The 121,896-nt window shown below is 38.2% G+C and overlaps 7 protein-coding genes and 1 pseudogene across 9 annotated transcripts; 3 read left to right on the forward strand and 5 right to left on the reverse strand.

Annotated features, from left to right (window-relative positions):
• Window positions 1–36,517: 36,517 nt before the first annotated feature.
• LOC132156992 (small ribosomal subunit protein eS24) lies at window positions 36,518–40,249 on the reverse strand. Of its 2 annotated transcripts, XM_059566097.1 has the most exons (6): window positions 40,164–40,249; window positions 39,456–39,521; window positions 39,157–39,366; window positions 37,621–37,734; window positions 37,055–37,083; window positions 36,518–36,592 (listed from the first exon to the last, which is right to left on the reverse strand). In XM_059566097.1, exons 1-5 carry the CDS (start codon window positions 40,164–40,166, stop codon window positions 37,078–37,080), a joined length of 399 nt encoding a protein of 132 aa, XP_059422080.1. In that variant the 5' UTR covers window positions 40,167–40,249; the 3' UTR covers window positions 36,518–36,592; window positions 37,055–37,077. The 2 variants fall into 2 exon arrangements, with proteins under 2 accessions (XP_059422080.1, XP_059422081.1); XM_059566098.1 differs by lacking the exon at window positions 37,055–37,083.
• A 1,326-nt stretch (window positions 40,250–41,575) lies between these two features.
• Window positions 41,576–53,489, reverse strand: LOC132156993 (pyroglutamylated RF-amide peptide receptor-like). Its single transcript, XM_059566099.1, has 6 exons — window positions 53,086–53,489; window positions 51,925–52,083; window positions 47,459–47,520; window positions 46,906–47,141; window positions 46,259–46,356; window positions 41,576–42,061 (listed from the first exon to the last, which is right to left on the reverse strand). Exons 1-6 carry the CDS (start codon window positions 53,423–53,425, stop codon window positions 41,790–41,792), a joined length of 1,167 nt encoding a protein of 388 aa, XP_059422082.1. The 5' UTR covers window positions 53,426–53,489; the 3' UTR covers window positions 41,576–41,789.
• A 6,622-nt stretch (window positions 53,490–60,111) lies between these two features.
• LOC132156994 (paladin-like) lies at window positions 60,112–73,034 on the reverse strand. 2 transcript variants are annotated; one of them, XM_059566100.1, is made up of 20 exons: window positions 72,448–73,034; window positions 71,986–72,171; window positions 71,433–71,535; window positions 71,084–71,263; window positions 70,655–70,819; window positions 70,370–70,530; window positions 69,805–69,880; window positions 69,377–69,528; window positions 69,132–69,225; window positions 68,827–68,931; window positions 68,603–68,698; window positions 68,361–68,495; window positions 65,163–65,279; window positions 64,880–65,059; window positions 64,288–64,485; window positions 64,080–64,220; window positions 63,881–63,952; window positions 63,516–63,656; window positions 62,152–62,307; window positions 60,112–60,704 (listed from the first exon to the last, which is right to left on the reverse strand). In XM_059566100.1, exons 1-20 carry the CDS (start codon window positions 72,492–72,494, stop codon window positions 60,555–60,557), a joined length of 2,655 nt encoding a protein of 884 aa, XP_059422083.1. In that variant the 5' UTR covers window positions 72,495–73,034; the 3' UTR covers window positions 60,112–60,554. The 2 variants fall into 2 exon arrangements, with proteins under 2 accessions (XP_059422083.1, XP_059422084.1); XM_059566101.1 differs by having other exon boundaries at window positions 72,456–73,033.
• A 1,990-nt stretch (window positions 73,035–75,024) lies between these two features.
• LOC132156997 (eukaryotic translation initiation factor 4E-binding protein 2-like) lies at window positions 75,025–78,860 on the reverse strand. Its single transcript, XM_059566103.1, has 3 exons — window positions 78,553–78,860; window positions 77,638–77,814; window positions 75,025–77,453 (listed from the first exon to the last, which is right to left on the reverse strand). The coding sequence occupies exons 1-3, from the start codon at window positions 78,683–78,685 to the stop codon at window positions 77,422–77,424; spliced, it is 342 nt and encodes a 113-aa protein (XP_059422086.1). The 5' UTR covers window positions 78,686–78,860; the 3' UTR covers window positions 75,025–77,421.
• Window positions 78,861–79,622: 762 nt separating this feature from the next.
• LOC132156996 (inorganic pyrophosphatase-like) lies at window positions 79,623–84,103 on the forward strand. The gene is made up of 11 exons (XM_059566102.1): window positions 79,623–79,776; window positions 80,792–80,856; window positions 81,241–81,294; window positions 81,544–81,663; window positions 82,398–82,484; window positions 82,605–82,731; window positions 82,815–82,942; window positions 83,028–83,113; window positions 83,342–83,417; window positions 83,565–83,604; window positions 83,787–84,103. The coding sequence occupies exons 1-11, from the start codon at window positions 79,716–79,718 to the stop codon at window positions 83,816–83,818; spliced, it is 876 nt and encodes a 291-aa protein (XP_059422085.1). The 5' UTR covers window positions 79,623–79,715; the 3' UTR covers window positions 83,819–84,103.
• An 823-nt stretch (window positions 84,104–84,926) lies between these two features.
• On the forward strand, window positions 84,927–87,926 carry LOC132156998 (GTP-binding protein SAR1b-like). Its single transcript, XM_059566104.1, has 7 exons — window positions 84,927–85,073; window positions 85,782–85,855; window positions 85,965–86,084; window positions 86,202–86,267; window positions 86,440–86,543; window positions 86,822–86,953; window positions 87,060–87,926. Exons 2-7 carry the CDS (start codon window positions 85,798–85,800, stop codon window positions 87,174–87,176), a joined length of 597 nt encoding a protein of 198 aa, XP_059422087.1. The 5' UTR covers window positions 84,927–85,073; window positions 85,782–85,797; the 3' UTR covers window positions 87,177–87,926.
• Window positions 87,927–89,311: 1,385 nt separating this feature from the next.
• LOC132157000 (peroxisomal leader peptide-processing protease-like) lies at window positions 89,312–92,500 on the forward strand (annotated as a pseudogene).
• Window positions 92,501–92,678: 178 nt separating this feature from the next.
• On the reverse strand, window positions 92,679–121,060 carry LOC132156999 (testican-2-like). Its single transcript, XM_059566105.1, has 10 exons — window positions 120,764–121,060; window positions 108,321–108,366; window positions 103,982–104,096; window positions 103,114–103,222; window positions 101,643–101,757; window positions 100,920–101,039; window positions 100,087–100,305; window positions 96,833–96,895; window positions 95,183–95,320; window positions 92,679–94,789 (listed from the first exon to the last, which is right to left on the reverse strand). Exons 1-10 carry the CDS (start codon window positions 120,950–120,952, stop codon window positions 94,644–94,646), a joined length of 1,260 nt encoding a protein of 419 aa, XP_059422088.1. The 5' UTR covers window positions 120,953–121,060; the 3' UTR covers window positions 92,679–94,643.
• Window positions 121,061–121,896: the final 836 nt, after the last annotated feature.

Here is a 121,896-nt window from a genome sequence, read left to right on the forward strand (position 1 = left end):
TTAAATGTATTTTAAAGGATCTAATTGTAGAGTTACCTGACTGTAAATGTTTTGAGTGATTTGTGTATGTTTCTGTGAATGTAAACAAATGTATTTTGTTTTATGTGTAACTAAATGTGCTGCCTATCTTGGCCAGGACTATCTTGTAAATGAGATCTTAAATCTCAAGAGTTTTTAATTTCAAGTTAAACATAAACATAAACTAAAGACTGCTGGAAGATCAGCTTTTCCATCACAGAAACACGCATCATTTAAAAACAGGGTTCTTTTTATTTCAAAATATTATTGTTTTTAATATACTTTAGATCAAACAAATGCAGCATTGGTGATAATTAGAGAAATTTTTTTAAATGCCAACTTCAGAAACATTTGTGTAAATTATTATTATTATTATTATTATTATTATTATTATTATTATTAAGCATGCATTAACAATGAACAAATGTATAAATTAACAAAACCTAAAAAATATTGTAATATAATCAATGAAATGGAAACGTGTGTTTTTAAAGTATATTTTCCACAAAATAACACCGTGGTGTTGAATTATTAGACAATAAATTGTGAAATAATTTAAATGCATGCAGTAAAATATACTCTTTTATTCATGGTTAGCCAGCGGCCATATAAGTTCAAGTTCAAGTCTGCTTTATTGTCAATTTCCACATGTACAGTACATACATACAGAGAATCAAAATTGCGTTACTCTCAGACCCCGGTGCATGCAGATAACATTAACATTAAAGCCTAAAAAATCTAGATCAAATATAAAATGTAGATACAACTATACAATAAGGGAATGTAAAAAAAAGGCATATAATAAAATTAAAAATAAAGTTAAATAAAGCAGCGCAAGGCAAATGACAGATAGAGTGCAAATCAATGAAGTGAACAACAGTGCAGATTTTTAGTGCAAAAAAAATCCCTTATTAAGAATATCTTATTAAGTCTGATTAAAGTGACAAGTGACAAAGGGCTCAAGAGCAGTTTTATTTAACTGACTGATGAGGTAGTGGAATGACGTCAGTTCCATGCTGAATGAGGTAGTGAGCAGACCAATGATGCACAAAGTGACTAGTGCATGCCATCATATAATTAGTGTGTGTGTGTGGGGGAGGGGGGGGTTCATAGTTCAGTTCGGGAGTGAGGTCAGCTTCCTGACAGCCTGGTGGATGAAGCTGTCCTTCAGTCTGCTGGTCCTGGCCTGGAGACTCCGCAGTCTCCTCCCTGATGGCAGCAGGCTGAAGAAGCTGTGTGACGGGTGGGTAGGATCACCTGTGATGCAGAGGGCTTTGCGGGTGAGATGTGTTCCATAAATGTCCTGGAGGGAGGGGAGGGGAGAGAGACACCAATGATCTTCTCAGCTCCTCTCACTATGCGTTGCAGAGTCTTTCGGCAGGACGCGTTGCAGGCGCCATACCACACAGTGATGCAGTTTGTCAGGATGCTCTCGATGGTGCCTCTGTAGAACGTGTACATGATGGGGGCCGGGGCTCTGGCTCTCCTCAGTTTGCGGAGGAAATAGAGACGCTGTTGTGATTTCTTGGCCAGTGCTGCTGTGTTTTCAGTCCAGGAGAGGTCCTCTGTGATGTGCACACCCAGGAACTTGATGCTGTTCACTCTCTCCACAGTCGCACCGTTGATGGTCAGAGGAACGTGCCAAGTGTGCTCTCCTGAAGTCTACAACAATCTCCTTTGTCTTCTCCATGTTCAGAGAGAGATTGTTGTCACTGCAACACTTGGCCAGGCCGCTTACCTCACTCCTGTAGTTTGTCTCATCTTTGTTGCTAATGAGACCCACCACAGTCGTGTCATCTGCAAACTTAATAAAGAGGTTGGAGTTGTGTGATGGTGTGGAGTCATGGGTCAGCAGAGTGAAGAGGAGCGGGCTCAGCACACATCCTTGGGGGGCCCCAGTGTTCAGTGTGATGGTGCTGGATATGTTGCTGCCGACCTGTACTGCCTGAGGTCTTCCAGTAAGGAAGTCCAACAGCCAGTTGCACAGTGAAGTGTTGAGCCTCAGTTTGTAAATGAGCTGTTGAGGGATGATTGTGTTGAATGCTGAACTGAAGTCTATGAACAGCTTTCTGACATATGAGTCCTTTTTGTCCAGATGTGTGAGTGCTGAGTGGAGGGTAGTGGCGATGGCATCATCGGTCGACCGGTTGGACCGATATGCAAACTGGAAGGGTTCCAGGGAGGGGGGGGAGGGCCGACTTGATGTGGTGCATGACTAGCCGTTCAAAGCACTTCATGAGGATGTGGGTAAGTGCTACAGGACGGTAGTCATTGAAGCAGGATGGAGATGGCTTCTTCGGAACTGGAATGATGGTGGTAGTTTTAAAACATGTGGGAACAACAGCCTGACTCAGTGAGATGTTGAAAATGTCTGTGAAGACATCATTGAGTTCTGCTGCACAGTCTTTCAGTACACGCCCAGGGATGTTGTCAGGACCCGGAGCTTTGCGTGCATTGATCCTGCTGAAGGATCTCCTCACGCTGTCTGAGGTCAGCGTCATCACCTGGTCGCCGGGAGGAGTTTGAGTCTTCTGTGCAGTGGTGCTGTTTTGTTGCTCAAAGCAAGCGAAGAAGGTGTTCAGCTCGTTCAGCAGAGAGATGTTGTTGTCACAGGTCCGTGGTGGGGGCTTGTAGTCCGTAATGGTCTGTATCCCCTGCCACAGGCTCCTAGTGTCTCTGCTGTCGCTAAATTGATGAGCTATCCTCCTGGAGTGCTGTCTCTTAGCCTCTCTGATGCCACGGGACAGGTTGGCCCTAGCTGTTCACAGGCCCACCTCATCTCCAGCTCTGAAGGCAGCGTTCCGTGTCTTCAGAAGTCTGTAGACCTCCCATGTCATCCATGGCTTCAGGTTGGCCAGGACAGTGATGGTTTTTGTGACCGTTACATCATCAATACACTTGTTGATGTAGGCAGTGACAGTCTCTGAGTACTCCTTGAGGTCAGTTGTGTTATTGCATGTGGCAGCCTGCTTAAACATGTCCCAGTCAGTTGTGTTGAAGCAGTCTTGAAGAAACTCTGATGATCCTTCTGGCCACACTTTAATCTGTTTGTAAACTGGTTTGGCGGCTTTAATGAGTGGTCTGTATGCAGGCATTAGCATGACAGTGATGTGGTCTGAGGCTCCGAGGTGGGGGAGGGGGAGGGCTTTGTAAGCTCCTCTCTGTGTGGTGTAAACAAAGTCCAAAATGTTATTACCTCGTGTTGGAAAGTTAATGTGTTGGTGTACACTCTTTAGGTCAGCATGGTTGAAATCCCCAGCTATGATAAGAAAAGCATCGGGGTGTGCTGTCTGCTGCTCACTGATGTGCTGGTACAGTTCATTTAGTGCGTCGTTCCTGTTGCTGATGATGTTGAACGGGGGAATGTACACCGAAATGAGCAGTATAGCAGTATATTCCCTCGGCAGATAGAACGGCTGGCACTTAATTCTTAAACTCCACCAGGGGTGAGCAGTGTTTGCTGATCACAGTATCGCGGCACCACGCGTCATTGATGTAAACACAAAGCCAGCTCTGTCTGCTCGATAGCACGTCAGCTGGTCGATCTGAATAGCGTAGTCTGGAATGCTGTTGCTGAGCCATGTTTCCGTAAACACAAAAACACAACAGTCTCTTACAGTCCTCTGAGTTGAGCGTAGTAATCAAATGTAGTCCAGTTTATTGTCCAATGAGCGTACGTTAGCCAGTACGATGGTGGGGATAGATGGCTTGTGTGGGTTAGCCATTAGCCTAGCCCGGATACCTCCGCACTTACCCCTCTTCTGCTTCCTCTCACACTTGTGGCGCCTCCGCTGTGGGCGAGATGCAGTAGTGGGGGTCGGTGATGGTGAAGGCCTCCGTAGCAGACCAAGATCCCGCAGCTGTTCCGCGTGCGCGGAGTTTAACTGTAAAAATGCGGTTCTGCCGACATCGAGCAGAAACTCACGACTGTATTTGCGCTTACAGACAGGTAGATGCGACGACGACGTACAAAAACACTGCGACTCACAAGACAAAAAACACGAAAACACCGTTCTGTCGGGACAGAGAGAAGCCGCTGCGTGTGGACGCGCCGCCATCTTGGTTTCAAAACCAACTAATACTGTTGTCTGGTATCATCCTCATTGTTCATTTATAAAAAATACCTTGGCTCTGAATGAACTTTGAGATTAGTTAGACATAATGATCATACAACATGCCTTTTCTCTAAATTATAACTACTGAGTCAAATTTGCATTAGCTGTTGCCTGCTATTGGTTTAAGGTGTATTTATACTGAACAAAATTATAAACGCAGCACTTTTTTCTATATCTAAGACTTTTTCTATGTACACAAAAGGCCTATTTCTCTCAAATATTGTTCACAAATCTGTCTAAATCTGTTAGTGAGTACTTCTCCTTTGCCGAGATAATCCATCCACCTCACAGGTGGCATATCAAGACGCTGATTAGACAGCATGATTATTGCTCAGGTGTGCTTTAGGTTGGCCACAATAAAAGGCCACTCTAAAATGTGCAGTTTTACTGTATTGGAGTGTAAGGGGATGTCCGAAAACCAGTCAGTATCTGGTGTGACCACCATTTGCCTCACGCAGTGCAACACATCTCCTTCGCATCTCCTTGATCAGGTTGTTGATTGTGGCCTGTGGAATGTTGATCCACTCCTCTTCAATGGCTGTGCAAAGTTGCTGAATATTGGCAGGAACTGGATCACACACTGTCATATTACGACAATCTAGAGTATCGCAAAAATGCTTAATGGGTGACATATCCGGTGAGTATGCTGGCCATGCAAGAACTGGGATGTTTTCAGCTTCCAAGAATTGTGTACAGATTCTTGCAACATGGGGCCATGCATTATCATGCTGCAACATGAGGTGATGGTCGTGGATGAATAGTATAACAATGGACCTCAGGATCTGGTCACGGTATCTCAATAAAATGCATACGCTGCCCATACCATAACCCCACTGCCACCATGGGCCACTCGATCCACAACATTGACATCAGCAAACTGCTCGCCCACGCAACGCCATACACGCTGTCTGCCATCTACCCTGTACAGTGAAAACCGAAATTCATCCATGATCCACCTCTACAAAATGCCAGACGCCATCGAATGTGAGAATTTGCCCACTCAAGGATGAACTGCAGTCAGGACAAGACCCCAATGAGGACGACGAGTATGCAGATGAGCTTTCCTGAGATGGTTTCTGACAGTATGTGCAGAAATTCTTTGGTTATGCAAACCAATTGTTGCAGCAGCTGTCTGGGTGGCTGGTCTCAGACGATCTTGGAGGTGAAGATGCTGAATGTGGAGGTCCTGGGCTGGTGTGGTTACACGTGGTCTGCAGTAGTGAGGCTGGTTAGATGTACTGCCAAATTCTCTGAAACGCCTTTGGAAATGACTTATTGTAGAGAAATTAACATTCAATTCAAGGGCAACAGCTCTAGTGGACATTCCTGCAGTCAGCATGCCAATTGCACGCTCCCTCAAAACTTGCAACATCTGTGGCATTGTGCAGTGTGATAAAACTACTGCACATTTTAGAGTGGCCTTTTATTGTGGCCAGCCTAAGACACACCTAGACAAGGCAAAGCAAGTTTATTTATATAGAACATTTTGTACACAATGGTAATTCAAAGTGCTTTACATAAAGGAAAGTAAAATAATCATAAAAATAAAACAAGGAATTTAAAAACGGCATAATAACATAATAACTGCAGGCGGCATAATACTAGTCAGAATTCTGGAAGCAGCGTTCTGGATGAGCTGCAGCTGTCTAATGGTCTTCTTGGGAAGGCCGGTGAGGAGTCCATTACAATAGTCCACCCTGCTGGTGATAAAGGCATGAACAAGTTTCTCCAAATCTTGACAAAACAAAACATCTAATTCTTGCAATGTTTTTTAGTTGATAGTATGCTGATTAAGTTACTGCTTTGACATGATTACTGAAACTAAGGTCTGTCTCCAGAATCACACCAAGATTCCTGACTTGATTTTTAGTTGTTAGACCTCTAGTATCAAGGTATGCACTTCAACTTTGTTTCCACTTTAACTTTGTTTCCAAATGCAATGACTTCAGTTTTTTCCTTGTTTAACTGAAGAAAGTTCTGGTACATCCAACTGTTAATTTCATTAATGCATTGGTAGAGGGAGTCAATGGGGCTGCAGTCATTTGGAGATAAGGCTAGGTAAATCTGGGTATCATCAGCATAGCTGTGATAGGCAATTTGGTTCTTTCTCATTATTTGACTTAGTGGGAGCATATACAGTAGGGCTGGATGATTATGGCCTAAAATCAAAACCTCGGTTAATTTAACATTTTACCACGATTACGATTAATGAACGATTATTTTGTTTCTGTTTTGTTTTTTGCCCTCATAGTTCACTGACAAGGTTTGTACTGTAAATATGATTGACTATCAGCAGTTATTGTATCTATGTTCGTAACATTTCTTACTAGGTTTGGGTATCATTTGAATTTTATCGATTCTGATTCTGCTTATCGATTCCGATTCTTATCGATTCCTAGTTTTGATTCCAATAAGATAAAAAAATCCAATATAAAAAAAATTAAGTCAAACATTTAGATGTCAAACATTTTTACAAAGCATTCTGTTGCAGCTGAATAACATGAGCAAAAATCGGCAGCCTACAAAACACTGCAAGAGGAATTTTGCCTGGGCTTTAAAAAAATAAATAAATACAACTAAACAAAATTTCAGGTACAGAAACTGTAATTAAAAGTTTAAAAACACTGCATAGTTTTCTTTTTACAAATTAGGGTTATTAAATATTAAATATATAATATCAAATATATTCAGTCAAGATCAGTGAATGATTTTCTTTTGTTCTTTGATTAACATTAATGACAGGCAACGCGATTATTAGGCTGTTGTCTCTTTAAGCAAAAATACTGCACATGTATTTTCTTTCTCATCTGTTTCTTTCTCATATGTTCACGTAAGACAAAAACGGCTGCGTTTATGATGATATACTGATGTAGTTTTCGGTTTCGTAGTTTCGACTCGGAACAACCTTTTTCTACAGTTAAAATACACAGAACAGTCCGAAAACGGACACAAACCGGGAACCCGCAGCGCGACCGCTGCTCTCTATATGCACGCGCTTGTGCTTCATGTGCGCTGCACACAAACATGCTATAATAAGTTTTGAGATTCTAAGCTACTTTAGTGATAAATCACAGGACAGCGCTGACAACTAGTTTCTGTGTTCCTCTGTGCGCGCGATCGTCACATATACTGTTTATAAGAGTGTAGTGCCACAATGCAGCTGCGCGAACATGGTAGCTCGATATAACAATACACATCCAATCATCGAATCGCTTATGTCCAAACCATAAAACAAATAAAATTAACAAAATTTAGTGAAGACGCAAGGCTCACCGCTCACGTGCCATCAGTATGTGTTGAACCGGCGTTCACCTCCGTGTTTTGCTTTTATAACACCACCTAGACGGGGCAGAGTCATGTGGCTACACACGCGCTAGTATGTTTTTAAGGGGGAAGTATTAACAGGATTAAAAAAAAACGAAAATTACTTCGGTTAGAGGTTATGAATTTCGGTTTTGATTACTTTTCGATTAATCGTCCAGCCCTAATATACAGGCTAAACAAGAGCAGTCCAAGAATTGAGCCCTGTGGGACTCCGCATGTCATGGAGGTCCACTTAGACTTATGCTCTCCTATTCTCACATAAAAACCTCTCAATTCTAAGTATGACCTGAACCATTTGAATAACATTCCAGAAAGCCAGACCCAGTTTTCCAGTCTCTGTAGAAGTATGTTATGATTGACAGTGTCAAACGCAGCACTGATATGTAGTAATACCAGCACTGAAATTTTGCCAGAATCATAATTTAACCAAATATAATTTATTATCTTAATGAGCGCTGTCTCTGTGCTGTGATGCGATCGGAAACCAGACTGAAAATTGTCCAGGTATCCATTTGAGTTTAAGGATTTGTTCAGCTGATTAAAAACTACCTTTTCTATAATTTTGCCTATAAAAGGAAGATTAGATATTGGTCTATAATTTTTCAAAAAGGTGTTATTAAGATTGCTCTTTTTCAGAAGGGGTTGGAAAAGTCCCAGAAAGAAGTGAGGCATTCACTTCTAAGAGATTGCTTCTAAACAGAAAAAAAGATGTGGGAAGTGTTTCAAGATAGCAGGTAGACGATTTTAGGTGCTGCACTATTTCTTCCAAAGTTTTGTTATCAACTGCTTCAAAAATAGACAAAAATAAACACCTGTGCATTAATCATGTGGTCTAATCAGAATCTTGATATGCCACACCTGTGAGGTGGATGGATTATCTCAGCAAAGGAGAAGTGCTCACTAACATAGATTTAGACAGATTTCTGAACAATATTTGAGAGAAATAGGTCTTTTGTGTACATAGAAAAAGTCTTTGATCTTTGATTTCAGCTCATAAAAAATGGGGGCAAAAACAAAAGTGTTACATTTATAATTTTGTTCAGTGTATATTATGGATTTCAATGTTAATGTTCAAACATTTTAAGAAAAAAAAAAGAACTGTGTGAACAAGCATGATGAATTACTTCTCAAATGCAACTGGAACGAAAAGCATCATTAAAGAGAGCACATGGGTCTCCTAAGCATCCAAAAAACTCACAGGGCGCCCTTCCCAGTACCCCACACACGTTTCCACAGCAACTGTGTGTCATGTGGTGTATTAAAATGGGATGGAGTAGTCAGAACTCCTCCTTGCAGTGTGTTCAGGTTTGGAGGCTCTGAACAGCTCTAGGCCTGTGGGGAACCAGTGGGAAGAGATTCAAGGATGGTCTTCACAGCCCAGCCTGTTACATCACATATCTTTGGCAGGGTCTCAGGTGAACATCTGCTTTTACTAGTAAGCTCAGAACGGCTCTGGTTGTTACAGAACACACACGCTCAGTCTCTCACACACTCACTTCTCTCCTTGGCAACGGGTTAATAATAATATTCCTGCCACATTTTTCACGTCTGTTTTCCATTACTGCACGCTGATTGATGTCTGTCCATAAATGAAGGTATTTCTCATGGTTTTATGTATGTTTTATTTCAAATTCTAGCTAGAGATCTCAATTTATCATGTCTACTCATCATCGGGTAGCCAATATGTTGAAGCAGACGGGAAGCAATATAAAATTCTTTCTGCATGACGCACAACCTGTAGAACTAACAGTAGAATCATTTGTGTTTAAGAGTGAATTAGCTGTGATTAACTAAAAGGGATATGTTGCAGACCCCGCCCTGGAAGTCCACTCAACAGAGGGAGACAAGAGTTTTTACTCAAGCGGTCCTCTTTGTTAACTGAAGACTCACCGTAGTCGCCATGGCAACTATTCCCTCAACTGCCACCCAGTATTTAGAAAATGCAGCTTTGTTCTCTTTAATATACAATATATATACAATCAATTCAATATTCCTGGGACCTGAACTCCATCAGTGGAATAAAATAGAATATAATAAACTTTCTCTGATCATTTACTCAAACTTATGTCTTTTTTTAAAGGGGTCATATGACGTTGCTAAAAAGAACATTATTTGGTGTAATACAATTGTGTTTATGCAGTTTAAGGTTCAAAAAACACATTATTTTCCACATAATGTACATTATTGTATCTCCTCTATGGCCTTTCTGAAGCACAACGATTTTTACAAAGCTCATCGTTTTGAAAAGTGAGGTGTGCTCTGATTGGCCAGCTATCCATGAGTTGTGATTGGCTGAATGCCTCAAGCGTGTGATGGAAATGTTACGCCCCCCTACCACAGTGGTTCCCAACCCCAATGCTCGCGCCCCCTGCTCTGCATATTTTGCTGCATATTTTGCATATCTCTCTTAGTTAACGCACCTGATTTATATAATCAGCTCGTTAGAAGAGAGCTACCTGCATGAACTGCATTCGGATTGATGTGATCCCTGCACACTGCACCATGTTCATTGCTCTCTACTCCCTGAGCAGGGGAAATCTGTTGAAGTTTACTTCACTTCCGAACATTCATTCAAGCATCTTCACACACAGACGAGTGTGACATCATATACTTCTGTAAATAATTTAAATTCATATCCTTTGAATGGAACATATACAGTACACTCGTTTCAAATGGAATCATGGCGGAATATCTGGTGATGTCCACTTCGCAGGGCACTTACGGTCGAATAGAACGATAAGTGATAGTGATAAAAGGACTATGATTGGGAAACACTGTCTTACAATACTGTGATGCTGTGTACCACCGTGACAAAACAAACATAATATTACCCATAAACTAGACATTTGTTGCATCCAGTGGGGACATAATTACTGATTATAATGACTTATACTAATACTATACTATACATACTGTGTTTTTACACGTATTTTATCGGTGACCATGATTTTACCATGTTCAACATGTTCCTGGATCAATATCCTTGTTGATCCTGGAACAACATTCCAATTAACCAATCAGAACTGATTGGAACTTTTCAGGAAATATCCGTTTTAGGCTTATGATCAGGGTTAGGTGCTTATAAACCTTTGTTAATCAGCTATCATTTCACATTGATTAGTCTATATTTTTGGACATTGATATAGGATCAAAAAAAGATGTTGATCCAGGAATATGTCTAACTTGGCAAAATCATGGCAACCTATTTTATCGCGCCGCATAAACATTTCACAACTAAACACAGTGTCTCCACTACATGGCGCCTGTGGCAACAGCGAGAATAAAAGTTATGCCTTCTTCTGCATGAACATTTGTCTGTCCATCCATCCATCTATAAACCAACTAAATTTCGACCAATTTATTATTATTATAAAAAAAATGAATTTAATATAATTCCAATTAAACAATATTGCATATTAATGTTACATATTGCCATAATAAATATAAAAATTACAATATTAAATTACATTTTTGAAATTCAGATGTTGGTTGCTGAACATTTGAATTCTTATGTGAATGGCTGTCAATAGGAAAGATAATTATTGTTGGCAGATGGTGTGGTAAAAACAACATCTGCCAGCAGGGGCTAATGAGGTCATGATAACCAACATATCTATAATTTCTAGTGGTGCCATCAGATAATCAGTGTTGTCATGATGTAATATCTTCTGTTAATTTTGTCGATCACTGGCTAAGTTTGCTTCCAAGTTGGTTAACCTCACTTATAGCACCTTTAATAATAAACACTACTTTTTCTACAGTTCTACTTCTTCTCAGAAAGTCAATAAAGCCTGGACCCTGCAATCACAGTAAACACTTTCTTCAGCATAGAAACCCTTCCTTGAAAGTAGCCTGCGGTTCCATTACAGACACACAGGAAATCATGATATTGAAGCAGCAGGGAAAAACATGGCGTTTCTGCCTCTGCAGTCCTGAAGTCTGTGCCAGTGTGAGCCTGTGGGCTCATGATGCAGGACTTTTTAAATTAAGAAATTCTCGCTCTCTCTTTCATAACACAAATTAGACCTAAGTCAGCTTGTTTTTGCTGACTGATACAGCCATAGTCGGGGTCCAGAGGAGATGTAAGTGCACTTTTCACTGGCGGAGATAAGAAACCTGGGGATTTTGAGCAGCAGTGCTGCGGTTCTCCATCAGCTATTCTGCTTATATCGAATTGTACCAAGTTAAGATTGTGAAAGAGGAAAAAGCTGTTTGAGGGAACATCTGGGTTAGGTAACCACGATGATCAACAGCATATGCGTGTACGCTGTGCTGAAAGAAATACATCAGCAGCCTTAAATGAAACTGAATCTCTTTCATTACTGTAAGTACAAAATCACAGAACAATTGCTAAAGATTAATTTAGTATATCATCACAGAAGGATAATAAGAAACAAAAGAGAAAAAGCTAGAAAAATGTGCCATGCGGTTTCATGGATACAGCCCTAACGGATTTAACCTTTCCACACTTTTCCTGAAAACTGCTCAGTGTGTGATTTCCTGCTTTCAGATCTTTCACACCCTTAAAACTGCTGTAATCCATCAGGCGATAGGTTTCCATTTTTACCTGCTGCTGATAAAGAGAAGCAGAAGTAGCCGTGCACTGAATCGCAGGGTGTGTAACTGCTTCAATCTATGGGGCCAACGGGTGTGAATGCAAATGGCCCCTGTGTAGTCCCACTCCGGTGATCAATCCTGGCAGGTAGAGCTCCAACAGGAGCCTAATGTATTCAAACTAATTAAAACGCGCCAGCGGGAAACTCCAGAACCCTGCTATTAAAACAGATACTTTTAAATGCAGCGCAATTAAATTTTCCATTGGCACACATGGCCCCGAGACCATCTGCACTGGTACCGAAGCTCTCACCCTCACAAGAGTCGTTTCAGATCGAGCTTTCCGAAAACAGTTGCATCGGTCGTCACAAGGGACCGGCAAGCTCCGCTCTAATTATTTCATGACACTTTGCCTCTGTTGAAAGAAACGTATGCGTGAGTTTTCTTGATAACGCGGCCGAGCTCTGGATCATTAATCTAATAAGGTAATGCACAGAATATTAGCAAATGCCATTCTTCTTTTGAACCTCTCGGAGTTATTCACTGTGTCAAATGTTAGCATTTTTTAACACAAGGGGATAAAAAGAAAACTGAATAATTCCTGCTTCTGTTTTGCCCAGTTTTGTTTTGCTGGTGATCCAAATGAAGGCACTGTAAGCCATGCTGCAAAAAGGAGATAAGAATGGCTTGAAGCTTATGACAGCACTCTGATCAACACTACAATGCACTCCTCTAATTCAGACCCAACTGCAAACACATTTGCACTCAAAGGCAAATCCCACATGCATTCAGCTAGTGTGTGACTTCTTTGAAGTCACTGACATAACCACAGTGCTGCATCCCTGGTGTACATTGTATTGATGGGGCAGTACATCTTTGAATGGTCTAATTCTTCAATGGTGGCAAAACAATCGTACTGAATTAATACATATAATAACTCTTAGAGGGAATAAAAATGATTGTCTTGGTTGGTTTACAACAAAATACCTGGGCAAAGTCACCTAATAAATAATATATGTGTAAAATGATTTCACATTTGACTAATGTTGTCTTTACACAGAGCTGTTTAATGCTGCTCACAGGTGGCATAAATGCATTTACACAGCAATTACAATTGTATATTTTGGGCTGAGATGGGTCCAAGCATGCATAATTCAGTCTGGCTGTATTACAGCTGTATAAAGATGCCTTATAGGGATTGACAATTTGAGGATGAGCAAATGATGACATAATTTTCATTTATAAGTGAACTATCCCTTTAAGATGATTGTGATTCAGATTTAATCATTAACATAGTCATTATCATCTTGACTAAGCAATCAGGTCAAAACTGATAGTTTGATAGTCAAAATTTGTAATTCTGGTCCTCAATGCTGATTGGTCATATAGCCATGTCTGATTTTTGAATGAATCATTCAGTAGAGTCTTAACTTCTGAATGAACTTGTTGAATCATGATTAAATCGATTTGACAGCACTAATATATATACATTTAATCTAATAAGGTAATGCATATTATATATATATATATATATATACTGTTAAAAAAATCATCTCAAAATGATGAAAAAAATAAATGTGTAGAATAACAGAAAAAACATTTATATTAATTCTAAAACACAATGCAATGAAGTGTGAAAAATACTGGTAAAACACACATACAGTGTTGTGCCCTATTTTTAGAAAATATTTCTAGAGTGTAATTTAGAATTTACTTAATTTTGTACTTAAGGATCTGAAGACAATAAAAAAAAATTGTAAATTCATCAAACATCAATTCAAAATGAATGCAAATGATTTATAATTAGAAGGTGCTGGATATTTTATCCTGATGTTGTATTACAGAAGACTCTGATAGCAGAGTCTTATCCTGCTGTTTATGCCGTGCAGTTGCCCAGCAGTGACCCGTGAGCCCCTGCCAGCCGATTTACATAAATCACACTCCAGATCTGACCGTTACTAGGCAGCGCAGGCAAACAGAGATTCATCCTGAAATGGAAATCAGGCCACCAACCCAGAGAGCATCATGCTACTGTGACAAATGTGGCAAGGAATGAATTTAACTACTTCCTGCCCGCCCTTGTCCAGGTTAATACTCACGACAATGACCGCAAATCGATATTTCACAAACTGTAGAATTAAAATAAAACCAGCCTTGCTAGAAAAGTTTGCATTCAATCATCACATCCTTGGCACATCCATTAAAATAAAGTGATTTTAGTGTAGCTTGAAGCGGAGTACCGGATGTATCAAATGAACTCGCCGCCGCATTACCATACGTACTTATGATGAAGAGCCTAAATAGAGACGTGCTGAGACATAATAATCCTTTAAGCGAGAGAATGTTAATCGGGGAAGCAGCGATGTTGATATAAAAGCTCTGAACTGTGGCTGAAAGGTACAACTGAGAATCTCAATATACTCAGTCTCTTCAGTGTTGTGACCCAGGGAAGCGGAGGTCATATTATTCCTCAGCTTCTTTAATTGCTATTTTAAGGATATCTCACTCCTACACCAGCCTTCCTGTCAGAGGCTTTGAAGTGGAACATTGCAATTACACAGGAGAAGATTTTACCAGGCTAATAGTGATCGGAGGTGTTTTCTTGCTACCTGCACTTTACAGCTCTAATATGGTGAATAAAGGGTGGAATGTTCTTGTTTACAGTCCCGCGGGACAAATATACAAGACTGATAGGAGAAAAACACCTAAAACTACCCATTTTAGCCATTTCTTCTTAAAGGAAACTGATAGATTCATGGCACCAAGGAGAAATGATGTGATTTATTCTACCAGCTACACACAAATACAAATTTTTCACATAATATAATTTGCTCTGCAAGTTAACGTCCATTTAATCAGATTCCCGTTGCTAGCTAAGAAACGGGTCACATTCAGTGACTATTCTGTACTCTTGGCTGATTAAAATAAACTGTACAGCTCACTATAGTGGCCAGTCGCCCCCAAGCAGACATTAAACAATGGCTGCTTTTCAGTAATATCCAATTTCCAATGGTGTCACACATCACAAAACCATCAGCCATCTAAATGCCCTTGAAAACCAAACAACACACTCTTATAAATAAAGCTTCTTTTTCAGCATTGATGGTTCCATGAAGAATCTTTTACATCCAATGAAACTTTTCATTGCACAAAAGGTGGAACCTTTAGTGGAAATATGTTCTTTAGATAATTCCAATATTCTGCACACTAAGAATTTAATTTATTTGTTTTTCGCTGCAAAAAATAAATAAATAAAAAAAACATTTTTGGAACCTTTAAGAGTGTATAACAATAATGCAGTTCCAATGCTATTCAGAATGCATTTGAGTGTGCTTGTATTTTTGTCTTTTGTTTTATTCTGCTACGTCACAGACTAAAAATAAACCAAGTATAGACTGGCATAATAGTCACCATGATTGGAATGAACTTGGACTGACATTGTGGCATGTGTGACTCTATGTGTAAGGTCAGTTTGTTGTTGATCACACAGGAAAGCCACATGCACTGTGGCACTGCGCCCCATACTGACACCACATCTGTTTACATACCTCCACCTCGTTCTACCGCTTATGTAACTGTGTGTAAAAATAACAAAAAAAAACAACTAAGCCATTATTTAGGATTGGCAGTTTTGTCTGTATTGACCTGCAGAATAATAAACAGTTGTGAACTATTTCTGATGCATCTAAATGATTCACAATTCAATGCAGGAGAAATGCACATCTGTTTTATAATGTAAAATATTTTATTGAAATCCCCCCCCCCCCTCCAAAAAAAAAATCAGTGGTCTTTATTTATTATTAAACTTTCTATATTTTTGTTGATTTCAAGTTTTTAGTTCACAGACTAAAATAAGTGCATAAGTATTTCATCATGCCACTAAATGTTATGCAACAATTTTAAACCATTTAGCTGCAACATCATGGTCCAAAAATACATGTTTTCTGTTTTAGGCTCTCATGCATAAGTTTCCTGGAGAAAAAAGAAAAGAGAAGAAAAGAAAAAAAAAAAAACCTTAGACACTGCGACAATATTAGAAACAATTTCCTCAGGCAGTTCTAAAATGCTCGAGCACTGACAGCATGCAGCTTCGTGCATGGTTTAATGATTTATTCAATCTCGGTGCTAGATCTTTCATCTCAACAATTCCTGCAACACTTTGCATGTCTTTTGATTCCACGTCTTACTTACACATTTGTTTGATGAAATAATTCAGATAGCAAAAGATTACAGTTGGTCACGTGACTTGCAGTGACTTGCATGCTTAAACCAAAGCATTTATTATTTTAGCGCATTTATTCGGTCAAAACAAATGTTATCAATTGAATGCAGCACAACAAATAGGAAAGCAATTTGACGCAGGATACTTTGAACCGGCACGGCCCTCAGGGAACAGTAATGTGGAGGGAGAAAAGGACAGCCCCAGTTAATTCTGCGAGATTTCACAGTCAGCAGCCTCTATGCTCTCTGCTGCCTGCGAGGCCACACTGCTCTGATAAATATGTCATTTCCTGGCTGATAGGGCCACAGATGGAATAAGGTTTGTATTGGGAACACATGCACTGCATTTTGTCACCCACTGCACTAGCTGATAGAGGAGACCCCGGGGGAAGCAACCTGCCAATTCATTTTCTCTCTGCAGATTTTTCATCTCAAAGAGGACGGGTATTTTCTCTGGAAAGACAGGGCAATATAGCTTAAAATGAAAAGGCTTTTAATAACTTCTTCCTGTGGAATGTATGAATCGCCATATCAGCATAAAGGCAGTTCAATCATCCCTGTGTAGACAACAAGAGAGACTATCACCAATACTGAGTGGAACACATGCTATTTTTGCACGCTTCAATCCACGTTAGACGTGTATTTTACAAAACCACGGCTTCTCAAGAAAATATCAAGTCAGAAACAGAGACATTTCATCAGTCCATTCCCATCGCTCTGTCATTGTTTTACGCTGGAGGCTGTCTAGAAACAGCGCAGATTTGCTCTGCCTGTCTGGCACAGCGTGGCATTGTGTGAACTTCTGCTGTGAGTCTCTGTGTGGCGAAGAAACAACGAGAGCTGTTAGGAAGTGGAATGGGAGCTGTCCACTCCTCTGTCACATGTACTTGCATTCGCAGGCCCACTCATGGGTAAGACAAGGGTAAAAGAGCCCACTTGCAGCTGTGCAAAAAGGCCAGAGGGAGGTTAAGCACAGCTGCCTGGGTGACATGGCGTGATGGGAATATGTGGTAGTGTAGGGATCGGGCTGAAGAAGCTCCCTGGAAGTGTATCTTTAATATGTGCTGAAACAATATCTCCAGGCGGCATTAAACCTAAAAATTGAGCCGTATCCCAGAACGACCGCAGCAAAGTAGAGCTAAGAGACACAAAAATCAAGAAAGCTCAAAAGAACTGCACTGAAATAAAATAATTAAAAATGAAGATATAATATTTTATGCATTTAAATGTCTGTATAAATAAAATAAAATAAAATGTTAAAATATACAATTAATATATATATATATATATATATATATATATATATATATATATATATATATATATATATATATATATATATATACACACACACACACACACACACACACAAAATAAAATTAAAATAAAGCCAATAAATAAAAACCCAGGCAGCTCAAGAGAACTGAAAATAAACAAACAAATAAATAAATAAATAAAAATAAATATACATTATAGTGAGTGAAAGAATAAATGAATGAATGACTAAATTAATAAATTGTTATATTACTTAATACAAATAAATACATATAAAAAACTAATATTTAATAATTATATCTTGAAACTTGAAAAAAATATAAACTCTAAAAGCAAGAAATTACCTACAAAAATTGTGCCTCTCAAGCACTTGAATCTAGTTTTAAGTTTTTTTTTTATATATTTAAAAGAAATTAGACAAAAACAAAGAGTTACTGATTAACAATGCTTTTTAAGAAAATAACCTTTTCACATTCAAATTTTTTGTTATGGCAGATTTGTCAAAGCAAAGCAATTTTCATCAAATACTGATTTTAAGAAGTCTATTTATTATTACTGTTTTGGCTATAAATAACTTGTCATCCAAAATATATGAAACCGTTTTAGATCTACCAGTGTTCAACATGCTAATTGTTTGTTTCCTCTCATTCTTCACCAGCCACCAACAGATCAGCTGCAAAAAAGCACTACAAAAGCCTGCATTTATTACACACGCGTTCCACTGCCTGTCCATCTCAGGCTCCCCCCGCTCCCCAGCCCCCTCTTCCTATCTGCCTGTGCAGAGCATCTGCCGCCCAGAGAAGAGGAGGAACATGGGAGCACATTAGTCACCAGATGTCACCTTTTGCTGCCAGCCCTATCGAACAGGCAAGCAGACAATGCAGCATGCATAGTGAACAGCTGACTGGGGCCCTCTTCAGCAAGACAAAGCTCACTGACTCGGAATGACAGCTCCGACTGAACGGCTCCAGCCCCAGTCTATGTCAGGAGTGACACCTACAGTTCTCTCTGGATATCCGCGCTGACTGTCACACCACTAGTGTGATAATACCGCTAATTACTGAACATTGTCTTTAGTTGATCTGATTTATGCAAAAGCTCAAGATTTTTTTTTTCCAGAAGAATCTCATGCAGGATGAACAGGCTCTCCACAGGGACTCCAAGCGTCAGTTGTTGTGCCTGAAATAGTAATGCCTGCAGGCACTAAATCATGCATACATTTCAGATCCATTAAGAATGTACAAGGTGCACTTTCTTCATAACTCAGGTCTGTTGTACTTCTGTTGGAACTCAGACAAGTGGAAGTTTCTTATTAGATGTTTTGTGTTCCTATTAACTACTTTACATTAGCCAATTAAAGGGACAGTTCTCATAACAATTACAGTTCTTTCATGATTTACCATCTCTTATTATATTATTATTCACACATACAGTATATATTTTGACAATATTTACATGTATTTATACGTCTACATTTATATTCATATAATTTATATTATAAATAAAAATATTTAATATATAAAAATAATATCGTTTTCTGAAATATACATGAATGTGTGTGTATTTATATGTAAATAATAAATACACAGAACATACACATATATTAGGCAAACAAAAACTTTTATTTTGGATGCAATTAATAGCAATTAATCGTTTGACAGCACTAATTATATTATTATATTATATTTTAACTTTTGAAATACATATTTTATTTCAACAATGACTCATGAAATTGATCAAAAGTAACAGCAAAGACATTTGTAATGTTACAAAAAATATATATACAAAAATGTTGTTCGAGTAAAATTGGAGTAATAGCCACTAAAAAACTTATAAATATTATATATTCTAATATAATACATATAATAATACTTTTTAATATTTTAAAATATATTCAAAAGGAAGACAATTATTTAAAACTATCACATTTCACAATCTTACTGTTTTTACTGTATTTTTTTATCAAATGGTCTGCTCGTGGTCTCAGCCAACCCAGCTCATCTCTATACAGCTGGGTTTGTCAAATATAACTCCTTCCAAGATGGCCAGGAACCTTAGAGTTGTGCTCGATGATCGGTTAAGCTTCACAGACCATATTGCTACAATGACCCAGTCCAGTCCTGCAGATTTGCCTTATTAGACCCTTCCTATCAAAGCAAACTGCACTCCTTGTCCAATGCTCTCTTGGTGGGCCTTCCTGCAAGTACTATCAAGCCTCTGCAACTGATCCAGAATGCAACAGTGAAAGTGGTCTTTAATGAGCTGAAAACCGCTCAAGTTACACCTCTCTTCATCAGTTTACAATGGCTACCAGTAGCTGCTCGCATCGAATTCAAGGTACTGATGTTTGCCTACAAGACAACAACTGGCACCACACCAATATACCTAAACTCGCTAGTTCAAACTTAAGCGCCCAAAGAGGCACAAATTCACAATCACAGACCTTTTCCTGGACTGTGCCCAGTTGGTCGAATGGCCTTCCTTTCTCGATTCGAACAGTCTTTGGCCATTTTCAAAAAACACCTAAAGACACATCTTTTTCTCCAGTACCTGACAAACTAATACTAGCAATAACCTATTCTATTCCATTCTATTAAAAACAACCTAGCTATGTGTACTGTGCTAGAATAACTGAGACTCGTCACAGCACTTGAATACTGTTGCTCTCTCGTTCATCTGAATGCTTCTATTATTCTCCTCATTTGTAAGTCACTTTGGCTAAAAGCTTCTCCTAAATGATTAAATGTAAATAAATGCAGCCTTGGTGAACTTAAAAATCATCTTGACCTCTAACTTTTGAATAATTCCGATTTTTTCACTAGTTCATTTAAAGGTCCAGCTAAGAGATATTATTAATGATAACATTTTCAGTGAATAGTGACAGGACAAGAGTGGCCAGGATATTCCGCAAAAACTTACCTGTAATGTTCCTTATACAAGACATATGTGTTTGGACCATGGTGATTCATTTCTGGGTGAACTATCCTAATAAATTTGGGTCCAAAATGATATAGAGAATAATCTGGGGTTTTGCTTCCTGTGAGGCGTCTAGACTCACATCGTGAAAACGCCGCACTCCTCCGATGCTTTTGAAGAAACATGAGTGACCTGTGTGGTTGCCAGCTCATGAATCATAACCTCATAAATGTTGAATATTGCAGTGCGTATGGCAGAGAGTTATGAGACCAGGGTCTCCAGTTCAAATCCCCAAAGCGTTTCAGCCACAGCTCTGTCCGCAGCTGATGCTCTAGTCCCAGTCTGGGCGGACAGTGTTCACAGACGCTGTCGAAGCCAAATACGGCCAGCGATGTATTTTAACATTTTGTCATGAATAATTGAATGGTCAGTAAGTAGTCATAAGTTTGACCACCCATCTATCTCCACATCGCATGCATATATAAACAGTGCTTTTTTATGACTGCGCTCTGGTGTGAACCTCACTGTGGCAACAGTGCACGTTATTTGATTCAAACAAAGCTTTTAATTCCTTGTTTTGATTCATTAATGATGATTTCCTTTTAACGAATGACGCGTGGCTGTGTATTTAATACAAGGGTAGTGCAAAATATCTTGTGTTGTTCTGTGGTCAGTCACTCCAGCAGAAAAGGAACCGTAAGGTCAATGGCTATTGATTTGCTTCCCGCACCCAGCTTGTAAGCCGCAGCTGTGTCTGCTAAACAGCATCACTGGCCTTTAATCCTGAACTATAGTAGCATCACTCAAACACACACATGAGACCGGGGCTAGTTGTCACAAGGATTGTATCACCAATTCATAATTCAATTATGCAAATGTATGTTTTTTTTTAACAGCAGTTATTTTGTATGTTAATGTCAAACAGTCTCAAATCACAATAATTTAATAATAATTTAGTAAAATTTCAACAATATAAAATACAATAATTAAAAAGGGGGCTATTTTATAATAAATGTCTGGTTAATGGTTAAAGCTATTGTTTTAATTTACACAATTATAGGAATATTTGCTATAATAATAAATATACACTATACTGTTCAATAATCAGGAAGATTTTGTATGTTTTTGAAACAATTATAGTGGATAATAACAGCAGTGCTCAATAGCTTTAGTCAAACATTTTATTTTATTTTTTAAATAACCCTATCCTAAGAAATATTCACTGGAGTAAGTGTGACAACCAGCCCCAGTCTATCCTATAAAATGAGACAACGGAATCACTGATGATGTGTATTATGAGATTCCTCTGGTTAATTTTACATTCATGGACAAACAGAAGCTCTAGAAACCACATCTTTCTACTCTGTGCCACACAATCCTCTGTTCCTAATAACATGACGAGAAAAAAAAAAACAGCAATAAGATGAAATCTATTATTTTCCATATACATCAACTAATCCAGCGGATGTGAGGTTTTTCAGCACTAAAATCAACACGTTAGTGCAAGAATCTGCCTCTCCCTCTTGGCAATCGATAGTAAAATTCTGTGCTCGGGTAAGTAAATGGAATTGAAAGTGGGGCAGAGGGTATTAATGCAGAGGGAGGAATATCCATTTTATCACGTCCTCCCTGCAGGCCCTGTTGATAAAAATGACAGCGGGAGCGCATTACTAATTCCACCACTGTCACAGCCCATAGTCACTTACCTTGCAAATGAAGTGCAGTAATGACACCTGCCTGACAGTCAGAACACAGACTATACTTTCAGTGATACAGCCTAATGTTGAAATGGATCCTGGGAACGCATGGGCCTAGACCTGCAATGACATCCATGTACAGTAACACATCAGTGCCATTTGCAAGCGTCTTTAATGTACATTCATATAACATACATAAACAAAAATACCAACCTGAAAGTCATGTAAATGCGTATTCATGCTCAACAAATTTAAAAACAGTTGTTGCTTGTGCTTATCATTTTGAATACATCTTGATGCATCTTTTTTAACCTCGTAATGAGAATCATATTAATCGTGGATATGTTTCAAGTTTATTTAGTTACTCTAAACAAATTAGAATAAAAAGTTTGAATAAAATGTTTTTGACTTTCAAATGAAAAGTACACTTTTAACTAGTTTGTTTTACTGGCGCCCCCTCTTGTTAGTTTGCTGTAATTTGTTGAAGAGGCAAAATGCATCACAAACTTGACAAATAAATCATTTTGGAGTCAGTGATTTATTGCCCAGCAAAAATAATGGCATCCATTACTGATGAATCGTATTTGCTAACACATATTAGTGTGCTGAAATAACTGAATGGAAGGTCCATTACTGAATTTGCTTGAACGTGCACCTTACATCATGCATGCAAAATTTATGACGGAAGGGGCTACTGTCATATGACTTGAATTTTGCAAATTGTAGTTTACCATGCAACAAAGAAGCAACCCCCACACCTATGAATTAAACATGGCACAAAAAGCGGAACATTTAATTGGATCTGAAAGCCAATTCTGAAGGCCTCTTATCTCCACATTTAATGAATTAGATTTTGTTCACACAGTAATGAAATTATTTCATCTATATTTGATTAAAAACCAGTTGGCATACAAATACAGAAATGCTGTATTTTTTTGAGGTTCTTGTTTGGGGTGAAGAATTTTCACATTCTGAATTCACTAAAATGCATTTAAGGAAACCTCAAGGAAAAATTAAAAGGAAGAATTCACTCATAGAGGGAAAATCTGCCATTATTTGAAGCATTTGAATTGAATAATTACAGAATTGATACAGTCATTCTTGTTTCAACCATATATTATGTGATTTTTGTAAAACTCAAATGAGAAAATGCATGCATACTCCTCTTTATCATAAAGACTGCTATTCACAGATAATTACGTCTTCTTGTGAGCTGCTAAGAAGACAACAAAATCAAATAATGGATCAATGAGCGAATCATTATTTCGAAACCGTTCTTTTCAGTGAATCTGCTGATTCAGTTCATAATTCATAATGCGCAAGTTCAACTCCCTGACTTGATCAACAACTCATTGAATCGATTTTCACACAATGCAATATAATAAAACTTGATTAAAGACTAGAAATAAAGCACATCGTATGAACTAATAATATGGTATTTTGTCAGTTTTGGAGATTAATAAAAGAGATGAACTGAACACTGATGATTCAATAGCTGATAAAGCCCTGACTGGGTTGAATAAAGATGGCTTAATCCCTGACAGCTGATTGAATCATTTTCAGTCAGTCCTCGGCCTCTGATTAGCCTGGAGATAATCGGGCACAGGTAAGTGACAGATGACCGGAGGTGCCAGCTTGTGTGATAACAACAGCCTCAGCTCAGATAAGAGAACAGACTGATGCATGCGTTAAAGCTCTGGTTTGAGATCGTTCTCCTAGAAGCCCACCACTAGGATTCCCAATCATTATATAGAGTAAAAAACTTGTTCTTGGATCAGTCTGTTACATAATCAGTCCACACAGCGTCCAATCACGCCACCGCTCAGCAATCTGTTCAACAAAATGTGGGCCCTCATCCAGGGAATCAAATTTGTCATTCTGGTTGGACCACCAGAGCCTGTTTCTCAGTCCATCCCAGCCTCTCTTAGTGACCTGAACATCTGCTGGCCCTGCTGAAGCCACGATTCCTCAGTCACTCCCTCTCTCTGCATGAAAACAACAGGGACGTATCATCAGAGGGAGCCAGGAGAGTCCTTTACAGTGCAGATGCTGCCGGTCCACTGCATGCTGCGATCTCATTCACACTGTTTTCCTGCACAATCAAGCGGATGAGATGCACACACTAACACATCTCTTTTCAATAGTGCACCAGGAGAGGCTTGAAATGGGAAAATGTCGGTCTGGAGGAAAGAAAGAAATAAGATGCATGATTGAAAAACATGCACTCAGACATTCATTTCAAAGCTGAGAGAGAGGAAGGGGGAAATGATCTGCTGACCAAAAGCATCAAAGCTGCTACGTAGCAACACCAGCATATGTATCTACTTTGGCGCGAGAGATGTGAAGGGGTCTGTGGGGGATATTGGGGTTGTTTTCTTCATGCCTCATGCTTTTTTTTCTTTGTGTTTGGGAAGAATCGCAGCCTGAGTCGAGCTTGGGATTCAGCACACATGATTAGAATTCTAGCAACCCTACATGGCCTCTGAAGCAAATCATTTGCCAGGTCCTGAGGGGGGTTAAAGGCAACACATTTTACATATTAGTACCTAGCAACTGACACAATGTAGAGATAGTGATGCTGATACAACAGACTGCTGCTTAGAACAGCAGCAACACACATAAAACAAGTAGCTAAATGTTCAAATAAAATAACACATCTTTAGCTCTTAAAGTTACAGTTCATGCACAAATGAAAATGATGTAGTTCTAACTCTTCTCACAGATTGTTTTATTTATTTATTTTTAGTGTTGTCAAATAATCATGATTAATGGCATGAAAAATGATACAACATAAAAGATTTGTTTACATAATATATGTGTTTTGCGTATATTTATTATGTTTATATAAATACACACATGTACAGTATATATTTTGAAATATATATAATTGATATTATAAACAATTATATATTTAATATCTAAACATACTATATTTTTCCGAAATATATGTGTGTATTTATATAGACATTTTAAATATACACAGAACACACACATATATTATGCAAACAAAAACATTTATTTTGGATGCAATTAATCATTTGACAGCACTAGTTATTTTTTAAAAGTATAATAAAATAAAACACCATCACACATTTTCCAAGATTCATTATGTAGTTCTAACCACAGAACAGAATCATAGAGACCACTAAAAAAAAGAACAGAAATAGCCTAGTGTGATGGACAGGCTGACATTTAGGTGATTATTTACAGATAATCTTGCCCTCCCACACAACTCATGTCTAGCCTACGTTCATATGTTCATGTCCAGAATTGAAAAATGACCAGTCCAACATGGTCTCATAACTAATTCATGAGGTGGAAAAATTATATATAATTCGACTCAGTTTGTACAATATATATATATATATATATATATATATATATATATATATATATATATATATATATATATATATATATATATATATATATATATATATATATTGTACAAACTGAGTCGAATTATATATAATTTATATAATAATATATATATATATATATATATATATATATTATAATGTGTGCATTTTGCCCATATAAAATCATGGTTAGGTTACGAGTTGAGTTTGGTCAGGTTTAATTTTAGTGGTATGTTTTTGTTTGACCCAACACATCAGTTCTTACAACTTAAGACTAGGCTGGATGTGTCACATTTTGCCAAAACAAAGAGTGTTAAGAGTGTTAACATACCAATTTTGAAAATGTGCATATAATGGACACTTTACTATTCTATGAGGAAATGTGTCGGATGGACTTGTTTTGCAATGCTTTTATGAAGCCCTTTTGGTGGCTCTTTTTTTTCTTTTTCTATTTTGTGAGCTTTGTATTTAATGATTGTTCAAAACTTTCCACTTTGGCATTCAACTGGAAAAAAGGAAAAAAAATATTTATTTAAATTTGTTCATAGAGAAACATTGCTTTATGAAAGACAGAGATATCTGGTTCACAGCATAAAGTGTTGCTGATAAATTACATAAATCATTCATTGAATTTAACAGGACCTCAATTGAACAGATTCAAGTAGACCAGTGATTAATTAAGTGCTGATATTTCCATCAAATCTACCGCATCCTGTTTCAAGTGCTTTATTTGTGAATATAAATCTTGTTTCTCAAGTTCAAGTTGATTTAGGAAGATCTTTGTCAAAGCATTGTTTGGATTGACATGAGGTAGTGTGGTAATCACCTCTGCCAATCCTCAATGGTGAAAGACCATTACAAGCTGAGCCATGTGTTCAAGAATCAAAACCTGGAACTGACTTTGTATCCCGCTTGAAGAGGTGTCGCTGAATTAAGGATGACATCTCATTGGTCTTTCTGGACAAATACCAACACACAGTTTGACACACTTCAACAAATATGGACACATTGACATTGACCCACTCTTTGGCTAGGGCATGTCCCTGGTCTGTAACAAAGGTACAGCGGCAAAACATTTATCTCAGTTTCTCTTTCTATCCACAGAAGCCCCTGGAGAAGAGCAGGCACAGCCCCACCATCTGCTAACTGTGTCTGGAAGAGCCAGAATGGCTGCCAGGACCCAGGTGACAGAACTGGCCAACACAGCCTCACAAATCCACGCATGATAAACCTGCAACTGTACCTATTACCTTCTAATTCTATTCTATCCTGTTCAACTGGAGCAAGGAGAATAGTGTTGAAAGACCATGGCATGAGATCCTAATTGGTACGTAGGATGTCAAATTAATATTCACGGAAACTTGAACAACCTTGATGCAACAGAAAAAAGCTCTACCACATGTGTAATGTGTACTTTCATCTACATTTACCAATGTTTTTTTATGGGAACACCAGACAGGAGAGCATTAAAGTCTGAAGATTATAAATGAGTCAATTTCCCTAGTATACTTAAGAGAGGAAGAGTTTACCACTTAATGCATAATAGATGATACAGGGCAATTTTGGAGGATGCCAAATGTGGATCACAAATTCACTTATCAGCCACCAAGGGATGGTTTTTAAAGCTGAAGGACACCCCCCCATCTTCAGATGGCTAGAAAAATAGATAGCCGCATCCTAAATTAAAACTAGAGTAAGTCTGCGTCATGAGCCATGAACAAATCAGCTAGTGAATCACATTACAAACTTTGATTTGAAGCAAAAATAAATAAATAAATAAGAAAGTCAGACAAAAAGAAAACAAGTACAAAACTGTGAACTTGTGTTTAAGCATTTTAAATCACAATTTAATTTAAAATACTGTAATTTAAAGATGCTGATTTTTTTTTACACTCATTAAAATATTTAGGTCTAAGTAGTTTTCACTATAAATTCTAACATTGAATATGATTATTTCAAAACTAAGGCTTCAACAAAGCACATATCGATTAACAACCAAGTGGCTCACACCTCACAGTAGGTCTGTCTTTAAAGCTTTATAAGTTATCTTTTAAAATCAATTGCCCTATGTAAAAAATGCATGAAATCTTTACGTCTGGAAGCTGACAGTTGCATTCTATTAGTTGAGCAAATGTTGCCATGTCGGGCTGATCAAGATCAACCAGAACAATATTTTTTTATGCTTTTTGGGTACATCATTCAAGCTAAGTCTTACTTATAGTTGTCTGCATATTCAACAGGATTAGAAATACACACATTTTGAGGTGCAAGAAAATTTTTAGGAAGGCAGACAGCAGATCTTTGTGTACTTTCAACTTCATTAGGAGCATCTCTCCTCTTGCAGCTCTCTATTTCCCCCTTTATAATCTTCCCTTTTTTCTGTCTTCTCCTCACCCTCTGAGCATCTCTTTTCACCTCTATTGGCATGGATAAAGCAATCTAATGTAGGACTACTCCTATGAGTTCTCTGGCTTCTGCACCTTTGCAAAATCATCGGGGGATGAAAGGAAGCAAGCACAAGAAATTGCAAAGAGAAAGAAGAGTGAAAAACAGTAAAGATAGAATGAGAGGAAAAAAGAGAAATAGGGGGCGGTGGGGGCCTGGGAGTGCACGTCAGCGCTGCTGAGAAGAACCTCATTTTCCAAGACCATCTGTTACCAGTCCCTGAGCTGAAAGCTCCATTTATGTCATTCTTACCACTGCCATACAAGCAACGCTTCCTCTTCTACTGCTGCATACACCACAATTCCAGCTCTTTCATCAGCATCTTACTGTCACTGTAATAATTAGAAGGCAGATTTATAGCCCAAGCATAACATACTACAATATTTAAGCAATATCACATGAGAAAGAATACTGTTGTTCTCAATATGACTGAAATTTAACTGCAGATAATCACAGCCATTCTGATATTTAGACCAAACTGTTCCATTGCAAGCGCTAAATTGCTTTTGTACAGCAAGCTGGAAGGTTTATATGGAGTAATTTACATTTTACACACATAGTTGCCAGTTACTTAGTCTATTTCCATGTCACCAACAAACATAATATGAATTCCGAACAAAGCCAGTGCGGATTTTTCACAGCGCCCCTCCAAGAAGGTTATAACATGCAAAATGAGGCACTGCAAATACCCACCACTAATACACAGGGCTGCTTTTTTTTACTTTAAAAGGATTGCAAATCAATAAACTACACAACTATCAGAGTGGTCAGATAGCTGTTCTCTCAGATTGCATTTTTGATAATTCACACGATATTGGTAAATGCAGTCCAGATTGAGTGTGTTTGGAATTTGCAAACATGGAGAAGCAATACAAATGGTAAAAAAGTCTCAGTGCTTTTGGACTGAATATCAGTTAATGAAATTCAAGGACTAGAACTAAAAATATCAAATAAACCTGTAAAAGTCTGCATTTTACAGAAATACCACAATATGATTCATAAATGCATTCTGAGACGGATCTAAAACTGTTTTATTGCTCTGCTCTGTTATCTCTGATTTAAAGCATAAAAGATTCAAAGCAACAGCTGCCAGAACTGTAAATCTGTACATTTTTACAATAGAAGTCTGAAGTGCAGTGAAGGAAACATAAGAAACGGACTGACAGCGAATACCTGAGGAACAGAGATGAAGCACTGCAGGGGGTTAAGAAGTAGGCACGGAAAATGGAAAAGGCCATGCGTGCTGTGTTCAAAGCACTGCCTGAACACAGTAGTTTACCTGGCTGCCTCTTTGCTATCGATGGGTGCTGGATTGTTTGCACTATACTGTGACTGAGTGAGACTCTCCTTTAATCAATTTGTGGGGAGAGCACGCTGTAACCTTTGCAGTCTGATGCAGGGTGGTCAGGAGATATCGAACGCAAGGGCGCCCACACACTCTACATGTACTGAAAAGATGTCTGGTTAGACCAACCTGGTAACCTAACACTGTATTTCCCTGCATAGTCATAAACGTTTAGGTTATAGATTAAAAAATACTGTAGATGTCTTGTTTAGTTGTGCATGCATTTTCATGAGGTGATCATGTTGTCATCCTTCCTAAAATGCTTTTGCGGTTTCAAAAATATCTAAATATGAACTAACACAAATTTATAATTTCTGATTATTTCTGAAGGATCATGGCACTGAAAAATGGAGTAATGTATGATGAAAATGAAGCTTTGACAACACAGGAATATATTATATTTTAAATATTCAAAATTAGTTTTACTGTATTTTAATCAAATAAAGGCAGCATCCGTGGGCAGAAGAGACATCAACTTTTGAACATGTATACACTTCTCAATGTCAAAAATGACCCAGTTTACCTAAAATTACATTAGTTCACAATTATCTGGATCCTCGTCTTAAACAAAAAGTTCAAATCTTGCAAAGTGTCTCTCACTAATAGTTTCTGACTAGTGTGGCCTTGAGAAGAGACCCCATGATGACTGTATGTATATTAAGAAAATAACCAATCAATCTATTATGATACCTGCTGATATGTACCTGACTAAATAGTAAAAATTGACTAATTATCAAAGGTGCAAAGAGGCTGGTGACTGAAAACACAGTATAGGAAAGTCAAGGAGACTTCATGTTTTGTTCTTCAGAGCGCACTGAGACAGACACCAAGGACGCCTCAACTCATTCGACCTACTTAAGAGTTGGTCAAAGTAAAGTGTGTCATAAGCTCAGTTTAACTTTTCAGCTTGTTAAATGCAGGCGATAAAGACCTGCTATCATAGTCATACTGCAATGGTCACATCTCAGCATATACAATGAGCTTTTCCTCAGGATCAGCCATCGCTGTACCCATTATTAAATCTGCGACCTCAAAGACAACCATCAGCATGCATCTTTTGTCATCAAGGACCTTCTATTTCTATGCAAATCTCTTTAAAAGGTCGTGGACAATGTGATGACGATGCTAAATTGCAACTTTTTGCTGACCATTTGCTTTGAGCGGTTAAGCAAATTAAACAGCAGCCCGATGAAATCAGACTTCTACGGATGCATGAGATCGACTGGCTTTCAAACGTGGCAGCAAAACCATGACAAACTCTACGTGCGAGTGTGTACAGAACACAAAGCTAAAGGAATCGCCGCGTTGCAGCTATTGCCACATACAAAGAAACATACAAGAACATGGGATACAACAGAAAAACGATAAATAATTAAATGTGATATTAATTATATATACGTTCAGACGTGACATTCGTTTAGAAAAAACAAACTGGCAGGCGCCAGGTTCGCACACATGGAGAAGCAGGAGTGTTTTGACATATTAAATGACTGCAGACAGTGGTGCGCTCCACGCTCTGCATTCAGCCCACGTTTCCGGAACATTCTGCGCGCGCTCCTGTGCCTCTGCCTGACCCACCGCCAGCCCTGCTCAGATCACATTCAAAGTGATTGTGCTGTTCAATATTTCATTGACATCAGCCTCAAAGATTGTTGCTACAGTGACACCAGAGATAATTATTTTTTACCACAGTCTTTTTTAGATGTTTTACCCCCTCCTCTCTCTGGCTCCAGCCATTCCTGTGGAGAATTGTTCTGCATAAATCAGCTGGCGGAATATTGAATCAGCCTCACCACAGGGAATGTGTTTTTGTGTGTGGTATGTGTGACTGATTATTACGAAGAGTCAACGCGCAAAACCAGGCAAACAGCGCCGCTAAGTGGAGGCTCTTAAAAATGTATAGAGATCGTTCAGACAAAACATGAGCATTTTGTCAACATTTAGTCTCCAAACCCTTCATATATATATTTTCTGGCCCAAATATATTTTGAATATATGCTTAACATTTTTTTAAACGGAAGCTGAATTTCGTTTCATCCTTCATACATTGTAAAAATCGTATAATAATAAAACATAATAATAGTAACTTTAGTGATTTAACCTATATATTTATTAGGCTAATATTTCTAGAACTCTAATTCAAATTTTTAGATCAACTATTAATTTCAGTTTTCTGATGTATTGTTGTTGAATCTGACTGATGTAACACAAATGATCTGCCTCATACAGAAATCATATGGCTTTGAAAGCAGCCATAAGCTGTGTCAAAATATAATTACTGCATATTGCCAAAGGTGAGCACATCTGCCAGGCAAATAAATGTTATAATGCAATGAAAACCTTCCGAGATCCTTTGGGGAAACACTATTGCTATCCACTGTGATTATGTGCATATTTAATAGCATTTTACAGGCATGCCAAAGAAATACTCTTTAGAAAATGTCGAACAGGTCTTGCACGTGTGTTGCATAATACCCATAAAGTTAAATAAATGCCACCATTCAAACCTCCAATCAACAGTGTGTGTGTGTGTGTGTTGGGGGGGGGGGGGGGGGGGTCACTTTAGTCTAAATGCCAAAGAACCCTAAAAAACAACTGCAGTAGATCTCTGTAATGTAATGAGACCAATTAGTGTAAAGAAAGGTCACATAATGCACAATATTCATATGTATCTGAGCACAGTGCACACTTTGTACGCGCTTTGCAATGCACCTGTGCATGTTGTCAATAAAATATTCCTTGGAGAAGTGCAATGCCCTGAGGAAGGAACACATAGAGGCATAAAATTCTCAGATTTCCCCCTCCGGTTCACTGTTTTTATGAATCACAAATCACTAGGCCAACACAGCTCTCAGCAGACAGGAGCCCTGGGTTACTCTGGTTACATGGGAACCCTGAAGACATCATTTGCACAAGACTGTCAGAGCCTGTTTTTTTCACCCCTTCACATCAGAAGACCTTATACAGGTCGGTGCCATATTTGCTGCTGATCAACTGTACAAAAACATAATAATATCTATCTAACATAATATCTACATAGATTTTAATTGAAATTAATTACACTGTAATAAAGTACACACCCAATTGTTTCCTAATTGTTCTGTCAGACCCAGTTCCCATAATTATATAAGAATACCTCAGGAAAAAAGGTTTGAATCTTCAATCTTCAATGGACAGGCTATAATGCAATAGTAAATATGTAGTATGAGCTGACAATTGCTCTGCACTGCAGTTTTTAGTTAAGGTTGACTTTAATAAAACTGGATAGCACTTAAGCATCAATCAAGTATGGACAGGGTTTTGGGAACCTTTTTTGATCAAAGAGCCATTTCCCCCCTTTTTTTGTTATTGCATTTTCCCAAAAGAGCCACAGTAAAAAATAATATATTATTTACAAAAAAAACATGTTTTTCCCCAATAGAAAAAAACCCAATACATAACAAGTTGTGATATTGAATGAATTCTGCAGAACAATGCACATAGTGCTTACTTAAATCGACTGCTTTTATGTGACTACTCATCAATGCGGGTATTTTGTCTTATTTCTGTCATAGTATATCTCTTATTTACATCGTGTCATTGCTTTGTTATGGGTGGATTCGCGAGCAGGTAACATCTGAGCGGTGAGGGGATTTTAACTTGAAAATTTAATTGTTCTTTGCCTTAAGGAAATCAACAGAAAAGTCTGTAATAATGCTTAACAATAAGTAGAAATCTATAATGCTTCACTTGGGCTTGACTTGCTTTCATTTGGCCCTCTAGCACCTCAATAAAACTGCACATGGTTTATGAAATGTGTCGGCATAATTCAAATTTATTTTTGTGTAATTAATTTATCTGAATTGTTCTAGGTTGAATGATCTTTTATTGGTGAGCTATTGTAGCCTAATATACAATATAATATAGAACCTGGTCTTTTTCAGTTATAATACGAGCTGGCTGTAATTATTTTAGTTAATGTCTGTTTCTCAGATTATAAACAGTGTGCCCCCCTACGAAAACGAAATGCTCCCTCCCCCGATCCAGTTCTGTACATTATGGAAGGGGCCGGCTTCACATGGGGGTCGTCAGCATCATCCTAGTGCCTCATCTCAGCTAGTGTAAACGGACGGGTGCCAGTCCGTGCCGGTGTTGTGCCCAATTTTGACCCTCTGCCAAATTATTACCCCTCTCGTTCAAATCGCTACCTGATTGCCTAATCCTAACCCCACCCCTAATCCTAACCCCTCCCCCAAACCTACTCCTAAACCTACCAATACTAGGGGGGTAATAATTTGGCAGGGGGTCAAAATTGGGCACAACACCGGTAACCGGATGCTGCTTCGCGGTACAAGTGAAGCAGCAGACACGTAAAGTTCTTCACGGGAATTGCGTTTTATGTGGTTAATAAAAAAATACACTGCAATTGTACTTTTAGCACACTAAACTGGTATACTTAAGGCTGATTTTTTACTTCTGCATCAAAACTACGCCGTTGCTACGCTGTAGGTTTCCCCAAGAACATACTCGCCGAATGTAGCTTCATGAGAAACTTCACTCGACTGTCAGTTTTAAACTTACCTTTCTGTCCTGCAGTTTAAAGGGTACATAACATACACAGTTTCACCTAATCTCATGTTAATCTTGAGTACCTATAGAGTAGTGCTGCATCCTTCATATATCCAAAAAGTCTTTAGTTTTATCATATTTGTAAAAGAAAAATACAGCTTTCCGAATCTTTCCGGAAAAAGCCGAACTCCTGGAGGCGTGCTGTGGGCAGAGCTATAATACTGATACTGAAATCTGATGCAATTGTACTTTCATGAATGGGGTCTTTTATCACAGGGATGGCTCCATGTTTTAATAGCAAACAATGTGCAAATCCAGCGTCGACTTGGGCCTTGTTTGTAAAACATTCGTCACTCAAATGACCAGAACACACAAATGCACTTGATACACTCCGTTGCTGCCCCGGAAAAACAAACTGCATCCACTGTTCATGTAACGATGGGTTCTTGGGGAAGCTGAACACGGGAAACTTTCCCTCACATACAAAAATGTACTTATTTGGAGGCATTCTCGAACAAATCCAACCGCAGCGCTGCCTACAATTTTGAAGAGCGTTGATGTGCGCGGTCTCGCCCCCCTCTGGCCAACATGTGCGCGGGCCACAGAAATGCTCATATAAGGACTTCTGCTCTATGTTCCGCTCTTGTCTACGTCATTAGATCCACGATCGAAAAAAAACAGCCGAAACTTGTACCAACCCGGAAGTAAGATTTTTCAGTCATTCTTCTAAATTAATTTTTACAACTTTGGCCATGTTTAATGATAATCCATCTCTTTAACACATTGATCAACTCTAAATATATACGAAACACCATTGTACCCCCCCCCCAGCCCCACCCTACCCTTTTAAGACACACTGAGCTGGAGAAAGATTTCAACTGATATAAGGCGCAAATCTTTAGAACGTGTATCATGACGTCACTGAGAATGGCCGTGTATAGGCTATGGACCATATGGCATGGACCTGTTTTTATCACTGATTTATCACTCCCTGTTTATTTTGGACACTCTTCCCCTTTGGCCATTTTTATCCCGTTTTATTTGACTTTCTGTTAATAAAAGCCTCTCTGAGGCCTGACGCCGCGCCCACTGTGTCTGTCTTGTGCTCCTCCCGCCACAATATATATATATATGTAAACATTACCGTCTACAGCCGCGAGAGGGCGCTCTATGTTTCAGTGGTAGACTAGGAGCACTGAGCAGCATAGAGCGCACTCTCGCGGCTGCAGACGGTAATGTTTTCTCTTGGTTCATGTCAAATTAATTTAGATAAAGTCGCATGACTAGCCAAACTATGAAAAAAGTGTGACTTATAGTCTGGAAAATACGGTAACTATTTTTGTGTTCAGCTAGGTCAGCGTGCACAAAAATCAAGTCAGGATTAATTTTTTCTTTCACTCCATATTGTTATTTTAATATATCATTTAATATCAGACACATCCCGCTCTTTAATTTCTTATTCATCCACGTTTCAACTAATTTCAAACTGTCTGCCCACTAAAAGCTGCGCTGATTATTATACATAAATACGACACATTATAGGACATAAAAGGTTTAAAATGTTTATTTTCGTCATTACCACAAACAAAAGTTTTAAGTTGTTTACTTTAATTCAAAGTCTTTTATGCTCAAAGTAAAATAAGTAATGTGTTATATTACAATTTAACACAACTTATTATATTGTAGTAATATATTTGAGCTGAAGATATCAGGAGATGCCACAGAAATCAGATATAGTGGTATCAGGTTATAAGGTTTTACTCTGCAGGTAAAGCTGGCTGTTGTAAAGCAGTGGTTGTCACAAGTTCTGGGGAGCCTCTGTTCAGGGCTGTGATTCTCCAAAAGCTTCGTAAGCCTATGCAGTTAGTAAAAACCGACTGGAAGTCTGATCCTTCTATTACGATCCGTTTTCCAAAAGCAATGTAACTTTAGTAGCACTTGATCATCGTAGATCTACGAGTGCTCTGGAGTAATCGTAAAGCCCTAAATGCATCGTGAGAAGACAGACTTAGCGGCCGTTCACATATCGTGTCTTTTGCGTGCTCAAGCTCGTCATTTCCAATGTAGGCGCGCGGTATGCACGCTCATAATGGAAGCGACGCGGTCGCATGGTGCGACGCGCTCGTTTTTTCCAGGCGCATCCGCACCGCATCGAGTTGAAAACATCTCAACTTTTCAGAGAGCCGCAAGCGCACTGCAGGTCATGTGACAAGAACCAACAAATCAGCTTCATCCTTTCCCGTCACAACGTTGAAAGCTCAGCCAAGATGAAGGAATTTTGAAATAAATTTAGTAGCAGAGCTACTGCAAGCGATTTTTAGAACTGCAAATTTATTTACCCTTTGCTGAAATTTCCACGTCTTCATGGAGAGAGCAGGTCATTGTTGCTTAGCAACAGCAGACGCCTCTGGAGCAAGTACTCCTCGCTGCAGACTGTAGCGCGGTGACGTCACGTCACACATGCGCAGTTACGTATATGTATTTACCGTAAATACGATTGTGCGCCGTACCGACATTAATGTACTGTCAGTACTGTCATTAATGCGCATATCCAGGTTCATTCACTTCCGGATTTTCGTTAGGCATGGTGGATATGAGATATTACTTTTGTTTTCTTAAAAATTTGCGTTTAAATTGCTTTTAATTGTAAGCAAAAACACAAACTTTGCATTTCTGATTGAGGACTCAAAGACATTGTGCTCCACTTTTTTTAAAGAATTTATTTGACAATGTACAAGAACATTTTCAGGCCGATGGTCTTCCCTGGAGGTCTTACTGTGAAAGGAAAGACAAAACATATTCCAATGAGTTTTCTATAACATTTCAACACTCAAACTACAAAACTATTATACACAAACTACCCGTACAAAATCCCCAAGTATGTACATCAAGGACAAGCTCTCACTCCAAAGGAAAATAGAACTGAGGGAGGGATTGTTTCTGAAAACTCCAGTGGGTTCGATCAAGCTTGCAGTCAAGTGGCTAGTTTACCTAAAATGAGTGAATGCTAATCACACACAACATGCTACAAATTAGTAGTGATTTATAACAGTCAAATATGCTGACTGGAACAATTCAAATACATAAATTCCAACAGATCTTTTTATCTGTGTTAGAAACACAGGATCCTTAAAATATTTGCAAGTGAGGTGAGGCATTGGGATTGAACATGCAAAGCACTTCAAGTAAGGGGTAAAAGTGGATCACATCAGCACACCATGCCGATTTCCACTCTACCTTCTCCTGAAACCTCAAGCCTTTCACTTCTGTATAGATCCCAGGGAGGCAAAAGAGGGCAAAAGATTGGACAAAGATGAGAACTTTCAACTAACACCATCAAGTTCTACAATGCCTCTCTGAAATAGACTTTCATGGTGGGTATGTAAACTAAGCCCCACAAAAACAGTCTCTGACTGTCACATGAATTTGTAAACCATTTCAGAGAGCAATTACAATATATCTTATTCTACTTTACTACATAATCCAGCACTTCACTATTAGTGAGCACACTAGTTGCACTATTCTAGTGGGATTAAACAGAGTTGTCTGTAAGAATTACTTCCAATCACATACTGGTCAATAGCATTAGCCATTAACATAGCAGCTAAATGTTTGGAGTTAACTTTACAGATCACTCCAGACTCTCCTTCCACAGCAGTTAGTCTACTTGTGAAAGTGTTTACCTTCTATAATCCAGATGGACATTTTTTAAAGGAGGAAAGATAACAAGTTACACATCAAAACCCAAGACAGAAATAAGTGCTCAGAATCCTCTGGAAAACTCAAAACAATATTAACATTACCTTCTTGCCAGAAGCACCAACGGAGGCTTTCTTGGTGCCTCTAACCTTCTTCATTCTGTTCTTGCGTTCCTTGCGCTGCTTCCTAGATGTCTTTTTCTTCTCATAAAGGCCATGCTGAGGAAAAGAATGAATAAAACACCATGTTCACTTTTACTAATGCCACTCGGTTACTCATATCTCTCCCTCTATTATATATATATATATATATATATATATATATATATATATATATATATATATCTTTATTAACTAATGTTATAGAACTATATAACATTAGTTATATTAAAGAGTAACTAATCCCCAAACCAACTTTTTTTAGTTAATGATCTGTAAGAATGGAGGCTTTATTAGTGCCGTTCATTGATTCAAGTAACTTTTTTGACATTTGAGTATAACGTGTTTTAATTCTACAATATATGGTGTAAAAACATCTGAGTGCTGCCCTCTTCAGGTTGAACGGTGGCTACTGCAGTGGCAAGTGACGTGAGCGGTGGCAGGTGACATAAGCAGTTTCCAGCTCACCACGCCCCTTTGGTACAGCTACCATGCCCTTGGCAGTATAAAACCATCTTGTTCTGTCAAAATCACTGTAGTGAGTCAGGAGTTGGAATTGCGAAACAATCAGGATAGACTATTATAGCATCTATTTAGCATAGCATTTATATAGTTATTTAGATTATTTCGTGTAGCCTATGTAGTTAATTAGCATAGTTGTTATTGTAACGTTAGTATTGTTAGAAGCATAGTTAGTAGCATAGTATTGCATCAGTTAGGATAGCTTCAAGTTGGCGTAGATTTATCTGTATTTAATACAGTGGTCAGGTTGGTACGTAGGAGTAGTGTTGCTGGTTGCAACAGCACTGCTGGACTGCATAGTTTTCCAGCAGACTTTAAAATTAGGCGCCAGTGGTTGCATGCACTTGACCTGGAAGACCGCGAGTTCCCGCCTAGAGCTGGAGTGTGCAAACTGCATTTTACGCGAGATTACTTCTCCAACGCAATGGAGGTGGAAATGGGTTTCTCCACACAGCTCACACTGAAAAGCGACGCGGTGCGGGAGTTAAGACCACAGTTTGAGCCAGCGGCTCGAATTGATATGAACAGACACCTCGACATCCTCCACTTCAGGTGAAGGTGGGGGAGAAAAGTCCTCTACTTCAAATGAACGCTCTGTTGCAAAGCTACTTCCGTCACTACAGTCACTCTCCATTTTAGCGACTCTGACAGCAGCTGTCAATCAATCCATCACTGTGGGTCTCTGATACATGCCCCACGTTCTCAGCCCCGCCCTCGGTTCGCCCCCTCTATCTCCGCTGTGCTCTGTGCACTTTTCAGCATTTTTCAAATATTGCCAGTGGGTGGAGTCAGGCTCTGACCAGGGGTTTAGTTACCCTTTAAACATTAAACTATGTGTTTTCATTTCTGATTAATACCGCACTTCACTCTTCACTTCACTTACGCATTGCATATTTAAGTCACAGCCTTTCTATTTAAATTAAACTGATCATGCAATCCTACATGCATCAAGTAACATACCCTTTGCAGCCTGTATTTGGGCTCATTTTTCTTGGCGTAGTCCAACGAGTCATAGATCATGCCAAACCCTGTTGTCTTGCCACCGCCAAACTGAGTTTTGAAGCCGAAGACAAACACTACATCTGGGGTGGTTTTGTACATTTTTGCAAGCTTCTCCCTGATCTCCGTCTTGGGGACTGTTGCTTTGCCTGGATGCAGGACATCTACAACCTGAAACAATAATGAAAACGTGAATGAGCAAATGCAGAAAGTGCAAACTAAGTTACATTAAGCCAGCAGACGAAAATTGCCTCACTTACCATTTGCTTCCTTTGAAGCAGCCGGTTTGTCATAAACTTTCTGGTCCTGACGGTGACTGTCTCGTTCTGCAATTAGGAGATATTTGTTAGAAACTTTAAAGAAGAAATAAAAACAGTATGAAACAGTTTAAATATATATTTAGGTTTCATCTGATCTCTGCTGTTTAACTTGGATGAAGCCATTTCTCAAAGAGCTGAAGTGATTATTGTCATGGCTGGCACATTTCTTACCCTAAACAGTTACTTGACAGCCATGTACTAAAAGTGTTTATTGGTAGTATTAGCGATATTAAAAGGGAAACGTGAGCATCTTCTATAGATGCAGAGCGAAGCCTGTGCAGTTTTGACACTCTTGCATGATACCACGGTTAGCACTTTAGCTACATGGGCTAAATACAAAACACGGGGATCAATATTAATTTTCCAATGTTATATAGTTCCCATTTCTGGTCTACGGACACACATATATATCCGCAATGTAACATCTTAATCCTCCTAGCCACTGCTAAGAGTAGCACGATGGTATGAAGCGAGATGCCAACATCTTAGTCTACCGAAGAGGTCTTACTCATTATATTCTCTAAATGAAGCTATATATTGGTTATTATATACATGTAGTGTGCTTTATGGCAACAATGCCAATATAATATCGCTGGATGGAGAAGATTTAATCGGATTTTCATAATCATTTGTCCACAGTCGACTCACCATCTTAGCGTTGCTCGCTCAAGGACGAGGAAAAGAAAGAAGGACCTGTAGGTGTCCGAGAATATGCCTGAGCGGCGGTACAGCATATTGAGATACTGCCTTACTGAAAATCGATGATAAATAAAATATAAATTTTATATCGATGATATATATCGATGATAAATAAAATTGTATTTAAGAACAGATTTCAGAAAGTGTTTAAAACATTTTTATATAAGAAATAGTATTTTTTAAAATATTTAGAAGTGACAAAAAAGTGTTATATGGAAATTAAATAAACACACATATCAATAAATTCACATTTTTTAATCCTAAGTCACGACCGACTGCTTTGAACGAAAGTGTTTTAATTATCTAAATCAAGTCGATGTGAATTAAACAATTTGTTAATATCTCTAAACGTTTAAGTAAACGGTAGTAATTTAATTTATTTATTTTATGAAATTCCGACTTTCTACAGCTAGGAGTCAGTCGCGCACCTTTCAATGAGCTCAAGATAAAAGATTTATTTATATTTACCCATACACCTAAAGCTGAAACTTATTTATGCTAACAGTCCTGTTTTAATCTGTCAATTTATTTAAAACTTTTACTGGATTAAAATCAATGTCACATTGTCACTTACTATCACACTTTTACCCTATTGATTGATTTGACATTTACTGACACAAACCATACAGACGGGATAATGAAACCAGTGTATTTGAGAGTACAGTTTATTTAAAATAAATTAATAAATAAATAAAAAATAAAACTCTTTGCAGAAATGTAATGGTCTGTCATTGTATTGGAGACAAAAAATCAAAAAATTTCTTCTTCTTTTAAATTATGTTTTTCTGAACTTTCTATTAATGAAAGTATCCTGTGGAAAAAAAAGGTATTACATTGCACAATAATATTAAAGTAGTTCACTTTCAGAATGAAAATTCTGTCATAATTTACCAACGCCCCACTTGTTCCAAACCTGTATGAATTTCTTTCCTACTATGGACGTCAATGGTGCTCATCAACTGTTAGGATCCCAACATTTTTATAAAATATCTTCTTTTGTGTTCAATAGAAGAAAGAAACTCACAGGTTTGGAACAAGTGGGGTGTTAGTAAATAATGACAGAATTTTTATTCTGAAAGTGAACTACTCCTTTAAGGAGCACAACTGTTCACCACTGATAAACAAATAAATAAATGCATGCATATATACATACATACATAAACATACATAAAAAAATCATACTTGAACACTAAGGATACTGGAATTATTTCTGAAGTATCATGTGACTGCAATAATGTATGCTGCTAATTCAGTTTTGCCATCACAGGAATAAATTACATCTATTTGATAAATTACAATATAATATTTACTTGAAATTGTAATAAAATTTTGCAATATTACTGTTTATACTGTATTTTTGAATAAATAAATATGGCATTGGTGAGCATAAAAGACATAAAAAATCTTACTTTTGAACAGTATATAGTTGATGATAGATATATAGATAGATAGATAGATAGATAGATAGATAGATAGATAGATAGATAGATAGATAGATAGATAGATAGATAGATAGATAGATACTCCAGAAAAGAAAGTGATGTTTGCATGTTTGATCTTGCAGATTGTACTTGATCAACTATATGTATTCACGACAGAGATGTCTTCTTCTTGTCTGGCAGACTTACAAAAAAGAACCTTGTCCTTTGTCGATTTGTCCATAACATCGACACGTTGACTGAATCGCCTAATGCAAAAGGAAAAGGTGGACATGCAGTTCTTCTGGAAGTTCTCATTCATAAAAGCATAAATAATAGGATTGTTGAAAGAATTAGAAAATCCTATGGCCTGTGCAACAGCAATAAGCATATTGACTGTGATGTCATCATATGTTTTGTTCAGGTAATCTGGAAACAAGAAAATAAAGCTGAATTTTCAAAGAAAACACTGTAATGTGCACAGATATATTACTGGACACTTTGGTTCCCTTATCGAGTCGGTCTCTCGACATTACTTATGGGGAAATCCATTTCCATTTAACTCTTTTGCTTGCAAATAGCCAATGGCGCCCTCGCCCTCACCTGATTGGCTGACAGCCATCAATATAGGTGACAGCGGGCGCCAAAAACCTCAGAATCTTTTTTCTTCACTTGAGTCTGGTTTCGCCGTGGATTCACGCATACAGAGCGGAAAATTTAGAAAAATTATCCCCTCTCGCTTTCCGGTGATTTTTACTCTTAAAATGTCACTTTTCCGCATGTGTGGCGGGCCCATTGATTTCCCGGACGCACACGAGAAGTGTGTGCTGTGCCTGGGTCGGGCTCACGCAGAGGCGGCATTCGAAAGATCGGGAGGCCCGGCGGGCAAGAAGGAGCAGCGTTCCTGATGCTCGTGCCAGGGGGAAGAGAGCGCGGGACGTGTTCGTCGGACCCGCGGCGAAGAGGGCGTGTTCCCGCCCAGAGTTCGTCAACAATGTAAATGTTGTGAGAATGAAACCGCTGTGTTCTGTTTAAATAAACATGCATTACATGCCTCAGCAAAAGAGCTTTCTTCCTCCCTCTACTATTACCCGCTACATAAGCGAAGCCTCTCCCCCGAGAGACGCTTTGCAAAGTGGAAGCTCGGGGAAACCCGAGGAGGTGACTATGTATGTTCCCGTGCAAGAAGCCACGGACGAGTCACCTGCCATTCATATAGCAGTCAATGCTTCCCCCGCAGCATGCATTAATACCCCCTTTATTGAGTCATCTGAGCACGTGGGCGATGCTCCCCGCGGCATCTTATTGGGTGATCAACACGATAAAACGTGGCTATATGCTCCAGTTCGCTCGCAGACCACCCCGCTTCGGCGGTGTGATTATGACAGAAGTAGCAGAACAGAGCGCCCCGCTGCTACGAGCAGATATATCCTCTCCCCTGGCCAAACAAGCAGTAGAGATAGTGCCCGAGGAATGGAGAAATTCCGGGTTCTACAGCCGTTATTTTCAAGTTCCGAAAAAGGTATGCAACCCTTCTTTGACCTAAGATTACTAAACAAAGCGCTCGCGAAACGCACGTTCAAGATGATAACTGTGAAGCAGATCCTCGCGCACATTCAGCCCGACAATTACTTCATTGCAGTGGATCTAAAGGATGCATACTTCCACATCCAGATAGCCCCACATCACAGGCGCTTCCTGCGTTTTGCATTCGAGGGTGTGGCGTACCAGTTCAAAGTGTTGCCGTGTGGGCTCGCTTTGGCTCCCCGCGTATTTACAATGTGCATGATGTGTATTTACAGCGCTCGCTCCCCTGAAGCTCAGTGGAATGCGCATACTGAACTATCTCAACGACTGGTTAGTCATCGCCCGGTTGAGAAGCGCTCTCGAGGAACACAAACACAGACTCCTCGCCCATCTGACAGGTTTGGGGCTGTCTGTGAACATTCAGAAGAGCACACTGCAGCCGCGCCAATATATCACATTCCTGGGTATGATACTGGACTCGCGCACTATGATCGTGAAGCTGTCAGAGCCGAGAATCCAGTCGATTCACAATACACTAGCCCTTTTCGTTCAAGGCAAGCTATCCCCTTAAGAACATTTCAGAGGTTGCTCGGTCTGATGTCGGCATGAGACCGCTTCAACACTGGTTACAGAGCCGAGTGAAGCCGCAGGCGTGGAGAGCGGGAACGGAACGCCTTATAATAACGCTTTCATGTCTCGAAACTCTGGCGCCTTAGATCGGCACGACCATATTCGAGCAGGGTGCTGCTATGGGCAGAGTGGTCAGACGTGTAGTGGTCACTACGGATGCTTCACTATAAGGCTGGGGAGCCCTATGCGATGGCAGACCAGCATTCGGTACGTGGACAGGGGACCAGACGCGCTGGCATATAAACTGCTTGGAGATGAAAGCGGTTCATCTAGCGCTGCAGAGTTTCCTTCCATTTGTGAAACACCGTCATGTTCTCATCAGAACGGACAACATGGCGGTGGTGGCGTACATCAATCGCCAGGGAGGTTTGCGTTCGCGATCCCTACAGGGATTAGCGAGACAGCTGCTGTTATGGACGGACAGGGTACTTCTGTCGATTCGAGCAGTGCACGTACCGGGCAGTTTGAATTGCGGAGCAGACATGCTGTCCAGGGACGGCATTGTACACTGAGAATGGAGGCTCCATCCGCAAACGATAAATATGATCTGGAATCTGTTTGGCAAAGCGGAGATCGACCTCTTTGCATCACAAGAGAACGCCCACTGCCCTCTGTACTTCTCGCTGACAGCATCCCCCCTGGGGGGAGATGCGCTGTCGAGCCGCTGGCCCAAGTGACGGAAGTATGGTTTTTCCCCAGTCAAGTTAATGCTGCTGGTGCTGCAAAAGATCAGGGAGGAAAGATGTGCGTTGATCCTGGTAGCACCCAAATAGCCCAACCAGCCATGGTTCCCGGAACTGGTGAACATGTCGCGGCTTCCCCCATGGCAGATCCCGCCGAGAAGGGACCTCTTATCCCAGGCGAGGGGCACCATATGGCACCCCAACCCAGAGCTTTGGGACCTGCATGTGTGGCAGATCAGCGTGGAGTATATCAGCGAGTGCTGCAGACAATAGCAGAGGCTAGAGCCCCTTCGACGAGGCGTTTATACACTCTGAAGTGGAAAGTATTTGCTAACTGGTGTGTTGACAAAAAAGAGGACCCCAGGAGTTGCGATATCTCAGTTATTCTGACCTTCCTACAGGAACGTCTGGATGCTGGCAGTTCCCCATCTACAGTGAAAGTCTACATGGCCGCTATCGCCATTTTTCGTGACTTGCTAGACGGCCATTCAGTGGGGAGGCACCCCCTGATAACGAGCTTTCTTCGAGGAGCTAGGTGGCTTAATCCACCCCGCTTTCGTCAGATGCCGGTCTGGGACCTGTCGTTAGTGCTTAGTGCGCTGTCCGACCCACCTTTTGAACCAGCCGAGTTTAGCGACCTTAAAGTGCTCTCATTTAAGACGGCACTACTGCTCGCGCTAGCTTGCGGGAAACAAGTGGGAGACTTGCATGCCCTGTCAGTGAACAGCGCGTGTATGCAGTTTGGACTGGACGATTGTATGGTCAGACTTTTACCGAAATGCGTCTATTCATCTAAAGTACTTTCAACGTCGTTCAGAGCTCAGATAGTTACAATTCAAGCATTTTGCCCCGAGGAGGACGGTAAATTCAGTGTCTCAGAAGTGCGCTTTGTGCCCCGTGCGTGCCCTGCGTGCATATGTGAACAGAACTAGCCAGTTTCGACCTTCAGAGCAGCTTTTCGTCTGCTACGCGGGTGCCAAGAAGGGCAGCCCGCTGTCGAAGCAGAGGCTATCACACTGGATAGTGGAGGCTGTGCGACTAGCTTATGCTTCCCGGGGAACCGCCTGCCCAATCTGGGTGCACGCCCACTCCACAAGGAGTTTGGCGTCGTCATGGGGTTGGGCGAAAGGCATGTCTATTCAGGACATTTGTTTCGCAGCGGGCTGGTCATCTCGCAACATGTTTGCGAGATTCTATAATTTGGACATTCCCTCGTTCACATCATATGTGCTGTCAGTGCAGGAGGAGGGAGTTGAGCAGTCATTGGACTAGGCCATGGGCACGCCTTGCCTGTGCCAAGAGATGTTTCAACCAGGTCCGGTACCCGACCTAGAGCTAATGCGCTGTAAGAACTAGTGCTTATGCTCTTCTGTGGCTCAATGCGAGCTGGGCCGGACAGTATTTCCCACACGGCGGGGGTTTTATTGTTCCCCATACGTAATGTCGAGAGACCGACTCGATAAGGGAACGTCTCCGGTTACTCACGTAACCTTAGTTCCCTGAGAGGAGGGAACGAGACATTATGTAACCTGCCATGTGGAAAACCTTCCAGCCTCATAACTCTCGTTCAGTCGAAGATTCTGAGGTTTTTGGCACCCGCCGTCACCTATATTGATGGCTGTCAGCCAATCAGGTGAGGGCGAGGGCGCCATTGGCTATTTGCAAGCAAAAGAGTTATTCAATCAGACTTCATAATTTCGAGGAAATGGATTTCCCCATACATAATGTCTCGTTCCCTCCTCTCAGGGAACTAAGGTTACGTGAGTAACCGGAGATGTTTTCTTACTGTATTCAAACAGCATATGAACTGTATGAAAAGGTGCCCAGCAGACAGTAAACAGCACAACAATGGTGACCATCATCTTGATGGCTCTTCGCTTCTTTCTGTTGCATAAAGAGGGAGGATTGCATAATGAGTAATCATTAGCAGTTTTTAGATATTCAATCCCTTATACACTACCAGTCAAAAGGTAGTTGGAATAACTATTTTTTGTTTTTAAAAAAGTATCTTGTGCAAAAAATATTAATATTATTTTTTTAATTTCATTTACTCCAAACTTTTGAATGGTAGTAATCACAGTTTAAAATAAAAAATTATTAGGCAACAAAAATGGCTTTCAGCGTTGATAATATTAAGAAATGTTCTTGAGCAACAAATCATCAAGTTGACACTGAAGAAATTCAGTTTTGCCATCACATAAACAAATTACATTATAAATAACATTATTAAACAGTTAATTTAAATTAAAATAACATTTCACAATATTACTGTTTTCGCTGATTGGAGAGCATAAGTGATATCTTTCAAAAACGTTACAAAATCTGAATTATTCCAAACTTTTACCAGTAGTGTATATTATAAAGAAAACACTATAAAACAAGAAATAGAGTCAGTCAAATACTGCTTGCGCTGAGAAACGTTAAAAAAATGACCTGGATATTTTGCAGACCTCTCTTTGGTTCATGGTATTGAGGACTGAAGAGTCTCCAACTTGTTTGCGAATCCAGAGCTCAATACCAATTCTGGTGTAGAGTAGCAGCATGGCTGCAAGAGGCAGGAGGAAGAGGAACACTAGAATGAAGGTTGCATACTGCTTCCTGTGGGCACTCGAGCTCCAGCACTCCTGACAGCACACATGATGGAGATCATATAGAAAATCATATTTCACCTGAACACAGAGGAAAATAACAGAGAGATATAAAAAAACTAATTAGGATATGGAAACCATTATCAAAATAGCATATGAAATGGACCAGTTTTATTATGTGAATAATCTAAAATATATATACTTTTTGCCTTGGACCAGAAGGCACCTGACAGCTTCTAACAAGTTAATCCCTGGGGAAATCCTGAAGTATAATTTTGTTATGGTAATACACCCACAGACTGCTCGCTTAGTAATGTTTCAGCAAGTTGGATGGGGATGTTTTAAATGTTCTGAAATGTTCAAATTAAATATATCTGCAAAAGAAATCTGATTAGTACCTCTAATTGTTGAACAAAGAGCATTGGAGATCCAACCATCATGGCTGCAATCCAGACAACCCCTAATAGAGAATGAAAACTCATTAATGCAGATGCTTTATGCAGAGAAGTGGAAAGTAAATTATGCATGATCTAATACTTCAAAAATAATATCTACTGTATAGTATATATATATATATATATATATATATATATATATATATATATATATATATATATATATATTAGGGGTGTAACGGTACGTGTATTCGTACCGGACCATTTCGGTACAGGGCTTTCAGTACGGTGCACGTGTGTACAGAATGCCCGAATGCAATATTTTGTGTGCGGAACATAGGTACATTTTCATGTTTCCAAACGAACATATTAAGTGGCGGAAGTCTCCGCGTTCAGCGCAAATCCCGCCCTGATTTGCCGGTGACACACTGGCTGCGTGGCGTGAGCGTGGCGCTTCTGCTGCGTGTCAGTTGAGTGACGGCTGCTTCGCGTTTTCTGTGTCTTTACACACCAGAATCGTGCCTGACACGGTGCTGGCGTGCTGCTGCTACTGTAGGTGACATAGAGGGAGGCCGCCGAGGCGCAGACAGACTTGCTCTTAATTCAGATCGGTCCAACGCAATAACGAAGTCTGAGCAGGTCTAAAAACTGAAACTGTTGATGCTGCACTTTACACTTTGGAAAAGTTATATATATTTTTTGAATATGAGCAGGCCTACAAGCTGGGATTGGTAATGCTGCACTGTAATCATAGTTATTTATTTATATTTTTCATTATATTTTATTATATGATATTGGTTTGAGACTGAGATTATTTTATTTAGTGGAGAACTTTGCAGCAGTATTTTATTTCTTATTGTTTTTTTATTTTATAAATATTATATTAAAAAGTATTTTATAAAAGTGTAAAAAAAATGTAAAAAAAAGTTTATAGTAATAAACAACATGCAGTTTAATGTTTGCATTTCTTTCCCATACTGTACCGAAAATGAACCGAACCGTGACTTTAAAACGGAGGTACATACCGAACCGTGATTTTTGCGTACCGTTACACCCCTAATATATATTGTGACGGGAGGAGCACAAGACAGACACAGTGGGCGTGGCGTCAGGCCTCGGAGAGGCTTTTATTAACAGAAATCAAATAAAACAGGGGATAAAGGTGGCCAAAGGGGAAGAGTGTCCAAAATAAACAGGGAATCTGGTGTCCTCGTAGTGCTGTGGGGTTTGTGTGGGTCGGGCAGTGTTCATGGAGGAAGGGTCCAGGTAAGGGGCGGAGTCCGGCGGCCGCACGCGCTCCCCTCTTCGGTCCGGGGCGCGAGGGGCAGCGGCTTCCTCTAAAAGAGGCGGAGTCCCTCAACGCACCCTTCCTGGACCCACGAGGACACCAGTGTGCATGCACGGGGAAGAGACCGGTCTCCCGAGGAGAGGCAGCGGCGGTGATGAGGCTCCATTTCCTTCAGGTGTGCCCCATCACACGCCGCCAGCCCTGACTCATCCAGCGCCCCTCCTCTCACACAGCCACTCCAGTCGGGAGCCTGGTGAAGGGCGGCGATTTAGGACGGGGTGCCGATGACAATCAGGAAGGAGGCAGCTGACTCGTCACATTCCCCCTCCCAAGTGACATCCCCGTCATCAGGGCGCCGCCCACACAGGAGTGCTACCATCTTCAACCAGGCTCCAAACGGTCGTAGTTGGCGGGGATTCCTCTCCGGGCAGTCCTCCCTCTCGCAGCGCACCGGAAAGGGACAGAGAAACCGGGTTTTAGTGACAGCCTCAACCAACCACAGGGTAAAATGACAATAACAGAGAAGTCACTTACCCCTTTTGTGGCTGGGAGGCTGTCCCTGGTTTTCCTCTGTCCCAGTCCAGGGTTCTCACGAACGTTTGCAAGCGAGAGGGAGTGACGTCACCAGATGTTTCCCAACTACGCTGTCTAGGCTCCGCTTGCCCGCATTCTCCACCACTGTGATGGGAGGAGCACAAGACAGACACAGTGGGCGTGGCGTCAGGCCTCAGAGAGGCTTTTATTAACAGAAATCAAATAAAACAGGGGATAAAGGTGGCCAAAGGGGAAGAGTGTTCAAAATAAACAGGGAATTTGGTGTCCTCCTCATGCTGCAGGGTTCGTGTGGGTTGGGCAGTGTTCATGGAGGAAGGGTCCAGGTAAGGGGCGGAGTCCGGCGGCCGCACGCGTTCCCCTCTTCGTTCCGGGGCGAAAGGGGCGGCGGCTTCCTCTAGCGGCCGTATTACTCTCGTTGGCCGCGGCGCTGGCAGGGGATGGACGGCCCGGCATCCTGGCCCTTCGGCCGTGTAAACAAGTGCGGTTCTCATCCGGATCGCGGGTCCGGCAGCTCACGTCTCTAGTGGCGCGGGAGTCCCTCAACGCACCCTTCCTGGACCCACGAGGACACCAGTGTGCATGCACGGGGAAGAGACCGGTCTCCCGAGGAGAGGCGCGTTGGGCTTTTAAACAGCGGCAGTGATGAGGCTCCATTTCCTTCAGGTGTGCCCCATCACACGCCGCCAGCCCTGACTCGTCCAGCGCCCCTCCTCTCACACACCCACTCCAGTCGGGAGCCTGGTGAAGGGCGGCGATTAAGGACGGGGTGCCGGTGACAATCAGGGAGGAGGCAGCTGACTCGTCACAATATATATGTGACGAGTGGGGCGGGGCCGAGGGACATGGGAGCGAGGCCGGTGGAGTGATTGGAGATGAACTACACCTGTTCGACCCGCCGGTCTCGAGGCCCATGGAGGAGATGGGGATATAAAACTGGAGCGACGACAGTGAAGGACGAGAGAGGACCAGGCCTGGGCTTTTAGTTGTGTTTTGGTTTTTATTTGTGCGCACCAGTTGTCCGTGAGGGGCTGGTGCGCTGTTTTGTGTTTATTTTGTTATTAAAGTTTCATTTTGATTGTCCGCCGGTTCCCGCCTCCTTCTTCCGGATGAATACAAAGGTTTATTCATTACAATATATATATATATTATACAGGTGCATCTCAATAAATTAGAATGTTGTGGAAAATTTTGAAACTCATGTATTTAATGAATTCAATGCACACTAATCTCAACAAATAAGAATATGGTGACATGCCAATCAGCTAATCAACTCAAAACACCTGAAAAGGTTTCCTGAGCCTTCAAAATGGTCTCTCAGTTTGGTTCACTAGGCTACACAATCATGAGGAAGACTGTTGATCTCATAGTTGTCCAAAAGACAATCATTGACACCCTTCACAAGGAGAGTTAGCCACAAACATCAATTGCCAAAGAAGCTGGCGGTTCACAGAGTGCTGTATCCAAGCATGTTAACAGAAAGTTGAGTGGAAGGAAAAAGTGTGGAAGAAAAAGATGCACAACCAACTGAGAGAACTGCAGCCTTATGAGGATTGTCAAGCAAAATCGATTGAAGAATTTGAGTGAACTTCATAAGGAATGGACTGAGGCTGGGGTCAAGGCATCAAGAGGCACCACACAAAGATGTGTCAAGGAATTTGCTGAACCACAGACAACGTCAGAGGCGTCTTACCTGGGCTAAGGAGAAGAACTGGACAGTTGTCGTATGGTCCAAAGTCCTCTTTTCAGATGAGAGCAAGTTTTGTATTTCATTTGGAAACCAAGGTCCTGGAGTCTGGAGGAAGGGTGGAGAAGTCCAGTGTTAAGTTTCCACAGTCAGTGATGATTTGGGATCCAGTGTCATCTGCTGGTGTTGGTCCATTCTGCTTTTTGAAAACCAAAGTCACTGCACCCATTTACCAAGAAATTTTGGAGCACTTCATGCTTCCTTCTGCTAACCAGCTTTTTGAAGATGTTGATTTCATTTTCCAGCCGTATTTGACACCTGCCCACACTGCCAAAAGCACCAAAAGTTGGTTAAATGACCATGGTATTGGTGTGCTTGACTGGCCAGCAAACTCACCAGACCTGAACCCCATGGAGAATCTATGGGGTATTATCAAGAGGAAAATGAGAAACAAGAGACCAAAAAATGCAGAAGAGCTGTAGGCCACAGTCAAAGAAACCTGGGCTTCCATACCACCTCAGCAGTGCCACAAACTGATCACCTCCATGCCACACAGAATTGAGGCAGTAATTAAAGCAAAAGGAGCCCCTACCAAGTATTGAATACATGTACACTAAATTAACATACTTTCCAGAAGGCCAACACTAAAAAAATTTTATTGGTCTAATGAAGTATTCTAATTTGTTGATATAGTGAATTGGTGGATTTTTGTTTAATGTGAGCCAAAATCATCACAATTAAAAGAACCAAAGACTTAAACTACTTCAGTCTGTGTGCAATTAATTTATTTAATACACAAGTTTCACAATTTGAGTTATATAAATGAACTTTTCCACGACATTCTAATTTATTGAGATGCACCTATATATATATATATTTAATTTTTTTATATATATATATTTGTGTGTGTGTGAAGGATAATGGCTGTCAGAAACTACTCACCCAGCATTCTGTATGCTCTTTGTGGTGTGCACTGTCTTTTTATTTTCAGAGGGTGTACAATCCCCTGGTACCTCTCCACAGCGATGCAGGTCATTGTGAGAATGCCAGTCACAATCGCAGTGGTCTGAACAAAGGGAACTGTCTTGCACACCAACACACCTACAAATGATTACATGTTATAATTAGAGAGTTTACTTGCTGAGTCTTTTGCTCTGGCAAACTTTAATTACAACCCATCAAAGTTTTTGACTGACGAGTTGAAAGAGAAGCCAACTAGAGCCTACATCCATTAATATTTGTGGCTTGCTTAGTTGGGGACACTTAATATCCAGCGATATCGTCAGCTTGATTGCACAGATACTATTTAAACTAAACTGGGCTAGATGATGACATCAATGAATTAAATGATGAACTGCCTTTATCTGAAAATTGAGTGTTTACAATTGTCATTTTGCATTATTGACACACTATTTTTCTATTTAATACTGTAACAATCTGTATTGTTAAAAGCACTATATAAATAATGGTGATGATGTGATTTATCAAGATATATATAACGTTATTAAAAAAATACGTTGAGAACAACCGTTCATATAAAACTGAATTGCATATTAATATATTTTTAGTCTCTGAATTATTGTGGGGTTTATTGTCAATAATTTCTAGATGGTGTAACTATTCGGAAATGTAAAAAAGAAGCCTCATTAAAGGGCCAAAAAAAGTTTTAATATAGCATAATTAATATAAAAAATATATATGTCAGCCAAGTCAAAGACAGTGAGAAATAATCAACACGAAAGAATATATTTTGTTGTCCTGTGATGCGTAAATAATAATATAATAATGGCTGGAATTTCAGAGTCATTAAATCAAAACATCTGTAGAAATTGCTTCCTTTTTTTTTTTTTTGAAGATACGTTTCTAAGAACTTGGCATATGTTTTTAAACTAGGTTACTACAAACTAGAAAATATTTCTCTCTTTTATAAAAGAAATCCTTACGATACATTAGGCTCTTGGATTGGTTTTATCATCAGCAGATTCATTGGTTGTCAACAGAAAACTGAAACTTGCAAAACATATTGCAAGCGCACAAAACATGGATATTACATGCATTACAAACTTTGTTTTATAATAACAATGCTTTATAAGTTACACTCACCTCCGAACCATTCAGAGGAGATGTTTTGCAGCAGAGTGAATGGGATGCAGAAGAAAGATATCAGGAGGTCGCTGACGGCTAGAGAGCAGATGAAAATATTCGTGGCAGTCTGGATCCCGCGCTTTCTTAAGACAATATAGACAACCAGACTATTGCCAATGAGAGCCAGAAGGAAAATCACCGTGTACAAAATAACAAACGCCGTTTTGGCGCTGGCCGGTAACTCAGGGATGTAAACCAACGGCTGAATATGATACGTCTCAATAAACTCCTGACGAGTAAGATTGTAAAATTGTAGTAGTTGCTCCAGCACCTCAGGAGTAATCTTCGTTTCACCCATGTATAAAACTTGTCTTCAAAAACGGGACGACAGAAATCAAAGTTTTACAGGGTAGGCTGAGAAGTCACTGTTTCGCGTCTCTCTCTTCACACACTGAAGCAGCAGCAGCAGCAGCTCCCTTGATGAGGAGGATTTTATATGGCACACCTTCGACTGTCACAGAACCTATAGTGAGGCGCCTTCTTTAACTCTAATGAATGTGTATGAAGGCGGATCAGTAAGTTTGAAGACAGCCACGTGCTCATTAGAATCCAAAATATACACATTGTATACAATACCTGATCACTTGCACAATATGATCTAAAACAAAAATCACACAATTTTTCACCGTTGCAGAAAAAAATAAATAAAACATATATGAAACACTGTATAATGATGAACAAAGAATAAACGTGGTAAATAAAACATAACAAAAATATTAGATTTATGACTAAAATGTAATATTATTATTGTTTATTATTGTTGTAGTTATATTATAACAATTCTGATTAGCTTTACTTTTGTGATATTTACCTTAATTGCGAATTGTATATTGTCATTCTATATGATTCTTGAGACATGGGACAAAGCTTTACTTTGAAAGAAAAAAAAGTGTGGTATTTATTTATTTATTTACTCTGTTTTATCTCATATTGTAAGAATTAGAATCAATTCAATTGTTTAAACTAGAAGCATCAATCCATGTGCTGATAGGACAGCTTAACCTACATAAATGTAACTTCATACAAGTTCACTTTTTTAATCACTTTAACTTGTGGTTGTTGCAAATGCAATCAATATTCAGTAGAGATACGGCTCAAGAACCTGTCCAAATCATTACTGTTTCCATGAAAGATGAAATTAAGCAAACGTATCAAGACATCTGGCTCAAGATACAAGTGGAGAACTCCAGAGGGGACACAGATGTTGACACATGCTGGTGCTCCATAATCAGTTTGAATTAATGTCTGTTTGATATTGCAGCTCACAGAAAGATGTTTTTGCTTATATGTGCATCTATTTTGCTCCACTTATTTTTACATGTATCCTCATACAACACTCCAGTCTCATTTACAACTGACTTCATAGTTACTAGTAATGAGTCAGACAATAGTTATTTTTTCAGCTAAAAACCAACCACATATTTTGACGGATTATTGTTTTTCTTGCTTTATATAAATGTTACCTTGATGAATAGGCCATTGTGCTTTTATTGTATTTGAACAAATTTAAATTTACGAAACAAATACTTAGGACGATTTTAAGACAATAGCTGTAAGAATGTAAATGCATAATTTAAGATACAAATGAGAATGAATCCATTATAAATCAAAGCAAAGATCTTCATGTTTCATCAGCACTTGGTGAACCTATGGAGGATGAGGTCTTGAATGAAGACAAATATATTGAGTGGCTTTTATCGCTGGGGTCTGTGCTGAGGTGAGTATTACCATGGAATCAGTCAACTCATGTCAGACTTTCACAGTGGAACCTTGACAACCACCAAGAGCAGCTTCATTCAGCGCATCATTAGTGGTTATTTGTATTATAGCAGAATCTTTATTAAGCAGGGTACTGAGTGCAACTCTGAGAGCTTTACAAAAAAAAGATGGCATCCTCTAAAGGGCACTTGATAAGTACTGTATCAACAGCCATTTATTCTGTATTCTATTCAAACATGAAAAATGTCACTGCTGAACTCAGCTACATGTAGTTGTAATCAGACATGATATACATGGTGAAATGTTTATGAAACATTTCTTTTGATATGGATATTATATAGCACATTATCAGTGACAGTAGACAACTGAATTTGGGTTAAAGTGGATTAAAAAAATATGGCAGTAATAGCAAGCACCACACATTTACAAAAATTATTATTTTTATTATTATACATTTATTTAGCAAGAACACATTAAATACAAATCTGATTCCAAAAAAGTTGGGACAGTGTACAAATTGTGAGTAAAAAAGGAATGGAATATTTTATAAATCTCATAAACTTAGATTTTATTCACAATAGAATATAGATAACATATCAAATGTTGAAAGTGACAGATTTTGAAATGTCTTGCCAAATATTGGCTCATTTTGGATTTTATGAGAGCTACACATTCCAAAAAAGTTGGGACAGGTAGCAATAAGAGGCCGGAAAAGTTAAATGTACATATAAGGAACAGCTGGAGGACCAATTTGCAATTTATTAGGTTAATTTGGCAACATGATTGGGTATAAAAAGAGCCTCTCAGAAAACAAGATGGGCAGAGGATTACCAATTCCCCCAATGCTGCAGCAAAAAATAGTGGAGCAATATCCGGAAGGAGTTTCTCAGAGAAAAATTGCAAAGAGTTTGAAGTTATCATCATCTACAGCGCAAATATCAAGGAACGATCTCTGTGCGTCAAGGCCAGAAAACCATGCTACTGTAATGGAAATCACAACATGGGCTCAGGAATACTTCCAGAAAACATTGTCGGTGAACACAATCCACCGTGCCATTCGCCGTTGCCAGCTAAAACTCTATAGGTCAAAAAAGAAGCCATATCTAAACATGATCCAGAAGCGCAGATGTTTTCTCTGGGCTGAGGCTAATTTAAAATGGACTGTGGCAAAGTGGAAAACTGTTCTGTGGTCAGACGAATCAAAATTTGAAGTTCTTTTTGGAAAACTGGGATATCATGTCATCTGGACTAAAGAGGACAAGGACAACCCAAGTTGTTATCAGCGCTCAGTTCAGAAGCCTGCATCTCTGATGGTATGGGGTTACATGAGTGCGTGTGGCATGGGCAGCTTACACATCTGGAAAATCACCATCAATGCTGAAAGGTATATCCAAATTCTAGAACAAAATATGCTCCCATCCAGACGTCGTGTCTTTCAGGGAAAACCTTGCATTTTCCAACATGACAATGCCAGACCACATACTGCATTAATTACAACATCCCTGCAGTCCAGATCTGTCACCGATAGAAAACATTTGGCGCATCATAAAGAGGAAGATGCGACAAAGAAGACCTAAGACAGTTCAGCAACTAGAAGCCAGTATTAGACAAGAATGGGAGAACATTCCTATTCCTAAACTTGAGCAGCTTGTCTTCTCAGTCCCCATACGTTTACAGACTGTTATAAAAAGAAGAGGGGTATTGCCACACAGTGGTAATTGGAAATTGAAATCAATTTATTTTTCCCTTAAAATTATACATTTTCTCAGTTTAAACATTTGATATGTCATCTATGTTGTATTCTGAATAAACTATTGAAATTTGAAACTTCCACATCATTGCATTCTGTTTTTATTCACAATTTGTACAGTGTCCCAACTTTTTTTGAATCTGGTTTGTACATCAAATGTGAAAGTAAAAACATTTGATATTTTATAATAGATTAATATATATTTCAAATAGTGCTATTCATGGGAACATTCTATTCATAAAAAGAAAATATATATATATATATATATATATATATATATATATGTCAGAGCACAACACTGTATTATGGCTGAAAGCATCTCTCCATTGTAAATTGCTACAGAGCAGTTTGAGGGCAACAACAAACTGTAGCACTAATGAGAAGTCTTCTGTGGGAGTGTGTTCAGGTCCTGCTCTGCTGTCTGAGGGAGCATGGGATCATGAGACAGGTATTACTAAACCTCAATGGATGCTACAAGAGCAGATCATTAAATCACTTTCTATTTTGTATGAAGCAATGTGTTCAGATTCATTTAATTTGAGGTTGCAGCGCATTTGTACTTGTATTAATTATGCTATAGTATTCTGATGAGCCTTCAAGGGATTAGAATAAATTAGAATAAATGAGTGATCAAAGTGCTCTTGTGGGTTTGGATCTGAAAGTGCATCTCATTGTTTAACATAGATGAGGATCATTACTGTATGAGTATAATCAGCATCTTAAAATCAGAGAAGGAAGTAGATGTTTAATTAGTTGACTACAGAGGAGTGAAGACTTTTATTAGATGAAATTATTCATCTAAAGAAAGGCTCTCTCAACAGTTTCAGTCTTCTGAAAGAACTGGATTAGACCGAGAAGCCTCTATAGACTGCTACTGATTGAACATTATTTCTTGTATTTTTTTTTTTTTAACTTACATGTCAACAAATCTTTATTTAGATTTCAGGGAAAAAATAACTCTGTGTTCGTTGCATCAATTTTTGTGTAATCAAGAATATGACAATATGTATTTTTCTGTATTAATAAATGAGCCCTGTCCTTATGCAATATATCAAATCCAAATACATTCTCAACTAACTAATGCTTAAGGATTCAGTGATAAATACACCAGCAGTGATTAAACAAAATAAATAATTGGACTCACCTAAATGTTAAGTGATTTTTTTGACTGAATGAAATGGTATTATTTTAAAATATTCTTATTAATATGCATAAGATTAAGTTATTACCTCTCCATCATCTTGCCGGTATGGCAATGCTGGTAAAAACAAAATAAAAGTAAAAATAATCTTCAGCATTATTCTGATAAATGCTCCTGACAGTCCCGTCCTCATTATACTGTACTGTCTATTAAACCCAAATACAGCCATAGCTCCAGTTCTTCCTTCAAGCAATGAAATGAAATCTGAATTCAGAGCTGAGTGTATCTACTGTCACTGTTCCCTATAACACCGTGCCCTGAAATAATATGTAAACACAGGTCAGTGGAATATAGTTGTATTTTAGACATGACATGGCATGAAGGAACAATGGACAAACTACTAACCAGAGTTTTCAAAGACTAGTTCTACTCCCAGGCCTTTCACTATGTTGATGAGTTTGTTTCTTAATTGGAAAAAAAATAGAGAAATTTAGCATTACATCACTTGCCCAACCAGGGATCCTCTTCAGTGAATGGGTGCCATCAGAATGAGTTCAAACAGCAGATAAAAACTTCACAACGATCCACAAGTAACTGACAACTCCACTCCATCTTGTGAATCAAAAAGCTGCATGTTTGTAATAAATAAATACATAAAACAGTTTTATCTTCAAACTGTTCCTTCCTCTAGTCTAGTCATATAATATTGCTTCCAGTGAAAAAGTCATCTAATATGCACAGAGCAAGAAATATGGCCAGATCAAACACTGTTTACAAGTCCAAAACAATTCTAAACAAACAAATCAGTGGATTTTGATGTGAGAGGACAAACGGGGGATTTAATGTTTCATTGGAGGAAGCATTATTGTGGATTATGGACTAAAGCGATGCTTTGAAGTTAAGATGCCTCAATTATGTTTTTTTTTTTTTTTTTTTTTTTTTTACAGCTTTTTCACTTCACAAGACATTAATTTATTTACTGGTTGATTATTGTGAGGCTTTTCTTAGCTGTTTAATCTCTCATTCTGACAGCACCTATTAACTGCAGATAATGCATAGGTGAGCAAGTCATGCAATGCTAAATTTTCCAAATGTGCTCTGATGAAAAAACAAACACATCTACATCTTGGATGGCCTGAGGGTGAGTCAAAAAAATGTTTGTGTAAATTTTTCTATGAAACTAAACTATGAAGCCCAGCAACAACAACGTTAGAGTTAGCTTGATGACTGTTATGACAAGAATTGTCCATAAAAATGTGTTTTTCCTGTCTGTGTAATGGACACAATCACACTATGCCTTATGAAAGTCAAGATGCTTGTAGATTTGGATCAGTGATGTAGAACGTATTTTTATCGTATATGCAGGATATATCTGGAAACATTTCTCAACAGCTGTCACTGCCTTCCAACCAAATATAAAAGGATGATATATGTTTTAGCTGAGAAGGCAAGAAAGTGCTTGTGCCCCCAAATTTATGGAATATCAGCAAAAAAAAATATAAAAAAAAAAGTATATTTCAAAATATCTTACAATATCTTCCAAAATAAAAGACATTCAAAAAACTGAGTATTGGAATAAGCTGAGTCCGAGGAAGATGAGAGAATCCAAGAATGAAACCAACAAAGTGTTCAGTCTCCACAGTGAAGCACAGGTCTCCTGACACAAGCTACAGGGCTGTTTATAATCATGATATAAGACAGAGCTAAGAATAACAAAAGAATGCTGGGAGGACTACAGATGGCAGGTTAAAGTATGTATGAGATACAGTTTCTCCAAAGCACATGGCTCTTCACTGATCTTGAGTGCCAAGCAGGGTTCATTTTACCTTGCCCACAGTCCTCTACCCATAGACAGATCAGAGACAAACAAGCCACCTTGTGCCTAAGACTGCATGAGTTATTTCTCCCTACTATACCTTTTCCATTAGGAAAATCCATAAATGAGGATGAAGACAAAAAAAGGTAATCAAAATTAATTTAACTTGTTTAAAACATTACACAGCTTGCTTTCGAACTGGGTATGTCTTAAATTAAGACATTAGTTATAATTATTATTATTTTTTGCATACTTGATTCTGATTGGACAATCTCATCCAGATAATGTACCATCAGGCAATGATTATTGCAAACCTAGAACCTGTAAGAAATCGTAAAGTGTATCGGCCTTAAAACCAATTTTAAAATTGACATTATTTTTAAGACTGAAGTCTAGACAAGAAACAGCCAGTTTTATGTACAATTCACGTCTGAAGGACAAGAAGGATAGAAATTATGTCAATCATCAGATTGTTCATTCTAAAACTTCAAGCTATTCAAACATTCGAGCTGTGCTATTTTCCCCCTTTAGTTCAGTTAACTGAACTGAATTATTAAATGATCCCTAAAGGGCACAAATGGACAAATAACACACTTAACCTTTTTATCTAATGACTTAATGAAGCAAATTGTTCTAGAAATATGTATAATTTAATAACAATGTACATGAATACAAATGATCATCCAGCAAGACTGTCACATTAAGTAAAATTTCAATTAATTCAATGTTTTGTATACAAATGAGGTGATATTTTTATAACAGTGTGCATATTTTTAAGGTCAGCATTAACATTTTTGTTAGCATTTATGTGTGGTTTATCAGGTTAACCATCTTCTGTGTGACAAAACAACACTGTCAAGCTAAAAGATAGTCAAAATGTAAATAAGGTAAGAGTATGCATGAAATCATTTCTTGATTTAATGAGTCTGACAGAAATTGTAATAAAAACATATTCATGAAATGTGAGTTAGTATTTAGTCATTTCGACATACTGTGCATTTCTAAATAAGTTGCCCTCGCATGGGAATAGACTGGACACTGTGTGGGAGCCAGCGGAAACGGAGCCTGGCCATCAGAGAGTCGTCAGGGTTCTCAAACTCAGAAAAGCCCAGATGGTTGAGGATGGCATAGACACCAGCTCTAGCTGCCACCTGCAAACCAGCACAACTCATAAATGCATATCTATATTCACGTCTCTGTGTGTGTGTGGGTAAGTGGGGTTTACTGCAAGACCTACACTTATGTTCATAAGTGGCGCAGCTGCTCACTTGTCCTTAAAGGATGGCAGGATGACAGTAAAATGCTTTTGCCTTGACAGAATATTAAACTGATGCATTTTCAGTGTACTTCATGATAAAAAAATTTTTTTTTTAATTAATTTAAATTAATCTACCTCAAGAACAATTGGGATGCTTTTCTTTGTAAACAAGAGGACAGACTGTTCAGTGGTCAAATGAGGTGATAACATCTTGCTAAACAGTTCAAGTTTAACGATATCTGTTAGAGCAGGGTTCTTTAAACTAGTGTGTTATCCAATAAATACACTACCATTCAAATACCTTTATTCAGCACGGACAGAAAAGACATTTATAATTGTACAAAAGATTTCTATTTTAAATTGAGGATGTTCTTTTGAACCCTCTATTCAAAGTAATCCCCCAAAAAAAGTAACATGGTTTATACACAATATTAATCAGCTGTTTTTAATATTAATTATAATAAGAAATGTTTCTTGAGCACCAAATCTTATTAGATAATTTCCAACTGTAAAAAGTAAGAAAACACTAGGTGCCTAACAGGCTTCCAATTCTCAGACCCCTTCAATCCGGGGATAAAAGATGTGGCTATAACCTAATGTTTGACTCAGGAAACCTCTGAATTAGACTGAATACATTTACAACTTCATATTGACAGACTGACATTTTCCCATGAATGTTTCATGGAACTCTATGTTTAGCTGCAGCACAGTGAGCCAGATAAGTGTTCAGCTATTATTCTTCTTGCCACAAGACAGGCCTGCTGCACCATGGGTGTCTTTCTTTAAACTGAAAGTGAACTTCCATTGTAACTTTTTTCGAAAACAAAAACTGGGTAATTTGTACCAAAGACTATAGAATACCCAAGACATGTCACTCGTATAGTTTTAAATGGGGAAAATGCAACACCTTCTGAATGAAAGAGCCAATCACTAATCAGTAAGATCAGCGCGGTCATTGTTGCTGCCGTTAGTAGTCCCGGTTGCTATAGAAACAGTCAGCGATCTGAGACGCGCTTTTAGGTCTGCGCATGCTCAATCAATTTGTTGATTTCAAATATGAAATTTTATCCTAAGCTTAGTGAACAGTTTTGGAGAATTTGGTTTCCCCATTCAAAGAGATAGGAGCTGCACTTAGATGCCCGAGAGGCGTTTCAAAGATGGCCGCAGAGTAAACTGAAAATATTTTTTTTGTGTTTTGTAAACTGAAAAAAATTAAATAAAAAAAGCTATGAGATAAACTGAACAAGAAATATTTAAGATTCTGCACTCTTACTAGGTCACGCAATGAAAATATATCATGTAAGTGTGAATATATTACAAATGTTTTGTTCAGACTTCACCTGGTACATCCACTGGCTGAAGGATCGCTTCCAGGAGTCTTTCTTCTCCAGATGGAGGTAGCAGTTGAACAGGATAAGATAAATGTAACGCTCGAGGTACTGCAGGCTCCTTAACCGCAACCACTGAGCATCAGCCTCTGATTTAGCCATCTTAATCTGAGGGGGAAGAAGTGCCAGTGAACTGATTGTTATTCCTCTAGTTTCCTTGCTATTTGTGACAAAATGCTGATGGCATCACATAATCAGCTGTTCAACCATTCTTATTAAAATAACACAGTTATTAATGTCAATGTCCATTCACTTTGGTACGTTTGTCTCGTGTGGTTTAAACAGCCTCTGACATCTACACAAGTGATTACATCAGTTTACATCGAGGTGCACATTGCTTGGTTGACTGATATGCATATTACATCTTCTGTTCTTGATATTCATTTCCTTAGAAATCTACTGAACCTCTATCTTTTTATTAGATAATTTACAAAAATGTGTGAAAAAAGGCCAGAATAATGTAACATGCAAATGATTTACCCATCAGAAAATAACTATTTTTCATCTTTTCCATGTTTTATTAACAGAGACAGTAAAGGAGATGACAGGAAAGGACACGAGGTGGAGAGCAGGATCAGGTATTTGCGTCACCTGCATAAGCAGTTGGAATATGTTTAAATAAGCCAAAAGCCTTTTTTTAAAGCCAAAGTTTGGTGTAAATGAATTAAGACATAAATATTGATCAACTAGCGCAAATTCAAACATGATACTTCATCTTAGATAAGCACTTGAATTACATTCCTGTGTATCACACAGAGGAAATACGTTTCACCAGATTTGTGAGCTTCTGTAACAACTGTTACATGATAACAATATAACTCATAATGTATATTTGGGATACAAATGAGTTGCACCAGTATCTCAGAATATATTTCAAAAGATAAAAATATAAAGTCTTGGACCCTAACTAAGTATTTGCAGGCCTTTTCAAAGCAGTCTTTTGGACAGCTCTCTGCTCATTTATTACGCTGCTGTTTTTCAAGGTCTTCACTTTAAAATAAAAACATGTTTTTCAGCCTTAAATTAAATGCATTCAGAGTGCTCTAAGCTGACGCACTGCAATGGGCATTACTAATCTCTTGGTCCTTTTCAGCAGATCAGCACAAATGAGAAAATTGTACCTATACAGCCTTTAGAAAGGCTATGTTAGGTACAAAAACAATTGCTTTGGAAGCAATCTATTATTCAACATGGCTCCTAAAAGCACTGACTGTCCTGACCTTTTTAGTTGACTTTTCCTGCTAAAGTTTATGCATGCAAAGCACATGAAAATAGTCAAATGAACAACATAAAAGTTTCTTCATTTCACATTTCACCTGTCTGTAAGTGGATATGATGATTTCCCGTAAATGGTAATGCATGGGGGTCATCGTCTCACTAACAACATCCAGAGCGACGTCCACCTCTCTCTTCACACGATGGCCATCAGGTAACAACCTTACCACCTGCATCACCACCTGTACGTGCACACATGCATGCATGGGTCACAATTCAATCAAATTGAATGTTTTTTAATCTATTTCTATAATAGAAACAATTTTATATTTAATGCACTAAACACATTCATTTACTTTGTATGGTTGGGTTTATTAATCATAGAATTTATATGTTCAAAATTAACAAAATGTTTATTTTAATGCTGGCACTGGCAGCTGTTTAAAGAAACACAACCTCAATGTACCTCAAACTCTCCTTTGGTGTACTTGGCATCTGGAACACTTACAATCTCATCTTCTTCACACTCAGGAAAACCCTGAAGGAAAACAGAGCCAGGTTTACGATTAAAAAATTTTCCTCTTCTAATCAATGTCTTGGAGATGAATACTTTATTTCTCATTTCCTCCCTCCATTTAAACAGCTGATAGCTGAAAATGACCTACATTAATGTGCCACAGGGTGAGAGTGGCGATCACCATGGCTGCAGTCGTTCGGTCTTTCCCATTATGACAGTTGAAGATAAAAGCACATTTGGGATCTACTGACAGACTGCTCTTCAAGGCCTCCAATAAGTGGTCAAAAACCTGAGGGAGAGCAAACATTTCAACTAAAATGTCAAATCTATACCATGCTTATAGTGTATTCACTTGCCTCTTCTTTAGGTGCACAGCAGTCAGACATGGGAATCCTCTGGTAGCTGAGACCTGGATGAATGCTCTTCTGATGGACAAAGAGCTCCTCTATGGTGTGACAAGTCTTAAACATCCTCATCTGTTTATACTGCTCTGTTATCACCTCAAGCCACTTCTCACACCTCAGGACGTCCTGCTTCAGCGCCAGCTCCATTTCCTGTGGAGATGGTCATATTGCTAAAGCTCCTTAGGTTGTTAGATCGCAGCTGCAGCTCTTGTGGGTAAAAACTGAAAAAATATTCAGCTCACTTTCATCTTAATTTACGATGAAATCAAAAGCTATTGCACCTGTACAACTGAAAAACATTTTAAAATACTATAAATGGATCAAATACTCATGCAATAAAAGAAGAATAAAATACGGCCTAAAATAAGATGGTTACATCACAACATAGCAGTTTTTGATAGCTTAATGAACTGCACTGTACTACATTGCTCATAGCATGTATGCTGTACCTACAAATATCTGTCCAACCCCGATACATAGAGCCACAACTACACTCTTCAATTCCATTTAATACATACTACTACAGCCCTGAACAGAATTGCACCTGGAGCTGCTGTGGATGTTGAACACAGACTGGAATAGGCTGTTCCAGACAGCCTGGCTCTCGTGGGGTGAACATTTGTCCATTTGCCTCCAGAACAAGCTCCTCCTGCAGATTCAGCCAGAGAACTGTAGAGTGCCCTCTCCTCTGGTCTGTCAGGTAGGACATCACGACAGCCAAAGCCTGAAATAGGCACAAACAAGATTTGATTATTTTTTTGTAGACTTTACAGACAGCCACAAATTAGAAGGCTGGGCTGCTGAAATGAGCTTTAGAATGGATTTACCTCAGAGTTTGGCTGGGCCATCCCATATAGAGCCATTTTGGAAACTCGTCTGAAATTGGCCACTTTCATCTCCTTGGATGTACTGAGCAGATCCGTTGCTAAAAACTCACTGGACACCTTTCAAAATGAAGATAGTATGTGTCACACACCTGGACTTATTTTGTGTGTTTTTTCCCCTGTGACCCAGTTTCTGTCTTCCGTGTGTGGTTTTGATTAGTTCCCAGGTGTGTCTAGTCATTTCCCCATATGTTCCATGTCCCTGTTAATTTAGTCATGCCATCCACCTGTGTTTCCCCAATTATCCCTTCTATAAAAGCCTTGTCCTTTCAGTTCTGTTTTGTCGGGTCTACTCGTCTAAATGTCATCTTGTCTACTTGTCACCTGTTACTTGCCACTTGCCTCTTGCCACCTGTTATTTACGACTTACCTTGTTTATGTTTTATTTAATAAATCCTTGTTTCGTTTATCCCTCGGCTCCGTGTTCCTTCCAGCAGCATAAGCCGTGACAGACGACCCGACCTGAAAAAGTTAAAAACTGCGTGTTTTCCCTCCGTTTTGTTTTCCGTTTTTTCAGTCTTTTTGTTTCCGTAGTGTGTCATGGATCCCCTCTATCGCCCCGAATACCTCCTCCTCCTGCTGGAGCAGGAGGGACTGTCTCTCGAGGACCATACGAGACGGTTTCTCTTCCTAGCTAATGCCACCAGCTACCCGGACCACGCGCTCTGCACCTTTTATCACGCCAGCCTGAACCCTAGGTGCAGAGCGTTGTCGCCCGAAGATGGTCCTCGGGAGGATTTCGCCGCCTTTATAGAGTGGAATCTGGTGAGAAATGGGTCACCTCTCACGGTCGGCCCAATGGAGGATCTCGCCAGGTCCACTCTGGACCCAGAGCCCAGCCTACAATCTCCCCACGGTACGAGGCATAAGCCCGAGCCCACCGATGACGGAGAGCCAGAGAGCATCCCGTCAGACCAGGTGCGAGAGCCGGCGACACTGCCCACCACGAGGGAGCAAAATATGGAGCGCCAAATGGGTCAACATGAGGGGGGTTCCAATTCACCTATGCCAGATCCTCTGTTAAGCTCAGGAAGGGCTCCTGTTCCCCCGTTAAGCCCAGGACGGGCTCCTGATCCTCCTGTAAGCCCAGGACGGGCTCCTGATCCTCTGTTAAGCCCAGGAAGGGCTCCTGTTCCCCCGTTAAGCCCAGGACGGGCTCCTGTTCCCCCGTTAAGCCCAGGACGGGCTCCTGTTCCCCCGTTAAGCCCAGGACGGGCTCCTGTTCCCCCGTTAAGCCCAGGACGGGCTCCTGTTCCCCCGTTAAGCCCAGGACGGGCCCCTGATCCCCCGTTAAGCCCAGGACGGGCCCCTGATCCCCCGTTAAGCCCAGGACGGGCCCCTGATCCCCCGTTAAGCCCAGGACGGACTCCTGATCCCCCGTTAAGCCCAGGACGGGCTCCTGATCCCCCGTTAAGCCCAGGACGGGCTCCTGATCCCCCGTTAAGCCCAGGACGGGCTCCTGATCCCCCGTTAAGCCCAGGAAGGGCTCCTGATCTTCCGTTAAGCCCAGGACGGGCTCCTGATCCCCCGTTAAGCCGAGAACGAGCTCCTGAACCCCCGTTAAGCCCAGGACGGGCTCCTGAACCCCCGTTAAGCCCAGGACGGGCTCCTGAACCCCCGTTAAGCCCAGGACGGGCTCCTGATCCTCCGTTAAGCCCAGGACTTCCGGATCCACATCGCCGCGTCAGTCACCAGAGCCATCTGTTCCGCCTAGGACCTCCGGCTCCTCCCCGTCACCCTGGCTCTTCGGCTCTCCGTCTCCGCCTCGGGCTCCTCCTCCACTTGCTCCGTTGCCGTGGGTCGAGTCCCTGGAGTCAGTGACCATTCCTCCTCCATGGCTCCTTCCACCGTCGGCCCCACCTTGGGCCGTTATGGCTGTGGCCTGGGTCCTGCTGGGTACCTCCTGCTTCACATCCTTCCTGGCTCCTCCCTCCGTCATCTCCTCCCTGGCTTCTTCCTCTGTGGTCCCTGTCTGCTGGCCCCCTCCTGGGAGGCTGTCCTCCACCGGAACCTCCTCCCAAGTTCCCACCCACGCCTCCCTTTGTTGTTTCTACGGTGCGAGGACGCACCTACCGGGAGGGGGGAGTACTGTCACACACCTGGACTTATTTTGTGTGTTTTTTTCCCCTGTGACCCAGTTTCTGTCTTCCGTGTGTGGTTTTGATTAGTTCCCAGGTGTGTCTAGTCATTTCCCCATATGTTCCATGTCCCTGTTAATTTAGTCATGCCATCCACCTGTGTTTCCCCAATTATCCCTTCTATAAAAGCCTTGTCCTTTCAGTTCTGTTTTGTCGGGTCTACTCGTCTAAATGTCATCTTGTCACCTGTTACTTGCCTCTTGCCACCTGTTATTTACGACTTACCTTGTTTATGTTTTATTTAATAAATCCTTGTTTCGTTTATCCCTCGGCTCCGTGTTCCTTCCAGCAGCATAAGCCGTGACAGTATGTGTATAATGCGCACGCCTATGTTTCAGGGAGAATCTGAGCTACAGGAGGAAGAGGTCATAGTTCGCCTCGGATAAGAGCAGGGCTAGAAAATCTCATGTTAATGAGATTCAGTCTATACTGTCAGTATTTGTTTTTAGAAAGACTGGCATATCAAGCAAGAAAAGGACTATTCAAGAATAAAGTAAAAAAACTATAACCTGGTGCAAATGAACATACTTTAGTATAACTATGTAATTGTTATTACATATTACGTTTAAGTGAACTTAATGTATTAATGTGGGATTTGGATACCAGGCATGAAAAAATACCGCTGTTGGGTGATTTTAACATTCATGTTTGCTGTGCAGATTTCTACTTTTAAGTTTGCTCTAAAGACATATCCATCCTCTCTTGCCTCAATAGCCCTTGATCATTGATTCAATTCTTGTTTTGTTATTGTTGTGTTTTAAATGTGATAGTCTTTTTTTTTTGTATTCTATTCTGTACATAACTGTGCTTTACAAATAAATATTGTACTATATGTGTATTTTTTTTTTCTGTTATAATATATAATCTCTACATCATCAAAGCAAACACAGAATGCTCCTGTAAAGTTAGCATATGATTTCCCTTTGGCTATGTTTTAGGTTTTCTATAAACGTAAACTAATGTTCTTAGAAAGTTCTGTGAATCAAAAATTGTTTGCCCTTACCAGGACTCGAATCCCATCAGTTATAAGGCTGGCTGGTGCTGAGAGTTCAGAGTTATCCATGCTGGCCAGCAGTCTGTAGATCCAAGCGTTCATACACAGCCAATGACTGAAGTTCTGAGGAAATGCCTGTGGATACTACAGAGATCGAGAGAGACAGCAGATAATAGAAAAATGATTAAAATAATGCCATATACTGACAGAAATAAATGATTTAAATATGGTAGCATTTAGTTTAGCAATACCTGATCATGAAGATATGCATTGAATATTAATAGGTACAAATAGCGTTCAAGACTTTGCAGTGTTCTTTGCAGGAAATAGCCTTTTGTGCTGCTTCCCTGTAGAAAGAAAAAAAAACCTGTAAAATGACACAACTGTGACCTTTATTTAAAGAAAAAAGCAAAAAAGAAACTGTTTTATAGCAGTTTAACTACATGGACACAAGAACGTTTTAGTTGAAACATACTTGAATCTGGTAATCTTCGCCAATGCCTTCAAGCTTTAGTTTGTTTTCATACACAGCATTTTTTATGTTATGCATCTCAGAGCACATGGCAACAGCATCATCAACCTATGGTACATATACATAAAAATACACTCAAAAAGAGTTATGTAAAACCATTCATTCAATAATGCGTTATATGTTTTGTAAGACATAAAAGGCTCAGTTTCTGTTTACTTCTACTACTTTTGCAATTGAATACACCCTTGAAAGCAACTGGAATAATTCATGAACCAAGAGTTTAACAAACATCATTAATACACTCTAACCTCATCAAGGACTTGTTGACCTTTAGGTAGGTGACTGATTAGCAACTGAATCACTTCGAAATTGAATTTGTGTTCACTCTTCTGTATTTCTTGCCTGTGAAAGAGATGAAGAGCAAGTAGAACTTAAACAGAGAATGGACCTTAAAACACAATATTACCACAGTAGAGTGTTATTAATTAAGCAATGCACTTCTTTGAGAAAGTAAACCGTAATTGATATTGTACTGACAGTTATCTATAGGTACCTAGGGCTCTTTGATGCCCCCTGCAGGTGATGGAAGACTAACGCTCCCAGAATTAAGCCAAGATTGGTGCGTCCCACCCCCACCTGGCAGCTGAAGAGTAGTGCAGGCAGAGGTCTAGAGCCGTCCCGCATCAAAGAGAGGTTTGGGGTCTCCTGGAGGACACAAGGGTACATGAAATTGTAAAAGCATATTGTCCAGACATTTGTCTGTGTTAATACGGCTTGCAAAGATTGATGTCACTGGTGACTGTGAAGTATAAATATGGTTTGCTGGCTAGCGCTGGGTTTAAAGTTCTGGGTTCTTGGGATGAATTACAGGTTCAGTGACACAAATCATCAGATATAAATAAACCAGAGCTCACATGGAGTTATATTAAACTTAGAAAGTAGAGGGAGAAAAAAAATATATAATATTCATGGAGATCTTACCCTAAGTATATTTACAAAGGCGTCAAATGTCTCCTCCAGTGGTGCCCCTTCCATAGGAAGCGGCAATCTGTAATATCTAAATTCATCAGATATTATCATTAAACAATATAGAATAATTTAAAAAGTAAGATTAGTTTTGATTCACATATGCATGTCTTTGTGCATCTATGGGCACTACTTTTGGCCAGGGTTTCATTTAAAACAGATTTCTGCTATTTTTAAACAAGGATCAAAAAAGTGTCTTCGAAAGTTTTTCCCATGGCATCATCATTCATTTTGGATACTGTTCAAATGCCTTTATGTTTGGGGTCAATAAATTACTTTGATTCAGCAAGTATGCATTCATTTATCAAAAGCAACAGTAAAAACATTTATAATGTAACAGCTATAAGCAACATTGCTAAAAAGATGTAAAAATTTGTAACAATATTTAACAATTAATTTTATTTGTTTTTGATCAAATAAATGCAACTTTGGTGAGCATAAGAATTTTATTTATAAACATAGCAATCCCAAACTTTTGAACAGTATAGATTTTATTCTGTCATAAAATATGAGCAATTACCTGTGCAGTGGCTGACTGAAAAGTGGTCTTTTGTAGACCTCCTCAGTGACATGAACGTCCTCCTCTGACAGAATCTGTACCTGCTGAGGTTCATCTTTAAAATGCTCAATGTCATTATAGACATAGAACATATTTTCACTCAGCTTGGCAAAGTCACACAACTGGAGAAAATATCAGAGTATTAAAACCTGACACTGAGCAGACACTATGACCTCTGTCAACATTTCACCATAAAAGGATGGCAAGCGATTCTCCTCATACTACTTGTTCTGCTCTATAACAGACCTCTTTCCGGATGGAGAGCTCTATTTGCTCTGCGCTGAGCTCTCTGTCTAGGTCATGCAGGTTCTCATGGAGGTTCTCTCTTCCTCTGGGAGTGTACGGAATAAAGTCTCCATCTGAGCGGAAAAAGACCACTGGTTCCTCCCTCAAATAGATGAAAATCACCTCCTGTTCACATATTTTTTTGGGACAAACAGCAATTAAGCTGATCAATATTTGAGTGTCTATCTGCAGAACATATGCTAGACAAAATGGTTAAAACCTCAATGTTTTTTAGGTCAATTGTATGCTAGATAACATAAAATCTAACATATCTAATGGTTCTTACAAAAAGAAAATAAAACGTAATGGGACCCCAAAGTGAACTGTGTTCATGGAAAGTGCCTCACTGCCTATCATCCTACTGGACAAGGACAAGAAGCACTCACTGACCTCACAGCCGTCAATCTGCAATCTCTGGAGGACCTGTTTGAAACCACTCAGGCTGGGTTGGCCCATTCCAAAAAGGGGGTAGTTTCCCTTGACCTTGCGGAAGTTGGGGGACCCGTGGCTTTTTGTAGTATTTAAGACATCAGCTCTATTGTATACATCCTGTATCATAAAAAACTCCCCCTGGACAATATAAAAGCAAGTCATAAAACTTATTTAATCGTAAATGACAAGAAATTTCCATCATTGATCTACATTTCCTGCTCATTACTGCATTTTCCATTACACCTCCAGGCTTTTTAAAGTATTAGGCTCTAAATATTTAGTTTAAATCTCAAAAAGTGAAACATACCAGCACTAGGTAGTGCTCTGGCAGCAGGTCAGATATCCTTCCCATCGAGTAGTTGGCAGATTGGATCTTGTCATGAATCTGAAACTCCTCCCTGCAGTTTTTTCTGTATAGAGAAAAATTGTCATATATTTAAAAACCTACAACTGATAATACATGTTTGTCTTTTCCTTTAAAGGGACAGTTCACCCTAAAATGACAAATCTGTCATTATTTACCCTCTACAAATTATAAAACTACAGTTTCTTTCTTCTGCACAAAAGTTGGTAACCAGCAACTGGTTGATAACTACCTTTTAAAAAAAAAAAAAAAAAAAAAAACATCTTTTGTGTTCAATAGAAGAAAGAAACTCATGCAGGTTGGGAACAACATGATGGTGAGTAAACGATGACAGAATGTTTTGGGGGGGTAAACCGTCCCATTAAGTCAAAGTGAAGCTGTTGACGGTATCTACAATAGTTTTTGCTCAAAGTGTAGCACATGGGTGTGACATTTTGTGCATATGAGAGCCCTTACGGACAGTTTTAAAAATCATCATGTTGCACTTGTCACTTACGTGATGACAACAGGGGCCACCTTGTTTGTGATGATGGATTTGGCCTTGCTGTTGCGAATGTTCACCAACTGTAGTGAGCGTCTGTGCTCAGCCATGCTGTTCCCTTGGTGATCAGCCTGGTGTGTAGGTGCAAACGCAGCAGCCTGGGAAGTTGCACTGGCACTCGTACCCATAATCTGCACAGAGCTGGAATGAGGATTTATACTGTGACTAATATAAAGTAAACAGGCAGACATGTAAGTCATTTTATATGGGGTTATTTCTAACATTTTCACTTTTTAAAGAGCCAGACACTCTTCAATTTCCTGGAACCCCAACACATGTAATGCACAACAAAAACCCCTAATAAAACACATTACTGAAGCTTTGAATGTGTTCTACAGTCCTAAAAGTAAGTCAGACTATCGAATTTGCATGTGCATACCATCTCTGTCGTATTTGATTGTTAAATGAATGGCTTACGGTCTCACAGCTGTGCCGCGTGTGTTCACATCCTTTGGTTTTTGCATCTTAGTTTCAGCAAAGGTTCAGGTCTGTCTTTAAATGCAAATCCTGTCAACACGAACTCAGTTTCCTGTTGCCAGCAGAATCTTAATCTAAAAAGCCTTTTATTTCAACTCCAGCAACCACCAATGTTTTGCTAATCTTTTTTCTGCTCTTTCTCGTTCAGTGCCTCTCTGGTTCTCTTCTCACAGTGACAGGATAGTCGTTCCAACCCTTCTGGGGGCCACGAGGAAATACAGTACATCTGGCAACCAGACGGCAGTGTGGGCGGCTCCAGACATTCACAGGGACGGCCCATGCAAAGGCCATGACGGAGACATTACAGAAAGCCAAAAGTAAGAGAAAGTGCAAGATGAAAGATTTCTGATGCCTTTACAGCTAACGGAATCTGAAAGTGTTTGATGTCAGAATCATGAAGCCAAACAAATTTCCTGCTTGTACTGCAGCAATAATGCAGTTAATTAAAGAAATTCTGTTTCTCCCCTCCTCTCTCATAAGATCAAGTTTGTGCCAGAGAGATATCACTGGGAAATATATGATAGGTCTGTGAATGTCATTAGCACATTCTTGCCTTATGTTTATATAACTGGCTGGTCTATTGAAAGTTTGGGATACTGAGTTGCTGGCACCAAGAGCAATGCTGCCCTTTTCAGGGGCTTGATTTAAATTCCATTTGTGTCCAAGTATCACGGTCACAGAACAAAAAACAACAACAACAACAAAAATCTCTAAATATGGATGGGAAAGGATGCATTTGTACAATGCTGCACAGATCAGTGCACAGATATGCAGTGAGTGGGAGTGACCAGTGATTGGCACATCCTTGTTTTTGCTAAGAAATGAGTTAAACAATATGTGAAAATACTGAAACAATGATGACAAGAGGTAACACATACACACACTGCAACACGATTTTAACAAATGCATGGTGAGTAAAACTAGGCCCTAAAATAAAATAAATAAATCAAGATTTTCCCTGAACTACTAATAACCTTTGATAACAATAAAACCTTTTTATTTTGTTATACTAAATAAATGTTAACCTATTTTAAGTTTTCATTTCTTTATTAATGAATTTAGGCTTCTGTCGTAACGTTATTAGTCAAATGATGTCTTCATTTGTTTCTTACTTCGGCCATTAATAAAATTAATCCTTGGAAATAAAGAATATTTTAGATATTTTTCAGCGACTTCTTATGCACGTTACATTGATATGCCTGGGGGTGGCTAGCGACAAATGCATTGACACTGATTCATTTAAACACTCCATTATTAATCTGTGGCTTCTTTTTTTTTCCAGAGTAAAAAAAAAAACTAACTGCCAATATAGTATCTAAAATACAAGTTACTTTAATTTTATTAAACTTGTATAAAACACTATCCCATTCTCTATTTATTTTGTTTTACAATGTTCTGAGAGTTAATGTAAATCAACTCTCCTCTAGTACTTAGTAAGTACACTTACCCACCAGCATTTCACAGGATGCTGACTGATAAGAGACTCAAACTAATTAATGCCAAGCAGAGTTTAAGACAAAATGACATAATTGAACACTTAATAGAGCACATATTTCTACCCTGAATCAAAGACAAGGTAATAGGATAGCAAATATCATAAATGTTTCCTCACCTGGTTACTGGCTAAAGGTAGAAGAAGACCAAGTCCATGTCACACACATCTTGAGTCCTGTCAATTAATGTCCCTCACGGGTCCAAAGACAATCAGTCATGGTGTCAATCCAGCAGAGCGAGTCTCAACAGACAGCAGTACAGATGGATTAAAATGGGGGGAGGAGAGGAGAGGAGGAGGAGAGAATGGCCTCCTTCTTCAGCTGCTTCTTTACTGGCAATATATATATATGTTATGGGAGAGGAGGATGTCAGTGGGTGGATTCTCATCTTTTCACCAGTCACTAACAGCTCCATCTCCCAGCAACGGTGCTGCAGACATGACTGAAATGTCGAAAAGCCTGCTATGTAGGGGGCAGAGAATGAATAAGCTGACACTTATAAGTTTAAACAGTATGATCTTCATAATATTCTGGGTTACACTTGGTTTTCTTGCAATGGTGATGGTTATAAACCTCAAGCTGCTGCATACCGCAGAGGGTAATTTTGCTCACTGTTGGCCAAGTTCTTATTTTTCTCCACTGCCACTTCGTCTAATGTCTTTCGCTGCATTTAAAACAGCCTCTGCTTGAACCGCTGGTGTGAAGTGGACACTTTGTATTGCCATGAGTTTCCAAGCAACCAAGCTCTCTTTACATGCATTCATCTACTGTAATAAGGGCTTCTAGCTAAAGACAAGAAAATAAACATAGACAACTCCCGCTTTGGTATAAAACAATTTGGCTTTACAAAAACCAGAGCCAAAACTAATTTACAGAGGCCCAGAATATTTTTTTTCTTGAATGTCTTACTGCTATCTTACTGCTCCATCTAGCGGCAAACCCTAGTATTTCAAACAGATTGTTTACATGACATTCGAGCATATTGAAATGCACAAGCATTTGGCAAAGAAGACAAACAGACAAGTTGATATCAAGGAACTTTTATTGATCTTGCTGTAACAGTGTCCACTGGCACTTCATTAAAATTAAATTGAACAGGGTCTCAAAGAAGAGAGAAAATACAGTTTCCAATTTCTGTCACATTAGATAAAACTTTCATCCTAAATCCCATGAAACCGAGAGCTAAATGCATTTCTGAAAGTTTCTGAGACCTGGGGTAAGTATGAAGAAAAAGTAAGCAGTGATGCTTTTTCAGAAAAACAAAAACTAAACGTCTATACTTCACAGAGTTGAAACTAGCTGGGATTTGACAAATCTATTACAGAAGGACAGTATATCAACTTCCCTTTACTGCAAATCATTATTACTTGAATATGACTATAATAAATTCTATAAATCAAACCAGAAATGAAAATGTGCATCTAATTGGCAAGGATTTCACCAATATTGAATATTTTCTAGAAAGTTAACTGCAACCGATCAAAGTCGAACCTAAACCATGTTTATTTTTTAACCAGTCCATTACTATTACAAATATTATACTGCTTTATCTTTCCATCTCTGTAAGAAAGTAAATAATAACAAACATGTTTCCAAAAATATAATGTTTCCTAGTAAAACACAGCAAGATCTTTATCTTATCCTCAACTTGAAAGTTTGAAAGAAATCAAACAGAAAATAACTGATCCTGTACTTAAGGTATGAAAGGGAACTGTATTTGACAGCTTCTCAGCTTAGTAAAGTAAGGCATGGATACAGAGGCTAAGCACAAGAGATCAGTGTGTGTGTGTGTGTGTGTGTGTGTGTGAGAGAGAGAGAGAGAAATTCTGTGCTTCAGAGACTGACCAGAGCACAGAATGAGACAAATAAAGTCTTGAGAATAAGTCTTATTCTCTTTAAGTCACTTTGTTTGGATAATCTCTTTGCTTAATTCTATTTCAATATTAATCTAACCTTCTCGTCTTCCACAAGATTTGGCATCCCAAAAAAACTCAACAACATTTAAATGATCGGTGAACTAAAGACTAAAAAGCAGATCGAAAGAACATGCATAGAGGAGCATTGGAAAGATTCAGTTCAAGTTTTCAAGAGGTTAGATCTGAATCAAAATATTAATGTCTGGTCACTACAAAACTATCCATCTTTCAAAGGATTGTTCACATTGTGTGGCTGTGAGACAGACAAAAAAACACTTCAATGCTTTCTAACCTTTGATTTGATTATCAAGTTTCGTAAGGATTGTAATAATCGGAAAGTGACAGTAGATGTCACAACTGATGTTAATGTTAAATATTCACCGTGCTATTTCTCCCATGAACAGAGCCATAAGAGGTGTACTTGTTAGGTACATAATGCAAGTGCTTCCTGAGACCAACTATTTTTATTTGTCATTGTTTCGTAAAGTATATTAAACCTTTGATCAGTCCAATGGTACTTGGCATTGTACACCTTCAACTAGACGATGTGAATTAAAAGCTGATATTGACATTTCAAGTGTCTCGCCATGCAAAGGTAGGTACAAATCACACTGATAGCATGACAAATCTGAACAGAAACATTCTCTATGACCTAAAGTAACAGTTTGGTCTTTCAAAATTGTGATTAGATGTTATTACTTAAAATTAACCAGCTATAAGGGCAAAAGGAAATTAGAAGACTATTGACTGAAATGCTTATTTTGGGGTAGTTCTAAATAAAACTAGAAAATTGGTTTGGCATTATAATCCTATATAAATTCAACCGAGTAATTAAGGTATGTGGTCTGTTTTTGGACAATTCTATAAAACTATTTTTCTGAGTTGAACAAGTACCTGAAAATAAAAATCTAGAACAAAGTCACCTGTTTTAACGGATATAAAATACTTGGAATGAATACGGAATCCTTTCATTTTTTTTTAAAATCAAAAGTATGATGATTATCCTGCTGTCCCTTTTGGAAAAAAAAGATCTTACATTTAGGAGGACATGTACATACAGATAACTGCATTTCCTGACATGGGTGCAAATCAGTTTACATGTGAACCAAGCAGACTGCATTAAGAGTATCAACTAGAACAGTGTACTCTGATCTATCAGCAGTGAATCTCTGATGGCTGATTTGTTTATGAGTCTATTACAGTAAATTGGTAACATATCCGGGCACTTACAATACAGAATTTTCCCTTGCTCTGTGACTTAAGCAAGTACAGCTGATGGCTGCCCTGAAACCTAAACAAAAAGAGATCAACAGGCTCCCAGGTTAACTTTCAGGGCTCCAGCAGCCCCACTGGGTAAACTTTTAGTCATTTATCCCCATGATTATGCAACACCCAGCAGCTAGAAAGAGCTAAAGGAGAGGGCTCACAACATTGGTTTCTACAAGCCAAGCCACTGGCACACAGGTACCAGGTAATAAATCATTCTTCACGTTGGTTCCTCTCCTTTAGATGTCCATCTCAAACTGAGCATCTTCACCTGCAACACACACACAAAAAAAAAAACCTTAATCCATGACCACTAAAAGAGAATAGTATGAGTTTGCACTTGTCTAACCCTTGTCAACCAGACCCATTACTGTTTGTGTACATAAGATGATTGAGCACAAAGCGGGGAGGTTCCAGTGGAAACAGTTCCAGTTCGGTCAGTTTTAAAGACTAACCTTGCCCTGGCTTGGCATCGTGGTTGTTGATGTTTTTAGCCTCATTCCTCTTGTTTTCACTCAGGACGTTCTTGCTTGTCACTCCTGGGATAACCGGCAGATGTGCCGGCGGGGTCTGGGCGATGGGCGAGTTACGCCGGTCTAACAGGAACTTACGATCATAGATTATTCGGGTTCCTGCATTGTCATAATAAACACACTGTCAAAAAATGGTTTTTTTTAACTACCAGCCTGCATAAAATGTCATAATCCTGAAGCAATCTGACATATTTCCTTTAGTGTTACAAAGAAGAAAACAAGTCACACTGGGTTGAAAAAATATGAGAATGAGAAAATGATGAGAATTGAGTGAACTTTGACTTTTATGATAATCATCTGCATTAAAGTGAAACAGACGTTAATATGGCACATTTTAATGCTTTTGAAATCACAAAGACTAATTTAGTATCATTGGTCGCAATAAACAGTAATAAAATTAAGCAATCAAGACACTGGGTAGGATGTTTACTGCTACATGTGCCGTTCTCCGTATATGTTTAATATAATGCATTCCTTTATTCTGTTCCATTCTGTCCATCAATCATGTTGATCAGAGAGACGCACAGGCGGCGCTGTTTTTGTTTTGAACTACATGGCTGTGTCTCAAAAGCACAGGAAACAGCCTTCCTAGTCAACATGTTTTGGTGATCGTCAGTTTAAACTTCTCGACAGTTTGAGCGTTATAACACTACAGCCAAACTAACTAAACGTTCCTACGACCCCTAAAAGTCTAAGCAAGTTACAGAACACAATGTTTTGAGACACAACCTTTTTATGTGGTTACGGCTTCCTGGCCAACACAGGCACCCCTCTAACATTAGACGGTCTCCACACAAACAGCAGGTGAACGCCTGCAGATATAATGTGGGTTGTTACCTCCCGGGGTGGTGGAGAATAAAGTGCCTCCGGGAGTGGTGCAATAGTCGTGAGGTAGCTGCGTTGACTCGTTGATCAGCACCGTCCTGGTCGGGATGGTTCTGCTCTCACTAAGCTGACGACTGGACGACATTGCACTTGCTTCGGGTGCTAATCAGAGTCGAGCGATAATTTTTCCCGACGGAAGGTAAAAACCTCGGGCCCTTTCCCCTCGCTTCTTATCGCTTTCCCAAGGCTTTCTTAACGTTCGGCTCGTCCTCCCAGCCGTCAGCACCGACCCCTCCCTCCGCCAGGCAGGAAGCGAAGAGCACTAGGAGGATATGACGTCAATGGAGAATCACGTCTCACAAACGCCTACTCTTTGATGTCTATGCGCCCACTCCGCAAAACGTCATTATTTATTTAATATTTAGCGAGGAAAGATGCCTAGATGGTAGAATGAATATATTCTATATTATATATCAAATCAAATAATATAATTTTATATATTCATTAGAAAAGAAAGGTAACGAGAGCGTAAGAATATAATATAGCGAATAAACCAGTCTATGGAATAAACAACGTAATCTTCAGATTATATTACTAATAATTAAGAATTTTCAATCTCTTATGCTATAATTCAACAAAAAGCAATATTGTGAAATATTATTATAATTTCAAATAAGTTTTATCAAAGTTATTTATATCAAATGTTATTTTATGTTATTCATGTCAATGTTATTGTGTCAAATGTTATCTGGATTTTCAGCAGCCAGTCTTGAGTGTCACATGATCCTTCAGATCCTAATATGATGATTTGTTGCTCAAGACAACAACAACCCCATTTGGGCACTTGGTTAGGGACAGCTAAAACAGGTGTTTAGAACTGTTTAGAAAATAAAGGTAAGACTTGGTTAGGCTGTACAACCAACTCAAACCAGGAGAAAACAGCTTAGGCTTAGAGTTTTTACAAACATGTAAAAGTAACCGCATTAAAAGTGTGATATTTCCTATTTCCTTTTACAAGATCTTCTAACACTGTCTACTATCACTGCCGATTCACAAATCAAACTGCGCTTACGTATTTTGCGCAGATCAGTCTCTGCGCATGCGCGACTTCCTCTAGCACGTCGCTGCAGTCATTTACACACATCCTGCCGGAGTCAATACACAGAGCACACAATATGAGTTTTTCAACTGAAGAAAGAGGAAACCCTAACACTTTGAGTTATAGGATTTATTTGAGTAAGTATATATTCTGTTCTTCGGGGATTGGTGATGAGAAGTTTGTACGGTAAGGACAGTTCATTGAATTAAAATAAAAGGGGCTGGGCCGCAAGTCCCACGTGTCGCTTTTTCTCGCGTCATTTATGACCTAAAACCTAATTAAATTAATAAATTTTACGATTTTACGAATTAAGCTGATAATCGGTCCATAAAGTTTTTTTTTTTTTGTAATTTCTGATTAACTGTAGCTCTGTGTAAAGTTATTTTCATTTTGAAGAAGGCAAACGTGTTAAACCGGTTACATTTAAAAAACGAAAGTCCAAAAAAGTGATATGTTATTAACAGTGCAACATCGCAAACCATGTTATTTTTGTTAGCAGTGTTGGTATAACCTAAGATCATTAAAATGTGTAAATGAAGGACAAGTATAAAGGGTTTATTTTATAGATTTTCATAGAATATATTTATTTCTGATATATTGACTGCATTGATTAAAATAATTTCGGATGAATAAAATATAAAGTTCCTAAAGCAGATATAACTAGACAATTTTCCACAAAATTGGGTATGCTCTGTTTATTTTAGTTGCCAGCTGTGCATCTCATCCTTAGCAGCAGCATGACGTCACCTGCTCTCTTCTGACAAGTAAAAATTATTGACAAGTTCTATGCACACACGGCAAGATAATTGTTATTAACGTGTGCAGTGTAAAGCAATAATTCACTTCAACATAAAAATTGTGTAATCACTAATGCATCAAACCAGGCTTTCTTCTTTGGAACACCTAGTGATCAGACCAGGCTTTCTTCTTTGGAACACCTAGTGAAAAGTTTTAGAATATCTCAGCTTTCTTTGTACATGAATAGTGGTGTGATTAATTCTGTTATCTTTTGGGTTATTTTATATGCTTCATAAAAGTCAATAAATGCATCCAAAACATACCATTTAATAAAGTTTAGTGACTGGGATTGACCATTTCTGAATTTCTGATATACTCTTATAGAATTATTATTATTTATTTATTTTTAACCAGAGAGCTCAGATGGAAAGTACATTTCACCATTCCATGACATACCTATGTATGCAGATGAAGCTCAGGTACAGTATATTCATTTAATATGTTGTTAGTTTCTCTTCTCCTAGTCTCAGTGTAGATTCCCCTCCCTTATGGGACCCCTTTGGCAGTGAACGGCCATTTCATAATCCAGCACAGTGTATATCAGTTCTTTATCAAGTGAAGGTACTTGGTCTGTAAGAGGAGTGATCTTTACCCTTTCATCTTTAGTGTCATCTTAAATTGTTCAATACTTTGGACTGTTCTGATATCTTACCTGTGTAAAACTTTGATTAATCATTCTCATGGCTTTACATACATTTTTGTTTTTAGTAATGTTAAGGTTAAATTATTATGGGAATGTCACATTTAGGCTACTCTCCCTTTTTTTTAAATAAAAAAATCAATTGCTTTAATTTTCTCTTTAGAACATTTTCCACATGGTTGTTGAAGTACCACGATGGACAAATGCAAAAATGGAGGTAAAGTATGACCAACAGTACAAAACGACACCACTTGCAGTATAACAGAATAAAACAATAGAACAGAGGACTTTGTAACAGGCTATTTATTTTGCAAGGTCATATAGTTACACACACTTACACGTACAGTTAAAGGAAAAAGACTTTTAACCTACATTTTGTGGTGGTTTGTGTATTGACATTTAAACTAAATAATGACTCATCAACTAGTTGGTGTTTCTATGAATGACATTATGGTTTACTTTTCAGATTGCTACAAAAGACCCACTGAACCCCATTAAGCAAGATGTGAAGAAGGGCAATTTGCGCTACGTGGCCAATGTTTTCCCTCACAAAGGCTATATTTGGAATTATGGAGCAATCCCTCAAGTAAGCTTTAAATCAGCACTGATCATCACACATTAAACACAAACAATAAAACAGACAGAAGGTAGAAACCGCTTCAGTTTCTGGAATCAGTTAGCTGTTTAAAATACTACAGTTCAAATGTTTGGGGTCAGAAATGTATATTTTTTTATTCTTTAATTATTTTTTTGGAAAGAAATATCTTATGCTCACCAAGGTTGCATTTATATGATCAAAAATACAGTAGAATATTATGATATAAATTTTTTTTATTTAACATTTTAAAATGTTATTTATTTCTGTGCTGGCAAAGCTGAATTCTCAGAAACCATTTCTCCAGTCTTCAGTGTCACATTCAGAAATCATTCTAATATGCTGATTTGCTGCTCAAGAAACATTTCATTCATCTTTTATAACATAATAAATGTCGTTATGATCACAAAAGTGTTAATTTGTTTAGAACTATCTTTTTGAACCCAAACTTTTAAATGTTAGTTTATATCAGTTCCATCTTCATGAACACAATTATAAACATATTCTTTTAGTACTTGATAGTTTTATTATGGCTTGTCAATATGAAAATACGATTGTACAGATTTTCCTTCATTTCTTGAGAAATACAGTGATTTTGGTGGAGACAGATTAGCATTATTCAAACTGAAACTAAAAACCTTTCTTGTAGATATGAATTGCATGTGCCATTGTGTTGTTTCCTCCCCTAGATTTTACAACGACTTTCTTTAAATCTTTTCTGACAGACATGGGAAGACCCTGGGCACAAAGACAATGACACAGGGTGTTGTGGTGACAATGACCCAATCGATGTCTGTGAAATTGGAAACAAGGTATAGATATCAGTGTTTGGCTTATGCTGCGAAACAAAGCCGAAATTATTAAGCAAGCTGTCATATGTGCAGCTACACTTGGATTAGATAAACAAACCCCACAATGCTGGATCTTCACAGGTGTGCTGTCATGGAGATGTTATCAAAGTGAAAGTCCTGGGTGTTTTAGCAATGATCGATGAAGGTGAAACTGATTGGAAAGTCATTGCAATCAACGTTGATGACCCTCAGGCAAAGGACCTGAACAGTAAGTTACACTCGTTGCTTTCAACTTGACTTAGAAGAGAGACATATATGTGATTGCTATCATTTTTCTGGTGTGAAATATAGACATTAGTGATGTGAAGCGACTCAAGCCTGGCTACCTCGAGGCCACAGTTGACTGGTTCAGGAGATACAAGGTACCTGATGGTAAACCTGAAAACCAGTTTGCATTCAATGGAGAGTTCAAAGACAAGGTGTGTAGTTCAGAAAATTGTTATAAACGAGCTTTAATTTGCAATTGGTCATATTTGTCATATAAATATGCTACATTTATTCCAGGACTTTGCCACTGAGACGATCAAAGCCACACATGGTTTCTGGAAGGCACTGATCTCACAGCAAGCCAATGCTGGAGAATTAAACTGGTAAGGGAATTTTCTTCAGTGGTACACATTTGTTTGCTCAGTTTCCATGGTATTTTATTTCAGTTCTGACTGTTTGCACTTTCATTTTCAGTCACTACAGATATAACCTATTGTAGACATGGTTTACTGCTGGAAAACATCAACATGATAGAAAATACAAAATAATTTTCTTTGCTTTTCCCCTCTTTTAACTTTAATCATGTTGCTTTTTTCTCTTTTACTGTGCAGCAAGAACACGTGTGTCTCAGAGGGAGACAGTCCATTCTGCTGTTCGGCAGATGAAGCCAAAGCAGTTGTTGATGGAGTAAGAACTTTGTTTTTGCTTTCAATTTATTTATTCACTGTTTTATTAATTGTATATATAGGTGACTAGCATAAATAGTGGTTACTTTTGTTAAGTAAGACTTCACTATTGTAGTAACTAAAACTAGTTTTTCTTTTCATTTTTCAGTCTTGCCCATGTGGAGAGGGTAGTCCAGTTCCAAGCTCAGGTTTGATTTTGTTTTCGTCTCTTTTCTTTCTTTTGTCTTTTTTTTTTTCAGTGAAACATCAGATTTCCAAAAAATCTGTCCATTTAAAAAAAAAAAAAATTACTGTTACTTATCCATTCGAGTTTACACTTTTTCTTTCAAGATGTGAAATGATATTTACTTTGTTGTGCTGTCTTTTTCAGTTGACAAATGGTTCTACTATGCAAAGAACTGAAGAACATAACTCTGTTAATGGACCAGTCTGATCATGTTTTGAATATGTTTGTCATTATCTGTCTAGAATAATGGTATTTTATGAAAACAGGGGCACTTAACACCTTATTTGGGGGACTGAATATCACATTAACATTTAGGGGAGCTAACCAATGTCTTGCTAAGTTAAGTTTTATTTGATAATGGTTGGATATTCTGTATAACAGATACTAAAGTTAGCTAATAGTCTGGTCAAACTCAGGTACTGTAACAAAACAAATGCTTTAATAAAGCTTTTCTCATAAGACACTACTATCAGACATTTTTTGTTAATACCTTTTGTTTTGTATTCAATTGTCTTTACATTATTGAAATATTCTATTGATTACTTGTTGTTTCAAACCCACGTGACTTTCTTTGTTCTGTGCATCAATGGATAATATGCTGGCAGCCTCATTTATTTTTTTTCTCATACAGTGTAAGTGAATGGGGACTGGAGATGCCATTCTACCTAACATTCATGAAACAATGTTATATAAGTGTGGAACAAGAAATTATGGCAATTATTTTGGATGATCTAATGCTTTACAATTTTGAATTCCAACAACAGTTTAACATTTTATTATTCTACACTACCCCATTAGTATGCAATTATACCTCTATTTGGGCAATGATATGTTACGCTGATGAAAAGTGACAAGAAAAATATTTATAATATAGCAAAAGATTTATGCTATAAATTGTTCTTTTGAACTTAGAATCCTGATTAAAGTCACAGTTTCAATAAAAAATAAAATAAAATACGCAGTAGAAATGCTTCTTGAGAATCAAATCAGTATATTATTATGATTTCTAAAGGATCATGTAACACTTGAGTAATGCCTGCAGAAATATGCTTTTTATAGTAATACTTTACCATTTAAATTATATTAAAATAGAAAACAGTTCTTATAAATTGTAATATTTTTTCACAATATTACTGTGGTTTATACGAATGCACCCTTTCAGTGAGAATTAAAGACTTGCTTTTAAAAACTTTTTTTTTTTTTTAAATCTTACGGATCCTGAACTTTTGAATGTAAAGTCTTAGCTGTCAAAATAAACAGCCGCAAGTCCGTCAACATTTAGCACCCCGATGCCAACACATTAACCTACAATCGATCTAAGACCACCCTATGCAGCTACGCAGTTCCGGTTAAACGTCAAATTCGGGCTGTTTTTCAGCAGTAGAATACAGACCGGACTGACGGGTCTGCAACAGAAGAGCACCCTTCCAGGTATTTACTCGAATATTTTCCTATTACAACGTATTTTGTTCTATGCTGTTTGCAAATGACGCGACTATAAATGTAGACATTTGTTACAATGTTTCTATTAAACAAGGTTTTAAGGCTTTATCTAAAACGTCAGTTAGCGTTTTAACCCTTACAATAGCCTACAATACTTTGCTCATTCAACTTCAGCATATCTGGCTGTTGTTTTGAGTGTGTTAAAGCGCCTCCACTATGGACGCGTTTCTAGAAACGCGCGCTTAACATATAACCTACTGCGGTGTTTACATTTAATGTAAAGTTGGAAAACAGTAATTTTTAATTGGACATGTATTCATCTTAATTTACAATGCAAACCCTTATTACTGTGTACTTGAATTTGAACGCGAGTTGCTGTCATTTGAGTGACAGCTATGTCTGTTTGCTATATCCATGGCGTCAAATGACAAGGTCTCTCACAACTAGAAATAGTTTCTTGCGCATGTTGTGTGCAGGATATTGGTTAATACATACGAGGTGGTTTATGTTTCTTTTCTTAAATGTACTCTTGGAGACAAAACGTTAACTTGGGTCATTTAATAACAGCTGTTTTTCGCCTGCTTACAGTAGATTTAGGTAAAGAGCTTATTCTGGAGTTAGCAGAGCCCCTTGAAAAGTCTCGGATCTTGTACTGCTTTTAAACAATTCTCTCATTCTGCTGCTAATTTATTTCAGGGAACAGGCTACAAAAATGTCTTTCATATTTGATTGGCTGTACAGAGGATTCAGCAGTGTGTTACAGTTATTAGGTAAAGTATCACACACATACTGAAATATTGATGAACACAAATAATAATGTAGCTGATTTTTTTTTTATTGTTTTTTTTTTTGTGCTTTCATAATCTCATTAAATTTTAGGACTCTATAAAAAGTCTGGGAAATTAGTATTTCTTGGATTAGACAATGCTGGAAAAACAACATTATTGCACATGCTTAAAGATGATCGACTTGGGCAACATGTTCCAACACTTCACCCTAGTAAGTTGCCTAAAGTGCAGCATGTTTTTCTCTTTTCATATGAGCTGTATACATTTTTCATCGATATGTTGAAGCAATCATTGTACACAATGTACCGTATCTTGTCTTATCTGTTAGCATCTGAAGAACTGAGTATTGCTGGGATGACTTTCACAACATTTGACCTGGGTGGACATGCTCAAGGTAAATATAGCATTTATTAATAAATGATTAATATATTTGGAATTTAAATTGCAAAAAATCACTGCTATAGTTAAAAGGAGATTTATTTGAAAAAATATATATATAACAAATTTGTTTAGAAATTCCAGAACAACCTTAAACACTATTGATTTGATCTATTCTCAATCCTCAGCAAGAAGGGTTTGGAGGAATTATCTTCCAGCGATAAATGGGATTGTGTATCTTGTTGACTGTGCTGACCATGAACGTCTACTAGAGGCCAAAACTGAGTTGGATGTAAGTCTACATTTTACTTTCTTTTATAAATATAATCAATGGGTTTGTATATGACCAGTTATTTACTAATGAATGTTTATCTTTGAACACATCCAAACTCTCAGAAAAAAGGAACCAAGTTGTCTGCTCCGTGAAAGTTTTGTACTTTTTTTTAAAGTGCAAAGGAATATCACTGCACTGACATCAGTGCACTAATTTCAATTTCTTCCCAGTCCCACCAATCAAAAAACAGCCATGTATTTGAATAATAATGAGGGCACCTTGCTTTTTAATCATAGGCCCTCTTAACTGATGAAACCATCTCCAATGTGCCAATCCTTATTTTGGGGAATAAAATCGACCGTCCAGAAGCAATTAGTGAGGATGCGCTGAGAGGAATGTTTGGTCTTCATGGACACACCACAGGAAAGGTAGGTCATTGAGGGAATATATTTAATATATGTATTACTTGTACAGTATATTTTACACAATGAATGATATTTTCTGGAGCAGTACATGGTCTTTTGTCTCACACAGGGGAATGTATCACTGAAAGAACTGAACCTGAGGCCAATGGAAGTCTTTATGTGCAGTGTGTTGAAGAGACAAGGATATGGTGAAGGTTTTCGATGGATTTCGCAATATATTGATTAACATATTTAATGTGTTTATTAATTAAAAACCTGTGTATCCTTATTTATTAATTGATTATTTATGAATTAATGAAACTAGTAACCAGGGGTGTTATATATATTATCTGAGCCTATAAAATCCAGTGTGGTGATAGAGAAGTATCTGAGATATGCATTAATTCAAGCTACAGTAGAAATTACTTACATAAGTTACATTTACCTTAGCAATATGCTGTTCCCTTTTCTAAAACCAGGGATAGAAATAGTTTGCTTTAACAGTTGACTGAGCTGGGTTATTTTAAGAGTCGGCATCAAGTTACAGAACACTTTTTTCAATCCAGTGTGGATTTGCATCAGTGAAAGGTAAACATACCATTGAACATTTAAATCAAGGATTTTAATCAGGTGAACATCACTTGTGCTGTGTAATTCTGATGTGAAATCATCAGAAGATATAGAATCAGTGTTTTTGTTTTCATGTTACATTACCTCAGTGCCTTAATGTTGGTGTTTTTTTCCCCTAGTTCTGTATTTGCCACCAGTTCAAAGGAAAAAAACTTCTGAAGTGATTTAGTGTGCAATGCCGGTGCCAATGGATACATGCTGGCTTACAAAATTACCTGAGATTTAAAATGAAATATTTCTATCTAATATATAAAAAGTGCAAATATTTGATTTGTATGTAGTATTTTGATACTTTTAAGACTGTGGTTATGTAGCACTCAGTTTACATTAGCCTGTTTCAACACTAAACTACCCGACTGTGTAATGAGTACTTGTTGACTGCCATCTGTAACTTATTTGCAGTTATGGCATGAGAGTATAGGCTTTTTTAATTCATAGAAAATAATGCATGTGCAATGGAAAATGTGTCCTATTACTAGGTCACTTTTACCCATACTTGTAAATAGGCTTAAATAAAAGGATTGGGAGTTTCAATGCTGCTTTTCTTTTGAAATAGCTAATTATGTACATGCCACATGTAGCATTTATGCACTGAAGTAAGCAAAAAATAAATAAAAAAATATATTTTGAATTTTCCGTGTGTACTTTGACATTATAGTAAAAAAACAAAAAGGTTATTAGGCCATACTAAATCCCTTACCTTTGTGACGTGACTAGTGAATGAACTAGCATATTGTTGAGCAAGAAAACATTCCAACGTAATAAACGACGTCTGGTTTAAATTCCAAACTTTCTTTGTTGTTGGATCTTTTCAATGAATCATTTGAACCGGTTAACTAAAACGTCTCGAAATACAGCAATCGTATTTTTAACGTGGACGTAAAAGAATCACTGAATCGGTTCTACGAAACGAATTGTTCAAAAGAGTCGGACTTCCAATTGCAACATTCATCGACCACATGACTAGTTTTACGCCAATGAAACCATACCAGGAAGCCTTGCAGTTAGCGCGTGCAACAAAATTAAGTCGGCTATAAATTAATATAGATATTATTAAATTATCCAACTTGTCAGGCGTATTCGTTGTAACTCTGACTAGTTGTTATTGACAAATTGTGTTTGTTAGTATTATGTTCTTATTTATAATTTGCCCTCCAGCAGCCCCGCGTTTGTATCTTGAACTAATTTCAAGATGCAAGAATTAGTATTATTGTTATTACTATTAGCTTAAAAAAAGTGACAATTTGAACCAACTTAAAACTGTTGTATCTATATAACCAACGTTTGAAAATGAAGAATGTGGAAGAAACATGTTGTGTTGTCACAGTGTCCGAGAAGCCACTCAACCTCACATCTGGATCTCAGAATAAAGAACTGAGCTGTAGTGGAGTGTTTCTGAATTACCAGGCTGTGATCGTAGTCTGTAGTGGCATTTTGTTCTCACGCTTTATCAATGACAGACAGTGCATGGAGAAAAACGCGAAAATTTTACATTCCGAGAGTTTCACCAAAGAGATAAAGTTAGTTTAGATTACATTCACCTTTGTGCCAACCAATCGTGTGCAACGGACAGACGCAATACGAGCCGTCAAGAGGCTCAACTGTTAATGATGATCAATTGTGTGGAGTTTCAAGATGCATTTCAGAAGATCTTTAAAGGGGCTGATAACTGGGGCTTTTGTAGTGGCACATTGGATACAGAAGTTCTAGAAGACTCCAGGTTTTTAAGTTGGTTTGCACTTTTAAAAACTATTCCATGGGTGAAGAGTGGCCGTCTTAAAAAGGGATGTCATGTCATCGCATGTGGGTCTCCTTTTGGTGCTCTCTGTCCAGACCTCTTCATGAACACAATTAGTAAAAGTATAATTAGTAATCTGGCAGGAGATGAGAATGCCCTGGTCCGGACTGATGCCCGCTGCTTGCCTGGCACCGAAGGAGGTGGTGTGTTTATTGGTAAAGGAAACAGATCTTACCTTGTGGGTTTGATCGTTTCACCACTGTGCTGGAAATCAGATGAATGGATTGGGCTGACACTTGTGTGCTCGGTTCACCTGATTCTGAAAAACATGCTAAAGGCTGGTGCCATCCAGGAGTCGCTGATAGAAAAGTCATCTCAGTTAATTACTGGCTCTTTTCAAGCTCCATTAACTGCAAACTGAAAGCCAGGCTCTGAATTTTTCCCTGGAGTGTTGCTGATTGAGAGCGGCCATCTGTAGGGTTCTGGTGTGCTGCTAAACCAAAATCTGGTTCTGACCTGCAGGCATGTGGTGAATGAAAAATCTGTGCTTACAGTCAGAGTCAACTTTGGAGAAAGGTAATCTGCTTTGAATTCATTACTTATAATTATAAGGCCTAAAGAAGTGTCATTTTGTTTGGTGACCTTTGGTAAACATGCTACATGTTACTTGTATTTTAATCACCGTGGGACTTGTAATATCTAAACTTTCCACCTCAGATTTCATCCAGTAAGTGGTAAGGTGCTGTATTCATCAGCACCATCATCTCCCTATGATATCGCTGTAATGGAGCTTCAGGAGCCTCTTGCCGACTCCGTAAAAACACAGTTTACCACATACTTTCACCCAGGTAATGTGCTGCAAACCTGTTTTATTGAGACTAATATTTAGCCATGTTTGTTTCGAGATTTCTGTGGATGTCTAATGCTACCAACATAAGAAAAAATAATTTTTGTTTATCCAGTATGTCACTTTATGTGTGTGATAATTTCATATCCAAATATCAGGTGGTTTTGTATCAATTTTGACACTACATTTATATTTTTATATTTAACTGTAGTATTTTACATACAATGATAATTAATGTGATATCTGATACTGTATTTTTTTGTTTACTTCAGTCTTTTACATTCAAAATATAACTGTGGCAGTGTACTTATGTATATAAGAATAAATCATGCTTTGGTAAATCATATATAAATAAACATGAAAAATTGTGACACACTGTTATAATTCTAAGATAAAAGTTGAAATGGTTATGGCATGAAATGTCAAAATTATGAGAAGTCATAATTAGTTATGACATAAAAAGTAACAACTATCACATAATTATGACTTATGGCATTATGGCAAGTCAAATGACAAAATAAAAATAAAAGTAAAAAATTATGACAGCAATTATGACCGTAAATCAGAATTGTGAAATTATTATTATTGTGTCATTTCAGCATAAAAATCGGTGTAATTAAATTTCATTAATACTTAAAATTTATTTTATCTTGACTATTTAATATTACACAGAAATCCTGCTTAAATTCCTGCAACCCTTGAACTGATTTTTATTTAGTTAGATAGAACCAAGTGAACATAGTGACTGGTCAAAACAAAACATTTGACTTTTCAGCATGGATCATGCTGAAAAGGAACATGGATACATTTAAATGCATTACACTTACAGATTGATCGCTATATATATATATATATATATATATATATATATATATATCTATACACACACTAATTTAATACATTTAAATGTATTTTGTGACTGTGAGTACTTTGTCCCCGTGCAGCACCTGGAATTCTCATGTTGTGTGTTTGTTTAGGTGAGGATGTGCTTGTTGTGGGTTATGGAGCTTTAGGGAGCAGCTGTGGCCCTTCATTGACCTCAGGGATCTTATCCCGAGTTATTACCCATCAGTAACGGCCTGTGATGCTGCAGACTACTTGTGCAGTGCAGTCTGGAGCCAGTGGTGGTGCTGTGCTTCGTTCTGCCACTGGAGAATTGTTAGGTAATATCATTACACATTTAATTTGTAGCAGTTAGAAATTAATGGAAAAGGTGTTGTTTTTCAGAACATCAACCAGTTGTGGTTCAGTAAAAATGCAGTATTCAGTGGAGATTGAAATATACAATACCTTCTCTAACCAGAAGGGGGCACCATATGACCAATTAAGCATATTATTCTCTCATAGAGCATTCTTGCTCTCCTTTGATGACAATGTCTGTTTAAATCTTGCTTTCATAGGCAGATTCTTTCTCAAGTTTGTTTTTCAATCTTATATATTCCAATATTAGGTATCGTGTCCAGTCACACAAGAGACTTTGCAGCAAAAGTGACATATCCCCACCTGAACTTCAGCATCCCAGTGACTGTTCTGGAGCCTCTGCTGAGACGTTTTGCTCAAACGGGAGATGCTGCTGCTGCTGTGTTTAAGGTCTTAGACAGTGCAGAGGACGATGTCAGGAAGATATGGAGACTACAAAGCCTTCAAAGCAAGCTTTAATCAATCTCCAACATTTCAGTGAAACTTTAAAATTCTTTGAACTTGACTATTTAAGAATACACAAAAATTCCTGGTTTATTCCTGCATCTCTTAAACTGATTTTAATTTACATTTTTATCAGATACAAGCAAGTGAATCTAATGACTGGTCAAAACAAAACGTTCTTTTCAGCACTATGTCATATAACTCTACATTTGTAATGATTTTGGATTAAAAAATACATTTATCATACATTTTTAAACATTATAACTAAATAAAACAAACTGAGAAAAAAATATTTTCAGCCCTGGTTTCTAATTCCAATTTTAGAACGTTTGCTGCACTGTATCACTTATATATGAATGTGTGCCAACACTAAAACAATGCAGTGTTACAGCAGAGCTTCATCATACGCTTTTTCGTAAAATAATTAGAAACCAGGGATGAAAACCTGAAATGGTTAGAAACCAAGACTGAAAACGATTTTAGATTGATACCAAGCAAGCTACACTGGATTGCTAAAATATGAAATGTGTCAATAATGAATCAATGCAGTATTATAGTAGAGTATAATAGCAGATAATTATAATTTCATCATGCACATTTTTTCTTCTTAATGTTAAATGAGGTTTAATTTTCTTAATGACAATAAGTGAATATTTGAAAGATGTGTTTACAGCATGCCTTCTATTAAAATTAAAATGTCTTTTTGAACCCTTTGGTGACACATTATGCCTTGATTATCAACTCTTGTTGGTTAATTTTGGTTATTATGAATTGCACATCTAAAAAAAAAAGTGGGTTAAAAAGATGTGTTTTCTCATGTCTCCAGTCTCACATGGAAATTAGCATGTCACAGAGTCTTGGGAGTAATTAGGAGAACAAAGGAACAGAACTTTCGGGCCCAGTGCCTTTAATCATATTCAGGCAAGAAAGATGACACACTCGGACAAAGAAACATGCAACTAAATGCAAATATACTGCAACTCAGCGTAAATATAATGTTTTCTAATCAGTAAATCCAAGTATTTACAATAATAATGGCATGTACAGTGCAATACAATCGTACACTAGTCCAAGTGGTATAACATCACTGTTAGCAGACTCCCGAACACTGCTGAGTAAGACATCAGGACATTCACTATTGACTTTTAATGAGCAGGCCATCTTTCCACTCCATCACACCAGCAAGGTGGTGTCGTCTATGATGATAATCCACAACTAATTTAAATATCAACAAGATTCGTCTCAATGACATTTGGAGGATTTATATTCTTCTGTAGATGCCATGGTACATTGATGAATGTGTTTACGCTGGGGATGTTACCATATCAAATGCATTTTCTCTTGCCTGTGTGGAGCTTAGAAATCACGTCTGAGTGAATTATCATACCATGCCGAGGCTGTAATTCATACATGTTTTACAGCATTTTAACTCTAAAAACTGGTGCTTAAGATATTTTTTACTGCGGGACTCATGTACTTCACCTTTAGTCATAGATTTTAAGATTCAGATCTTGAATATAAATCCTTGCAGCACCAGATTTACACCTAGGAACATTACAGCCAACACATCTTTCACTGCAAATGATGGGAAGATCTGATTAGAAGACATCTGCGAAGACAGATTGGTCCCTTTGGGTATATGAGAGAGAATATGTCAGAATGCATTTTCGAAAGCTCATTCCTGCCTCTCGTGTTCATCCATACACTGCCTCGTTATAATAGCTATGTTGCATCAGAAGTACCGTATTACAGCCTGACCTAGTGGAGTATAAGCAAATTCTATTATGACAGACATATGAAACCAGAGCACACATATCTCAGGATTTATGACTGTCCATTTAAAAGAAAACAATGATTTGGAAGTCGGGGTGAGGGAGAAAGCTACTGCATTGAGGCATAATATATATGAAAATATAATGCTTTGCCATCTCTGGTTTCAGTGGATTATTACACAAAAGACAGGAATAAAATAGTGCCTTTAGGACAAGGATCGTCTTGTAGAAGTGCATTGTGTATTTCTGGCAAGTAGCCTAAAATCTCTTGTAGTTTGTGAGCGTGGAGAAATAGTTCTTCAAATACACTGACAAGGCTACTTTATATCAAGACATTTACGACTATATCTACTTCAAGGAAGCAAAGAAATGATGCAGATACTGTTTCAGCCAGAGTAGGCTAACAGTCTTAGCTTTTTGAGCTAAGCTAAGCTAACTAAGCTCTTAGTGTTTTTGGACTTTGTGTCTGTATTTATAGTAATCTGGATTCATATTCGCTAAATCATTTGGAGTACATTTTTAAAAAATTCACAGAAACTCTAACAGCAAAAACATTATCAGCAGTCTCAGTTTCCAAAGAAAGCAGTTGCTGATGGTCGACAGAAGATTTAATGAAACAGGTTAGACCCTAAAGCCTGCCTATCTTTATATACATACTTTAAAAAGTCGCTTTAGACTTAACAGATATAATTTCTGAATGTATAATGATGAAAGTATGTATTTATTAGACTTGCATAAGAATGCATCACGTCACACCTATCAAGCGCCTAATTCTGAAACTCGTGTTTGCAGATGCTAGAGACTGATTCAGGAGAAAACTCTTGCACTTACAACAAAAATATGATGTTTTACAAGTATCCATAAGCCCAATAACTGAAAACTCTTTCCCAGTACCATAATCTCACTACAACTAACACTAACCAAGCCGCCCCCCCCACCCTCCCCAATTCAATGCTGTTTGGTGTGCAATATAAAGATGACAGACCCTCCAGTGTCCACTGTTTAATGTCAGAAGATAGAGCTGCCTCTGTAGAAATGGGCCACAGAAAGCTACGTCGAACAAGGCGAGAATCACATTTCGTTTTACCAAATGTATCCGCCGTCATCTACCTCCCCCACCTCCCCTTCCTCCTCCTCAGCCTCCTCGCCGTTCTCCTCCGCCTCCTTTTCTTCCTCATCTTCCCATCCGAGCCCACTGCCAAAATCGCCCGAGTACGTGACCATCTCATCTGCAAAATGGAAATGTTGTTAAAAAAACATTGTGAGCGATTTAGACTAAACAATAGGCACTTGGTGGGAGAACAATGAACAAAATTGTTGTGAGGTGTGACTTTGATATTGGGCTTTTTAATCGTTATTTTATGTCCAGTCAGGGGATTTGTTCTTATCACCTGCAGGTCCATCGCAGCCAGTAGTAATTAATCTTAAGGACCTTTATTTGAGTGAGACAACTGCTCTTTTGGAATGGAAATGAACCTGGCCTAATGAATGTAGCACTTGGTCTTCTGTCAGATGGATGACTGATGATTTTGTGGATCTAAGCCCTAAGCCCTGTAGCTACAGAAGGAGCATTGTCCTCTGTATAGTGTGTGTGTGTGTGTGTGTGTTGTGCTCGTGCTCACCACAGTCGGGGTTGCCATGGATTCTGGAGCCCATTAACTCTCCTCCATGCTGGTCCACACACCAGCACTCCCCTCTGCTCTTGTCACACTGCAGTCTCCTGTAAAAGCCATCCTCATCACAGCTGGGAATGTATGTATCTGAAACAAGCAGGGAGAGAAACACACAGACGCACGTTTTGAGAACATTTTACATTCATTTTCAGATCCTATACAAAATGAGTGTTGCATCAGGGGTGACATTCCAAACTAGTTTGCATATTGCTGTAAATCATGTGACAGACTCAAGCGACACCGCTCATTGTAATGCATAAAATGTAACCTTGGCGAGGGTTGAGGGCTGGGTTTCTGTCTGCAGTGTCTCGAATCATTATGCACGATAAAAAAACAACTGCACAGAGTAATAAACATATATTTCCACATAATCATTGTGATCTATGAAATGCAGGATTTAAACCTGATGCACTGAGTGTACTAAGGGACAATTCTTTAAAAGCCAGTTTTAACCATTCAGAATGTTATGTTATATCCTAACCACCACGGGTGATTCCATGACCCTTACCCATAATTCAACCTGACTATCCTATTTATGTCTTTGTGTGCTTTTTATTTACGAGAACATAAATTAAGTAGCTGGTGCAAGTGATGACCATGTGCAACTGTAAAAGAAAATATATAAATAGATATATAGAATCATTTCCCTTTGTGATTTAATAATTAATCCCTCAGAGAGTTATAGACAGATTGTTTTTTGTTTTTTAGGGTTAAACTTTTCCTTTGACACTTACCCATAATTCTACATGACTGTCTTCTTTTTATGTAATTGTGTTTTACATTTATGGCAACATAAATTAAACGAGGCTCGACAAATATGATGATACTCCTTGAAGCTCTGGAATATTTATCATAATCTTGCTAAGCAATGGACAGATGTACAGTCCTCTCAAAATCTGCAATTAAAAAAGGCAGAAAATGATTATATTTCTTTTTAAAAGAATATAATAAGTAAAAAAATTTTTTTATTGTGATTTAACTGTAAATGCATTATAGAGTTAAACACAGGTTGCACATGGGCTTTTTTTCAGGACTGTCATCTTTTCCATTTTTGAACATTTATTCGACAAAAATGGTAATGAACTATGGAATATTAATATAATTTTTTTTGGAATGCATGGATGTGTAACTTTCTTAATATGTATAATACAGGGGGGAAAAGGTTTATTTTATAGATTTTGATATTACATTAGGAGATTTTCTTCCTTTTGTGATTTAATAATAAATGTACCTCAGAGTAAACATGGGTTCATCTAATAACAATGAAACTGTTTATTTGTATTATATACATTGATATTTGTTCTCAGGCTTTGGGGACTGTTTGCATTTTGGCTGCCTCTGATAGGCTGAAGCATCTGCAGCATGTCCTTGGAGAGTCCTAAGAGCACTGCAGCCAAACATGCAGCACTGCCCACAGCCACTTACCTCCCTTCCGCCTCGTTTTACTTTTATCCAACCTTCTTCCTTCCATTCCTTCTACAAGTTGTATATATTCTATATAACCTTTTTCTCTTGTTCTCCCTTTGTTCCTTTCATTCACACCTTAATTTGCTGTTCCCGCGATAGTACAGCGAGTCTCAGCGGAGCGTTCATTCTTACCTGGTTTCTTCTTGGCTCCCTCTTGCAATTGGATTCGCTCTAGTTCAGCCAGGCATGGAGGCTCTGTGGAAGAAAAACAATCACTGTCTTTAGGGAAGAGTCGGCGCTAATCTCCCCCAGACAAGCGCTTCACACGAGCTCCCCCACCAACTCCCAGATGAGGCGGCATTACACCAGGGCTGCTCTCCGTGCAGCTGTACAATCAGATCACACTATCACACCCAAACACAGCCGCATTTCAAAAGTGCCACAATAGACAGCTCTAATCTCTAGTTTTACGACAATACAATTCATGAAAGAAAGAGTCAATTAAATTTGTAGTTATAGAACATGGTTTAAATAGGTTTTGGACAAAATTAACACCCGTTATAGAATGTTTCTATATTGCAATTTTCTCTTTAATGCCCTGAGGTGAAATGTACAACCTTCTTATAATATATTAGAGCAATATTATTCTAAAAATGCATTTGCTGACTTTCTTCTGAGGAACACAAAAGAAGTTATTTAGCATAATGTCCAAGATGCTCTTTTCAGTTCAATGAAAGTAAATTGTGACCACAGCTACTGAGATGGAACCAATATGCCCAATAATTTAAAAAATTATAATAATAATTCTCTTTTTAAAAAAGGTATCCTCTTTAGATTTAGAGATTCTTTCAGAGCAGACACTCTATCATTAATACTGACATTTTCTAACCTTATTGCACTATAGTCTTTTAAAACATTATTGCGAATACTGGAATATAAAGTTATTTTAAAAATGAAAAGATATTGTTATATTATAATATGAAACTAAAACTGGCAAGTCCCTGTCTTAATGAGTAAATCATTCATTCATTGTATTTATTTATTTTGCTGCTTATTTATTCAAAAGACAAGCAATCGACTTTAGGAATGAGTTAGTGAATCATTCACTCAAACAATTAAACAATTTAATGGTCCTTTTTGAAGCTTGACAGCCCTAGTCCCCATTTAATTTAATTTCAAGGAAAAGAGCAGCCTGGACATTCTCCCAAACATCTTCTTGTGTATTCCACATAGGAAAGAGAGTAATACAGGTTCGGGAATGACATGAAGGTTAGTAAATGATGACAGAATATTTCCTTTAATAGATAAATCAGTGCAGCACATACAGGAATATTCGCCAATGCTTCAACACTATCACTATGTTAGGGCCGGACAGGTCAAGTCTAAAAAAATGCAGCAGGTTTCTGTCTGACTGCCCGTCTGGTTTTAGTCCCAGAGAGTTTGAGGCTGAGCAGGCTGTCAACAACCAACACTGATGTTGTTTTTCCCTCTGCAATGGCCATTTCCTATCCACCGGGGGAAATACAAGGGGAAGACAAAGTGTGACAGGCCAAAAGCAACTGTGCCCTACCCAGGAGAAATGAGAGTGCCCAGCCACATATCGTGAGCAGAATCACATCAAACAAGAGCCAGGCTGGTCTAGTGTGTGTGTATGTGTGTGTTAAGATGCTGCTAAGATACAGCTCTGTGCCCCTCCAGTGCGATGCACAGTGGAGAGCATGTGTCTGTTTGTGTCAAGAAGCCATGCTCCATGGTTTAAGTAAACACACACACACACAGAGGAATTCCTCAAACAAAAGAACACACTTACGAGTCTCATGAATATGTAGAGCATGTTGCGATAAACACATGCACATGCAAACAGACCTACGCTCTCCCCTACTGACAAACACACACACTGACTGTCAGTCACCCTAGCAGCACACACTGAATAGCAATTCCTCCAGACTTATGCATCTCGTCAAAATGAATACTGTAAATCACTCTCTCCACATGCCACAAACAGCTAAAGGTCAATGAATGCCTTCTCCAGCCCTCCCATCTCTCATTTTCTACCCAAAGGGAGTGTTTGTAGAGGAAATGAAAGATTTGGATTACAATGATCCAAACATATGGTTCCCATCCCCCCTTTAATGTTTGATTATATTTAGAAAACTAATTAAACTTAATCCAGTGCAAACTGAATGAGTTAGTGGCATGAGTCTGAAGAACTCTCAGCACACAGATGGATTTTTCTAAAGCCCTGCCTCCTCTGACTGGTGTCTTCTTTATCTTCAACTCCAGTCCAGTGCGTGCTGATGTAAAACACATGCATTCTGACACCAGCCTTTGCATGCAATATCGTCTTCTAGGCTTTCGTAATGGAATCATCATTTGGAATCAGATTTAAAAGCCCTAACTCTCTGAAGCAGTGTTCAACACGCTCAAACACAGACTAGTGCTGGCACTGATGTTCGGCCATGTGTCCCCCTTCTGTCACGCTGATATAACCAAACAGAGCAAACTGTGGACCGTGGCACTGACCAGCAGGATGCAGGGCACAAATGTGCAATGCTGAGGCAATGATCCCAGTATGAGCTGATTTCAAATCTGAAGTGTGTGATGTTTCAATGTCACAAAATTTTTACTTTTTTTTGAGTCTTTGCCTTCAGATGAAAATATTTGACTAAAATGCCATCTTTTTTTAGTACGAGTTGACACTATTGATTAGGAATGAAACTAACATCTTCTCTCTTTTTTTTTTGTAAATATATGTATCGTATTGATAATATACTATTTTTTTCATGTGTTTTTTTATCAACAGTATGTTTTAATTAAAATTTGGTTAATTATCAATATGCACATTTTTTTAAATGACACACTACTACTGATCAAAAGTTTGGGGTCAGCAAGATGCTTTTTAAGAAAGTCATTTTTTTAAGGACACATTAAATGGATCAAATTTCACAGTAGAGGATTGATAATGCTACATAAATTATGTATCTATTGTTTCTATTAAAATATATTTTAGCACAACATTGATAATAATAATAATAAATGTATTGTGAGCACCAGATCATCATATTAGAATGATTTCTGAAGGATCATGTGACACTGAAGTAATAATGCTGAAAATAAATTAACAAGAAAATATATTCAAATAGAAAACTGTTATTTTAAATGATAATAATATTTCACAACATTGCTGTTTTTCTGTATTTTTCACAAGAGGCTTCGGTCATAATATAATTCGGTTATAAGTACTAATAAACAGCCAGTATTTTAATAACAGGCCTGCTAATAGAGAGATTTGGTCCCTAAGTGATACCGAGGCTTCTTTCAAAAATGCACAAATATTTCAATGGTAGTGCACTGAATATTTGGTAGTATATAGAATATTTCATCATTATATTATTATAAAAACCACTAAGACCTGGTTTAATTGTGCAAAGATACTAAAAACTCACTTTCTCTCCAAAAGCAGAGGCACCACTCAGCTGTGGAGACTTTGCCATCATGGTAGGAGTCACAGGAGTTGAAGAAGGGCCGTATGCACACTTCATACTTGTCCAGATTAATGGCAGAGAGCTCAGCTTGATCCAGATACAGGTCACTGTTCGTGTCCAGCTTAGAGAACATCCAGCCAATAGAGTCCTTACAGGTCGCAACAAGAGTTCGGTCCACAACTGTGCACAAACAATCACAAGTTACATGTTAACGCAAGAGAAATACTAGCTTAAATACTGTAATACTTTGACATTTTGTGAGCTTTTTAAAATGTATTCCAAGAGCATCTCTCCCAGAATAGATGATTGCATCATATTACCTGTAAAAAAAATTAATGTTCTTTTAAATACAAAACTGCTGTTCAAATGTTGTTGTCAAGACAGTAAACCACTAATGGAAACCATGGACCTATTTTTCTAAGCAAATTAGAAGCAAACAATATAAATGTAACAAACAAAATAGGCATAGCTATTTAGAGAATTGATACGCACATGGTTGATCTGGTCATTTTTTTCTGCCACTGAAGTACTTAAGCATTCAGCTGCATTTCACAATTCAAATCTGCCCTTTGAGCGGATAAAATTCTGCTAGTGTTCTTTAGCCATCAGGATAGGACACAATGATCATAGGTCCGTGTTTAAAATACTAAAAAGAAAACAGCATTTGTGGCATTACTTGAAATGATACAACCAAAATAAATGAGGTTAGAGTCACTGTATGCTGCTGATCCGTAGTGAAGCTGCTGTCATTCCTGAATATAAAAGCACTGGCAAAATAGACGTTAGAGGCTCACTTGATGCAGAACTGGCTACAGGATTCCCCGTGCTGTTCTGCTTGCCGTTGCCTTGGAGCAGTTGGAACCAGTCCCGCAGGCGATCTCCCAGATCTGCCAGGTCCTGCCCTGTGCAACTCTCTATAGACAGAAAAGAAGAGAGACGGAGACGGTGAAAGGAGATAAGGGAGTGTTGGCAGACATTGGTATTAAAGAGTGAAGAACCAATCGTCCTGCTTTTGCCCTTCTGAATTGGACAAGAAAAGCCTGCGGAGACTGCAGACATAAATCAGTCATAATCAAAGTCAGCAGAAATTCACAAAGCAAGCCGCAAAGAGAAAGAAAAGAGAGCAGCATACTCTGTTGATAAATCAATAAAGCCCTTGTTAGAGCAAGAGCTGCAGACTGCAAGGGGATGTGAAAGAGACAAAAAGGCATCAGAAGCAATCTCAGAAAACCATTCATTATTATCATCAAAATATGATCCTATAAACTTAAACGCTGGCACTTCTATTGTGCTTCATTCAAGACAGAAGTTGCATATTTACAAGAGCTCATGCAAAAATGAACATTCTGTCATCATTTACTCAAACCTTTATGACTTACTTTCTTTTGAAGTAATGATAAATTTCGCCTTCTTGGACGGCCTAAGGTTGAGTACATTTTCAGAAAATTTCTGAGTGAACTATTCCTTTAATGGGGTCCAAAACAATTGATTTTTGGAAGCAGGTAGCAAGTAAATACCATGTTTGCTGTCCACGTCTGTAGCAGGAGCCGCGGTGGCGGTACAGGGGCAGGGACCAGGACATCTTACTTTCAATTCCTTCCCTGTGAGACAAGCCTGCTGCTCCAGTTTGCACTAAATTCAGGTGCAACACACACACACACACACACAAATACATCCAAAGAATAAGCAGTGCTGCCATAACACTTGTCCAGTGTCACATGCTCCTGTTCAGTGGCATGAATTGTAAGCCTAGGTAAAGCACAATTATTTCAACAGACGAGTGAAAATCGCTGGTTCAGACAAGACATCTCCATTAAAAGAAGCTGATGTCAACCATAATTTCTTCCCTCACAAGGTCAGAAATAGATATAAAAGATATAATACATAATTCAACAGAACGGTTCTTTCATCCCCAAGTACCCAGAATCTCTTCAGACAATTCTTTGACTTTTAAGGATGTCAAGGGCCAGAATATAAGGTATAATAGAGATCGTTATCCATACTGCGCAAGCAGTCTGATCCACGAGTCACACAGAAAATAACAGAGATAGAAAAATAATAATAATTGTGAATGGCACAGAATAGCAAGAATAGAAATAACGTCATTATCCAAAGTTGCAGGCTAGTGAAAGGATTATGAATTTTCTCTACAGGTTTGTTGACAGGACTAAGAAAATATTTTTACCTGATCTGACTCTTCAAAATGACCTGATCTAGTGTTAATTTGGTTGTAATATTTGTGACTAGATCAAGGTTTTGCATTATATTGACATTATATTATACTGGATATTATTTATGATTATCATTAACAATATTAAAGTGGCCATTATTACAATGATTCACTTAAAACAACAAACTTACTAAGTACTTTTCCTTCCCTTGAATGAGACATGTCCTATTTGTCTTTCAAAAATTGTTGTGTGCTCTCTGGGAAAATGTTCTAGGGGCATTCTTGGTGAAACGTTCTCCAAGAAAGGCCTGGCGGCAAATTTCGTTATGAATGAATCCAGATGGGACGTTTAACAAAATTAAAGAAAGATATATGTGGTCTTTCTTGTGTGGTGAGATTCAGAAGCTCAACACGTATGAAATATCACCTTTGACAGAAATACATAATCAATTTACACAAATGTTGGATGTAAAGGAACTAAATGCAGTTAAAACATTATTACGCATGACTGATTATTTTAATCTACTGTCAGCCACAGAAGTTCAATTTGGTTTTAAAGATTTAACAAAGCAAAACCGATCCATGGCTGGAATTTACTGATTTAGCAAATATGAATATGATAATTTTTGGGTTATCTAAGTCGACCCAACAAAAACCTCTGAACAAAAAAAGTCTGAACAGGCACAAAAGTGCAACATACCCAATTGTATTAAAATAAGCTGAACTGCAGAGAAATTGATCATATAGATATGATACATTTCTCTGCACCTCAGCTTATTTTAATAAAATTAAAGGAAGCTGAATGCAGTGTGAAATACCTGAGAGGCATAGTTGTGTCCATCAGAGCCACAAACAGGACCAGAGGAAGATACTGGGCAAGATTTACAGTTACTGTCCTGCTGCTGTCTAATGACCTGCTGCTTCAACCTAAAACACATTAGTCAGTATTAACATGCAATCAATAATATCATCAATATTCCATGTGAGATATAAACTGACGCATGCTTGAGTATTGGTCACTCAAATGCACAGGAACAGTGAATCACTGGCCCATTTTTTTATTTAAAGTTAACAAAACATTCTCTGTAGTTATTTGTATGCTACAATGATAACCAGTCCCTTAGGGACGGCCACAGGAACAAGTTCAATTTGTAAAAATAACAAACATCCAGGGACAAAATCTGTGTACCTCACAATGAGCCACCAGACAACACATGCCCGCTTTAATAAATTGCTCTTATTTCACCTCTACAAAAATATGACTTTCTCTTCACAAGTGAATGAACATTTCCTAACGCTTGTGGAAATAAACAGATCATAACCATTTTATTTATTTCTTTTCCCCTGGGGTCCAGTTAAAATTTTAGTCAGGGTTCTCTGCGCCGTAATTTTAAAACCATTTACAACCCTGTCTCATTTTTTGCTGTTGTGTCTTGAAGACTTCTTTCTAAACAGCCCACTTTGCTCATACGCACTCAGCCAATTATCTGAACCTTAAAAACTTTGAAATGTGATTCTTCATGATGATATGAATAATGAAAAGCTAGATTGGACAGTTACATTCCGCACAGTGCCTTAGAATGGAACCCAGTTTATTTTATTCATAAACCCTAAAAAAATCAAACACTCTCCTGTCATGTATAACTGTTATGTGCGTGAAGACAGTCCTGTAGCTGAAGGGCTCACCTTTGCTCCAGCTTTTTGCGGTTGACGCACACGGCACGCTGGTAACCCTGAGCGACACACACCTTATGTCGGCTACATTTGACCTTCTGGCAAGGATCCTTAGTGGTGTCAACATCTGTAATGAAGAGAGATGCACCCTAATAATCTGCCATGCATTCAGTTTTTTTTTTTTTGATGGTTTTTGTCATTTTTATTATTTAAAAAAATAATTTATTGTCTATACAGTTTTTTTTCCAGATTTTTTTTAAACATTTGTTTTAAAGTAACACATTTTTATGGGTTTTAGTTAACAATAACAAATTCTGACCTGAACATAAATAAACAGCAGGAAATTACGATATGTTTGTTTTATGCATTTTATTTATATTATATTTATTTTATTAATTTAAAATGTATTTATTTTTTTATTAATTAAAAAATGTCATCATGAATCTTTAGGGAAATTTACACCAAAGATGAAAATATCATGACAAACACCCTTTGATTCATATTTAAGAACATTAATGCAAAAAAGAGAAGCTAAGAGGCAAAAATGTTATTTTGCTGTATGTTTTTTAGTAAGCCATCATTATCTCACCATACTACACATAACTTAAAAAGATAAAAAACCTATATCTCAAGACTGACAGATTATTACAGTCTATACACAACGGCACAAGGTTGATTGGTAACCCTCACTTCATCACAACAGGCTCAAGCAGATTAAAGAGAACACAAGAATAATGATGTTGCTATAGCAACAGTCCAACTCCAGAGTGAGGACTGATTAGCTGCTCATATAAGTATAAAAAAAAGAGAAACAAAGAATTCTCTCTCTCTAGATCTATCCATAATCATCACTCCTGTTAACATTAAATATATTTTACAAACAGTAGCCCTGTGAGCTCGTCCCTATAAAATACATAAAAAAGGTCTCCATGTGTAAGCGATGCCAAGTCTGGCTTAAAGGGCCGAGGGATCTCATCCAGTCACCACCACATCCTTTGTTTATACTCAGAGCAGCATTTAATGTGATCCATACAATTGCCGAGTAGAAGTAAGGAGCTACTGACTCTATCAAGCAAAGCCAGTGGCTGAGCTAATGCAGCTAATATACATCAACAGCCAGAGCCACTTAACGCTGAGCATATCAGATTGACTCGCAGGGAAGGGTTCACAGAGATAAGGACCCGATACATGCTGTGTACACAGGAAAGAGAAAATACAATCACGCTGATAAATACTGTAAAACACGGACGCTGATTGAATAAATACGTCTCCATTTGTTTTTAATGAACTGAAGCTTTGCATCCTCTTGATTAATTATGGTACAGGTTGACTAAACAGACTGCTGAGATGTTCTTTTCACAGATACACACCCAGGAATGTGAAAAAAAAACATCTGCTTATGATAAATTTGTCCACATACTGGCAACACTTTGTTTAGCCATAGATTTGCAAGAATATGTTCTGCTCTGAAAGTTTTACTCAGGACAAAATTAAAGAAATACATGAACTACTGCTCAAAAGTGAAGGGTAGGTACTTAAAAAAACTAATCAATTTATGCATTCAGTGTGTGCCTTAATTTGATCAAAAGTGTCTATTCAAGAATCCTGAAAAAATGTCTTCCACAAATGTTTCCACAAAACTGTTTCAGTACTGATAATAATAAGAGATATTTCCTTGAGCACCAAATCAGCATATCATGTGACGTCGACTGGACTGGACAAGATAGGAATAAATAAAATACATTTTAAAACATATGCAAATTGAAAATAGTTATTTTAAATTGTAATGATATTTCACAGTGTAATAATTTTTACATTGTTTTTAATTTAATAAATGCAGCTTTGCTGAGAGACTTCTTTCAAAAACAATATTATTATTATTATTTTTTTTTAAACTTACCGACTCCAAACTGAATTATAGTGTATGTGGATGTGGGTGTTTTAAGCAAGGAGGTTTTTATATAGACATGAGCAAGTATCATGACTGGTGTTTAGAGAAAAACTACTGTCACAGTAGAAACATCATAGATTTGTCCTGAAGTTGTGTGACAGCCGCTGTTTTGATAACTTGTAAAATGCAAATTTGTTCCTCATTAAAAAGGTAAGGACCAGTGCTACCTTCCAAGAAGACACTGTAAATAAGGCTCTTTGGGAATTTCGGCAGCTTTGGTATCTGTTAGCTGTCTGATGCTTGAAAGTCGAAACATGGAGAGCAGATGCTCTTGAAATTTCAGACTATAAATAAAGTCTTACAAGGCCAATTAGACACCAACATAAAGTAAATAATTGATACAATTTAACATTTCTTCTACACTGCAGATTTATCTAATTTAATTCCTATTATGTCACAACAAGGGCGTATTTTAAAACTCTTAAAACTTGGCCAGAACAATCTCTTTAATATATTTCAAATAGATTTCCTTTAACTTTTGAAATTCCTTCTTCAGAAATTGCAGCTCTTTACAAAATACAAGGGACTGTGACACTATAAGATCAGTGAGCTGTTCCTTGTTTTTCTCTTTGAAAGAAAAAAAGGATCTGAATTTGACTGAAGCCTGCACTGTCTGCTTTTAAGTGAAAACATCATGGGACAAATCTCTTATCACTACCTCATGAATTATCTCATTAAGGAGACAAAATGCATCAAATTCGGTAAGACAAATAGGTTTTATTTAATACATATTACATTTAATACTACTTATAAAAAAAATAAGTAGGTGGCGCATATATTTGTGTACACACATTTTTCAATTCCAATTTCAATTTCTAAAAATGTGGTGCTCAAATTAAAAGAAGTTTAAAAACTTTTAAAACTCGTCTTGAGACCTTGCATTGTTCCACCCATTCCATTCCCCGCGTCTCCCGCTTTTTAAAGCTAAAACACCTTCTGTGTGAATGGCCTCTAAGAAGAGTCCATAAAAATGTATTGTGTGTTATTCTGAATACATTTTCAGTATTTATTTTTCACAGGTGTTTAACACGTATGTTTAACTACACATTGGGTTCAAAGAACCAATAGGGTTTAATGTAAGTAAACTTCACGGAAAATGTCCTGGAAGAAAATTACAAGTACCTTTTATATTTTTCTATGGGTTTTTCTTTCTTACAGTGTATGACCACCTTATGTATGTGATGAATACTGGTTTTAATACTTAAGTGTTCAAATTATTAATAGCATAAATACAAACTCTTAAATATCAAATGTACCATAATATGTGTGAAATATTGCTCTGTAACAACTGCGACAAATGGATCTGATAATAATTCCCTATTGTCACAGAGAATCAGTTCAAATAATGAGTATCAAACAAAAGATTTGTGGTGGGAGTAGTGATGGCTGTGCAAGAAGCTTTAGTGCCAGCTCAAAAAAAAAAAAATAGACCATCGGGTTCGTGGACCTCTGTTCTAAGACATATGAAGCTTAAGTGGATTTGTGCTTTGAAGGAACAAAGCCAGTGTCAGTCAGTGCTAAATCAAGCCTCCGGGGCTCTTACTTGGCCTTCAGTGGAACTAGCAATTATCCATTAATTACATCCTGAGATATTTGCTAATGGACTCCTCCATTCTGAGGACTTCACTTCAACTGAAAAATCAAGACATAATGTTCAAATGTGCCCGGGCAGTCTCTTTACTCTAGCAAAATGAAGAGATGACCTCATCTCTTGTGTAAGCAATTAGTGTTTGGCAGCCAAGAAGAAAAGAAGGGCTGTCTGCTTTGACAAACATACGCAGACCATGGTCAAGCCTAACCGCACCACTGAATGATAATTACAGTGCTTGTTTTAAAACACTAAATATTAAATTTATGACTAAATTAATTCAAGAATTAATTCAGATTAAAGTGCTCAACATGCTGTGGGGTTCAAACTTTAATTCTAGACTATTTACATTTTTGTTTAAAACATAATACTATTATTTTTTATTAGATTAGCTAATAAAGTTTGAAAAAATCTTCCACTGGCTTGCTGAAAATGTTTAAATCTATTCAAATGAGTGTAATATTTGCATACTGAGTACTGCTCTTTCTTACATCTATTTGCATACTGAACTCTGATTGGTCCTGACTTCCTTGAATACACTGCACTGCAACTGTGTTGACTCTTGTGTGCAACTGACAGAAAACAAAATTAATGTTGAGTGTCATGATAAAAGAAGACTTCATTTACACAGAAGAAAAACCTAAACTGGCACTAATTAGTCATTTAACCTAATGTAAACTCCAGCTCTATTTGAAAATAAACTAGGTCATTGTTCCGCACATCATGCGATTTGGGCACTTAAATAGAATGGCTAAAAGATAACTCCAATAAATGTAATGTGATACTATTACCAATAAAAAAAGATGACTTACTTTCATTCGAGCCTTGACTTTCATCCCATGATCTGATGTAATCGTCCTGACAAAAACAAGGTGAAACAGTCAAATGTGCTGCACAGAATAAATTAGGGTGACCATATGTGCCATTTTCCCAGGACGCGTCCTTGCCAGGATTTTTATATTGCCTAAAATATCCAGATTTTGGCTGTTTGTGCTGTGCAGATCGATCATTGTATGACATTCATAAGAGCTATAGAGAGCAGAGCAGACGGCTCCTCATGCATTCAAATCACTGTCTTGGTACTTTGGTGTCATACAATGATTGGTGTGCAGCGACGCTTCAAGTTGAATGAACGAACAAACACCTAACATGTACGTGTATTTGCATTGCTTTGATCGTTCTCTGTAGATCTCACCTTCTCACACGCCACGATTAGTTGATTATGTACCATACCTGCATGTTATTAGTCAAACTACTTTTGATGTTTTAGGCAATATAGAAATCCTGGCAAGGACACATCCTGGGAAAATGGCTCATATAGTCACCCTAGAATAAATGTTAAGAATTTAGTCAAGATTATTACATCTATCACTGTGCATCAATCATTAACCAAACTTAAATGTACAATACTAAGATACTTTAATTATGAAAAGCAGCTGGAAAGCACTAATGGAAAAAAGAGGGATGGAACTTTTCTGAGACAAAAAAGGTAAACGCTTAAATGAAATGTCAAACGAAGATGCATGAGCAACTCAGATTGCATAAAAAATGGGTTACAGCATTTATAGCGAATATTAGATCAAGCATTTTAAAAGAGACATCAAACACAAGCAAAGTCATGATACAGCACTACTGACCTCCACTTCCTGGTGAAATGTGAGAAGGATCAGAGACAAAAGAGAAGGAGACAGTTAGAGGAGAGCGATGCATCTCTGAGGAGCAACTATCAAGAAAAAAAGACTCCCAACTGATAAAAAAAAAATCTAATCGCCTGCTGGGTAAAACTTTGAATATATCCTTGATATTCCCTCATGTGTCCTTATAAAAGAGACAGTTGCTTTAAGATAATTATACACTTTGTGCTCATAACAATTAAAATATTTCAGTACATGACTGATTATAATAATAACAATCTTTTTGTAAAGTTCACAAGCTTATTAGTGTCACCAGCAGTCATTGATCTGTTCAGATGTAGGTGTAAACATGAGGTGAAATTGCTTATTGACTGAATTTGGCTTTGTCAGCTACAACAGTGCTATAAATGATATTTTTCTGCAGCAAATGTTTAAATCACAAGTCAAGTGGCAATACATATGCTTTATCACTCCTGAAATGTAGACCATTAAAAATGAAATTTCCATGTCCACTTCATGAATATATACCAACAACTGCTGTGGGTCTTGATGAGATACATCACTGTTAAATCTAGTTAAGACCTGACTTAAAATGAAAAAACTTGCTAAAAAACTTTTATTTTACTATGTGAATATGTGCTCCTGATATGTTATATCCCTGTCAAAACAAATGAAAGACCAGTGGCTCAAAATTCAGTGCCGCATTGCTTAACTGCAACAATTCCTGGTGCTGGACAACCTTATTGATTTCCTGATACCTGCATTATTTAAGTCAGTTTTTGCTGTCTTGGCAAAGTAGATACTGTGTGGTGTTCTGAGACATTAGATGTCCATACCAGTACACATCGAATGGACAGAGTGGTGAAACCCCTTATCTTTAGTTTATGCAAATTGTGGCAGCCACTCATGCAAACAGAGCCCTAAATTCTTTCGATATGCACTTTTATTAAGAAGAGGATTGTACACTCAGTAAGCATGAAGTATATGGAAAATATTGTGTCACATCAATGTGTTCCCCCTCGCTGAAAAGACCATAAATCAAATCAACAAGCTATAAACTTTACACATTTTAATTTGAAGCAAACTACCCTAGTGAAAAATAAATGCCAAGTTCTGTCATGAAACTGATGTATCGTTAATGTAAAATGATATTTGCAGTGATAAACTACTTGGCACTAGCTGATTGGTTCAGCCAATGAGCTCACTGCCTCACATTTAAATGGCTGGTTAGCATTCACTCGAGCAGTTTCGCAGCGCACTTTAAGAGTTACTCTGAAACTCTCCACCTTCCCTAGCTCCATCGGTGTAGACCTGTTACTGTAACGAGGAGTCAAAGGCGTTCCGATCCACGTGCAGAACTTTATTAAGAAAATGGTCATACAGGCAGAAATCAGGAACGGCATCAGGTATGTTAGGGATATACAGAATCATTAATGGTAGGGATGGGACGATAACCGGTTTTATTGATAACCGTGATAAAATGTGCTGAAGGTTAGTAATATCGTTTAAAAATGAATTATCATTAAAACCGTGTTTGATTATCGCGGTTTTAATAACTCACTATTAAATCATGTCCAGCCAGCAACAGTCTGACGCAAGCGCAGCGCACAATGTTTTTTTTGTTTTTTTTCGAGAAGGAATGGCGAAAGTCAGTGACTTTTCTATGCTTTTCTATGCTTCTACACTTTTCATTGTAAGGAAGGAAATGCCACAGAATTTAATCTTTCTTTAAATTAAGTGCATAGAGTTGCTTGTTTTATTAGTTGTTTGTTGATTATTAAATATAAAACTTGCTGAAATGTTTTCAGTGTGAGCATCAACTATTTTTGAACACTTTCATCTCGTTTCAACAAAACCGTGATAATATTGATAATCGTGATAATTTTATTCACTATAATCGTGATATTAAATTTTCATACCGTCCCATCCCTAATTAACGGTAACAAGCAGAGATCAGGGCAGGCAACAGAGAATCAGAGTCAGTTTAAACAATCCAAGATCATACACGGGAAGAACAAACACTAGGAAAACCGCTCAAAAATGTCAGACAGGCTAAACAAGACTTCGCAGTGTGGTGGAGTGAGTGTGTTGCTTATATGGGTGTGTGTGTATTAGCTGCAGGTGTGTAATCAGATGCAGGTGTGAAATCAGATGCAGGTGTGTGTGTATGCAATCAGTACCAGGAATGAGGCAGGATGGGAAATGGAGTTCAGAATGAGTCCTGAGTCCTGATTGGAGTGCCTTCTACTGAAGCTCATGGGCACTCCAGCTAAAGATCGTGACAGCTACAGGTTATTATGCTATTTGTGCAGCAGCTGTATGCCTTAAATACTCACAGCACCGTATCATTCCTGTACTTACTTTGCAGCAGAAGCAATAATCTATAACAACAACAATAACCAACAGCAGCAGCAAATATGCAGCGGCAGCATAGCAGATCTATTTCACCAAGACCAAATACATTAACAGTCATATCCATTATGTTGTCATGATACAAATATACTAAAATGTATTTAAAATACATTTATTTCATGCTAAACATACTACAAATACATTTACATATTTATGTGCTTAATAAAAATACCCTGTATATTTTATACTAAACTGGTATACTTAAAGTCTGCTAAACTGAAGCAACTAATTTTGTACTTAATGGATTTTATTTGTGCTGAAGTAGTGTTGATGTCCAAATAAATATATACTAAAGTATATTTGATTATGCTAAAGTGGAACTATTGCAAGTTTACTTTCTGATACACTTTAAATATCTTGCATTTAAAGAGCAATATTACTCAATAATTAAACAATCCTCATCAGTAGTGAAATAAAAAGACATTATAGGATTAATCTTCAGAAATGTGCATTGTGCACAAGTAGTACTCCAAATACAGGTTCATTATAATTTTTATGTCAGTAAGTTTGGCTGTGAAATAATGTAGGATGATGACTTAAACAAAAGCATATACCATTGATTAATAGCCTCAAAGCTCACAGTAGGTCTGTCTTTGTTGTCTGTAAAGGTTTATATAACTTATCATTAAAACTAATTTCCCCTGTGGAGAATATTTCGGAACCTGAACCACTCTATAGGCAGTAAACAACTGTGGCTCAACCAATGGCAGAAGTTTTGGGCAGGGATATCTGTTTAACTAACCAATAGAAGAAGAAGAAGGCACCCAGAAGAAATCTGTTTGGAAACAATCATTATTTTTTTGATAATGATAAGGTGCCGCTGGTGGCTCAGAATTTTTTTTCTTTAATGAAGGACACATCAGTTTTATGAATCATCATACCGCTTTAACATACAGTACATCAGTCCAAAATATGATCACATAGATGCGGAATCCCAACAATTTGTATTTAAGAACATAGAGACATTTCAGAGTCAGCAGCACTTGAAAACACAGTCTAGGAAGCAGTCATCTACAGATGAGTGTCTCCTGTATCCGAAGTCAGCTCATCTTTGGCCTGCCTTGAGTGAAGGCTGCCAGGACTATCCCTCAGAGGACACTGGTCTCATCAGAAACACCACAGAACACATCAACCCCTCCTGTGCTGACTGACAACTCTTTTATCCTTCATATCTCTGCAATGTAATCGGGCATGTCTGAACATGCACTCTGTAAATTCAGCTTTGATTTGGAGGCCCTGAAAACACCTGTGTATGTTTATATGACATATGAGCATTTGACTGACACCTGAGAAGAAGATGAAAGTGATATACACACACGTGTGTGCGTGTGTGTTCAAGCAGCAGTTGGTGAGTGAACTGGATCTGTCTTTTCACTCAAGCTAGACAGTTTTATCACAATGCTGGAACGTACCATTGTGCTCCTATGTTGCTGCTGCTATGAAAACATCTGTGACAGTGACACAGCCCAAAGACATCAGGGAACTTAAATCACTAAAATATGGGTTTATTGATAGTGACAGTTTCAAAACAGTCAGATGACGGCAGAAGTTCATTTAAATGTGCGAATCTCACCAACTATTGCAATTACCAAAAAATATAACATGCATTTACCATTCAATTCACAGGTTTCATGTAATGTCATATCCTTCCACTTGGAAAGCAGAACAAGGCTTTCTTCTGCTGCCTGCCAGCCAGTTGTTTTTTTACTAGGCTAATGTACTAAGACAGTGATAATAAATGACAAATTCAGTTTACAACTTATTGATAATGTATACATATACTTATGGATGTGTATGCAAGGAGATGAGCGCAAAGTATGATTGTAATGCACAAAGTTTCACAAAGTTGCACTTTCCCATAGAAAACCAATATAAAGAAACTGTATTTATAATACTATATACTGTACATCTGATTGACTGTATATAGTAGTGCATAAACGAGGAACTGTATTTTTTTTACTTTTGATATCTCTGTCTTACTACATTAAACCACATTAAGCATTTTCCACATTAAGCATTTCTGAATAATATCCAAATCATGAAAAATTACTCTCATGATCTGATTCTTGAGTCAATCACAAAAGATTCAGCCTTGAACCTGCTGTTAAGTTTCAATCAGACTCACTCAGAAAGTGAAAGTGAATCAGTTCACAACCCTTACTGAACTGTGAGTAATATTTGGATTTGTCAGTTTCTAAATAAATCAGAACCGTGATGTGTGACTCAGGTTTGTGAGACATGCATCAGTCTATTAACTAACTGGGTGTTAATATATGACAATGTGTAATGGCACACATACACTCAGGATCACTAGAACAAGAGCATTTCAGTACACAGCAGAGTTGTTAAACTCTAAAGTAAGAAGTGAATCAGCTGATGCACTACTAAACAATAGTGTTCACCTTGCGATTCTGTCATATTTCATTTTAGGAGCCAGCCCTTGTCACTATTTTGTCTGACACACTGCTTTCAGCTTATGTCCTCCTACTTTGTTATATCTTTAATTACATTTCATGCCTTGTAACCTTGAGGGGATTCAAGTTTGGCTGTGACTATTTCACATTTTTTGTTTCCACACATTCTAGAGATTTGCTCTGACAAGTTTTGCATGCTCAGAATTACTTTGTGTTGGAGGCACACAGTGAGCCAGTCTTCCATAATTGATTAAAGCCGGGTGGACCCTGGTGGTAATGACCTCACAATGGCCTCACACCTACGCATTCATCACTCCACTGTGTTGCCGGCAATCATACAGGCTCCTCGCAGTTCATAAACACCCCAGGCAGTGCATGATGCTGAGGACCCACACATCCATTCTCCCTTTGACTCTGCGTCTAATCGGCCGTGTTCCACAAGCCAAGAAATCAAAAAGGATAAACAGATACTGTATTATATATATCGGAAGAAATTCACAACTATGTTTTCACTGTCACACCATGGCTATAGCTGACAGGCAAGCAGAAGCCTCCCACTTTATTTATGCATTGGGCTTTTTTCGACTGGGCTTTTCAGATTAACCGCACATGGGCACATCAAAAAGCGCTGCTAACAGCCCACTCTCTTGACTGTGAACATATACTGGCTTTCCTCGTGTAAAAAGCAAACTCTGGCCTGCCATTCTGTTTTTGTAGAGCCAAGAGCGGCAAGCAGCTCCTCCAGGACAGAACTCCAAAGAGAGTGCTGACTTCTCGGTGAGAATGCCCTGAGAGCGTTTGTCACTGACTCATGCCTTTAAGTGAAAGCATATGAGGGTGAAAACCTTTTGGTGACTTTAAGTGTTATCTCTTAGAGACATAAGAGGTTACCACGTGCACTTTGATGCATAAGAAATTGTACAAATTGAGATTGCTTGACTTGAATCCTGACTCATTGTAAACAGATGAAGTGATCCATCTACCACAGATGCCTAGCAGATACACAGCACTGTAATGTGCTACAAGGGACAACACACAGATGGACAATGAGATCACATTGAAAGATTAACAATTTCAGCACCGGACACATAACTTACTATGATAAATCATAGTTAGCCAACTTGAGCCCCAGGTTGGAACAAAATGAAGTGCTCAAGTGTTATACAACAGTTTAACAAATAAAATGTTAATATCGAGTAAAGGCATGTTCCCAAGAAAAATTGTAACTATAAAGACAAATTCAACTTTATTGGCGTCCCTGTCAATGGACGATAACAATCTGTTTATTATAAGCGGAAGCTGCGGTTATTTCATCTGGCCATGTTGCTCCATGACATTTAAAAAATATTCCAACCAGCCCGAAACAGCAACACTGTACCAACCAATGGCATGAGTTTGGGTTCTGACTATTTGGTAGTCAGACCAATAGCATATTAGCAACATTAGCTGTGCAGAAATTATATAAAAACATAAACTTTATACTTTTCTTAATGGGACTTTGGAGGATAAAATTATTTCAAACACACCCAGAAGGGGTTCAATATTCCGACCTCTTCAGTGTCAATAACACTCCCACCGTCTGAGACTCTAAGGGACCAACTGACAGCTCTGAAAGTGAGAGAGAACAATGCAGCACAGGCAAGTGCTGCCTTTAAATGGGCAAATCTGACACTAAAGCTGTCAATAAGGCATTCTCTGCTTGTGAAGGGAAGAAGTGAGGGAATCAAATGCTGGGGGTTGAGAGGCTTGACAGTTCTTGACGCCTGCATACCTTTATGGAACTCTTTAGGCTTAATCCATCCTCATTAACGCTGGAGGCAAAATGCACTTTAATGGGGTTCAGAACAAGTCACTTAAATTGGACATTTTCAAAAAAGCACATCTTATTTCAAGTAAATTGAGAATAAATGCCACCTTCATCAAGGATGTACAGTCTTGGGGGTGAAAATAACACTGTCATGCTTTTATTTGTAATTGGATGCCCAGAACAAGAGCCTTTTTATTTGGCAGTTTTGGTAGGTCAGCTTGATCTTCAGAGAGCACAGTGTTTTGTACCCAGACTCCCTGGGGCAGCAGGAAACAAGTCAACAGAGTGCCAGAAAAGTAAGTATTGCACATATTGGAAAAGGAAAGACATGTTAAAAGAGTTGTAAGACCAATTTCAGCTCTGGAACTGGACCAAAGCCTCCAAAAATTAGCCTGGGTATGTCATGCACAGCACCTGCACTCTCCAGATAAAAAGTCCAATTCAGCAAGAAAGGCCCAGACCCCAGGAGCAGAATGATGAAAGGCCAGTTTCTCTCCACTCAATTAAAGCCCACCTACACTCCTGGTCTATAGCCAAGACGTGGTGCTGCAATGCCCTCACTCGCTTTTGTCAACAGCAATCCTACAGCACTCAATTTCCCCTGCCCCACAGGCCTGCGACCTCCTTCTCTGGACAATCCAGCATGTTGAGTCTCTCAAATGGGACTGAGAGTGACAAACAGATGTGCATAAAACATGCATCAACTCAACTGTGTTACAAAAAAACATAATGTTTTGCATTTGAGTGAACCGAATACTAATGGCTGAGATCTTAATGGGGTATTTTGGTGTATCATCTTAAACTGCATTATCCGTAATTATGGACCATATGCTATGCTGCTCTGGCAGTTGCGAAGGCATTCCCACCTCCACAAGCATGCGACTGGAATCTTGATGGACTGAGGACTTGACGGGGCCAGCGCTGAGGTTCTCTGCAGTGGGTCTGCACTTTCAATTGGCTTCTCAGTTGAGATCAATCACTTCTTTTGATAGCCAAATATTGATGCATTTGCATCAATATATAGTGGTACCAGGTTATTTTTAAACTATATTCATCAGTAACAACACATACTTGCTTATCTATGCCAAACAAAGCCCTTGACAGAGTTCTGTCCAAAAAAAAAAAAAAAAGACTGATGCATTCAATATTTAAGCCATAGTGAAAATGTCATAAATTAGGAAAAAGACACATCTAAAGCAGGAAACAGGCTTCCACCACCCACCCCGAAAAACAAAATGTGAATTTTAAATGAAATGCCAATGAATTGTTAAATGGAAGACCATTTTCAATGTAGGCTTGAAACATTTTTACCTCATTAAAAATGTAGTGGAGGAATAACAGGTGCAAGCCGGCACAGTGTTCCGGAGCTAAGGGAAAGCACTGATTTTTAATGAGCTTCTTCTACATCGAGGTTGGGGGGGGGGGGGGGGGGGGTGTGCGTTTGCCAGCCACCGGAGAATTGGCCCGAGATGCTGGTTGTTTACTTTCAGTAGCATAGATAATGGATTCACTCCTGGTTTCTCTCTTTAGCAGCCGGGTAAGGTGTGGGGTGAAATTCAACTGAGTCGTTTACCCTCAGCATCTCTATAAGCATTAACAGATAATGAACACGAACATTTCACCCAGGATTTTTAATAGGAAAAAAGTCCAAGAGAGCAAATGTGCACTAAATTGATCCATTTTATCATTTTTTTTTAAATTCCCTTGAATTATTTTCATCATATCTCATAGACTATAATGTTGGAAAAATCTAATATATAGCTCACTTCAAAATTAATGTTGCAAAGGCAATTGTGAATATAATCGTGTCCAACGGGGATTTGTTATTTTAAACGACCCAGTCTATTACGTTTTTGCAGTATATTTGATCTTAAATACTGACCATGAAATAAGATTTAATTTTCCACTTGTATGGAAATAGATAAGCGAGCGTGCCAAAAATGGTTGCAATTCAGTCAGTTGTTCAGAATGTAATGCAGTATAATCTAATGCAGTCAGTGGAATTTGAAAATGCATAAATAAATAAATAATCAAAACTCAATGTAAATCAGACAAATTTTAGACTTTGAAAGTCTCAAAACATCATAAGCATTATAAAATCAAACAACCAAAACTTTTATTTAGAATGACTTTTATATGAACCTCACTTATGTTAAAATAAGACACGCTTCAATAATTATGATGTGCTGTGTCTGACATGCCCTGACTATTCTCCAAAGGCAGGACGTTTTCAAACCAATGTCTTGACTTTAAAGAAGTCTATTTTTAGATTTATTTCATCTGTAAGAAGGGTAGACAGACTAACTGAAATATCTTTGTGTCAACTTTCCATTTTTAGGTATCATATCTCATATGATATCATGGATTTGACAAACAAGGTAATAAAATCTATCCGCATACCATAACAGCATCCTTGAATTGCAGAAGGCCTGACAGCAGGTTGGTAGGTCAAATGTATTTTTTGAAACATTTAGGCTGCTGTGATAGTTCAAGTAATAATAAAACAAATTCATAAAATCATAAAAAAAAAAATATATATATATATATATATATGAGCTCTTTCATATTCTGTATACTCATATTCTGTGTGTGTACTGTGTATATTTATTATGAATATATAAACACACTCACATGAAAAACATTTATTTTGAAAATATTTACATGGATTTACCTGTATATATTTATATTTATATAATTTGTATTATATAGAAATACATTTAATATATAACCATAACATGTTTTTCTTAATTATATACATGCATGTGTGTATATATATATATATAAACATAATAAATATACACAGTAAACACGTATATAAACAAAAACATTTATTTTGGAAGTGATTAATCATGATTAATCTTTTGACAGCACTAATATATATATATATATATATATATATATATATATATATATATATATATTTCCATTTATAATAAAATAAAAAGTAATCAGAGCGAGGACCCCTCTTAGAGTTCCCAAATAAACTTCAACATCAGTCTCATTACAATGATCTCATGCTGTATCTAGTAAATGAAAATGTTATAAATCAACCAAGAATACACAATGAATATGAAATATTAATGTCAAATTACACGCATCTATATATGCATCAGCGTGTGCTCATGAGCCTTTCATGTTCTGCTGCTTTCATCAGTGTTCGCTTGAGTTATATCATTATTTTGCTCTGAGAACCTCAGAGGACTTTAAACGCCAGCATCAATTTGGATTATTTGCCTTTGTCACAAGCAACACTTTAAAGATGAAATAAGCTGTTTTCAGAGACAGATTAATTTTCAGAGTCTACATCAGTTCTATCTCTGTCTCTGATCAACGATAACAGGTGACTGTTAAAAAGGTACTGAACTGTGTCAGAGAGCCTGTTGATGTCTCAATCATTGCAATCTCAGAATATTATACATTTATAAGCATGGTTTAGCATGATATGAAACCACATATAAATGCATTTTAATATTGATTCTTTGTTTTGACAGGAGCTAGGTTCGAGACAAACTGTGTATTTTTGGTATATATTCTTATTCAAAGTGTCTTGCACATATTGCTTATGAAAGAAAAAAAAAAGAAAAAAATATCGTTTTGCATTAATCATTCACGCTTAGGATCTTCCCATCTGTGCAATGACATGACAACCCAAACAAAACAGCAGACAGCATGTCATGGGCCAGTGCTATTCAGTGCTACTGAAGTGTGTCACCTCAAGTACAGTTCAAGAAACAGCAGCAAGAACAACCTGCATTCTAATTAGATGGTTGAGTCAGACAGTGAAAGGGCTGAGACTTGTTTTCTCAAAGCTGTTTTGGTCTTCTGTGTTGGACAAGCATCACTCCTCTGCTATTCATATGTTTGAGATGGTGTGATCAATAGCCACTGATTGGAGAATATAAAGTCTGCTGCAGGGCCTAGTTTGAATGTAAGCCACGGATGTAGAAATGCTGTGCCCATCTATTTATAATCCCAGTCTAATTCGCACTTAATCTTTTCATTCCCACATTTTGATAAATTCCGGGTTCTCGTAGATGTGTTTTTCCACCGTAATCATTTAAGGAGTTATACACTTAATCCAGTTCTAGGAGGTTAAAAATAGCTACCGGCCAAACACTGATGGAGATAAATCACAGTTCCTATTGGACGGTTTAATGTTTCATTTGGAGCAGCAAAACTCAACAGAAAACAACCAGGGACCTTTTAGTTTTCAAGAACAGTATGTCACCTTAAAACTATAAATAAACATGTAATCTTAATGATAATCATCACCATATGTAATTTTGATCGTTTTGCATATTCATAGATTTTTGACTAACAAAGGATGTTTTTCCTTACCAGCCATGTCTTGGATGATTTTATAAAGAAATACCATTGAATAAAGGATCAAATAACATACCTGTACAAGGACATATGCTACAACATGACCTTTGAGAGATAAATCCATCCATAAATCTCCCACTGAATACATGTGAAGTTCTAATCAATTATTAAAGTTGCCTATTATTACATCACATCAACCAGCTGGGCAATGACACTCTAATGCAATCTGCTTTATTCTGTAATCAAACCTATTGTCAATTAAACAAACAAAAACAGATGGTACATTGTTACCAAGTAGGCTATATTTAGGGGTTGACTGAAGATCTGAACATTTTACCTTTGCAAGATAGATTTAAAGATACACTAAAGATTTGTCTAAAGTCTTTTATAGATAATTGTATATATTTAAAACCTTTTAGTACATTTGCAGCATTAAGAGTTCAAAGCTATTCTATCACAGTAGTTATTTATTATCTTTAATGCAACTGCTTCGAAAAGGAAGATTGATTTCTAAGGGAATGCTGAAGGACTAATGGTGTCTTAGGAATAAGGCTGTCCAGCTTTACCATTTCTTAACACTTCCTAACAATCGGTATTGATACGAGTTAAAGCAGAGAGACCCAGGTAGCCTAATGTCATCATTCATCGCCTCAAAGATAACTCACATCTCTGAAGCGGTTCCAGTGCTTGATCTTGCGACTGTACTGGGAAATGGTGGACAGCCACTGTTCATCTTCCATGAAATTCCCCGTTTTCTCCGCTTCTTTCCCGCTCTTAGCGTCCACCTGCACGGAAAACCGCACGAGCATCAGCAACGGGACGAGAAGACATCCCAGATCATTCATCCACAACATTATTCCGCTTGTCTGATGTCTCGATTCCTCTGCTTTAACGGGCGAGAGACGGATGCTGAGACTACAGTGAAGTGTGACCTGATTGCAGGATGTGTCTTCCCTCGATAGGGAGAGAGAGAGAGAGAGAGAGAGAGAGAGAGAGAGAGACGCGAAGAGCTGTTGCTATCAAGCTCGTCAGTAAACACGCGCTCGGAATTTTATTAAATTCTGCTGTCGTTATAGCTATTATAAGATCATTCGAGATGTCAATAAGCCCATCACCACTTAAAACACAAATTACCCGTGGGAAAATAAACATGCTCCACACTTTTGCCTATTTAATAATCACGATATTATTGGATTTTACAGGTGTCGCTTTACGTTTCGTCACTACTGTTTTGTAAATTATTAAGAAAAACATTCATAAAATTCACCTCAATTGTTTTGGTCTCAGTATCTCGCATAAATCGAATATATATATATATATATATATATATATATATATTCGATTTATGCGAGATACTGAGACCTAAATAATTGAGGTGAATCTAAATATCTCAAACTATTTATTTACAATTGGAGAAAAATGAACAGATCTGGGGATCTTTATGCAGGTTACATCAATACTCCACTGCTTCATTGCTCATACATTCAACGATTCTTTCAAGACACTGAAATGAAATAAGGGACTGTCCTTGTGGGTCACTGGATCAATGATGAACTGCCTTTATCTGTCATTTTGCATTATTGACAGTGTTTTCCTAATTAATGTTCAGTTGCTTGACGCAATGTACTTTGTTTAAAGCACTATATAAATAAAGGTGACATGACTTGACTGGATCATTCAACCTATTTGTTGAAAAAACTAAAAACCTGCTTCCCTTTTTTAAGGAAACAAGTGACTTGTCTACAATAGGCTACTTTATTGCAGGAATTGTAGTAGCCACTGTCTTTATTAGTGAATT

This window comes from Carassius carassius, chromosome 14 (genome assembly GCF_963082965.1).
Source record: "Carassius carassius chromosome 14, fCarCar2.1, whole genome shotgun sequence".
In the NCBI taxonomy this organism is placed as follows: Eukaryota; Metazoa; Chordata; class Actinopteri; order Cypriniformes; family Cyprinidae; genus Carassius; species Carassius carassius.

Excerpts from the sequence above, each read along its gene's own strand:
- LOC132156994 (XM_059566100.1), bottom strand. The coding sequence starts at position 72,494 with ATGCAAAAACCAAAGGATGTGAACACACGCGGCACAGCTGTGAGACC. Across the intron at positions 70,531-70,654 it reads AGCTCTCCATCCGGAAAGAG|TTGTGTGACTTTGCCAAGCT; the intron begins GTCTGTTATAGA and ends TATTTTCTCCAG. Across the intron at positions 64,221-64,287 it reads GCTGTGCACCTAAAGAAGAG|GTTTTTGACCACTTATTGGA; the intron begins GCAAGTGAATAC and ends GCTCTCCCTCAG.
- LOC132156992 (XM_059566097.1), bottom strand. Across the intron at positions 39,367-39,455 it reads TGCTTCAAAGGAAGCAAATG|GTTGTAGATGTCCTGCATCC; the intron begins GTAAGTGAGGCA and ends TTATTGTTTCAG. Across the intron at positions 37,735-39,156 it reads CCAAATACAGGCTGCAAAGG|CATGGCCTTTATGAGAAGAA; the intron begins GTATGTTACTTG and ends TCTTTTCCTCAG.
- LOC132156996 (XM_059566102.1), top strand. The coding sequence starts at position 79,716 with ATGAGTTTTTCAACTGAAGAAAGAGGAAACCCTAACACTTTGAGTTAT. Across the intron at positions 79,777-80,791 it reads GAGTTATAGGATTTATTTGA|AGAGCTCAGATGGAAAGTAC; the intron begins GTAAGTATATAT and ends ATTTTTAACCAG. Across the intron at positions 82,943-83,027 it reads ATGGAGAGTTCAAAGACAAG|GACTTTGCCACTGAGACGAT; the intron begins GTGTGTAGTTCA and ends CATTTATTCCAG.
- LOC132156998 (XM_059566104.1), top strand. The coding sequence starts at position 85,798 with ATGTCTTTCATATTTGATTGGCTGTACAGAGGATTCAGCAGTGTGTTA. Across the intron at positions 85,856-85,964 it reads CAGTGTGTTACAGTTATTAG|GACTCTATAAAAAGTCTGGG; the intron begins GTAAAGTATCAC and ends ATTAAATTTTAG. Across the intron at positions 86,268-86,439 it reads CCTGGGTGGACATGCTCAAG|CAAGAAGGGTTTGGAGGAAT; the intron begins GTAAATATAGCA and ends CTCAATCCTCAG.
- LOC132156997 (XM_059566103.1), bottom strand. The coding sequence starts at position 78,685 with ATGTCGTCCAGTCGTCAGCTTAGTGAGAGCAGAACCATCCCGACCAGG. Across the intron at positions 77,815-78,552 it reads ATTCTCCACCACCCCGGGAG|GAACCCGAATAATCTATGAT; the intron begins GTAACAACCCAC and ends ATGACAATGCAG. Across the intron at positions 77,454-77,637 it reads CGATGCCAAGCCAGGGCAAG|GTGAAGATGCTCAGTTTGAG; the intron begins GTTAGTCTTTAA and ends TGTGTGTTGCAG.
- LOC132156993 (XM_059566099.1), bottom strand. The coding sequence starts at position 53,425 with ATGGGTGAAACGAAGATTACTCCTGAGGTGCTGGAGCAACTACTACAA. Across the intron at positions 47,521-51,924 it reads AAGAGCATACAGAATGCTGG|GGGTTGTCTGGATTGCAGCC; the intron begins GTGAGTAGTTTC and ends ATTCTCTATTAG. Across the intron at positions 47,142-47,458 it reads TCTTTGTTCAACAATTAGAG|GTGAAATATGATTTTCTATA; the intron begins GTACTAATCAGA and ends CTCTGTGTTCAG.
- LOC132156999 (XM_059566105.1), bottom strand. The coding sequence starts at position 120,952 with ATGTTGTGGATGAATGATCTGGGATGTCTTCTCGTCCCGTTGCTGATG. Across the intron at positions 108,367-120,763 it reads ACTGGAACCGCTTCAGAGAT|GACGATTACATCAGATCATG; the intron begins GTGAGTTATCTT and ends TGTTTTTGTCAG. Across the intron at positions 104,097-108,320 it reads AAGTCAAGGCTCGAATGAAA|ATGTTGACACCACTAAGGAT; the intron begins GTAAGTCATCTT and ends TCTTCATTACAG.